The sequence below is a fragment of the Hyla sarda genome, chromosome 1, assembly GCF_029499605.1.
Source record: "Hyla sarda isolate aHylSar1 chromosome 1, aHylSar1.hap1, whole genome shotgun sequence".
NCBI lineage: Eukaryota > Metazoa > Chordata > Amphibia > Anura > Hylidae > Hyla > Hyla sarda.
This window is the reverse complement of record NC_079189.1, coordinates 471,771,463-471,893,358: the sequence shown is the minus strand read 5'-3', so window position 1 is coordinate 471,893,358 and position 121,896 is coordinate 471,771,463. Positions and strand designations below refer to the sequence as shown.

The 121,896-nt window shown below is 34.3% G+C and overlaps 1 long non-coding RNA gene across 1 annotated transcript; it reads left to right on the top strand.

The window, feature by feature from the left end:
- Positions 1-581: 581 nt before the first annotated feature.
- LOC130285465 (uncharacterized) lies at positions 582-109,068 on the top strand. Its single transcript, XR_008847339.1, has 3 exons — positions 582-658; positions 95,684-95,757; positions 105,664-109,068. It is a non-coding gene; the product is annotated as an uncharacterized LOC130285465 (long non-coding RNA).
- The last annotated feature ends 12,828 nt before the right edge of the window (positions 109,069-121,896 follow it).

Below are 121,896 nucleotides of genomic sequence, written 5' to 3'. Positions count from 1 at the left end.
ATTACTACACGCCCTTCACCTCATTGCAAGTTTATAGGAGGGGCGTGACGGCTGTACCCCTTTAAAAATATGAAAAATGGTTGATAAAATTATAAAAAAAAAACATCAATCCCGCCCCCACAAAAACATCCCTTTAAAAATCCTTTTTTGTTATCAAATGTACAATTCAGAATAAAGAAAAGAAAATATAAAAAAAAATTTTCTTTTTTATTAATAAACCCCCCAAAAATCTATCACAGCTATACTCATAGCATAAATGTGAGAGGCATAACTCATTTAATAAAATAATACAAACTCCCCCCTTTCAAAATTAAAAGGCATATATTCCCATTACATGATTAACTCTTGTATATAATATAAAATTTTTAGATAAAATATTTAGTAAAAAAATATATTAAAAATGTACATTATATTTTAAGTAAAAAAACTAATCTAGATCCCAATGTGTTCCATCTTTTATTTGTTCCTTTTTCTTATGCGGTTTCATAATGCCTGAGATGAGTAGTTCTGGCCCTAGAATGTTATATATATTTGCGTCTGTAGCATGTATCAGGAACATGTTATCATACCTGTGTCTTTTTACAGATGACTGATGCCCGGTGAGAAGTTGAACGTGACATATACCCTCGTCAGCTGCAAGAAAGGAACCATGAGACAGGTAATTAATATTTATATTAATTACTGATAACAATCAGGCTAGATGTAAAATCTAGACCTGCAGAGATGTCATAGTCTCTCCCTTATACATGAAGATATATGTGTGTTGTCAAAAAGTATATCGTCTATAGACCACTTCTTATATAACACAACCATATCTCAGGTACAGAGATTAGGAACATTAAAGATCCTAATTCTCTATGTTTTATTTGTAGGAATCCCCTTTTTCGATATTTAATACAATAAACTGAGTTGACTGCAGAGTTTACAAGTTTACCTTAGACTGCTGACTGACCGCAGATTTAAGACTTAACTATACTAAGTAAAGAAAAATCTATATTTTTTCTGCTTCAAATATATAATTATTGCCAAAGACTATAGCCATAATACATAGCCTGTTGACATGATGCTGAAGGGAATAATACAAAGCACTTTAATACTAATGCAGTGTATTATATGAGCAATCTGAAGATCGCTGTTAAAAGTCCCCTTTATAAAAAATTGAAGGCTAGGTTCTCACTGAGGAATTTCTAGCTGGAATAATTATTGCCGGAGGTTCCATGGGTGCATTGCCGTCCCCAAAGATGGCAATGTATTCAGCATGGATCCTATCTAAAAAAAAAAAAAGCTAAAATTAAACAATTTATAAAATAATTGACCCCAACCCCAACCCCTACAAAAATGTATAGATAAGAAAAAAGATTAAAAGTAACCCCCAAAATTTTAAAAGTAACCCAACCCTCCCCTCACATTAGCCATCATTAAACATTGGCTGGCAAAATAATGCTGACAGCCATAATACACTGCACTGTAATACTAGTGCAATGTATTATATAGGCAATCAGTAGATCGCTGGTGAAAGCCCTCTCATGGTTTAAAAAACCCACAATAAAATCCCTGACAATACCATAACCATACATTGCCTTTTAGAATAATACCGAGAGGCATAAGAAAGACAATATCATACCACTGCAGTCTATTAATATAAGAGCTATCGAAAGATGGCTGCTTTAAGTCCCTTAATATGAAAAGTTAAAAACTGTCAAGAAGAAAACCAAGGCTAAAAAAATATTTAAAATAAACTAAAACTCCGCCTTAACAAAAATATCCCTTTAAAAACATTTTTGTATCAAATATAAAATTAAGAAAAAAATATATAAAAATGCCCAAAATATGTTATAATCCCATAAAAAAAGAAAATAATGATAGCCATAACCATACACTGCCTGTCAGCATAATGCTGAGAGGCATAATACACTGCACTACAATAGTGTGGCAGTGTTTCATAGAAATGATCAGATCAGGGGTGAAAGGTCGTTCTCATATGGGAAAAACAAAAATAGAAAGGCAGAAATACTATGAAAAAAAAGATTAATAAATACAAAAGAAGTAAATAAATAAAACTGATTAGGGTTAGTTAAAAAAGTATAAAATATTAAGAAACGGTCGATAAAATAATAAAAAATTATCAGAATAGTTAGAAAGTTAAAGGGGTACTCCATTGCTCAGCGATTGGAACCAAGTTTTCTGAACGCTGGAGCCGGCGTTGGGAGCTCATGACGTCATAGCCCCACCCCTTCATTACTACACGCCCTTCACCTCATTGCAAGTTTATAGTAGGGGCGTGACGGCTGTACCCCTTTAAAAATATGAAAAATGGTTGATAAAATTATAAAAAAAAAACATCAATCCCGCCCCCACAAAAACATCCCTTTAAAAATCCTTTTTTGTTATCAAATGTACAATTCAGAATAAAGAAAAGAAAATATAAAAAAAAAATTTGGTTTTTATTAATAAACCCCCCAAAAATCTATCACAGCTATACTCATAGCATAAATGTGAGAGGCATAACTCATTTAATAAAATAATACAAACTCCCCCCTTTCAAAATTAAAAGGCATATATTCCCATTACATGATTAACTCTTGTATATAATATAAAATTTTTAGATAAAATATTTAGTAAAAAAATATATTAAAAATGTACATTATATTTTAAGTAAAAAAACTAATCTAGATCCCAATGTGTTCCATCTTTTATTTGTTCCTTTTTCTTATGCGGTTTCATAATGCCTGAGATGAGTAGTTCTGGCCCTAGAATGTTATATATATTTGCGTCTGTAGCATGTATCAGGAACATGTTATCATACCTGTGTCTTTTTACAGATGACTGATGCCCGGTGAGAAGTTGAACGTGACATATACCCTCGTCAGCTGCAAGAAAGGAACCACGAGACAGGTAATTAATATTTATATTAATTACTGATAACAATCAGGCTAGATGTAAAATCTAGACCTGCAGAGATGTCATAGACTCTCCCTTATACATGAAGATATATGTGTGTTGTCAATAAGTATATCGTCTATAGACCACTTCTTATATAACACAACCATATCTCAGGTACAGAGATTAGGAACATTAATGATCCTAATTCTCTATGTTTTATTTGTAGGAATCCCCTTTTTCGATATTTAATACAATAAACTGAGCTGACTGCAGAGTTTACAAGTTTACTTTAGACTGCTGACTGACCGCAGATTTAAGACTTAACTATACTAAGTAAAGAAAAATCTATATTTTTTCTGCTTCAAATATATAATTATTGCCAAAGACTATAGCCATAATACATAGCCTGTTAACATGATGCTGAAGGGCATAATACAAAGCACTTTAATACTAATGCAGTGTATTATATGAGCAATCTGAAGATCGCTGTTAAAAGTCCCCTTTATAAAAAATTAAAGGCTAGGTACTCACTGAGGAATTTCTAGCTGGAATAATTATTGCCGGAGGTTCCATGGGTGCATTGCCGTCCCCATAGATGGAAATGTATTCTGCATGGATCCTATCTAAAAAAAAAAAAAGCTAAAATGTAACAATTTATAAAATAATTAACCCCAACCCCTACAAAAATGTATAGATAAGAAAAAAGATTAAAAGTAACCCCAAAAATGTTAAAAGTAACCCAACCCTCCCCTCACATTAGCCATCATTAAACATTGGCTGGCAACATAATGCTGACAGCCATAATACACTGCACTGTAATACTAGTGCAATGTATTATATAGGCAATCAGTAGATCGCTGGTGAAAGCCCTCTCATGGTTTAAAAAACCAACAATAAAATCCCTGACAATACCTTAACTATACATTGCCTTTTAGAATAATACCGAGAGGCATAAGAAAGACAATGTCATACCATTGCAGTCTATTAATATAAGAGCTATCGAAAGATGGCTGCTTTAAGTCCCTTAATATGAAAAGTTAAAAACTATCAAGAAGAAAACCAAGGCTAAAAAAATATTTAAAATAAACGAAAACTCCGCCTTAATAAAAATATCCCTTTAAAAACTGTTTTGTATCAAATATAAAATTAAGAAAAAAATATATAAAAATGCCCAAAATATGTTATAATCCCATAAAAAAAGAAAATAATGATAGCCATAACCATACACTGCCTGTCAGCATAATTCTGAGAGGCATAATACACTGCACTACAATAGTGGTGCAGTGTTTCATAGAAATGATGAGATCAGGGGTGAAAGGTCGTTCTCATATGGGAAAAACAAAAATAGAAAGGCAGAAATGCTATGAAAAAAAAGATTAATAAATACAAAAGAAATAAATAAATAAAACTGATTAGGGTTAGTTAAAAAAGTATAAAATATTAAGAAACGGTCGATAAAATAATAAAAATTTTTCAGAATAGTTAGAAAGTTAAAGGGGTACTCCATTGCTCAGCGATTGGAACAAAGTTTTCTGAACGCTGGAGCCGGCGTTGGGAGCTCATGACGTCATAGCCCCACCCCTTCATTACTACATGCCCTTCACCTCATTGCAAGTTTATAGGAGGGGCGTGACGGCTGTACCCCTTTAAAAATATGAAAAATGGTTGATAAAATTATTTTAAAAAAACATCAACCCCGGCCCCACAAAAACATCCCTTTAAAAATCCTTTTTTGTTATCAAATGTACAATTCAGAATTAAGAAAAGAAAATATAATTTTTTTTTTTTTTATAAATAACCCCCCCAAAAATCTATCACAGCTATACTCATAGCATAAATGTGAGAGGCATAACTCATTTAATAAAATAATACAAACCCCCCCTTTCAAAATTAAAAGGCATATATTCCCATTACATGATTAATTCTTGTATATAATATAACATTTTTAGATAAAATATTTAGTAAAAAAATATAAAAAATGTACATTATATTTTAAGTAAAAAAACAAATCTAGATCCCAATGTGTTCCATCTTTTATTTGTTCCTTTTTCTTATGCGGTTTCATAATGCCTGAGATGAGTAGTTCTGGCCCTAGAATGTTATATATATTTGCGTCTGTAGCATGTATCAGGAACATGTTATCATACCTGTGTCTTTTTACAGATGACTGATGCCCGGTGAGAAGTTGAACGTGACATATACCCTCGTCAACTGCAAGAAAGGAACCACAAGACAGGTAATTAATATTTATATTAATTACTGATAACAATCAGGCTAGATGTAAAATCTAGACCTGCTGAGATGTCATAGTCTCTCCCTTATACATGAAGATATATGTGTGTTGTCAAAAAGTATATCGTCTATAGACCACTTCTTATATAACACAACCATATCTCAGGTACAGAGATTAGGAACATTAAAGATCCTAATTCTCTATGTTTTATTTGTAGGAATCCCCTTTTTCGATATTTAATACAATAAACTGAGTTGACTGCAGAGTTTACAAGTTTACCTTAGACTGCTGACTGACCGCAGATTTAAGACTTAACTATACTAAGTAAAGAAAAATCTATTTTTTCTGCTTCAAATATATAATTATTGCCAAAGACTATAGCCATAATACATAGCCTGTTAACATGATGCTGAAGGGAATAATACAAAGCACTTTAATACTAATGCAGTGTATTATATGAGCAATCTGAAGATCGCTGTTAAAAGTCCCCTTTATAAAAAATTGAAGGCTAGGTTCTCACTGAGGAATTTCTAGCTGGAATAATTATTGCCGGAGGTTCCATGGGTGCATTGCCGTCCCCATAGATGGCAATGTATTCTGCATGGATCCTATCTAAAAAAAAAAAAAGCTAAAATTAAACAATTTATAAAATAATTGACCCCAACCCCAACCCCAACCCCTACAAAAATGTATAGATAAGAAAAAAGATTAAAAGTAACCCCCAAAATTTTAAAAGTAACCCAACCCTCCCCTCACATTAGCCATCATTAAACATTGGCTGGCAAAATAATGCTGACAGCCATAATACACTGCACTGTAATACTAGTGCAATGTATTATATAGGCAATCAGTAGATCGCTGGTGAAAGCCCTCTCATGGTTTAAAAAACCCACAATAAAATCCCTGACAATACCATAACCATACATTGCCTTTTAGAATAATACCGAGAGGCATAAGAAAGACAATATCATACCACTGCAGTCTATTAATATAAGAGCTATCGAAAGATGGCTGCTTTAAGTCCCTTAATATGAAAAGTTAAAAACTGTCAAGAAGAAAACCAAGGCTAAAAAAATATTTAAAATAAACTAAAACTCCGCCTTAACAAAAATATCCCTTTAAAAACATTTTTGTATCAAATATAAAATTAAGAAAAAAATATATAAAAATGCCCAAAATATGTTATAATCCCATAAAAAAAGAAAATAATGATAGCCATAACCATACACTGCCTGTCAGCATAATGCTGAGAGGCATAATACACTGCACTACAATAGTGTGGCAGTGTTTCATAGAAATGATCAGATCAGGGGTGAAAGGTCGTTCTCATATGGGAAAAACAAAAATAGAAAGGCAGAAATACTATGAAAAAAAAGATTAATAAATACAAAAGAAGTAAATAAATAAAACTGATTAGGGTTAGTTAAAAAAGTATAAAATATTAAGAAACGGTCGATAAAATAATAAAAAATTATCAGAATAGTTAGAAAGTTAAAGGGGTACTCCATTGCTCAGCGATTGGAACCAAGTTTTCTGAACGCTGGAGCCGGCGTTGGGAGCTCATGACGTCATAGCCCCACCCCTTCATTACTACACGCCCTTCACCTCATTGCAAGTTTATAGTAGGGGCGTGACGGCTGTACCCCTTTAAAAATATGAAAAATGGTTGATAAAATTATAAAAAAAAAACATCAATCCCGCCCCCACAAAAACATCCCTTTAAAAATCCTTTTTTGTTATCAAATGTACAATTCAGAATAAAGAAAAGAAAATATAAAAAAAAAATTTGGTTTTTATTAATAAACCCCCCAAAAATCTATCACAGCTATACTCATAGCATAAATGTGAGAGGCATAACTCATTTAATAAAATAATACAAACTCCCCCCTTTCAAAATTAAAAGGCATATATTCCCATTACATGATTAACTCTTGTATATAATATAAAATTTTTAGATAAAATATTTAGTAAAAAAATATATTAAAAATGTACATTATATTTTAAGTAAAAAAACTAATCTAGATCCCAATGTGTTCCATCTTTTATTTGTTCCTTTTTCTTATGCGGTTTCATAATGCCTGAGATGAGTAGTTCTGGCCCTAGAATGTTATATATATTTGCGTCTGTAGCATGTATCAGGAACATGTTATCATACCTGTGTCTTTTTACAGATGACTGATGCCCGGTGAGAAGTTGAACGTGACATATACCCTCGTCAGCTGCAAGAAAGGAACCACGAGACAGGTAATTAATATTTATATTAATTACTGATAACAATCAGGCTAGATGTAAAATCTAGACCTGCAGAGATGTCATAGACTCTCCCTTATACATGAAGATATATGTGTGTTGTCAATAAGTATATCGTCTATAGACCACTTCTTATATAACACAACCATATCTCAGGTACAGAGATTAGGAACATTAATGATCCTAATTCTCTATGTTTTATTTGTAGGAATCCCCTTTTTCGATATTTAATACAATAAACTGAGCTGACTGCAGAGTTTACAAGTTTACTTTAGACTGCTGACTGACCGCAGATTTAAGACTTAACTATACTAAGTAAAGAAAAATCTATATTTTTTCTGCTTCAAATATATAATTATTGCCAAAGACTATAGCCATAATACATAGCCTGTTAACATGATGCTGAAGGGCATAATACAAAGCACTTTAATACTAATGCAGTGTATTATATGAGCAATCTGAAGATCGCTGTTAAAAGTCCCCTTTATAAAAAATTAAAGGCTAGGTACTCACTGAGGAATTTCTAGCTGGAATAATTATTGCCGGAGGTTCCATGGGTGCATTGCCGTCCCCATAGATGGAAATGTATTCTGCATGGATCCTATCTAAAAAAAAAAAAAGCTAAAATGTAACAATTTATAAAATAATTAACCCCAACCCCTACAAAAATGTATAGATAAGAAAAAAGATTAAAAGTAACCCCAAAAATGTTAAAAGTAACCCAACCCTCCCCTCACATTAGCCATCATTAAACATTGGCTGGCAACATAATGCTGACAGCCATAATACACTGCACTGTAATACTAGTGCAATGTATTATATAGGCAATCAGTAGATCGCTGGTGAAAGCCCTCTCATGGTTTAAAAAACCAACAATAAAATCCCTGACAATACCTTAACTATACATTGCCTTTTAGAATAATACCGAGAGGCATAAGAAAGACAATGTCATACCATTGCAGTCTATTAATATAAGAGCTATCGAAAGATGGCTGCTTTAAGTCCCTTAATATGAAAAGTTAAAAACTATCAAGAAGAAAACCAAGGCTAAAAAAATATTTAAAATAAACGAAAACTCCGCCTTAATAAAAATATCCCTTTAAAAACTGTTTTGTATCAAATATAAAATTAAGAAAAAAATATATAAAAATGCCCAAAATATGTTATAATCCCATAAAAAAAGAAAATAATGATAGCCATAACCATACACTGCCTGTCAGCATAATTCTGAGAGGCATAATACACTGCACTACAATAGTGGTGCAGTGTTTCATAGAAATGATGAGATCAGGGGTGAAAGGTCGTTCTCATATGGGAAAAACAAAAATAGAAAGGCAGAAATGCTATGAAAAAAAAGATTAATAAATACAAAAGAAATAAATAAATAAAACTGATTAGGGTTAGTTAAAAAAGTATAAAATATTAAGAAACGGTCGATAAAATAATAAAAATTTTTCAGAATAGTTAGAAAGTTAAAGGGGTACTCCATTGCTCAGCGATTGGAACAAAGTTTTCTGAACGCTGGAGCCGGCGTTGGGAGCTCATGACGTCATAGCCCCACCCCTTCATTACTACATGCCCTTCACCTCATTGCAAGTTTATAGGAGGGGCGTGACGGCTGTACCCCTTTAAAAATATGAAAAATGGTTGATAAAATTATTTTAAAAAAACATCAACCCCGGCCCCACAAAAACATCCCTTTAAAAATCCTTTTTTGTTATCAAATGTACAATTCAGAATTAAGAAAAGAAAATATAATTTTTTTTTTTTTTATAAATAACCCCCCCAAAAATCTATCACAGCTATACTCATAGCATAAATGTGAGAGGCATAACTCATTTAATAAAATAATACAAACCCCCCCTTTCAAAATTAAAAGGCATATATTCCCATTACATGATTAATTCTTGTATATAATATAACATTTTTAGATAAAATATTTAGTAAAAAAATATAAAAAATGTACATTATATTTTAAGTAAAAAAACAAATCTAGATCCCAATGTGTTCCATCTTTTATTTGTTCCTTTTTCTTATGCGGTTTCATAATGCCTGAGATGAGTAGTTCTGGCCCTAGAATGTTATATATATTTGCGTCTGTAGCATGTATCAGGAACATGTTATCATACCTGTGTCTTTTTACAGATGACTGATGCCCGGTGAGAAGTTGAACGTGACATATACCCTCGTCAACTGCAAGAAAGGAACCACAAGACAGGTAATTAATATTTATATTAATTACTGATAACAATCAGGCTAGATGTAAAATCTAGACCTGCTGAGATGTCATAGTCTCTCCCTTATACATGAAGATATATGTGTGTTGTCAAAAAGTATATCGTCTATAGACCACTTCTTATATAACACAACCATATCTCAGGTACAGAGATTAGGAACATTAAAGATCCTAATTCTCTATGTTTTATTTGTAGGAATCCCCTTTTTCGATATTTAATACAATAAACTGAGTTGACTGCAGAGTTTACAAGTTTACCTTAGACTGCTGACTGACCGCAGATTTAAGACTTAACTATACTAAGTAAAGAAAAATCTATTTTTTCTGCTTCAAATATATAATTATTGCCAAAGACTATAGCCATAATACATAGCCTGTTAACATGATGCTGAAGGGAATAATACAAAGCACTTTAATACTAATGCAGTGTATTATATGAGCAATCTGAAGATCGCTGTTAAAAGTCCCCTTTATAAAAAATTGAAGGCTAGGTTCTCACTGAGGAATTTCTAGCTGGAATAATTATTGCCGGAGGTTCCATGGGTGCATTGCCGTCCCCATAGATGGCAATGTATTCTGCATGGATCCTATCTAAAAAAAAAAAAAGCTAAAATTAAACAATTTATAAAATAATTGACCCCAACCCCAACCCCAACCCCTACAAAAATGTATAGATAAGAAAAAAGATTAAAAGTAACCCCCAAAATTTTAAAAGTAACCCAACCCTCCCCTCACATTAGCCATCATTAAACATTGGCTGGCAAAATAATGCTGACAGCCATAATACACTGCACTGTAATACTAGTGCAATGTATTATATAGGCAATCAGTAGATCGCTGGTGAAAGCCCTCTCATGGTTTAAAAAACCCACAATAAAATCCCTGACAATACCATAACCATACATTGCCTTTTAGAATAATACCGAGAGGCATAAGAAAGACAATATCATACCACTGCAGTCTATTAATATAAGAGCTATCGAAAGATGGCTGCTTTAAGTCCCTTAATATGAAAAGTTAAAAACTGTCAAGAAGAAAACCAAGGCTAAAAAAATATTTAAAATAAACTAAAACTCCGCCTTAACAAAAATATCCCTTTAAAAACATTTTTGTATCAAATATAAAATTAAGAAAAAAATATATAAAAATGCCCAAAATATGTTATAATCCCATAAAAAAGAAAATAATGATAGCCATAACCATACACTGGCTGTCAGCATAATGCTGAGAGGCATAATACACTGCACTACAATAGTGTGGCAGTGTTTCATAGAAATGATCAGATCAGGGGTGAAAGGTCCTTCTCATATGGGAAAAACAAAAATAGAAAGGCAGAAATACTATGAAAAAAAAAAAAGATTAATAAATACAAAAGAAGTAAATAAATAAAACTGATTAGGGTTAGTTAAAAAAGTATAAAATATTAAGAAACGGTCGATAAAATAATAAAAAATTATCAAAATAGTTAGAAAGTTAAAGGGGTACTCCATTGCTCAGCGATTGGAACCAAGTTTTCTGAACGCTGGAGCCGGCGTTGGGAGCTCATGACGTCATAGCCCCACCCCTTCATTACTACACGCCCTTCACCTCATTGCAAGTTTATAGGAGGGGCGTGACGGCTGTACCCCTTTAAAAATATGAAAAATGGTTGATAAAATTATAAAAAAAAAACATCAACCCCGCCCCCACAAAAACATCCCTTTAAAAATCCTTTTTTGTTATCAAATGTACAATTCAGAATAAAGAAAAGAAAATATAAAAAAAAAATTGTTTTTTATTAATAAACCCCCCAAAAATCTATCACAGCTATACTCATAGCATAAATGTGAGAGGCATAACTCATTTAATAAAATAATACAAACTCCCCCCTTTCAAAATTAAAAGGCATATATTCCCATTACATGATTAACTCTTGTATATAATATAAAATTTTTAGATAAAATATTTAGTAAAAAAATATATAAAAAATGTACATTATATTTTAAGTAAAAAAACTAATCTAGATCCCAATGTGTTCCATCTTTTATTTGTTCCTTTTTCTTATGCGGTTTCATAATGCCTGAGATGAGTAGTTCTGGCCCTAGAATGTTATATATATTTGCGTCTGTAGCATGTATCAGGAACATGTTATCATACCTGTGTCTTTTTACAGATGACTGATGCCCGGTGAGAAGTTGAACGTGACATATACCCTCGTCAGCTGCAAGAAAGGAACCACGAGACAGGTAATTAATATTTATATTAATTACTGATAACAATCAGGCTAGATGTAAAATCTAGACCTGCAGAGATGTCATAGACTCTCCCTTATACATGAAGATATATGTGTGTTGTCAATAAGTATATCGTCTATAGACCACTTCTTATATAACACAACCATATCTCAGGTACAGAGATTAGGAACATTAATGATCCTAATTCTCTATGTTTTATTTGTAGGAATCCCCTTTTTCGATATTTAATACAATAAACTGAGCTGACTGTAGAGTTTACAAGTTTACTTTAGACTGCTGACTGACCGCAGATTTAAGACTTAACTATACTAAGTAAAGAAAAATCTATATTTTTTCTGCTTCAAATATATAATTATTGCCAAAGACTATAGCGATAATACATAGCCTGTTAACATGATGCTGAAGGGCATAATACAAAGCACTTTAATACTAATGCAGTGTATTATATGAGCAATCTGAAGATCGCTGTTAAAAGTCCCCTTTATAAAAAATTAAAGGCTAGGTACTCACTGAGGAATTTCTAGCTGGAATAATTATTGCCGGAGGTTCCATGGGTGCATTGCCGTCCCCATAGATGGAAATGTATTCTGCATGGATCCTATCTAAAAAAAAAAAAAGCTAAAATGTAACAATTTATAAAATAATTGACCCCAACCCCAACCCCTACAAAAATTTATAGATAAGAAAAAAGATTAAAAGTAACCCCAAAAATGTTAAAAGTAACCCAACCCTCCCCTCACATTAGCCATCATTAAACATTGGCTGGCAACATAATGCTGACAGCCATAATACACTGCACTGTAATACTAGTGCAATGTATTATATAGGCAATCAGTAGATCGCTGGTGAAAGCCCTCTCATGGTTTAAAAAACCAACAATAAAATCCCTGACAATACCTTAACTATACATTGCCTTTTAGAATAATACCGAGAGGCATAAGAAAGACAATGTCATACCATTGCAGTCTATTAATATAAGAGCTATCGAAAGATGGCTGCTTTAAGTCCCTTAATATGAAAAGTTAAAAACTATCAAGAAGAAAACCAAGGCTAAAAAAATATTTAAAATAAACTAAAACTCCGCCTTAATAAAAATATCCCTTTAAAAACTGTTTTGTATCAAATATAAAATTAAGAAAAAAATATATAAAAATGCCCAAAATATGTTATAATCCCATAAAAAAAGAAAATAATGATAGCCATAACCATACACTGCCTGTCAGCATAATTCTGAGAGGCATAATACACTGCACTACAATAGTGGTGCAGTGTTTCATAGAAATGATTAGATCAGGGGTGAAAGGTCGTTCTCATATGGGAAAAACTAAAATAGAAAGGCAGAAATGCTATGAAAAAAAAGATTAATAAATACAAAAGAAATAAATAAATAAAACTGATTAGGGTTAGTTAAAAAAGTATAAAATATTAAGAAACGGTCGATAAAATAATAAAAAATTATCAGAATAGTTAGAAAGTTAAAGGGGTACTCCATTGCTCAGCGATTGGAACCAAGTTTTCTGAACGCTGGAGCCGGCGTTGAGAGCTCATGACGTCATAGCCCCACCCCTTCATTACTACACGCCCTTCACCTCATTGCAAGTTTATAGGAGGGGCGTGACGGCTGTACCCCTTTAAAAATATGAAAAATGGTTGATAAAATTATTTTAAAAAAACATCAACCCCGCCCCCACAAAAACATCCCTTTAAAAATCCTTTTTTGTTATCAAATGTACAATTCAGAATAAAGAAAAGAAAATATAATTTTTTTTTTTTTATAAATAACCCCCCCAAAAATCTATCACAGCTATACTCATAGCATAAATGTGAGAGGCATAACTCATTTAATAAAATAATACAAACCCCCCCTTTCAAAATTAAAAGGCATATATTCCCATTACATGATTAATTCTTGTATATAATATAACATTTTTAGATAAAATATTTAGTAAAAAATATAAAAAATGTACATTATATTTTAAGTAAAAAAACAAATCTAGATCCCAATGTGTTCCATCTTTTATTTGTTCCTTTTTCTTATGCGGTTTCATAATGCCTGAGATGAGTAGTTCTGGCCCTAGAATGTTATATATATTTGCGTCTGTAGCATGTATCAGGAACATGTTATCATACCTGTGTCTTTTTACAGATGACTGATGCCCGGTGAGAAGTTGAACGTGACATATACCCTCGTCAGCTGCAAGAAAGGAACCACAAGACAGGTAATTAATATTTATATTAATTACTGATAACAATCAGGCTAGATGTAAAATCTAGACCTGCAGAGATGTCATAGTCTCTCCCTTATACATGAAGATATATGTGTGTTGTCAAAAAGTATATCGTCTATAGACCAATTCTTATATAACACAACCATATCTCAGGTACAGAGATTAGGAACATTAAAGATCCTAATTCTCTATGTTTTATTTGTAGGAATCCCCTTTTTCGATATTTAATACAATAAACTGAGTTGACTGCAGAGTTTACAAGTTTACCTTAGACTGCTGACTGACCGCAGATTTAAGACTTAACTATACTAAGTAAAGAAAAATCTATATTTTTTCTGCTTCAAATATATAATTATTGCCAAAGACTATAGCAATAATACATAGCCTGTTAACATGATGCTGAAGGGAATAATACAAAGCACTTTAATACTAATGCAGTGTATTATATGAGCAATCTGAAGATCGCTGTTAAAAGTCCCCTTTATAAAAAATTGAAGGCTAGGTTCTCACTGAGGAATTTCTAGCTGGAATAATTATTGCCGGAGGTTCCATGGGTGCATTGCCGTCCCCATAGATGGCAATGTATTCTGCATGGATCCTATCTAAAAAAAAAAAAAGCTAAAATTAAACAATTTATAAAATAATTGACCCCAACCCCAACCCCTACAAAAATGTATAGATAAGAAAAAAGATTAAAAGTAACCCCCAAAATTTTAAAAGTAACCCAACCCTCCCCTCACATTAGCCATCATTAAACATTGGCTGGCAAAATAATGCTGACAGCCATAATGCACTGCACTGTAATACTAGTGCAATGTATTATATAGGCAATCAGTAGATTGCTGGTGAAAGCCCTCTCATGGTTTAAAAAACCCACAATAAAATCCCTGACAATACCATAACCATACATTGCCTTTTAGAATAATACCGAGAGGCATAAGAAAGACAATATCATACCACTGCAGTCTATTAATATAAGAGCTATCGAAAGATGGCTGCTTTAAGTCCCTTAATATGAAAAGTTAAAAACTATCAAGAAGAAAACCAAGGCTAAAAAAATATTTAAAATAAACTAAAACTCCGCCTTAACAAAAATATCCCTTTAAAAACATTTTTGTATCAAATATAAAATTAAGAAAAAAATATATAAAAATGCCCAAAATATGTTATAATCCCATAAAAAAAGAAAATAATGATAGCCATAACCATACACTGCCTGTCAGCATAATGCTGAGAGGCATAATACACTGCACTACAATAGTGTGGCAGTGTTTCATAGAAATGATCAGATCAGGGGTGAAAGGTCGTTCTCATATGGGAAAAACAAAAATAGAAAGGCAGAAATACTATGAAAAAAAAAAAGATTAATAAATACAAAAGAAGTAAATAAATAAAACTGATTAGGGTTAGTTAAAAAAGTATAAAATATTAAGAAACGGTCGATAAAATAATAAAAAATTATCAGAATAGTTAGAAAGTTAAAGGGGTACTCCATTGCTCAGCGATTGGAACCAAGTTTTCTGAACGCTGGAGCCGGCGTTGAGAGCTCATGACGTCATAGCCCCACCCCTTCATTACTACACGCCCTTCACCTCATTGCAAGTTTATAGGAGGGGCGTGACGGCTGTACCCCTTTAAAAATATGAAAAATGGTTGATAAAATTATAAAAAAAAAAACATCAACCCCGCCCCCACAAAAACATCCCTTTAAAAATCCTTTTTTGTTATCAAATGTACAATTCAGAATAAAGAAAAGAAAATATAAAAAAAAAATAGTTTTTTATTAATAAACCCCCCAAAAATCTATCACAGCTATACTCATAGCATAAATGTGAGAGGCATAACTCATTTAATAAAATAATACAAACTCCCCCCTTTCAAAATTAAAAGGCATATATTCCCATTACATGATTAACTCTTGTATATAATATAAAATTTTTAGATAAAATATTTAGTAAAAAAATATATTAAAAATGTACATTATATTTTAAGTAAAAAAACTAATCTAGATCCCAATGTGTTCCATCTTTTATTTGTTCCTTTTTCTTATGCGGTTTCATAATGCCTGAGATGAGTAGTTCTGGCCCTAGAATGTTATATATATTTGCGTCTGTAGCATGTATCAGGAACATGTTATCATACCTGTGTCTTTTCACAGATGACTGATGCCCGGTGAGAAGTTGAACGTGACATATACCCTCGTCAGCTGCAAGAAAGGAACCACGAGACAGGTAATTAATATTTATATTAATTACTGATAACAATCAGGCTAGATGTAAAATCTAGACCTGCAGAGATGTCATAGACTCTCCCTTATACATGAAGATATATGTGTGTTCAATAAGTATATCGTCTATAGACCACTTCTTATATAACACAACCATATCTCAGGTACAGAGATTAGGAACATTAATGATCCTAATTCTCTATGTTTTATTTGTAGGAATCCCCTTTTTCGATATTTAATACAATAAACTGAGCTGACTGTAGAGTTTACAAGTTTACTTTAGACTGCTGACTGACCGCAGATTTAAGACTTAACTATACTAAGTAAAGAAAAATTTATATTTTTTCTGCTTCAAATATATAATTATTGCCAAAGACTATAGCGATAATACATAGCCTGTTAACATGATGCTGAAGGGCATAATACAAAGCACTTTAATACTAATGCAGTGTATTATATGAGCAATCTGAAGATCGCTGTTAAAAGTCCCCTTTATAAAAAATTAAAGGCTAGGTACTCACTGAGGAATTTCTAGCTGGAATAATTATTGCCGGAGGTTCCATGGGTGCATTGCCGTCCCCATAGATGGAAATGTATTCTGCATGGATCCTATCTAAAAAAAAAAAAGCTAAAATGTAACAATTTACAAAATAATTGACCCCAACCCCTACAAAAATTTATAGATAAGAAAAAAGATTAAAAGTAACCCCAAAAATGTTAAAAGTAACCCAACCCTCCCCTCACATTAGCCATCATTAAACATTGGCTGGCAACATAATGCTGACAGCCATAATACACTGCACTGTAATACTAGTGCAATGTATTATATAGGCAATCAGTAGATCGCTGGTGAAAGCCCTCTCATGGTTTAAAAAACCAACAATAAAATCCCTGACAATACCTTAACTATACATTGCCTTTTAGAATAATACCGAGAGGCATAAGAAAGACAATGTCATACCATTGCAGTCTATTAATATAAGAGCTATCGAAAGATGGCTGCTTTAAGTCCCTTAATATGAAAAGTTAAAAACTATCAAGAAGAAAACCAAGGCTAAAAAAATATTTAAAATAAACTAAAACTCCGCCTTAATAAAAATATCCCTTTAAAAACTGTTTTGTATCAAATATAAAATTAAGAAAAAAATATATAAAAATGCCCAAAATATGTTATAATCCCATAAAAAAAGAAAATAATGATAGCCATAACCATACACTGCCTGTCAGCATAATTCTGAGAGGCATAATACACTGCACTACAATAGTGGTGCAGTGTTTCATAGAAATGATTAGATCAGGGGTGAAAGGTCGTTCTCATATGGGAAAAACTAAAATAGAAAGGCAGAAATGCTATGAAAAAAAAGATTAATAAATACAAAAGAAATAAATAAATAAAACTGATTAGGGTTAGTTAAAAAAGTATAAAATATTAAGAAACGGTCGATAAAATAATAAAAAATTTTCAGAATAGTTAGAAAGTTAAAGGGGTACTCCATTGCTCAGCGATTGGAACAAAGTTTTCTGAACGCTGGAGCCGGCGTTGGGAGCTCATGACGTCATAGCCCCACCCCTTCATTACTACATGCCCTTCACCTCATTGCAAGTTTATAGGAGGGGCGTGACGGCTGTACCCCTTTAAAAATATGAAAAATGGTTGATAAAATTATTTTAAAAAAACATCAACCCCGGCCCCACAAAAACATCCCTTTAAAAATCCTTTTTTGTTATCAAATGTACAATTCAGAATTAAGAAAAGAAAATATAATTTTTTTTTTTTTTATAAATAACCCCCCCAAAAATCTATCACAGCTATACTCATAGCATAAATGTGAGAGGCATAACTCATTTAATAAAATAATACAAACCCCCCCTTTCAAAATTAAAAGGCATATATTCCCATTACATGATTAATTCTTGTATATAATATAACATTTTTAGATAAAATATTTAGTAAAAAATATAAAAAATGTACATTATATTTTAAGTAAAAAAACAAATCTAGATCCCAATGTGTTCCATCTTTTATTTGTTCCTTTTTCTTATGCGGTTTCATAATGCCTGAGATGAGTAGTTCTGGCCCTAGAATGTTATATATATTTGCGTCTGTAGCATGTATCAGGAACATGTTATCATACCTGTGTCTTTTTACAGATGACTGATGCCCGGTGAGAAGTTGAACGTGACATATACCCTCGTCAACTGCAAGAAAGGAACCACAAGACAGGTAATTAATATTTATATTAATTACTGATAACAATCAGGCTAGATGTAAAATCTAGACCTGCAGAGATGTCATAGTCTCTCCCTTATACATGAAGATATATGTGTGTTGTCAAAAAGTATATCGTCTATAGACCACTTCTTATATAACACAACCATATCTCAGGTACAGAGATTAGGAACATTAAAGATCCTAATTCTCTATGTTTTATTTGTAGGAATCCCCTTTTTCGATATTTAATACAATAAACTGAGTTGACTGCAGAGTTTACAAGTTTACCTTAGACTGCTGACTGACCGCAGATTTAAGACTTAACTATACTAAGTAAAGAAAAATGTATATTTTTTCTGCTTCAAATATATAATTATTGCCAAAGACTATAGCCATAATACATAGCCTGTTAACATGATGCTGAAGGGAATAATACAAAGCACTTTAATACTAATGCAGTGTATTATATGAGCAATCTGAAGATCGCTGTTAAAAGTCCCCTTTATAAAAAATTGAAGGCTAGGTTCTCACTGAGGAATTTCTAGCTGGAATAATTATTGCCGGAGGTTCCATGGGTGCATTGCCGTCCCCATAGATGGTAATGTATTCTGCATGGATCCTATCTAAAAAAAAAAAAAGCTAAAATTAAACAATTTATAAAATAATTGACCCCAACCCCAACCCCTACAAAAATGTATAGATAAGAAAAAAGATTAAAAGTAACCCCCAAAATTTTAAAAGTAACCCAACCCTCCCCTCACATTAGCCATCATTAAACATTGGCTGGCAAAATAATGCTGACAGCCATAATACACTGCACTGTAATACTAGTGCAATGTATTATATAGGCAATCAGTAGATTGCTGGTGAAAGCCCTCTCATGGTTTAAAAAACCCACAATAAAATCCCTGACAATACCATAACCATACATTGCCTTTTAGAATAATACCGAGAGGCATAAGAAAGACAATATCATACCACTGCAGTCTATTAATATAAGAGCTATCGAAAGATGGCTGCTTTAAGTCCCTTAATATGAAAAGTTAAAAACTATCAAGAAGAAAACCAAGGCTAAAAAAATATTTAAAATAAACTAAAACTCCGCCTTAACAAAAATATCCCTTTAAAAACATTTTTGTATCAAATATAAAATTAAGAAAAAAATATATAAAAATGCCCAAAATATGTTATAATCCCATAAAAAAAGAAAATAATGATAGCCATAACCATACACTGCCTGTCAGCATAATGCTGAGAGGCATAATACACTGCACTACAATAGTGTGGCAGTGTTTCATAGAAATGATCAGATCAGGGGTGAAAGGTCGTTCTCATATGGGAAAAACAAAAATAGAAAGGCAGAAATACTATGAAAAAAAAAAAGATTAATAAATACAAAAGAAGTAAATAAATAAAACTGATTAGGGTTAGTTAAAAAAGTATAAAATATTAAGAAACGGTCGATAAAATAATAAAAAATTATCAGAATAGTTAGAAAGTTAAAGGGGTACTCCATTGCTCAGCGATTGGAACCAAGTTTTCTGAACGCTGGAGCCGGCGTTGAGAGCTCATGACGTCATAGCCCCACCCCTTCATTACTACACGCCCTTCACCTCATTGCAAGTTTATAGGAGGGGCGTGACGGCTGTACCCCTTTAAAAATATGAAAAATGGTTGATAAAATTATAAAAAAAAAACATCAACCCCGCCCCCACAAAAACATCCCTTTAAAAATCCTTTTTTGTTATCAAATGTACAATTCAGAATAAAGAAAAGAAAATATAAAAAAAAAATTGTTTTTTATTAATAAACCCCCCAAAAATCTATCACAGCTATACTCATAGCATAAATGTGAGAGGCATAACTCATTTAATAAAATAATACAAACTCCCCCCTTTCAAAATTAAAAGGCATATATTCCCATTACATGATTAACTCTTGTATATAATATAAAATTTTTAGATAAAATATTTAGTAAAAAAATATATTAAAAATGTACATTATATTTTAAGTAAAAAAACTAATCTAGATCCCAATGTGTTCCATCTTTTATTTGTTCCTTTTTCTTATGCGGTTTCATAATGCCTGAGATGAGTAGTTCTGGCCCTAGAATGTTATATATATTTGCGTCTGTAGCATGTATCAGGAACATGTTATCATACCTGTGTCTTTTCACAGATGACTGATGCCCGGTGAGAAGTTGAACGTGACATATACCCTCGTCAGCTGCAAGAAAGGAACCACGAGACAGGTAATTAATATTTATATTAATTACTGATAACAATCAGGCTAGATGTAAAATCTAGACCTGCAGAGATGTCATAGACTCTCCCTTATACATGAAGATATATGTGTGTTCAATAAGTATATCGTCTATAGACCACTTCTTATATAACACAACCATATCTCAGGTACAGAGATTAGGAACATTAATGATCCTAATTCTCTATGTTTTATTTGTAGGAATCCCCTTTTTCGATATTTAATACAATAAACTGAGCTGACTGTAGAGTTTACAAGTTTACTTTAGACTGCTGACTGACCGCAGATTTAAGACTTAACTATACTAAGTAAAGAAAAATTTATATTTTTTCTGCTTCAAATATATAATTATTGCCAAAGACTATAGCGATAATACATAGCCTGTTAACATGATGCTGAAGGGCATAATACAAAGCACTTTAATACTAATGCAGTGTATTATATGAGCAATCTGAAGATCGCTGTTAAAAGTCCCCTTTATAAAAAATTAAAGGCTAGGTACTCACTGAGGAATTTCTAGCTGGAATAATTATTGCCGGAGGTTCCATGGGTGCATTGCCGTCCCCATAGATGGAAATGTATTCTGCATGGATCCTATCTAAAAAAAAAAAAGCTAAAATGTAACAATTTACAAAATAATTGACCCCAACCCCTACAAAAATTTATAGATAAGAAAAAAGATTAAAAGTAACCCCAAAAATGTTAAAAGTAACCCAACCCTCCCCTCACATTAGCCATCATTAAACATTGGCTGGCAACATAATGCTGACAGCCATAATACACTGCACTGTAATACTAGTGCAATGTATTATATAGGCAATCAGTAGATCGCTGGTGAAAGCCCTCTCATGGTTTAAAAAACCAACAATAAAATCCCTGACAATACCTTAACTATACATTGCCTTTTAGAATAATACCGAGAGGCATAAGAAAGACAATGTCATACAATTGCAGTCTATTAATATAAGAGCTATCGAAAGATGGCTGCTTTAAGTCCCTTAATATGAAAAGTTAAAAACTATCAAGAAGAAAACCAAGGCTAAAAAAATATTTAAAATAAACTAAAACTCCGCCTTAATAAAAATATCCCTTTAAAAACTGTTTTGTATCAAATATAAAATTAAGAAAAAAATATATAAAAATGCCCAAAATATGTTATAATCCCATAAAAAAAGAAAATAATGATAGCCATAACCATACACTGCCTGTCAGCATAATTCTGAGAGGCATAATACACTGCACTACAATAGTGGTGCAGTGTTTCATAGAAATGATCAGATCAGGGGTGAAAGGTCGTTCTCATATGGGAAAAACAAAAATAGAAAGGCAGAAATGCTATGAAAAAAAAGATTAATAAATAAAAAAGAAATAAATAAATAAAACTGATTAGGGTTAGTTAAAAAAGTATAAAATATTAAGAAACGGTCGATAAAATAATAAAAAATTTTCAGAATAGTTAGAAAGTTAAAGGGGTACTCCATTGCTCAGCGATTGGAACAAAGTTTTCTGAACGCTGGAGCCGGCGTTGGGAGCTCATGACGTCATAGCCCCACCCCTTCATTACTACATGCCCTTCACCTCATTGCAAGTTTATAGGAGGGGCGTGACGGCTGTACCCCTTTAAAAATATGAAAAATGGTTGATAAAATTATTTTAAAAAAACATCAACCCCGGCCCCACAAAAACATCCCTTTAAAAATCCTTTTTGTTATCAAATGTACAATTCAGAATTAAGAAAAGAAAATATAATTTTTTTTTTTTTATAAATAACCCCCCCAAAAATCTATCACAGCTATACTCATAGCATAAATGTGAGAGGCATAACTCATTTAATAAAATAATACAAACCCCCCCTTTCAAAATTAAAAGGCATATATTCCCATTACATGATTAATTCTTGTATATAATATAACATTTTTAGATAAAATATTTAGTAAAAAATATAAAAAATGTACATTATATTTTAAGTAAAAAAACAAATCTAGATCCCAATGTGTTCCATCTTTTATTTGTTCCTTTTTCTTATGCGGTTTCATAATGCCTGAGATGAGTAGTTCTGGCCCTAGAATGTTATATATATTTGCGTCTGTAGCATGTATCAGGAACATGTTATCATACCTGTGTCTTTTTACAGATGACTGATGCCCGGTGAGAAGTTGAACGTGACATATACCCTCGTCAACTGCAAGAAAGGAACCACAAGACAGGTAATTAATATTTATATTAATTACTGATAACAATCAGGCTAGATGTAAAATCTAGACCTGCTGAGATGTCATAGTCTCTCCCTTATACATGAAGATATATGTGTGTTGTCAAAAAGTATATCGTCTATAGACCACTTCTTATATAACACAACCATATCTCAGGTACAGAGATTAGGAACATTAAAGATCCTAATTCTCTATGTTTTATTTGTAGGAATCCCCTTTTTCGATATTTAATACAATAAACTGAGTTGACTGCAGAGTTTACAAGTTTACCTTAGACTGCTGACTGACCGCAGATTTAAGACTTAACTATACTAAGTAAAGAAAAATCTATTTTTTCTGCTTCAAATATATAATTATTGCCAAAGACTATAGCCATAATACATAGCCTGTTAACATGATGCTGAAGGGAATAATACAAAGCACTTTAATACTAATGCAGTGTATTATATGAGCAATCTGAAGATCGCTGTTAAAAGTCCCCTTTATAAAAAATTGAAGGCTAGGTTCTCACTGAGGAATTTCTAGCTGGAATAATTATTGCCGGAGGTTCCATGGGTGCATTGCCGTCCCCATAGATGGCAATGTATTCTGCATGGATCCTATCTAAAAAAAAAAAAAGCTAAAATTAAACAATTTATAAAATAATTGACCCCAACCCCAACCCCAACCCCTACAAAAATGTATAGATAAGAAAAAAGATTAAAAGTAACCCCCAAAATTTTAAAAGTAACCCAACCCTCCCCTCACATTAGCCATCATTAAACATTGGCTGGCAAAATAATGCTGACAGCCATAATACACTGCACTGTAATACTAGTGCAATGTATTATATAGGCAATCAGTAGATCGCTGGTGAAAGCCCTCTCATGGTTTAAAAAACCCACAATAAAATCCCTGACAATACCATAACCATACATTGCCTTTTAGAATAATACCGAGAGGCATAAGAAAGACAATATCATACCACTGCAGTCTATTAATATAAGAGCTATCGAAAGATGGCTGCTTTAAGTCCCTTAATATGAAAAGTTAAAAACTGTCAAGAAGAAAACCAAGGCTAAAAAAATATTTAAAATAAACTAAAACTCCGCCTTAACAAAAATATCCCTTTAAAAACATTTTTGTATCAAATATAAAATTAAGAAAAAAATATATAAAAATGCCCAAAATATGTTATAATCCCATAAAAAAAGAAAATAATGATAGCCATAACCATACACTGCCTGTCAGCATAATGCTGAGAGGCATAATACACTGCACTACAATAGTGTGGCAGTGTTTCATAGAAATGATCAGATCAGGGGTGAAAGGTCGTTCTCATATGGGAAAAACAAAAATAGAAAGGCAGAAATACTATGAAAAAAAAGATTAATAAATACAAAAGAAGTAAATAAATAAAACTGATTAGGGTTAGTTAAAAAAGTATAAAATATTAAGAAACGGTCGATAAAATAATAAAAAATTATCAGAATAGTTAGAAAGTTAAAGGGGTACTCCATTGCTCAGCGATTGGAACCAAGTTTTCTGAACGCTGGAGCCGGCGTTGGGAGCTCATGACGTCATAGCCCCACCCCTTCATTACTACACGCCCTTCACCTCATTGCAAGTTTATAGTAGGGGCGTGACGGCTGTACCCCTTTAAAAATATGAAAAATGGTTGATAAAATTATAAAAAAAAAACATCAATCCCGCCCCCACAAAAACATCCCTTTAAAAATCCTTTTTTGTTATCAAATGTACAATTCAGAATAAAGAAAAGAAAATATAAAAAAAAAATTTGGTTTTTATTAATAAACCCCCCAAAAATCTATCACAGCTATACTCATAGCATAAATGTGAGAGGCATAACTCATTTAATAAAATAATACAAACTCCCCCCTTTCAAAATTAAAAGGCATATATTCCCATTACATGATTAACTCTTGTATATAATATAAAATTTTTAGATAAAATATTTAGTAAAAAAATATATTAAAAATGTACATTATATTTTAAGTAAAAAAACTAATCTAGATCCCAATGTGTTCCATCTTTTATTTGTTCCTTTTTCTTATGCGGTTTCATAATGCCTGAGATGAGTAGTTCTGGCCCTAGAATGTTATATATATTTGCGTCTGTAGCATGTATCAGGAACATGTTATCATACCTGTGTCTTTTTACAGATGACTGATGCCCGGTGAGAAGTTGAACGTGACATATACCCTCGTCAGCTGCAAGAAAGGAACCACGAGACAGGTAATTAATATTTATATTAATTACTGATAACAATCAGGCTAGATGTAAAATCTAGACCTGCAGAGATGTCATAGACTCTCCCTTATACATGAAGATATATGTGTGTTGTCAATAAGTATATCGTCTATAGACCACTTCTTATATAACACAACCATATCTCAGGTACAGAGATTAGGAACATTAATGATCCTAATTCTCTATGTTTTATTTGTAGGAATCCCCTTTTTCGATATTTAATACAATAAACTGAGCTGACTGCAGAGTTTACAAGTTTACTTTAGACTGCTGACTGACCGCAGATTTAAGACTTAACTATACTAAGTAAAGAAAAATCTATATTTTTTCTGCTTCAAATATATAATTATTGCCAAAGACTATAGCCATAATACATAGCCTGTTAACATGATGCTGAAGGGCATAATACAAAGCACTTTAATACTAATGCAGTGTATTATATGAGCAATCTGAAGATCGCTGTTAAAAGTCCCCTTTATAAAAAATTAAAGGCTAGGTACTCACTGAGGAATTTCTAGCTGGAATAATTATTGCCGGAGGTTCCATGGGTGCATTGCCGTCCCCATAGATGGAAATGTATTCTGCATGGATCCTATCTAAAAAAAAAAAAAGCTAAAATGTAACAATTTATAAAATAATTAACCCCAACCCCTACAAAAATGTATAGATAAGAAAAAAGATTAAAAGTAACCCCAAAAATGTTAAAAGTAACCCAACCCTCCCCTCACATTAGCCATCATTAAACATTGGCTGGCAACATAATGCTGACAGCCATAATACACTGCACTGTAATACTAGTGCAATGTATTATATAGGCAATCAGTAGATCGCTGGTGAAAGCCCTCTCATGGTTTAAAAAACCAACAATAAAATCCCTGACAATACCTTAACTATACATTGCCTTTTAGAATAATACCGAGAGGCATAAGAAAGACAATGTCATACCATTGCAGTCTATTAATATAAGAGCTATCGAAAGATGGCTGCTTTAAGTCCCTTAATATGAAAAGTTAAAAACTATCAAGAAGAAAACCAAGGCTAAAAAAATATTTAAAATAAACGAAAACTCCGCCTTAATAAAAATATCCCTTTAAAAACTGTTTTGTATCAAATATAAAATTAAGAAAAAAATATATAAAAATGCCCAAAATATGTTATAATCCCATAAAAAAAGAAAATAATGATAGCCATAACCATACACTGCCTGTCAGCATAATTCTGAGAGGCATAATACACTGCACTACAATAGTGGTGCAGTGTTTCATAGAAATGATGAGATCAGGGGTGAAAGGTCGTTCTCATATGGGAAAAACAAAAATAGAAAGGCAGAAATGCTATGAAAAAAAAGATTAATAAATACAAAAGAAATAAATAAATAAAACTGATTAGGGTTAGTTAAAAAAGTATAAAATATTAAGAAACGGTCGATAAAATAATAAAAATTTTTCAGAATAGTTAGAAAGTTAAAGGGGTACTCCATTGCTCAGCGATTGGAACAAAGTTTTCTGAACGCTGGAGCCGGCGTTGGGAGCTCATGACGTCATAGCCCCACCCCTTCATTACTACATGCCCTTCACCTCATTGCAAGTTTATAGGAGGGGCGTGACGGCTGTACCCCTTTAAAAATATGAAAAATGGTTGATAAAATTATTTTAAAAAAACATCAACCCCGGCCCCACAAAAACATCCCTTTAAAAATCCTTTTTTGTTATCAAATGTACAATTCAGAATTAAGAAAAGAAAATATAATTTTTTTTTTTTTTATAAATAACCCCCCCAAAAATCTATCACAGCTATACTCATAGCATAAATGTGAGAGGCATAACTCATTTAATAAAATAATACAAACCCCCCCTTTCAAAATTAAAAGGCATATATTCCCATTACATGATTAATTCTTGTATATAATATAACATTTTTAGATAAAATATTTAGTAAAAAAATATAAAAAATGTACATTATATTTTAAGTAAAAAAACAAATCTAGATCCCAATGTGTTCCATCTTTTATTTGTTCCTTTTTCTTATGCGGTTTCATAATGCCTGAGATGAGTAGTTCTGGCCCTAGAATGTTATATATATTTGCGTCTGTAGCATGTATCAGGAACATGTTATCATACCTGTGTCTTTTTACAGATGACTGATGCCCGGTGAGAAGTTGAACGTGACATATACCCTCGTCAACTGCAAGAAAGGAACCACAAGACAGGTAATTAATATTTATATTAATTACTGATAACAATCAGGCTAGATGTAAAATCTAGACCTGCTGAGATGTCATAGTCTCTCCCTTATACATGAAGATATATGTGTGTTGTCAAAAAGTATATCGTCTATAGACCACTTCTTATATAACACAACCATATCTCAGGTACAGAGATTAGGAACATTAAAGATCCTAATTCTCTATGTTTTATTTGTAGGAATCCCCTTTTTCGATATTTAATACAATAAACTGAGTTGACTGCAGAGTTTACAAGTTTACCTTAGACTGCTGACTGACCGCAGATTTAAGACTTAACTATACTAAGTAAAGAAAAATCTATTTTTTCTGCTTCAAATATATAATTATTGCCAAAGACTATAGCCATAATACATAGCCTGTTAACATGATGCTGAAGGGAATAATACAAAGCACTTTAATACTAATGCAGTGTATTATATGAGCAATCTGAAGATCGCTGTTAAAAGTCCCCTTTATAAAAAATTGAAGGCTAGGTTCTCACTGAGGAATTTCTAGCTGGAATAATTATTGCCGGAGGTTCCATGGGTGCATTGCCGTCCCCATAGATGGCAATGTATTCTGCATGGATCCTATCTAAAAAAAAAAAAAGCTAAAATTAAACAATTTATAAAATAATTGACCCCAACCCCAACCCCAACCCCTACAAAAATGTATAGATAAGAAAAAAGATTAAAAGTAACCCCCAAAATTTTAAAAGTAACCCAACCCTCCCCTCACATTAGCCATCATTAAACATTGGCTGGCAAAATAATGCTGACAGCCATAATACACTGCACTGTAATACTAGTGCAATGTATTATATAGGCAATCAGTAGATCGCTGGTGAAAGCCCTCTCATGGTTTAAAAAACCCACAATAAAATCCCTGACAATACCATAACCATACATTGCCTTTTAGAATAATACCGAGAGGCATAAGAAAGACAATATCATACCACTGCAGTCTATTAATATAAGAGCTATCGAAAGATGGCTGCTTTAAGTCCCTTAATATGAAAAGTTAAAAACTGTCAAGAAGAAAACCAAGGCTAAAAAAATATTTAAAATAAACTAAAACTCCGCCTTAACAAAAATATCCCTTTAAAAACATTTTTGTATCAAATATAAAATTAAGAAAAAAATATATAAAAATGCCCAAAATATGTTATAATCCCATAAAAAAGAAAATAATGATAGCCATAACCATACACTGGCTGTCAGCATAATGCTGAGAGGCATAATACACTGCACTACAATAGTGTGGCAGTGTTTCATAGAAATGATCAGATCAGGGGTGAAAGGTCCTTCTCATATGGGAAAAACAAAAATAGAAAGGCAGAAATACTATGAAAAAAAAAAAAGATTAATAAATACAAAAGAAGTAAATAAATAAAACTGATTAGGGTTAGTTAAAAAAGTATAAAATATTAAGAAACGGTCGATAAAATAATAAAAAATTATCAAAATAGTTAGAAAGTTAAAGGGGTACTCCATTGCTCAGCGATTGGAACCAAGTTTTCTGAACGCTGGAGCCGGCGTTGGGAGCTCATGACGTCATAGCCCCACCCCTTCATTACTACACGCCCTTCACCTCATTGCAAGTTTATAGGAGGGGCGTGACGGCTGTACCCCTTTAAAAATATGAAAAATGGTTGATAAAATTATAAAAAAAAAACATCAACCCCGCCCCCACAAAAACATCCCTTTAAAAATCCTTTTTTGTTATCAAATGTACAATTCAGAATAAAGAAAAGAAAATATAAAAAAAAAATTGTTTTTTATTAATAAACCCCCCAAAAATCTATCACAGCTATACTCATAGCATAAATGTGAGAGGCATAACTCATTTAATAAAATAATACAAACTCCCCCCTTTCAAAATTAAAAGGCATATATTCCCATTACATGATTAACTCTTGTATATAATATAAAATTTTTAGATAAAATATTTAGTAAAAAAATATATAAAAAATGTACATTATATTTTAAGTAAAAAAACTAATCTAGATCCCAATGTGTTCCATCTTTTATTTGTTCCTTTTTCTTATGCGGTTTCATAATGCCTGAGATGAGTAGTTCTGGCCCTAGAATGTTATATATATTTGCGTCTGTAGCATGTATCAGGAACATGTTATCATACCTGTGTCTTTTTACAGATGACTGATGCCCGGTGAGAAGTTGAACGTGACATATACCCTCGTCAGCTGCAAGAAAGGAACCACGAGACAGGTAATTAATATTTATATTAATTACTGATAACAATCAGGCTAGATGTAAAATCTAGACCTGCAGAGATGTCATAGACTCTCCCTTATACATGAAGATATATGTGTGTTGTCAATAAGTATATCGTCTATAGACCACTTCTTATATAACACAACCATATCTCAGGTACAGAGATTAGGAACATTAATGATCCTAATTCTCTATGTTTTATTTGTAGGAATCCCCTTTTTCGATATTTAATACAATAAACTGAGCTGACTGTAGAGTTTACAAGTTTACTTTAGACTGCTGACTGACCGCAGATTTAAGACTTAACTATACTAAGTAAAGAAAAATCTATATTTTTTCTGCTTCAAATATATAATTATTGCCAAAGACTATAGCGATAATACATAGCCTGTTAACATGATGCTGAAGGGCATAATACAAAGCACTTTAATACTAATGCAGTGTATTATATGAGCAATCTGAAGATCGCTGTTAAAAGTCCCCTTTATAAAAAATTAAAGGCTAGGTACTCACTGAGGAATTTCTAGCTGGAATAATTATTGCCGGAGGTTCCATGGGTGCATTGCCGTCCCCATAGATGGAAATGTATTCTGCATGGATCCTATCTAAAAAAAAAAAAAGCTAAAATGTAACAATTTATAAAATAATTGACCCCAACCCCAACCCCTACAAAAATTTATAGATAAGAAAAAAGATTAAAAGTAACCCCAAAAATGTTAAAAGTAACCCAACCCTCCCCTCACATTAGCCATCATTAAACATTGGCTGGCAACATAATGCTGACAGCCATAATACACTGCACTGTAATACTAGTGCAATGTATTATATAGGCAATCAGTAGATCGCTGGTGAAAGCCCTCTCATGGTTTAAAAAACCAACAATAAAATCCCTGACAATACCTTAACTATACATTGCCTTTTAGAATAATACCGAGAGGCATAAGAAAGACAATGTCATACCATTGCAGTCTATTAATATAAGAGCTATCGAAAGATGGCTGCTTTAAGTCCCTTAATATGAAAAGTTAAAAACTATCAAGAAGAAAACCAAGGCTAAAAAAATATTTAAAATAAACTAAAACTCCGCCTTAATAAAAATATCCCTTTAAAAACTGTTTTGTATCAAATATAAAATTAAGAAAAAAATATATAAAAATGCCCAAAATATGTTATAATCCCATAAAAAAAGAAAATAATGATAGCCATAACCATACACTGCCTGTCAGCATAATTCTGAGAGGCATAATACACTGCACTACAATAGTGGTGCAGTGTTTCATAGAAATGATTAGATCAGGGGTGAAAGGTCGTTCTCATATGGGAAAAACTAAAAAAAAAAGGCAGAAATGCTATGAAAAAAAAGATTAATAAATACAAAAGAAATAAATAAATAAAACTGATTAGGGTTAGTTAAAAAAGTATAAAATATTAAGAAACGGTCGATAAAATAATAAAAAATTATCAGAATAGTTAGAAAGTTAAAGGGGTACTCCATTGCTCAGCGATTGGAACCAAGTTTTCTGAACGCTGGAGCCGGCGTTGAGAGCTCATGACGTCATAGCCCCACCCCTTCATTACTACACGCCCTTCACCTCATTGCAAGTTTATAGGAGGGGCGTGACGGCTGTACCCCTTTAAAAATATGAAAAATGGTTGATAAAATTATTTTAAAAAAACATCAACCCCGCCCCCACAAAAACATCCCTTTAAAAATCCTTTTTTGTTATCAAATGTACAATTCAGAATAAAGAAAAGAAAATATAATTTTTTTTTTTTTATAAATAACCCCCCCAAAAATCTATCACAGCTATACTCATAGCATAAATGTGAGAGGCATAACTCATTTAATAAAATAATACAAACCCCCCCTTTCAAAATTAAAAGGCATATATTCCCATTACATGATTAATTCTTGTATATAATATAACATTTTTAGATAAAATATTTAGTAAAAAATATAAAAAATGTACATTATATTTTAAGTAAAAAAACAAATCTAGATCCCAATGTGTTCCATCTTTTATTTGTTCCTTTTTCTTATGCGGTTTCATAATGCCTGAGATGAGTAGTTCTGGCCCTAGAATGTTATATATATTTGCGTCTGTAGCATGTATCAGGAACATGTTATCATACCTGTGTCTTTTTACAGATGACTGATGCCCGGTGAGAAGTTGAACGTGACATATACCCTCGTCAGCTGCAAGAAAGGAACCACAAGACAGGTAATTAATATTTATATTAATTACTGATAACAATCAGGCTAGATGTAAAATCTAGACCTGCAGAGATGTCATAGTCTCTCCCTTATACATGAAGATATATGTGTGTTGTCAAAAAGTATATCGTCTATAGACCAATTCTTATATAACACAACCATATCTCAGGTACAGAGATTAGGAACATTAAAGATCCTAATTCTCTATGTTTTATTTGTAGGAATCCCCTTTTTCGATATTTAATACAATAAACTGAGTTGACTGCAGAGTTTACAAGTTTACCTTAGACTGCTGACTGACCGCAGATTTAAGACTTAACTATACTAAGTAAAGAAAAATCTATATTTTTTCTGCTTCAAATATATAATTATTGCCAAAGACTATAGCAATAATACATAGCCTGTTAACATGATGCTGAAGGGAATAATACAAAGCACTTTAATACTAATGCAGTGTATTATATGAGCAATCTGAAGATCGCTGTTAAAAGTCCCCTTTATAAAAAATTGAAGGCTAGGTTCTCACTGAGGAATTTCTAGCTGGAATAATTATTGCCGGAGGTTCCATGGGTGCATTGCCGTCCCCATAGATGGCAATGTATTCTGCATGGATCCTATCTAAAAAAAAAAAAAGCTAAAATTAAACAATTTATAAAATAATTGACCCCAACCCCAACCCCTACAAAAATGTATAGATAAGAAAAAAGATTAAAAGTAACCCCCAAAATTTTAAAAGTAACCCAACCCTCCCCTCACATTAGCCATCATTAAACATTGGCTGGCAAAATAATGCTGACAGCCATAATGCACTGCACTGTAATACTAGTGCAATGTATTATATAGGCAATCAGTAGATTGCTGGTGAAAGCCCTCTCATGGTTTAAAAAACCCACAATAAAATCCCTGACAATACCATAACCATACATTGCCTTTTAGAATAATACCGAGAGGCATAAGAAAGACAATATCATACCACTGCAGTCTATTAATATAAGAGCTATCGAAAGATGGCTGCTTTAAGTCCCTTAATATGAAAAGTTAAAAACTATCAAGAAGAAAACCAAGGCTAAAAAAATATTTAAAATAAACTAAAACTCCGCCTTAACAAAAATATCCCTTTAAAAACATTTTTGTATCAAATATAAAATTAAGAAAAAAATATATAAAAATGCCCAAAATATGTTATAATCCCATAAAAAAAGAAAATAATGATAGCCATAACCATACACTGCCTGTCAGCATAATGCTGAGAGGCATAATACACTGCACTACAATAGTGTGGCAGTGTTTCATAGAAATGATCAGATCAGGGGTGAAAGGTCGTTCTCATATGGGAAAAACAAAAATAGAAAGGCAGAAATACTATGAAAAAAAAAAAGATTAATAAATACAAAAGAAGTAAATAAATAAAACTGATTAGGGTTAGTTAAAAAAGTATAAAATATTAAGAAACGGTCGATAAAATAATAAAAAATTATCAGAATAGTTAGAAAGTTAAAGGGGTACTCCATTGCTCAGCGATTGGAACCAAGTTTTCTGAACGCTGGAGCCGGCGTTGAGAGCTCATGACGTCATAGCCCCACCCCTTCATTACTACACGCCCTTCACCTCATTGCAAGTTTATAGGAGGGGCGTGACGGCTGTACCCCTTTAAAAATATGAAAAATGGTTGATAAAATTATAAAAAAAAAAACATCAACCCCGCCCCCACAAAAACATCCCTTTAAAAATCCTTTTTTGTTATCAAATGTACAATTCAGAATAAAGAAAAGAAAATATAAAAAAAAAATTGTTTTTTATTAATAAACCCCCCAAAAATCTATCACAGCTATACTCATAGCATAAATGTGAGAGGCATAACTCATTTAATAAAATAATACAAACTCCCCCCTTTCAAAATTAAAAGGCATATATTCCCATTACATGATTAACTCTTGTATATAATATAAAATTTTTAGATAAAATATTTAGTAAAAAAATATATTAAAAATGTACATTATATTTTAAGTAAAAAAACTAATCTAGATCCCAATGTGTTCCATCTTTTATTTGTTCCTTTTTCTTATGCGGTTTCATAATGCCTGAGATGAGTAGTTCTGGCCCTAGAATGTTATATATATTTGCGTCTGTAGCATGTATCAGGAACATGTTATCATACCTGTGTCTTTTCACAGATGACTGATGCCCGGTGAGAAGTTGAACGTGACATATACCCTCGTCAGCTGCAAGAAAGGAACCACGAGACAGGTAATTAATATTTATATTAATTACTGATAACAATCAGGCTAGATGTAAAATCTAGACCTGCAGAGATGTCATAGACTCTCCCTTATACATGAAGATATATGTGTGTTCAATAAGTATATCGTCTATAGACCACTTCTTATATAACACAACCATATCTCAGGTACAGAGATTAGGAACATTAATGATCCTAATTCTCTATGTTTTATTTGTAGGAATCCCCTTTTTCGATATTTAATACAATAAACTGAGCTGACTGTAGAGTTTACAAGTTTACTTTAGACTGCTGACTGACCGCAGATTTAAGACTTAACTATACTAAGTAAAGAAAAATTTATATTTTTTCTGCTTCAAATATATAATTATTGCCAAAGACTATAGCGATAATACATAGCCTGTTAACATGATGCTGAAGGGCATAATACAAAGCACTTTAATACTAATGCAGTGTATTATATGAGCAATCTGAAGATCGCTGTTAAAAGTCCCCTTTATAAAAAATTAAAGGCTAGGTACTCACTGAGGAATTTCTAGCTGGAATAATTATTGCCGGAGGTTCCATGGGTGCATTGCCGTCCCCATAGATGGAAATGTATTCTGCATGGATCCTATCTAAAAAAAAAAAAGCTAAAATGTAACAATTTACAAAATAATTGACCCCAACCCCTACAAAAATTTATAGATAAGAAAAAAGATTAAAAGTAACCCCAAAAATGTTAAAAGTAACCCAACCCTCCCCTCACATTAGCCATCATTAAACATTGGCTGGCAACATAATGCTGACAGCCATAATACACTGCACTGTAATACTAGTGCAATGTATTATATAGGCAATCAGTAGATCGCTGGTGAAAGCCCTCTCATGGTTTAAAAAACCAACAATAAAATCCCTGACAATACCTTAACTATACATTGCCTTTTAGAATAATACCGAGAGGCATAAGAAAGACAATGTCATACCATTGCAGTCTATTAATATAAGAGCTATCGAAAGATGGCTGCTTTAAGTCCCTTAATATGAAAAGTTAAAAACTATCAAGAAGAAAACCAAGGCTAAAAAAATATTTAAAATAAACTAAAACTCCGCCTTAATAAAAATATCCCTTTAAAAACTGTTTTGTATCAAATATAAAATTAAGAAAAAAATATATAAAAATGCCCAAAATATGTTATAATCCCATAAAAAAAGAAAATAATGATAGCCATAACCATACACTGCCTGTCAGCATAATTCTGAGAGGCATAATACACTGCACTACAATAGTGGTGCAGTGTTTCATAGAAATGATTAGATCAGGGGTGAAAGGTCGTTCTCATATGGGAAAAACTAAAATAGAAAGGCAGAAATGCTATGAAAAAAAAGATTAATAAATACAAAAGAAATAAATAAATAAAACTGATTAGGGTTAGTTAAAAAAGTATAAAATATTAAGAAACGGTCGATAAAATAATAAAAAATTTTCAGAATAGTTAGAAAGTTAAAGGGGTACTCCATTGCTCAGCGATTGGAACAAAGTTTTCTGAACGCTGGAGCCGGCGTTGGGAGCTCATGACGTCATAGCCCCACCCCTTCATTACTACATGCCCTTCACCTCATTGCAAGTTTATAGGAGGGGCGTGACGGCTGTACCCCTTTAAAAATATGAAAAATGGTTGATAAAATTATTTTAAAAAAACATCAACCCCGGCCCCACAAAAACATCCCTTTAAAAATCCTTTTTTGTTATCAAATGTACAATTCAGAATTAAGAAAAGAAAATATAATTTTTTTTTTTTTTATAAATAACCCCCCCAAAAATCTATCACAGCTATACTCATAGCATAAATGTGAGAGGCATAACTCATTTAATAAAATAATACAAACCCCCCCTTTCAAAATTAAAAGGCATATATTCCCATTACATGATTAATTCTTGTATATAATATAACATTTTTAGATAAAATATTTAGTAAAAAATATAAAAAATGTACATTATATTTTAAGTAAAAAAACAAATCTAGATCCCAATGTGTTCCATCTTTTATTTGTTCCTTTTTCTTATGCGGTTTCATAATGCCTGAGATGAGTAGTTCTGGCCCTAGAATGTTATATATATTTGCATCTGTAGCATGTATCAGGAACATGTTATCATACCTGTGTCTTTTTACAGATGACTGATGCCCGGTGAGAAGTTGAACGTGACATATACCCTCGTCAACTGCAAGAAAGGAACCACAAGACAGGTAATTAATATTTATATTAATTACTGATAACAATCAGGCTAGATGTAAAATCTAGACCTGCAGAGATGTCATAGTCTCTCCCTTATACATGAAGATATATGTGTGTTGTCAAAAAGTATATCGTCTATAGACCACTTCTTATATAACACAACCATATCTCAGGTACAGAGATTAGGAACATTAAAGATCCTAATTCTCTATGTTTTATTTGTAGGAATCCCCTTTTTCGATATTTAATACAATAAACTGAGTTGACTGCAGAGTTTACAAGTTTACCTTAGACTGCTGACTGACCGCAGATTTAAGACTTAACTATACTAAGTAAAGAAAAATGTATATTTTTTCTGCTTCAAATATATAATTATTGCCAAAGACTATAGCCATAATACATAGCCTGTTAACATGATGCTGAAGGGAATAATACAAAGCACTTTAATACTAATGCAGTGTATTATATGAGCAATCTGAAGATCGCTGTTAAAAGTCCCCTTTATAAAAAATTGAAGGCTAGGTTCTCACTGAGGAATTTCTAGCTGGAATAATTATTGCCGGAGGTTCCATGGGTGCATTGCCGTCCCCATAGATGGTAATGTATTCTGCATGGATCCTATCTAAAAAAAAAAAAAGCTAAAATTAAACAATTTATAAAATAATTGACCCCAACCCCAACCCCTACAAAAATGTATAGATAAGAAAAAAGATTAAAAGTAACCCCCAAAATTTTAAAAGTAACCCAACCCTCCCCTCACATTAGCCATCATTAAACATTGGCTGGCAAAATAATGCTGACAGCCATAATACACTGCACTGTAATACTAGTGCAATGTATTATATAGGCAATCAGTAGATTGCTGGTGAAAGCCCTCTCATGGTTTAAAAAACCCACAATAAAATCCCTGACAATACCATAACCATACATTGCCTTTTAGAATAATACCGAGAGGCATAAGAAAGACAATATCATACCACTGCAGTCTATTAATATAAGAGCTATCGAAAGATGGCTGCTTTAAGTCCCTTAATATGAAAAGTTAAAAACTATCAAGAAGAAAACCAAGGCTAAAAAAATATTTAAAATAAACTAAAACTCCGCCTTAACAAAAATATCCCTTTAAAAACATTTTTGTATCAAATATAAAATTAAGAAAAAAATATATAAAAATGCCCAAAATATGTTATAATCCCATAAAAAAAGAAAATAATGATAGCCATAACCATACACTGCCTGTCAGCATAATGCTGAGAGGCATAATACACTGCACTACAATAGTGTGGCAGTGTTTCATAGAAATGATCAGATCAGGGGTGAAAGGTCGTTCTCATATGGGAAAAACAAAAATAGAAAGGCAGAAATACTATGAAAAAAAAAAAGATTAATAAATACAAAAGAAGTAAATAAATAAAACTGATTAGGGTTAGTTAAAAAAGTATAAAATATTAAGAAACGGTCGATAAAATAATAAAAAATTATCAGAATAGTTAGAAAGTTAAAGGGGTACTCCATTGCTCAGCGATTGGAACCAAGTTTTCTGAACGCTGGAGCCGGCGTTGAGAGCTCATGACGTCATAGCCCCACCCCTTCATTACTACACGCCCTTCACCTCATTGCAAGTTTATAGGAGGGGCGTGACGGCTGTACCCCTTTAAAAATATGAAAAATGGTTGATAAAATTATAAAAAAAAAACATCAACCCCGCCCCCACAAAAACATCCCTTTAAAAATCCTTTTTTGTTATCAAATGTACAATTCAGAATAAAGAAAAGAAAATATAAAAAAAAAATTTTTTTTTATTAATAAACCCCCCAAAAATCTATCACAGCTATACTCATAGCATAAATGTGAGAGGCATAACTCATTTAATAAAATAATACAAACTCCCCCCTTTCAAAATTAAAAGGCATATATTCCCATTACATGATTAACTCTTGTATATAATATAAAATTTTTAGATAAAATATTTAGTAAAAAAATATATTAAAAATGTACATTATATTTTAAGTAAAAAAACTAATCTAGATCCCAATGTGTTCCATCTTTTATTTGTTCCTTTTTCTTATGCGGTTTCATAATGCCTGAGATGAGTAGTTCTGGCCCTAGAATGTTATATATATTTGCGTCTGTAGCATGTATCAGGAACATGTTATCATACCTGTGTCTTTTCACAGATGACTGATGCCCGGTGAGAAGTTGAACGTGACATATACCCTCGTCAGCTGCAAGAAAGGAACCACGAGACAGGTAATTAATATTTATATTAATTACTGATAACAATCAGGCTAGATGTAAAATCTAGACCTGCAGAGATGTCATAGACTCTCCCTTATACATGAAGATATATGTGTGTTCAATAAGTATATCGTCTATAGACCACTTCTTATATAACACAACCATATCTCAGGTACAGAGATTAGGAACATTAATGATCCTAATTCTCTATGTTTTATTTGTAGGAATCCCCTTTTTCGATATTTAATACAATAAACTGAGCTGACTGTAGAGTTTACAAGTTTACTTTAGACTGCTGACTGACCGCAGATTTAAGACTTAACTATACTAAGTAAAGAAAAATTTATATTTTTTCTGCTTCAAATATATAATTATTGCCAAAGACTATAGCGATAATACATAGCCTGTTAACATGATGCTGAAGGGCATAATACAAAGCACTTTAATACTAATGCAGTGTATTATATGAGCAATCTGAAGATCGCTGTTAAAAGTCCCCTTTATAAAAAATTAAAGGCTAGGTACTCACTGAGGAATTTCTAGCTGGAATAATTATTGCCGGAGGTTCCATGGGTGCATTGCCGTCCCCATAGATGGAAATGTATTCTGCATGGATCCTATCTAAAAAAAAAAAAGCTAAAATGTAACAATTTACAAAATAATTGACCCCAACCCCTACAAAAATTTATAGATAAGAAAAAAGATTAAAAGTAACCCCAAAAATGTTAAAAGTAACCCAACCCTCCCCTCACATTAGCCATCATTAAACATTGGCTGGCAACATAATGCTGACAGCCATAATACACTGCACTGTAATACTAGTGCAATGTATTATATAGGCAATCAGTAGATCGCTGGTGAAAGCCCTCTCATGGTTTAAAAAACCAACAATAAAATCCCTGACAATACCTTAACTATACATTGCCTTTTAGAATAATACCGAGAGGCATAAGAAAGACAATGTCATACAATTGCAGTCTATTAATATAAGAGCTATCGAAAGATGGCTGCTTTAAGTCCCTTAATATGAAAAGTTAAAAACTATCAAGAAGAAAACCAAGGCTAAAAAAATATTTAAAATAAACTAAAACTCCGCCTTAATAAAAATATCCCTTTAAAAACTGTTTTGTATCAAATATAAAATTAAGAAAAAAATATATAAAAATGCCCAAAATATGTTATAATCCCATAAAAAAAGAAAATAATGATAGCCATAACCATACACTGCCTGTCAGCATAATTCTGAGAGGCATAATACACTGCACTACAATAGTGGTGCAGTGTTTCATAGAAATGATCAGATCAGGGGTGAAAGGTCGTTCTCATATGGGAAAAACAAAAATAGAAAGGCAGAAATGCTATGAAAAAAAAGATTAATAAATAAAAAAGAAATAAATAAATAAAACTGATTAGGGTTAGTTAAAAAAGTATAAAATATTAAGAAACGGTCGATAAAATAATAAAAAATTTTCAGAATAGTTAGAAAGTTAAAGGGGTACTCCATTGCTCAGCGATTGGAACAAAGTTTTCTGAACGCTGGAGCCGGCGTTGGGAGCTCATGACGTCATAGCCCCACCCCTTCATTACTACATGCCCTTCACCTCATTGCAAGTTTATAGGAGGGGCGTGACGGCTGTACCCCTTTAAAAATATGAAAAATGGTTGATAAAATTATTTTAAAAAAACATCAACCCCGGCCCCACAAAAACATCCCTTTAAAAATCCTTTTTGTTATCAAATGTACAATTCAGAATTAAGAAAAGAAAATATAATTTTTTTTTTTTTATAAATAACCCCCCCAAAAATCTATCACAGCTATACTCATAGCATAAATGTGAGAGGCATAACTCATTTAATAAAATAATACAAACCCCCCCTTTCAAAATTAAAAGGCATATATTCCCATTACATGATTAATTCTTGTATATAATATAACATTTTTAGATAAAATATTTAGTAAAAAATATAAAAAATGTACATTATATTTTAAGTAAAAAAACAAATCTAGATCCCAATGTGTTCCATCTTTTATTTGTTCCTTTTTCTTATGCGGTTTCATAATGCCTGAGATGAGTAGTTCTGGCCCTAGAATGTTATATATATTTGCGTCTGTAGCATGTATCAGGAACATGTTATCATACCTGTGTCTTTTTACAGATGACTGATGCCCGGTGAGAAGTTGAACGTGACATATACCCTCGTCAGCTGCAAGAAAGGAACCACAAGACAGGTAATTAATATTTATATTAATTACTGATAACAATCAGGCTAGATGTAAAATCTAGACCTGCAGAGATGTCATAGTCTCTCCCTTATACATGAAGATATATGTGTGTTGTCAAAAAGTATATCGTCTATAGACCAATTCTTATATAACACAACCATATCTCAGGTACAGAGATTAGGAACATTAAAGATCCTAATTCTCTATGTTTTATTTGTAGGAATCCCCTTTTTCGATATTTAATACAATAAACTGAGTTGACTGCAGAGTTTACAAGTTTACCTTAGACTGCTGACTGACCGCAGATTTAAGACTTAACTATACTAAGTAAAGAAAAATCTATATTTTTTCTGCTTCAAATATATAATTATTGCCAAAGACTATAGCAATAATACATAGCCTGTTAACATGATGCTGAAGGGAATAATACAAAGCACTTTAATACTAATGCAGTGTATTATATGAGCAATCTGAAGATCGCTGTTAAAAGTCCCCTTTATAAAAAATTGAAGGCTAGGTTCTCACTGAGGAATTTCTAGCTGGAATAATTATTGCCGGAGGTTCCATGGGTGCATTGCCGTCCCCATAGATGGCAATGTATTCTGCATGGATCCTATCTAAAAAAAAAAAAAGCTAAAATTAAACAATTTATAAAATAATTGACCCCAACCCCAACCCCTACAAAAATGTATAGATAAGAAAAAAGATTAAAAGTAACCCCCAAAATTTTAAAAGTAACCCAACCCTCCCCTCACATTAGCCATCATTAAACATTGGCTGGCAAAATAATGCTGACAGCCATAATGCACTGCACTGTAATACTAGTGCAATGTATTATATAGGCAATCAGTAGATTGCTGGTGAAAGCCCTCTCATGGTTTAAAAAACCCACAATAAAATCCCTGACAATACCATAACCATACATTGCCTTTTAGAATAATACCGAGAGGCATAAGAAAGACAATATCATACCACTGCAGTCTATTAATATAAGAGCTATCGAAAGATGGCTGCTTTAAGTCCCTTAATATGAAAAGTTAAAAACTATCAAGAAGAAAACCAAGGCTAAAAAAATATTTAAAATAAACTAAAACTCCGCCTTAACAAAAATATCCCTTTAAAAACATTTTTGTATCAAATATAAAATTAAGAAAAAAATATATAAAAATGCCCAAAATATGTTATAATCCCATAAAAAAAGAAAATAATGATAGCCATAACCATACACTGCCTGTCAGCATAATGCTGAGAGGCATAATACACTGCACTACAATAGTGTGGCAGTGTTTCATAGAAATGATCAGATCAGGGGTGAAAGGTCGTTCTCATATGGGAAAAACAAAAATAGAAAGGCAGAAATACTATGAAAAAAAAAAAGATTAATAAATACAAAAGAAGTAAATAAATAAAACTGATTAGGGTTAGTTAAAAAAGTATAAAATATTAAGAAACGGTCGATAAAATAATAAAAAATTATCAGAATAGTTAGAAAGTTAAAGGGGTACTCCATTGCTCAGCGATTGGAACCAAGTTTTCTGAACGCTGGAGCCGGCGTTGAGAGCTCATGACGTCATAGCCCCACCCCTTCATTACTACACGCCCTTCACCTCATTGCAAGTTTATAGGAGGGGCGTGACGGCTGTACCCCTTTAAAAATATGAAAAATGGTTGATAAAATTATAAAAAAAAAACATCAACCCCGCCCCCACAAAAACATCCCTTTAAAAATCCTTTTTTGTTATCAAATGTACAATTCAGAATAAAGAAAAGAAAATATAAAAAAAAAATTGTTTTTTATTAATAAACCCCCCAAAAATCTATCACAGCTATACTCATAGCATAAATGTGAGAGGCATAACTCATTTAATAAAATAATACAAACTCCCCCCTTTCAAAATTAAAAGGCATATATTCCCATTACATGATTAACTCTTGTATATAATATAAAATTTTTAGATAAAATATTTAGTAAAAAAATATATTAAAAATGTACATTATATTTTAAGTAAAAAAACTAATCTAGATCCCAATGTGTTCCATCTTTTATTTGTTCCTTTTTCTTATGCGGTTTCATAATGCCTGAGATGAGTAGTTCTGGCCCTAGAATGTTATATATATTTGCGTCTGTAGCATGTATCAGGAACATGTTATCATACCTGTGTCTTTTCACAGATGACTGATGCCCGGTGAGAAGTTGAACGTGACATATACCCTCGTCAGCTGCAAGAAAGGAACCACGAGACAGGTAATTAATATTTATATTAATTACTGATAACAATCAGGCTAGATGTAAAATCTAGACCTGCAGAGATGTCATAGACTCTCCCTTATACATGAAGATATATGTGTGTTCAATAAGTATATCGTCTATAGACCACTTCTTATATAACACAACCATATCTCAGGTACAGAGATTAGGAACATTAATGATCCTAATTCTCTATGTTTTATTTGTAGGAATCCCCTTTTTCGATATTTAATACAATAAACTGAGCTGACTGTAGAGTTTACAAGTTTACTTTTGACTGCTGACTGACCGCAGATTTAAGACTTAACTATACTAAGTAAAGAAAAATTTATATTTTTTCTGCTTCAAATATATAATTATTGCCAAAGACTATAGCGATAATACATAGCCTGTTAACATGATGCTGAAGGGCATAATACAAAGCACTTTAATACTAATGCAGTGTATTATATGAGCAATCTGAAGATCGCTGTTAAAAGTCCCCTTTATAAAAAATTAAAGGCTAGGTACTCACTGAGGAATTTCTAGCTGGAATAATTATTGCCGGAGGTTCCATGGGTGCATTGCCGTCCCCATAGATGGAAATGTATTCTGCATGGATCCTATCTAAAAAAAAAAAAGCTAAAATGTAACAATTTACAAAATAATTGACCCCAACCCCTACAAAAATTTATAGATAAGAAAAAAGATTAAAAGTAACCCCAAAAATGTTAAAAGTAACCCAACCCTCCCCTCACATTAGCCATCATTAAACATTGGCTGGCAACATAATGCTGACAGCCATAATACACTGCACTGTAATACTAGTGCAATGTATTATATAGGCAATCAGTAGATCGCTGGTGAAAGCCCTCTCATGGTTTAAAAAACCAACAATAAAATCCCTGACAATACCTTAACTATACATTGCCTTTTAGAATAATACCGAGAGGCATAAGAAAGACAATGTCATACCATTGCAGTCTATTAATATAAGAGCTATCGAAAGATGGCTGCTTTAAGTCCCTTAATATGAAAAGTTAAAAACTATCAAGAAGAAAACCAAGGCTAAAAAAATATTTAAAATAAACTAAAACTCCGCCTTAATAAAAATATCCCTTTAAAAACTGTTTTGTATCAAATATAAAATTAAGAAAAAAATATATAAAAATGCCCAAAATATGTTATAATCCCATAAAAAAAGAAAATAATGATAGCCATAACCATACACTGCCTGTCAGCATAATTCTGAGAGGCATAATACACTGCACTACAATAGTGGTGCAGTGTTTCATAGAAATGATCAGATCAGGGGTGAAAGGTCGTTCTCATATGGGAAAAACAAAAATAGAAAGGCAGAAATGCTATGAAAAAAAAGATTAATAAATAAAAAAGAAATAAATAAATAAAACTGATTAGGGTTAGTTAAAAAAGTATAAAATATTAAGAAACGGTCGATAAAATAATAAAAAATTTTCAGAATAGTTAGAAAGTTAAAGGGGTACTCCATTGCTCAGCGATTGGAACAAAGTTTTCTGAACGCTGGAGCCGGCGTTGGGAGCTCATGACGTCATAGCCCCACCCCTTCATTACTACATGCCCTTCACCTCATTGCAAGTTTATAGGAGGGGCGTGACGGCTGTACCCCTTTAAAAATATGAAAAATGGTTGATAAAATTATTTTAAAAAAACATCAACCCCGGCCCCACAAAAACATCCCTTTAAAAATCCTTTTTGTTATCAAATGTACAATTCAGAATTAAGAAAAGAAAATATAATTTTTTTTTTTTTATAAATAACCCCCCCAAAAATCTATCACAGCTATACTCATAGCATAAATGTGAGAGGCATAACTCATTTAATAAAATAATACAAACCCCCCCTTTCAAAATTAAAAGGCATATATTCCCATTACATGATTAATTCTTGTATATAATATAACATTTTTAGATAAAATATTTAGTAAAAAATATAAAAAATGTACATTATATTTTAAGTAAAAAAACAAATCTAGATCCCAATGTGTTCCATCTTTTATTTGTTCCTTTTTCTTATGCGGTTTCATAATGCCTGAGATGAGTAGTTCTGGCCCTAGAATGTTATATATATTTGCGTCTGTAGCATGTATCAGGAACATGTTATCATACCTGTGTCTTTTTACAGATGACTGATGCCCGGTGAGAAGTTGAACGTGACATATACCCTCGTCAGCTGCAAGAAAGGAACCACAAGACAGGTAATTAATATTTATATTAATTACTGATAACAATCAGGCTAGATGTAAAATCTAGACCTGCAGAGATGTCATAGTCTCTCCCTTATACATGAAGATATATGTGTGTTGTCAAAAAGTATATCGTCTATAGACCACTTCTTATATAACACAACCATATCTCAGGTACAGAGATTAGGAACATTAAAGATCCTAATTCTCTATGTTTTATTTGTAGGAATCCCCTTTTTCGATATTTAATACAATAAACTGAGTTGACTGCAGAGTTTACAAGTTTACCTTAGACTGCTGACTGACCGCAGATTTAAGACTTAACTATACTAAGTAAAGAAAAATCTATATTTTTTCTGCTTCAAATATATAATTATTGCCAAAGACTATAGCAATAATACATAGCCTGTTAACATGATGCTGAAGGGAATAATACAAAGCACTTTAATACTAATGCAGTGTATTATATGAGCAATCTGAAGATCGCTGTTAAAAGTCCCCTTTATAAAAAATTGAAGGCTAGGTTCTCACTGAGGAATTTCTAGCTGGAATAATTATTGCCGGAGGTTCCATGGGTGCATTGCCGTCCCCATAGATGGCAATGTATTCTGCATGGATCCTATCTAAAAAAAAAAAAAAGCTAAAATTAAACAATTTATAAAATAATTGACCCCAACCCCAACCCCTACAAAAATGTATAGATAAGAAAAAAGATTAAAAGTAACCCCCAAAATTTTAAAAGTAACCCAACCCTCCCCTCACATTAGCCACCATTAAACATTGGCTGGCAAAATAATGCTGACAGCCATAATACACTGCACTGTAATACTAGTGCAATGTATTATATAGGCAATCAGTAGATCGCTGGTGAAAGCCCTCTCATGGTTTAAAAAACCCACAATAAAATCCCTGACAATACCATAACCATACATTGCCTTTTAGAATAATATCGAGAGGCATAAGAAAGACAATATCATACCACTGCAGTCTATTAATATAAGAGCTATCGAAAGATGGCTGCTTTAAGTCCCTTAATATGAAAAGTTAAAAACTATCAAGAAGAAAACCAAGGCTAAAAAAATATTTAAAATAAACTAAAACTCCGCCTTAACAAAAATATCCCTTTAAAAAAATTTTTGTATCAAATATAAAATTAAGGAAAAAAATATATAAAAATGCCCAAAATATGTTATAATCCCATAAAAAAAGAAAATAATGATAGCCATAACCATACACTGCCTGTCAGCATAATGCTGAGAGGCATAATACACTGCACTACAATAGTGTGGCAGTGTTTCATAGAAATGATCAGATCAGGGGTGAAAGGTCGTTCTCATATGGGAAAAACAAAAATAGAAAGGCAGAAATGCTATGAAAAAAAAGATTAATAAATACAAAAGAAGTAAATAAATAAAACTGATTAGGGTTAGTTAAAAAAGTATAAAATATTAAGAAACGGTCGATAAAATAATAAAAAATTATCAGAATAGTTAGAAAGTTAAAGGAGTACTCCATTGCTCAGCGATTGGAACCAAGTTTTCTGAACGCTGGAGCCGGCGTTGGGAGCTCATGACGTCATAGCCCCACCCCTTCATTACTACACGCCCTTCACCTCATTGCAAGTTTATAGGAGGGGCGTGACGGCTGTACCCCTTTAAAAATATGAAAAATGGTTGATAAAATTCTTTTTAAAAAAACATCAACCCCGCCCCCTCAAAAACATCCCTTTAAAAATCCTTTTTTGTTATCAAATGTACAATTCAGAATAAAGAAAAGAAAATATAAAAACATTTTTTTTTTATTAATAAACCCCCCAAAAATCTATCACAGCTATACTCATAGCATAAATGTGAGAGGCATAACTCATTTAATAAAATAATACAAACTCCCCCCTTTCAAAATTAAAAGGCATATATTCCCATTACATGATTAACTCTTGTATATAATATGACATTTTTAGATAAAATATTTAGTAAAAAAATATATTAAAAATGTACATTATATTTTAAGTAAAAAAACTAATCTAGATCCCAATGTGTTCCATCTTTTATTTGTTCCTTTTTCTTATGCGGTTTCATAATGCCTGAGATGAGTAGTTCTGGCCCTAGAATGTTATATATATTTGCGTCTGTAGCATGTATCAGGAACATGTTATCATACCTGTGTCTTTTTACTGATGACTGATGCCCGGTGAGAAGTTGAACGTGACATATACCCTCGTCAGCTGCAAGAAAGGAACCACGAGACAGGTAATTAATATTTATATTAATTACTGATAACAATCAGGCTAGATGTAAAATCTAGACCTGCAGAGATGTCATAGACTCTCCCTTATACATGAAGATATATGTGTGTTGTCAATAAGTATATCGTCTATAGACCACTTCTTATATAACACAACCATATCTCAGGTACAGAGATTAGGAACATTAATGATCCTACTTCTCTATGTTTTATTTGTAGGAATCCCCTTTTTCGATATTTAATACAATAAACTGAGCTGACTGCAGAGTTTACAAGTTTACCTTAGACTGCTGACTGACCGCAGATTTAAGACTTAACTATACTAAGTAAAGAAAAATCTATATTTTTTCTGCTTCAAATATATAATTATTGCCAAAGACTATAGCCATAATACATAGCCTGTTAACATGATGCTGAAGGGCATAATACACAGCACTTTAATACTAATGCAGTGTATTATATGAGCAATCTGAAGATCGCTGTTAAAAGTCCCCTTTATAAAAAATTAAAGGCTAGGTACTCACTGAGGAATTTCTAGCTGGAATAATTATTGCCGGAGGTTCCATGGGTGCATTGCCGTCCCCATAGATGGAAATGTATTCTGCATGGATCCTATCTAAAAAAAAAAAAAAAGCTAAAATGTAACAATTTATAAAATAATTAACCCCAACCCCAACCCCTACAAAAATTTATAGATAAGAAAAAAGATTAAAAGTAACCCCAAAAATGTTAAAAGTAACCCAACCCTCCCCTCACATTAGCCATCATTAAACATTGGCTGGCAACATAATGCTGACAGCCATAATACACTGCACTGTAATACTAGTGCAATGTATTATATAGGCAATCAGTAGATCGCTGGTGAAAGCCCTCTCATGGTTTAAAAAACCAACAATAAAATCCCTGACAATACCTTAACCATACATTGCCTTTTAGAATAATACCGAGAGGCATAAGAAAGACAATGTCATACCATTGCAGTCTATTAATATAAGAGCTATCGAAAGATGGCTGCTTTAAGTCCCTAATATGAAAAGTTAAAAACTATCAAGAAGAAAACCAAGGCTAAAAAAATATTTAAAATAAACTAAAACTCCGCCTTAATAAAAATATCCTTTAAAAACAGTTTTGTATCAAATATAAAATTAAGAAAAAAATATATAAAAATGCCCAAAATATGTTATAATCCCATAAAAAAAGAAAATAATGATAGCCATAACCATACACTGCCTGTCAGCATAATTCTGAGAGGCATAATACACTGCACTACAATAAAGGTGCAGTGTTTCATAGAAATGATCAGATCAGGGGTGAAAGGTCGTTCTCATATAGGAAAAACAAAAATAGAAAGGCAGAAATGCTATGAAAAAAAAGATTAATAAATACAAAAGAAATAAATAAATAAAACTGATTAGGGTTAGTTAAAAAAGTATAAAATATTAAGAAACGGTCGATAAAATAATAAAAAATTTTCAGAATAGTTAGAAAGTTAAAGGGGTACTCCATTGCTCAGCGATTGGAACAAAGTTTTCTGAACGCTGGAGCCGGCGTTGGGAGCTCATGATGTCATAGCCCCACCCCTTCATTACTACATGCCCTTCACCTCATTGCAAGTTTATAGGAGGGGCGTGACGGCTGTACCCCTTTAAAAATATGAAAAATGGTTGATAAAATTATTTTAAAAAAACATCAACCCCGGCCCCACAAAAACATCCCTTTAAAAATCCTTTTTTGTTATCAAATGTACAATTCAGAATTAAGAAAAGAAAATATAATTTTTTTTTTTTTTATAAATAACCCCCCCAAAAATCTATCACAGCTATACTCATAGCATAAATGTGAGAGGCATAACTCATTTAATAAAATAATACAAACCCCCCCTTTCAAAATTAAAAGGCATATATTCCCATTACATGATTAATTCTTGTATATAATATAACATTTTTAGATAAAATATTTAGTAAAAAAATATAAAAAATGTACATTATATTTTAAGTAAAAAAACTAATCTAGATCCCAATGTGTTCCATCTTTTATTTGTTCCTTTTTCTTATGCGGTTTCATAATGCCTGAGATGAGTAGTTCTGGCCCTAGAATGTTATATATATTTGCGTCTGTAGCATGTATCAGGAACATGTTATCATACCTGTGTCTTTTTACAGATGACTGATGCCCGGTGAGAAGTTGAACGTGACATATACCCTCGTCAGCTGCAAGAATGGAACCACAAGACAGGTAATTAATATTTATATTAATTACTGATAACAATCAGGCTAGATGTAAAATCTAGACCTGCAGAGATGTCATAGTCTCTCCCTTATACATGAAGATATATGTGTGTTGTCAAAAAGTATATCGTCTATAGACCACTTCTTATATAACACAACCATATCTCAGGTACAGAGATTAGGAACATTAAAGATCCTAATTCTCTATGTTTTATTTGTAGGAATCCCCTTTTTCGATATTTAATACAATAAACTGAGTTGACTGCAGAGTTTACAAGTTTACCTTAGACTGCTGACTGACCGCAGATTTAAGACTTAACTATACTAAGTAAAGAAAAATCTATATTTTTTCTGCTTCAAATATATAATTATTGCCAAAGACTATAGCCATAATACATAGCCTGTTAACATGATGCTGAAGGGAATAATACAAAGCACTTTAATACTAATGCAGTGTATTATATGAGCAATCTGAAGATCGCTGTTAAAAGTCCCCTTTATAAAAAATTGAAGGCTAGGTTCTCACTGAGGAATTTCTAGCTGGAATAATTATTGCCGGAGGTTCCATGGGTGCATTGCCGTCCCCATAGATGGCAATGTATTCTGCATGGATCCTATCTAAAAAAAAAAAAGCTAAAATTAAACAATTTATAAAATAATTGACCCCAACCCCAACCCCTACAAAAATGTATAGATAAGAAAAAAGATTAAAAGTAACCCCCAAAATTTTAAAAGTAACCCAACCCTCCCCTCACATTAGCCACCATTAAACATTGGCTGGCAAAATAATGCTGACAGCCATAATACACTGCACTGTAATACTAGTGCAATGTATTATATAGGCAATCAGTAGATCGCTGGTGAAAGCCCTCTCATGGTTTAAAAAACCCACAATAAAATCCCTGACAATACCATAACCATACATTGCCTTTTAGAATAATATCAAGAGGCATAAGAAAGACAATATCATACCACTGCAGTCTATTAATATAAGAGCTATCGAAAGATGGCTGCTTTAAGTCCCTTAATATGAAAAGTTAAAAACTATCAAGAAGAAAACCAAGGCTAAAAAAATATTTAAAATAAACTAAAACTCCGCCTTAACAAAAATATCCCTTTAAAAACATTTTTGTATCAAATATAAAATTAAGAAAAAAATATATAAAAATGCCCAAAATATGTTATAATCCCATAAAAAAAGAAAATAATGATAGCCATAACCATACACTGCCTGTCAGCATAATGCTGAGAGGCATAATACACTGCACTACAATAGTGTGGCAGTGTTTCATAGAAATGATCAGATCAGGGGTGAAAGGTCGTTCTCATATGGGAAAAACAAAAATAGAAAGGCAGAAATACTATGAAAAAAAAAAAGATTAATAAATACAAAAGAAGTAAATAAATAAAACTGATTAGGGTTAGTTAAAAAAGTATAAAATATTAAGAAACGGTCGATAAAATAATAAAAAATTATCAGAATAGTTAGAAAGTTAAAGGGGTACTCCATTGCTCAGCGATTGGAACCAAGTTTTCTGAACGCTGGAGCCGGCGTTGAGAGCTCATGACGTCATAGCCCCACCCCTTCATTACTACACGCCCTTCACCTCATTGCAAGTTTATAGGAGGGGCGTGACGGCTGTACCCCTTTAAAAATATGAAAAATGGTTGATAAAATTATAAAAAAAAAAACATCAACCCCGCCCCCACAAAAACATCCCTTTAAAAATCCTTTTTTGTTATCAAATGTACAATTCAGAATAAAGAAAAGAAAATATAAAAAAAAAATTGTTTTTTATTAATAAACCCCCCAAAAATCTATCACAGCTATACTCATAGCATAAATGTGAGAGGCATAACTCATTTAATAAAATAATACAAACTCCCCCCTTTCAAAATTAAAAGGCATATATTCCCATTACATGATTAACTCTTGTATATAATATAAAATTTTTAGATAAAATATTTAGTAAAAAAATATATTAAAAATGTACATTATATTTTAAGTAAAAAAACTAATCTAGATCCCAATGTGTTCCATCTTTTATTTGTTCCTTTTTCTTATGCGGTTTCATAATGCCTGAGATGAGTAGTTCTGGCCCTAGAATGTTATATATATTTGCGTCTGTAGCATGTATCAGGAACATGTTATCATACCTGTGTCTTTTCACAGATGACTGATGCCCGGTGAGAAGTTGAACGTGACATATACCCTCGTCAGCTGCAAGAAAGGAACCACGAGACAGGTAATTAATATTTATATTAATTACTGATAACAATCAGGCTAGATGTAAAATCTAGACCTGCAGAGATGTCATAGACTCTCCCTTATACATGAAGATATATGTGTGTTCAATAAGTATATCGTCTATAGACCACTTCTTATATAACACAACCATATCTCAGGTACAGAGATTAGGAACATTAATGATCCTAATTCTCTATGTTTTATTTGTAGGAATCCCCTTTTTCGATATTTAATACAATAAACTGAGCTGACTGTAGAGTTTACAAGTTTACTTTAGACTGCTGACTGACCGCAGATTTAAGACTTAACTATACTAAGTAAAGAAAAATTTATATTTTTTCTGCTTCAAATATATAATTATTGCCAAAGACTATAGCGATAATACATAGCCTGTTAACATGATGCTGAAGGGCATAATACAAAGCACTTTAATACTAATGCAGTGTATTATATGAGCAATCTGAAGATCGCTGTTAAAAGTCCCCTTTATAAAAAATTAAAGGCTAGGTACTCACTGAGGAATTTCTAGCTGGAATAATTATTGCCGGAGGTTCCATGGGTGCATTGCCGTCCCCATAGATGGAAATGTATTCTGCATGGATCCTATCTAAAAAAAAAAAAGCTAAAATGTAACAATTTACAAAATAATTGACCCCAACCCCTACAAAAATTTATAGATAAGAAAAAAGATTAAAAGTAACCCCAAAAATGTTAAAAGTAACCCAACCCTCCCCTCACATTAGCCATCATTAAACATTGGCTGGCAACATAATGCTGACAGCCATAATACACTGCACTGTAATACTAGTGCAATGTATTATATAGGCAATCAGTAGATCGCTGGTGAAAGCCCTCTCATGGTTTAAAAAACCAACAATAAAATCCCTGACAATACCTTAACTATACATTGCCTTTTAGAATAATACCGAGAGGCATAAGAAAGACAATGTCATACCATTGCAGTCTATTAATATAAGAGCTATCGAAAGATGGCTGCTTTAAGTCCCTTAATATGAAAAGTTAAAAACTATCAAGAAGAAAACCAAGGCTAAAAAAATATTTAAAATAAACTAAAACTCCGCCTTAATAAAAATATCCCTTTAAAAACTGTTTTGTATCAAATATAAAATTAAGAAAAAAATATATAAAAATGCCCAAAATATGTTATAATCCCATAAAAAAAGAAAATAATGATAGCCATAACCATACACTGCCTGTCAGCATAATTCTGAGAGGCATAATACACTGCACTACAATAGTGGTGCAGTGTTTCATAGAAATGATTAGATCAGGGGTGAAAGGTCGTTCTCATATGGGAAAAACTAAAATAGAAAGGCAGAAATGCTATGAAAAAAAAGATTAATAAATACAAAAGAAATAAATAAATAAAACTGATTAGGGTTAGTTAAAAAAGTATAAAATATTAAGAAACGGTCGATAAAATAATAAAAAATTTTCAGAATAGTTAGAAAGTTAAAGGGGTACTCCATTGCTCAGCGATTGGAACAAAGTTTTCTGAACGCTGGAGCCGGCGTTGGGAGCTCATGACGTCATAGCCCCACCCCTTCATTACTACATGCCCTTCACCTCATTGCAAGTTTATAGGAGGGGCGTGACGGCTGTACCCCTTTAAAAATATGAAAAATGGTTGATAAAATTATTTTAAAAAAACATCAACCCCGGCCCCACAAAAACATCCCTTTAAAAATCCTTTTTTGTTATCAAATGTACAATTCAGAATTAAGAAAAGAAAATATAATTTTTTTTTTTTTTATAAATAACCCCCCCAAAAATCTATCACAGCTATACTCATAGCATAAATGTGAGAGGCATAACTCATTTAATAAAATAATACAAACCCCCCCTTTCAAAATTAAAAGGCATATATTCCCATTACATGATTAATTCTTGTATATAATATAACATTTTTAGATAAAATATTTAGTAAAAAATATAAAAAATGTACATTATATTTTAAGTAAAAAAACAAATCTAGATCCCAATGTGTTCCATCTTTTATTTGTTCCTTTTTCTTATGCGGTTTCATAATGCCTGAGATGAGTAGTTCTGGCCCTAGAATGTTATATATATTTGCATCTGTAGCATGTATCAGGAACATGTTATCATACCTGTGTCTTTTTACAGATGACTGATGCCCGGTGAGAAGTTGAACGTGACATATACCCTCGTCAACTGCAAGAAAGGAACCACAAGACAGGTAATTAATATTTATATTAATTACTGATAACAATCAGGCTAGATGTAAAATCTAGACCTGCAGAGATGTCATAGTCTCTCCCTTATACATGAAGATATATGTGTGTTGTCAAAAAGTATATCGTCTATAGACCACTTCTTATATAACACAACCATATCTCAGGTACAGAGATTAGGAACATTAAAGATCCTAATTCTCTATGTTTTATTTGTAGGAATCCCCTTTTTCGATATTTAATACAATAAACTGAGTTGACTGCAGAGTTTACAAGTTTACCTTAGACTGCTGACTGACCGCAGATTTAAGACTTAACTATACTAAGTAAAGAAAAATGTATATTTTTTCTGCTTCAAATATATAATTATTGCCAAAGACTATAGCCATAATACATAGCCTGTTAACATGATGCTGAAGGGAATAATACAAAGCACTTTAATACTAATGCAGTGTATTATATGAGCAATCTGAAGATCGCTGTTAAAAGTCCCCTTTATAAAAAATTGAAGGCTAGGTTCTCACTGAGGAATTTCTAGCTGGAATAATTATTGCCGGAGGTTCCATGGGTGCATTGCCGTCCCCATAGATGGTAATGTATTCTGCATGGATCCTATCTAAAAAAAAAAAAAGCTAAAATTAAACAATTTATAAAATAATTGACCCCAACCCCAACCCCTACAAAAATGTATAGATAAGAAAAAAGATTAAAAGTAACCCCCAAAATTTTAAAAGTAACCCAACCCTCCCCTCACATTAGCCATCATTAAACATTGGCTGGCAAAATAATGCTGACAGCCATAATACACTGCACTGTAATACTAGTGCAATGTATTATATAGGCAATCAGTAGATTGCTGGTGAAAGCCCTCTCATGGTTTAAAAAACCCACAATAAAATCCCTGACAATACCATAACCATACATTGCCTTTTAGAATAATACCGAGAGGCATAAGAAAGACAATATCATACCACTGCAGTCTATTAATATAAGAGCTATCGAAAGATGGCTGCTTTAAGTCCCTTAATATGAAAAGTTAAAAACTATCAAGAAGAAAACCAAGGCTAAAAAAATATTTAAAATAAACTAAAACTCCGCCTTAACAAAAATATCCCTTTAAAAACATTTTTGTATCAAATATAAAATTAAGAAAAAAATATATAAAAATGCCCAAAATATGTTATAATCCCATAAAAAAAGAAAATAATGATAGCCATAACCATACACTGCCTGTCAGCATAATGCTGAGAGGCATAATACACTGCACTACAATAGTGTGGCAGTGTTTCATAGAAATGATCAGATCAGGGGTGAAAGGTCGTTCTCATATGGGAAAAACAAAAATAGAAAGGCAGAAATACTATGAAAAAAAAAAAGATTAATAAATACAAAAGAAGTAAATAAATAAAACTGATTAGGGTTAGTTAAAAAAGTATAAAATATTAAGAAACGGTCGATAAAATAATAAAAAATTATCAGAATAGTTAGAAAGTTAAAGGGGTACTCCATTGCTCAGCGATTGGAACCAAGTTTTCTGAACGCTGGAGCCGGCGTTGAGAGCTCATGACGTCATAGCCCCACCCCTTCATTACTACACGCCCTTCACCTCATTGCAAGTTTATAGGAGGGGCGTGACGGCTGTACCCCTTTAAAAATATGAAAAATGGTTGATAAAATTATAAAAAAAAAACATCAACCCCGCCCCCACAAAAACATCCCTTTAAAAATCCTTTTTTGTTATCAAATGTACAATTCAGAATAAAGAAAAGAAAATATAAAAAAAAAATTGTTTTTTATTAATAAACCCCCCAAAAATCTATCACAGCTATACTCATAGCATAAATGTGAGAGGCATAACTCATTTAATAAAATAATACAAACTCCCCCCTTTCAAAATTAAAAGGCATATATTCCCATTACATGATTAACTCTTGTATATAATATAAAATTTTTAGATAAAATATTTAGTAAAAAAATATATTAAAAATGTACATTATATTTTAAGTAAAAAAACTAATCTAGATCCCAATGTGTTCCATCTTTTATTTGTTCCTTTTTCTTATGCGGTTTCATAATGCCTGAGATGAGTAGTTCTGGCCCTAGAATGTTATATATATTTGCGTCTGTAGCATGTATCAGGAACATGTTATCATACCTGTGTCTTTTCACAGATGACTGATGCCCGGTGAGAAGTTGAACGTGACATATACCCTCGTCAGCTGCAAGAAAGGAACCACGAGACAGGTAATTAATATTTATATTAATTACTGATAACAATCAGGCTAGATGTAAAATCTAGACCTGCAGAGATGTCATAGACTCTCCCTTATACATGAAGATATATGTGTGTTCAATAAGTATATCGTCTATAGACCACTTCTTATATAACACAACCATATCTCAGGTACAGAGATTAGGAACATTAATGATCCTAATTCTCTATGTTTTATTTGTAGGAATCCCCTTTTTCGATATTTAATACAATAAACTGAGCTGACTGTAGAGTTTACAAGTTTACTTTAGACTGCTGACTGACCGCAGATTTAAGACTTAACTATACTAAGTAAAGAAAAATTTATATTTTTTCTGCTTCAAATATATAATTATTGCCAAAGACTATAGCGATAATACATAGCCTGTTAACATGATGCTGAAGGGCATAATACAAAGCACTTTAATACTAATGCAGTGTATTATATGAGCAATCTGAAGATCGCTGTTAAAAGTCCCCTTTATAAAAAATTAAAGGCTAGGTACTCACTGAGGAATTTCTAGCTGGAATAATTATTGCCGGAGGTTCCATGGGTGCATTGCCGTCCCCATAGATGGAAATGTATTCTGCATGGATCCTATCTAAAAAAAAAAAAGCTAAAATGTAACAATTTACAAAATAATTGACCCCAACCCCTACAAAAATTTATAGATAAGAAAAAAGATTAAAAGTAACCCCAAAAATGTTAAAAGTAACCCAACCCTCCCCTCACATTAGCCATCATTAAACATTGGCTGGCAACATAATGCTGACAGCCATAATACACTGCACTGTAATACTAGTGCAATGTATTATATAGGCAATCAGTAGATCGCTGGTGAAAGCCCTCTCATGGTTTAAAAAACCAACAATAAAATCCCTGACAATACCTTAACTATACATTGCCTTTTAGAATAATACCGAGAGGCATAAGAAAGACAATGTCATACAATTGCAGTCTATTAATATAAGAGCTATCGAAAGATGGCTGCTTTAAGTCCCTTAATATGAAAAGTTAAAAACTATCAAGAAGAAAACCAAGGCTAAAAAAATATTTAAAATAAACTAAAACTCCGCCTTAATAAAAATATCCCTTTAAAAACTGTTTTGTATCAAATATAAAATTAAGAAAAAAATATATAAAAATGCCCAAAATATGTTATAATCCCATAAAAAAAGAAAATAATGATAGCCATAACCATACACTGCCTGTCAGCATAATTCTGAGAGGCATAATACACTGCACTACAATAGTGGTGCAGTGTTTCATAGAAATGATCAGATCAGGGGTGAAAGGTCGTTCTCATATGGGAAAAACAAAAATAGAAAGGCAGAAATGCTATGAAAAAAAAGATTAATAAATAAAAAAGAAATAAATAAATAAAACTGATTAGGGTTAGTTAAAAAAGTATAAAATATTAAGAAACGGTCGATAAAATAATAAAAAATTTTCAGAATAGTTAGAAAGTTAAAGGGGTACTCCATTGCTCAGCGATTGGAACAAAGTTTTCTGAACGCTGGAGCCGGCGTTGGGAGCTCATGACGTCATAGCCCCACCCCTTCATTACTACATGCCCTTCACCTCATTGCAAGTTTATAGGAGGGGCGTGACGGCTGTACCCCTTTAAAAATATGAAAAATGGTTGATAAAATTATTTTAAAAAAACATCAACCCCGGCCCCACAAAAACATCCCTTTAAAAATCCTTTTTGTTATCAAATGTACAATTCAGAATTAAGAAAAGAAAATATAATTTTTTTTTTTTTTATAAATAACCCCCCCAAAAATCTATCACAGCTATACTCATAGCATAAATGTGAGAGGCATAACTCATTTAATAAAATAATACAAACCCCCCCTTTCAAAATTAAAAGGCATATATTCCCATTACATGATTAATTCTTGTATATAATATAACATTTTTAGATAAAATATTTAGTAAAAAATATAAAAAATGTACATTATATTTTAAGTAAAAAAACAAATCTAGATCCCAATGTGTTCCATCTTTTATTTGTTCCTTTTTCTTATGCGGTTTCATAATGCCTGAGATGAGTAGTTCTGGCCCTAGAATGTTATATATATTTGCGTCTGTAGCATGTATCAGGAACATGTTATCATACCTGTGTCTTTTTACAGATGACTGATGCCCGGTGAGAAGTTGAACGTGACATATACCCTCGTCAGCTGCAAGAAAGGAACCACAAGACAGGTAATTAATATTTATATTAATTACTGATAACAATCAGGCTAGATGTAAAATCTAGACCTGCAGAGATGTCATAGTCTCTCCCTTATACATGAAGATATATGTGTGTTGTCAAAAAGTATATCGTCTATAGACCAATTCTTATATAACACAACCATATCTCAGGTACAGAGATTAGGAACATTAAAGATCCTAATTCTCTATGTTTTATTTGTAGGAATCCCCTTTTTCGATATTTAATACAATAAACTGAGTTGACTGCAGAGTTTACAAGTTTACCTTAGACTGCTGACTGACCGCAGATTTAAGACTTAACTATACTAAGTAAAGAAAAATCTATATTTTTTCTGCTTCAAATATATAATTATTGCCAAAGACTATAGCAATAATACATAGCCTGTTAACATGATGCTGAAGGGAATAATACAAAGCACTTTAATACTAATGCAGTGTATTATATGAGCAATCTGAAGATCGCTGTTAAAAGTCCCCTTTATAAAAAATTGAAGGCTAGGTTCTCACTGAGGAATTTCTAGCTGGAATAATTATTGCCGGAGGTTCCATGGGTGCATTGCCGTCCCCATAGATGGCAATGTATTCTGCATGGATCCTATCTAAAAAAAAAAAAAGCTAAAATTAAACAATTTATAAAATAATTGACCCCAACCCCAACCCCTACAAAAATGTATAGATAAGAAAAAAGATTAAAAGTAACCCCCAAAATTTTAAAAGTAACCCAACCCTCCCCTCACATTAGCCATCATTAAACATTGGCTGGCAAAATAATGCTGACAGCCATAATGCACTGCACTGTAATACTAGTGCAATGTATTATATAGGCAATCAGTAGATTGCTGGTGAAAGCCCTCTCATGGTTTAAAAAACCCACAATAAAATCCCTGACAATACCATAACCATACATTGCCTTTTAGAATAATACCGAGAGGCATAAGAAAGACAATATCATACCACTGCAGTCTATTAATATAAGAGCTATCGAAAGATGGCTGCTTTAAGTCCCTTAATATGAAAAGTTAAAAACTATCAAGAAGAAAACCAAGGCTAAAAAAATATTTAAAATAAACTAAAACTCCGCCTTAACAAAAATATCCCTTTAAAAACATTTTTGTATCAAATATAAAATTAAGAAAAAAATATATAAAAATGCCCAAAATATGTTATAATCCCATAAAAAAAGAAAATAATGATAGCCATAACCATACACTGCCTGTCAGCATAATGCTGAGAGGCATAATACACTGCACTACAATAGTGTGGCAGTGTTTCATAGAAATGATCAGATCAGGGGTGAAAGGTCGTTCTCATATGGGAAAAACAAAAATAGAAAGGCAGAAATACTATGAAAAAAAAAAAGATTAATAAATACAAAAGAAGTAAATAAATAAAACTGATTAGGGTTAGTTAAAAAAGTATAAAATATTAAGAAACGGTCGATAAAATAATAAAAAATTATCAGAATAGTTAGAAAGTTAAAGGGGTACTCCATTGCTCAGCGATTGGAACCAAGTTTTCTGAACGCTGGAGCCGGCGTTGAGAGCTCATGACGTCATAGCCCCACCCCTTCATTACTACACGCCCTTCACCTCATTGCAAGTTTATAGGAGGGGCGTGACGGCTGTACCCCTTTAAAAATATGAAAAATGGTTGATAAAATTATAAAAAAAAAACATCAACCCCGCCCCCACAAAAACATCCCTTTAAAAATCCTTTTTTGTTATCAAATGTACAATTCAGAATAAAGAAAAGAAAATATAAAAAAAAAATTGTTTTTTATTAATAAACCCCCCAAAAATCTATCACAGCTATACTCATAGCATAAATGTGAGAGGCATAACTCATTTAATAAAATAATACAAACTCCCCCCTTTCAAAATTAAAAGGCATATATTCCCATTACATGATTAACTCTTGTATATAATATAAAATTTTTAGATAAAATATTTAGTAAAAAAATATATTAAAAATGTACATTATATTTTAAGTAAAAAAACTAATCTAGATCCCAATGTGTTCCATCTTTTATTTGTTCCTTTTTCTTATGCGGTTTCATAATGCCTGAGATGAGTAGTTCTGGCCCTAGAATGTTATATATATTTGCGTCTGTAGCATGTATCAGGAACATGTTATCATACCTGTGTCTTTTCACAGATGACTGATGCCCGGTGAGAAGTTGAACGTGACATATACCCTCGTCAGCTGCAAGAAAGGAACCACGAGACAGGTAATTAATATTTATATTAATTACTGATAACAATCAGGCTAGATGTAAAATCTAGACCTGCAGAGATGTCATAGACTCTCCCTTATACATGAAGATATATGTGTGTTCAATAAGTATATCGTCTATAGACCACTTCTTATATAACACAACCATATCTCAGGTACAGAGATTAGGAACATTAATGATCCTAATTCTCTATGTTTTATTTGTAGGAATCCCCTTTTTCGATATTTAATACAATAAACTGAGCTGACTGTAGAGTTTACAAGTTTACTTTTGACTGCTGACTGACCGCAGATTTAAGACTTAACTATACTAAGTAAAGAAAAATTTATATTTTTTCTGCTTCAAATATATAATTATTGCCAAAGACTATAGCGATAATACATAGCCTGTTAACATGATGCTGAAGGGCATAATACAAAGCACTTTAATACTAATGCAGTGTATTATATGAGCAATCTGAAGATCGCTGTTAAAAGTCCCCTTTATAAAAAATTAAAGGCTAGGTACTCACTGAGGAATTTCTAGCTGGAATAATTATTGCCGGAGGTTCCATGGGTGCATTGCCGTCCCCATAGATGGAAATGTATTCTGCATGGATCCTATCTAAAAAAAAAAAAGCTAAAATGTAACAATTTACAAAATAATTGACCCCAACCCCTACAAAAATTTATAGATAAGAAAAAAGATTAAAAGTAACCCCAAAAATGTTAAAAGTAACCCAACCCTCCCCTCACATTAGCCATCATTAAACATTGGCTGGCAACATAATGCTGACAGCCATAATACACTGCACTGTAATACTAGTGCAATGTATTATATAGGCAATCAGTAGATCGCTGGTGAAAGCCCTCTCATGGTTTAAAAAACCAACAATAAAATCCCTGACAATACCTTAACTATACATTGCCTTTTAGAATAATACCGAGAGGCATAAGAAAGACAATGTCATACCATTGCAGTCTATTAATATAAGAGCTATCGAAAGATGGCTGCTTTAAGTCCCTTAATATGAAAAGTTAAAAACTATCAAGAAGAAAACCAAGGCTAAAAAAATATTTAAAATAAACTAAAACTCCGCCTTAATAAAAATATCCCTTTAAAAACTGTTTTGTATCAAATATAAAATTAAGAAAAAAATATATAAAAATGCCCAAAATATGTTATAATCCCATAAAAAAAGAAAATAATGATAGCCATAACCATACACTGCCTGTCAGCATAATTCTGAGAGGCATAATACACTGCACTACAATAGTGGTGCAGTGTTTCATAGAAATGATCAGATCAGGGGTGAAAGGTCGTTCTCATATGGGAAAAACAAAAATAGAAAGGCAGAAATGCTATGAAAAAAAAGATTAATAAATAAAAAAGAAATAAATAAATAAAACTGATTAGGGTTAGTTAAAAAAGTATAAAATATTAAGAAACGGTCGATAAAATAATAAAAAATTTTCAGAATAGTTAGAAAGTTAAAGGGGTACTCCATTGCTCAGCGATTGGAACAAAGTTTTCTGAACGCTGGAGCCGGCGTTGGGAGCTCATGACGTCATAGCCCCACCCCTTCATTACTACATGCCCTTCACCTCATTGCAAGTTTATAGGAGGGGCGTGACGGCTGTACCCCTTTAAAAATATGAAAAATGGTTGATAAAATTATTTTAAAAAAACATCAACCCCGGCCCCACAAAAACATCCCTTTAAAAATCCTTTTTGTTATCAAATGTACAATTCAGAATTAAGAAAAGAAAATATAATTTTTTTTTTTTTATAAATAACCCCCCCAAAAATCTATCACAGCTATACTCATAGCATAAATGTGAGAGGCATAACTCATTTAATAAAATAATACAAACCCCCCCTTTCAAAATTAAAAGGCATATATTCCCATTACATGATTAATTCTTGTATATAATATAACATTTTTAGATAAAATATTTAGTAAAAAATATAAAAAATGTACATTATATTTTAAGTAAAAAAACAAATCTAGATCCCAATGTGTTCCATCTTTTATTTGTTCCTTTTTCTTATGCGGTTTCATAATGCCTGAGATGAGTAGTTCTGGCCCTAGAATGTTATATATATTTGCGTCTGTAGCATGTATCAGGAACATGTTATCATACCTGTGTCTTTTTACAGATGACTGATGCCCGGTGAGAAGTTGAACGTGACATATACCCTCGTCAGCTGCAAGAAAGGAACCACAAGACAGGTAATTAATATTTATATTAATTACTGATAACAATCAGGCTAGATGTAAAATCTAGACCTGCAGAGATGTCATAGTCTCTCCCTTATACATGAAGATATATGTGTGTTGTCAAAAAGTATATCGTCTATAGACCACTTCTTATATAACACAACCATATCTCAGGTACAGAGATTAGGAACATTAAAGATCCTAATTCTCTATGTTTTATTTGTAGGAATCCCCTTTTTCGATATTTAATACAATAAACTGAGTTGACTGCAGAGTTTACAAGTTTACCTTAGACTGCTGACTGACCGCAGATTTAAGACTTAACTATACTAAGTAAAGAAAAATCTATATTTTTTCTGCTTCAAATATATAATTATTGCCAAAGACTATAGCAATAATACATAGCCTGTTAACATGATGCTGAAGGGAATAATACAAAGCACTTTAATACTAATGCAGTGTATTATATGAGCAATCTGAAGATCGCTGTTAAAAGTCCCCTTTATAAAAAATTGAAGGCTAGGTTCTCACTGAGGAATTTCTAGCTGGAATAATTATTGCCGGAGGTTCCATGGGTGCATTGCCGTCCCCATAGATGGCAATGTATTCTGCATGGATCCTATCTAAAAAAAAAAAAAAGCTAAAATTAAACAATTTATAAAATAATTGACCCCAACCCCAACCCCTACAAAAATGTATAGATAAGAAAAAAGATTAAAAGTAACCCCCAAAATTTTAAAAGTAACCCAACCCTCCCCTCACATTAGCCACCATTAAACATTGGCTGGCAAAATAATGCTGACAGCCATAATACACTGCACTGTAATACTAGTGCAATGTATTATATAGGCAATCAGTAGATCGCTGGTGAAAGCCCTCTCATGGTTTAAAAAACCCACAATAAAATCCCTGACAATACCATAACCATACATTGCCTTTTAGAATAATATCGAGAGGCATAAGAAAGACAATATCATACCACTGCAGTCTATTAATATAAGAGCTATCGAAAGATGGCTGCTTTAAGTCCCTTAATATGAAAAGTTAAAAACTATCAAGAAGAAAACCAAGGCTAAAAAAATATTTAAAATAAACTAAAACTCCGCCTTAACAAAAATATCCCTTTAAAAAAATTTTTGTATCAAATATAAAATTAAGGAAAAAAATATATAAAAATGCCCAAAATATGTTATAATCCCATAAAAAAAGAAAATAATGATAGCCATAACCATACACTGCCTGTCAGCATAATGCTGAGAGGCATAATACACTGCACTACAATAGTGTGGCAGTGTTTCATAGAAATGATCAGATCAGGGGTGAAAGGTCGTTCTCATATGGGAAAAACAAAAATAGAAAGGCAGAAATGCTATGAAAAAAAAGATTAATAAATACAAAAGAAGTAAATAAATAAAACTGATTAGGGTTAGTTAAAAAAGTATAAAATATTAAGAAACGGTCGATAAAATAATAAAAAATTATCAGAATAGTTAGAAAGTTAAAGGAGTACTCCATTGCTCAGCGATTGGAACCAAGTTTTCTGAACGCTGGAGCCGGCGTTGGGAGCTCATGACGTCATAGCCCCACCCCTTCATTACTACACGCCCTTCACCTCATTGCAAGTTTATAGGAGGGGCGTGACGGCTGTACCCCTTTAAAAATATGAAAAATGGTTGATAAAATTCTTTTTAAAAAAACATCAACCCCGCCCCCTCAAAAACATCCCTTTAAAAATCCTTTTTTGTTATCAAATGTACAATTCAGAATAAAGAAAAGAAAATATAAAAACATTTTTTTTTTATTAATAAACCCCCCAAAAATCTATCACAGCTATACTCATAGCATAAATGTGAGAGGCATAACTCATTTAATAAAATAATACAAACTCCCCCCTTTCAAAATTAAAAGGCATATATTCCCATTACATGATTAACTCTTGTATATAATATGACATTTTTAGATAAAATATTTAGTAAAAAAATATATTAAAAATGTACATTATATTTTAAGTAAAAAAACTAATCTAGATCCCAATGTGTTCCATCTTTTATTTGTTCCTTTTTCTTATGCGGTTTCATAATGCCTGAGATGAGTAGTTCTGGCCCTAGAATGTTATATATATTTGCGTCTGTAGCATGTATCAGGAACATGTTATCATACCTGTGTCTTTTTACTGATGACTGATGCCCGGTGAGAAGTTGAACGTGACATATACCCTCGTCAGCTGCAAGAAAGGAACCACGAGACAGGTAATTAATATTTATATTAATTACTGATAACAATCAGGCTAGATGTAAAATCTAGACCTGCAGAGATGTCATAGACTCTCCCTTATACATGAAGATATATGTGTGTTGTCAATAAGTATATCGTCTATAGACCACTTCTTATATAACACAACCATATCTCAGGTACAGAGATTAGGAACATTAATGATCCTACTTCTCTATGTTTTATTTGTAGGAATCCCCTTTTTCGATATTTAATACAATAAACTGAGCTGACTGCAGAGTTTACAAGTTTACCTTAGACTGCTGACTGACCGCAGATTTAAGACTTAACTATACTAAGTAAAGAAAAATCTATATTTTTTCTGCTTCAAATATATAATTATTGCCAAAGACTATAGCCATAATACATAGCCTGTTAACATGATGCTGAAGGGCATAATACACAGCACTTTAATACTAATGCAGTGTATTATATGAGCAATCTGAAGATCGCTGTTAAAAGTCCCCTTTATAAAAAATTAAAGGCTAGGTACTCACTGAGGAATTTCTAGCTGGAATAATTATTGCCGGAGGTTCCATGGGTGCATTGCCGTCCCCATAGATGGAAATGTATTCTGCATGGATCCTATCTAAAAAAAAAAAAAAAGCTAAAATGTAACAATTTATAAAATAATTAACCCCAACCCCAACCCCTACAAAAATTTATAGATAAGAAAAAAGATTAAAAGTAACCCCAAAAATGTTAAAAGTAACCCAACCCTCCCCTCACATTAGCCATCATTAAACATTGGCTGGCAACATAATGCTGACAGCCATAATACACTGCACTGTAATACTAGTGCAATGTATTATATAGGCAATCAGTAGATCGCTGGTGAAAGCCCTCTCATGGTTTAAAAAACCAACAATAAAATCCCTGACAATACCTTAACCATACATTGCCTTTTAGAATAATACCGAGAGGCATAAGAAAGACAATGTCATACCATTGCAGTCTATTAATATAAGAGCTATCGAAAGATGGCTGCTTTAAGTCCCTAATATGAAAAGTTAAAAACTATCAAGAAGAAAACCAAGGCTAAAAAAATATTTAAAATAAACTAAAACTCCGCCTTAATAAAAATATCCTTTAAAAACAGTTTTGTATCAAATATAAAATTAAGAAAAAAATATATAAAAATGCCCAAAATATGTTATAATCCCATAAAAAAAGAAAATAATGATAGCCATAACCATACACTGCCTGTCAGCATAATTCTGAGAGGCATAATACACTGCACTACAATAAAGGTGCAGTGTTTCATAGAAATGATCAGATCAGGGGTGAAAGGTCGTTCTCATATAGGAAAAACAAAAATAGAAAGGCAGAAATGCTATGAAAAAAAAGATTAATAAATACAAAAGAAATAAATAAATAAAACTGATTAGGGTTAGTTAAAAAAGTATAAAATATTAAGAAACGGTCGATAAAATAATAAAAAATTTTCAGAATAGTTAGAAAGTTAAAGGGGTACTCCATTGCTCAGCGATTGGAACAAAGTTTTCTGAACGCTGGAGCCGGCGTTGGGAGCTCATGATGTCATAGCCCCACCCCTTCATTACTACATGCCCTTCACCTCATTGCAAGTTTATAGGAGGGGCGTGACGGCTGTACCCCTTTAAAAATATGAAAAATGGTTGATAAAATTATTTTAAAAAAACATCAACCCCGGCCCCACAAAAACATCCCTTTAAAAATCCTTTTTTGTTATCAAATGTACAATTCAGAATTAAGAAAAGAAAATATAATTTTTTTTTTTTTTATAAATAACCCCCCCAAAAATCTATCACAGCTATACTCATAGCATAAATGTGAGAGGCATAACTCATTTAATAAAATAATACAAACCCCCCCTTTCAAAATTAAAAGGCATATATTCCCATTACATGATTAATTCTTGTATATAATATAACATTTTTAGATAAAATATTTAGTAAAAAAATATAAAAAATGTACATTATATTTTAAGTAAAAAAACTAATCTAGATCCCAATGTGTTCCATCTTTTATTTGTTCCTTTTTCTTATGCGGTTTCATAATGCCTGAGATGAGTAGTTCTGGCCCTAGAATGTTATATATATTTGCGTCTGTAGCATGTATCAGGAACATGTTATCATACCTGTGTCTTTTTACAGATGACTGATGCCCGGTGAGAAGTTGAACGTGACATATACCCTCGTCAGCTGCAAGAATGGAACCACAAGACAGGTAATTAATATTTATATTAATTACTGATAACAATCAGGCTAGATGTAAAATCTAGACCTGCAGAGATGTCATAGTCTCTCCCTTATACATGAAGATATATGTGTGTTGTCAAAAAGTATATCGTCTATAGACCACTTCTTATATAACACAACCATATCTCAGGTACAGAGATTAGGAACATTAAAGATCCTAATTCTCTATGTTTTATTTGTAGGAATCCCCTTTTTCGATATTTAATACAATAAACTGAGTTGACTGCAGAGTTTACAAGTTTACCTTAGACTGCTGACTGACCGCAGATTTAAGACTTAACTATACTAAGTAAAGAAAAATCTATATTTTTTCTGCTTCAAATATATAATTATTGCCAAAGACTATAGCCATAATACATAGCCTGTTAACATGATGCTGAAGGGAATAATACAAAGCACTTTAATACTAATGCAGTGTATTATATGAGCAATCTGAAGATCGCTGTTAAAAGTCCCCTTTATAAAAAATTGAAGGCTAGGTTCTCACTGAGGAATTTCTAGCTGGAATAATTATTGCCGGAGGTTCCATGGGTGCATTGCCGTCCCCATAGATGGCAATGTATTCTGCATGGATCCTATCTAAAAAAAAAAAAGCTAAAATTAAACAATTTATAAAATAATTGACCCCAACCCCAACCCCTACAAAAATGTATAGATAAGAAAAAAGATTAAAAGTAACCCCCAAAATTTTAAAAGTAACCCAACCCTCCCCTCACATTAGCCACCATTAAACATTGGCTGGCAAAATAATGCTGACAGCCATAATACACTGCACTGTAATACTAGTGCAATGTATTATATAGGCAATCAGTAGATCGCTGGTGAAAGCCCTCTCATGGTTTAAAAAACCCACAATAAAATCCCTGACAATACCATAACCATACATTGCCTTTTAGAATAATATCAAGAGGCATAAGAAAGACAATATCATACCACTGCAGTCTATTAATATAAGAGCTATCGAAAGATGGCTGCTTTAAGTCCCTTAATATGAAAAGTTAAAAACTATCAAGAAGAAAACCAAGGCTAAAAAAATATTTAAAATAAACTAAAACTCCGCCTTAACAAAAATATCCCTTTAAAAACATTTTTGTATCAAATATAAAATTAAGGAAAAAAATATATAAAAATGCCCAAAATATGTTATAATCCCATAAAAAAAGAAAATAATGATAGCCATAACCATACACTGCCTGTCAGCATAATGCTGAGAGGCATAATACACTGCACTACAATAGTGTGGCAGTGTTTCATAGAAATGATCAGATCAGGGGTGAAAGGTCGTTCTCATATGGGAAAAACAAAAATAGAAAGGCAGAAATGCTATGAAAAAAAAGATTAATAAATACAAAAGAAGTAAATAAATAAAACTGATTAGGGTTAGTTAAAAAAGTATAAAATATTAAGAAACGGTCGATAAAATAATAAAAAATTATCAGAATAGTTAGAAAGTTAAAGGAGTACTCCATTGCTCAGCGATTGGAACCAAGTTTTCTGAACGCTGGAGCCGGCGTTGGGAGCTCATGACGTCATAGCCCCACCCCTTCATTACTACACGCCCTTCACCTCATTGCAAGTTTATAGGAGGGGCGTGACGGCTGTACCCCTTTAAAAATATGAAAAATGGTTGATAAAATTCTTTTTAAAAAAACATCAACCCCGCCCCCTCAAAAACATCCCTTTAAAAATCCTTTTTTGTTATCAAATGTACAATTCAGAATAAAGAAAAGAAAATATAAAAAAAATTTTTTTTTATTAATAAACCCCCCAAAAATCTATCACAGCTATACTCATAGCATAAATGTGAGAGGCATAACTCATTTAATAAAATAATACAAACTCCCCCCTTTCAAAATTAAAAGGCATATATTCCCATTACATGATTAACTCTTGTATATAATATGACATTTTTAGATAAAATATTTAGTAAAAAAATATATTAAAAATGTACATTATATTTTAAGTAAAAAAACTAATCTAGATCCCAATGTGTTCCATCTTTTATTTGTTCCTTTTTCTTATGCGGTTTCATAATGCCTGAGATGAGTAGTTCTGGCCCTAGAATGTTATATATATTTGCGTCTGTAGCATGTATCAGGAACATGTTATCATACCTGTGTCTTTTTACAGATGACTGATGCCCGGTGAGAAGTTGAACGTGACATATACCCTCGTCAGCTGCAAGAAAGGAACCACGAGACAGGTAATTAATATTTATATTAATTACTGATAACAATCAGGCTAGATGTAAAATCTAGACCTGCAGAGATGTCATAGACTCTCCCTTATACATGAAGATATATGTGTGTTGTCAATAAGTATATCGTCTATAGACCACTTCTTATATAACACAACCATATCTCAGGTACAGAGATTAGGAACATTAATGATCCTACTTCTCTATGTTTTATTTGTAGGAATCCCCTTTTTCGATATTTAATACAATAAACTGAGCTGACTGCAGAGTTTACAAGTTTACCTTAGACTGCTGACTGACCGCAGATTTAAGACTTAACTATACTAAGTAAAGAAAAATCTATATTTTTTCTGCTTCAAATATATAATTATTGCCAAAGACTATAGCCATAATACATAGCCTGTTAACATGATGCTGAAGGGCATAATACACAGCACTTTAATACTAATGCAGTGTATTATATGAGCAATCTGAAGATCGCTGTTAAAAGTCCCCTTTATAAAAAATTAAAGGCTAGGTACTCACTGAGGAATTTCTAGCTGGAATAATTATTGCCGGAGGTTCCATGGGTGCATTGCCGTCCCCATAGATGGAAATGTATTCTGCATGGATCCTATCTAAAAAAAAAAAAAAGCTAAAATGTAACAATTTATAAAATAATTAACCCCAACCCCAACCCCTACAAAAATTTATAGATAAGAAAAAAGATTAAAAGTAACCCCAAAAATGTTAAAAGTAACCCAACCCTCCCCTCACATTAGCCATCATTAAACATTGGCTGGCAACATAATGCTGACAGCCATAATACACTGCACTGTAATACTAGTGCAATGTATTATATAGGCAATCAGTAGATCGCTGGTGAAAGCCCTCTCATGGTTTAAAAAACCAACAATAAAATCCCTGACAATACCTTAACCATACATTGCCTTTTAGAATAATACCGAGAGGCATAAGAAAGACAATGTCATACCATTGCAGTCTATTAATATAAGAGCTATCGAAAGATGGCTGCTTTAAGTCCCTAATATGAAAAGTTAAAAACTATCAAGAAGAAAACCAAGGCTAAAAAAATATTTAAAATAAACTAAAACTCCGCCTTAATAAAAATATCCTTTAAAAACAGTTTTGTATCAAATATAAAATTAAGAAAAAAATATATAAAAATGCCCAAAATATGTTATAATCCCATAAAAAAAGAAAATAATGATAGCCATAACCATACACTGCCTGTCAGCATAATTCTGAGAGGCATAATACACTGCACTACAATAAAGGTGCAGTGTTTCATAGAAATGATCAGATCAGGGGTGAAAGGTCGTTCTCATATGGGAAAAACTAAAATAGAAAGGCAGAAATGCTATGAAAAAAAAGATTAATAAATACAAAAGAAATAAATAAATAAAACTGATTAGGGTTAGTTAAAAAAGTATAAAATATTAAGAAACGGTCGATAAAATAATAAAAAATTTTCAGAATAGTTAGAAAGTTAAAGGGGTACTCCATTGCTCAGCGATTGGAACAAAGTTTTCTGAACGCTGGAGCCGGCGTTGGGAGCTCATGATGTCATAGCCCCACCCCCTCATTACTACATGCCCTTCACCTCATTGCAAGTTTATAGGAGGGGCGTGACGGCTGTACCCCTTTAAAAATATGAAAAATGGTTGATAAAATTATTTTAAAAAAACATCAACCCCGGCCCCACAAAAACATCCCTTTAAAAATCCTTTTTTGTTATCAAATGTACAATTCAGAATTAAGAAAAGAAAATATAATTTTTTTTTTTTTTATAAATAACCCCCCCAAAAATCTATCACAGCTATACTCATAGCATAAATGTGAGAGGCATAACTCATTTAATAAAATAATACAAACCCCCCCTTTCAAAATTAAAAGGCATATATTCCCATTACATGATTAATTCTTGTATATAATATAACATTTTTAGATAAAATATTTAGTAAAAAAATATAAAAAATGTACATTATATTTTAAGTAAAAAAACTAATCTAGATCCCAATGTGTTCCATCTTTTATTTGTTCCTTTTTCTTATGCGGTTTCATAATGCCTGAGATGAGTAGTTCTGGCCCTAGAATGTTATATATATTTGCGTCTGTAGCATGTATCAGGAACATGTTATCATACCTGTGTCTTTTTACAGATGACTGATGCCCGGTGAGAAGTTGAACGTGACATATACCCTCGTCAGCTGCAAGAAAGGAACCACAAGACAGGTAATTAATATTTATATTAATTACTGATAACAATCAGGCTAGATGTAAAATCTAGACCTGCAGAGATGTCATAGTCTCTCCCTTATACATGAAGATATATGTGTGTTGTCAAAAAGTATATCGTCTATAGACCACTTCTTATATAACACAACCATATCTCAGGTACAGAGATTAGGAACATTAAAGATCCTAATTCTCTATGTTTTATTTGTAGGAATCCCCTTTTTCGATATTTAATACAATAAACTGAGTTGACTGCAGAGTTTACAAGTTTACCTTAGACTGCTGACTGACCGCAGATTTAAGACTTAACTATACTAAGTAAAGAAAAATCTATATTTTTTCTGCTTCAAATATATAATTATTGCCAAAGACTATAGCCATAATACATAGCCTGTTAACATGATGCTGAAGGGAATAATACAAAGCACTTTAATACTAATGCAGTGTATTATATGAGCAATCTGAAGATCGCTGTTAAAAGTCCCCTTTATAAAAAATTGAAGGCTAGGTTCTCACTGAGGAATTTCTAGCTGGAATAATTATTGCCGGAGGTTCCATGGGTGCATTGCCGTCCCCATAGATGGCAATGTATTCTGCATGGATCCTATCTAAAAAAAAAAAGCTAAAATTAAACAATTTATAAAATAATTGACCCCAACCCCAACCCCTACAAAAATGTATAGATAAGAAAAAAGATTAAAAGTAACCCCCAAAATTTTAAAAGTAACCCAACCCTCCCCTCACATTAGCCACCATTAAACATTGGCTGGCAAAATAATGCTGACAGCCATAATACACTGCACTGTAATACTAGTGCAATGTATTATATAGGCAATCAGTAGATCGCTGGTGAAAGCCCTCTCATGGTTTAAAAAACCCACAATAAAATCCCTGACAATACCATAACCATACATTGCCTTTTAGAATAATATCAAGAGGCATAAGAAAGACAATATCATACCACTGCAGTCTATTAATATAAGAGCTATCGAAAGATGGCTGCTTTAAGTCCCTTAATATGAAAAGTTAAAAACTATCAAGAAGAAAACCAAGGCTAAAAAACATATTTAAAATAAACTAAAACTCCGCCTTAACAAAAATATCCCTTTAAAAACATTTTTGTATCAAATATAAAATTAAGGAAAAAAATACATAAAAATGCCCAAAATATGTTATAATCCCATAAAAAAAGAAAATAATGATAGCCATAACCATACACTGCCTGTCAGCATAATGCTGAGAGGCATAATACACTGCACTACAATAGTGTGGCAGTGTTTCATAGAAATGATCAGATCAGGGGTGAAAGGTCGTTCTCATATGGGAAAAACAAAAATAGAAAGGCAGAAATGCTATGAAAAAAAAGATTAATAAATACAAAAGAAGTAAATAAATAAAACTGATTAGGGTTAGTTAAAAAAGTATAAAATATTAAGAAACGGTCGATAAAATAATAAAAAATTATCAGAATAGTTAGAAAGTTAAAGGAGTACTCCATTGCTCAGCGATTGGAACCAAGTTTTCTGAACGCTGGAGCCGGCGTTGGGAGCTCATGACGTCATAGCCCCACCCCTTCATTACTACACGCCCTTCACCTCATTGCAAGTTTATAGGAGGGGCGTGACGGCTGTACCCCTTTAAAAATATGAAAAATGGTTGATAAATTTTTTTTTAAAAAAACATCAACCCCGCCCCCTCAAAAACATCCCTTTAAAAATCCTTTTTTGTTATCAAATGTACAATTCAGAATAAAGAAAAGAAAATATAAAAAAATTTTTTTTTTTATTAATAAACCCCCCAAAAATCTATCACAGCTATACTCATAGCATAAATGTGAGAGGCATAACTCATTTAATAAAATAATACAAACTCCCCCCTTTCAAAATTAAAAGGCATATATTCCCATTACATGATTAACTCTTGTATATAATATGACATTTTTAGATAAAATATATAGTAAAAAAATATATTAAAAATGTACATTATATTTTAAGTAAAAAAACTAATCTAGATCCCAATGTGTTCCATCTTTTATTTGTTCCTTTTTCTTATGCGGTTTCATAATGCCTGAGATGAGTAGTTCTGGCCCTAGAATGTTATATATATTTGCGTCTGTAGCATGTATCAGGAACATGTTATCATACCTGTGTCTTTTTACAGATGACTGATGCCCGGTGAGAAGTTGAACGTGACATATACCCTCGTCAGCTGCAAGAAAGGAACCACGAGACAGGTAATTAATATTTATATTAATTACTGATAACAATCAGGCTAGATGTAAAATTTAGACCTGCAGAGATGTCATAGACTCTCCCTTATACATGAAGATATATGTGTGTTGTCAATAAGTATATCGTCTATAGACCACTTCTTATATAACACAACCATATCTCAGGTACAGAGATTAGGAACATTAATGATCCTAATTCTCTATGTTTTATTTGTAGGAATCCCCTTTTTCGATATTTAATACAATAAACTGAGCTGACTGCAGAGTTTACAAGTTTACCTTAGACTGCTGACTGACCGCAGATTTAAGACTTAACTATACTAAGTAAAGAAAAATCTATATTTTTTCTGCTTCAAATATATAATTATTGCCAAAGACTATAGCCATAATACATAGCCTGTTAACATGATGCTGAAGGGCATAATACACAGCACTTTAATGCTAATGCAGTGTATTATATGAGCAATCTGAAGATCGCTGTTAAAAGTCCCCTTTATAAAAAATTAAAGGCTAGGTACTCACTGAGGAATTTCTAGCTGGAATAATTATTGCCGGAGGTTCCATGGGTGCATTGCCGTCCCCATAGATGGAAATGTATTCTGCATGGATCCTATCTAAAAAAAAAAAAAAACTAAAATGTAACAATTTATTAAATAATTAACCCCAACCCCAACCCCTACAAAAATTTATAGATAAGAAAAAAGATTAAAAGTAACCCCAAAAATGTTAAAAGTAACCCAACCCTCCCCTCACATTAGCCATCATTAAACATTGGCTGGCAACATAATGCTGACAGCCATAATACACTGCACTGTAATACTAGTGCAATGTATTATATAGGCAATCAGTAGATCGCTGGTGAAAGCCCTCTCATGGTTTAAAAAACCAACAATAAAATCCCTGACAATACCTTAACCATACATTGCCTTTTAGAATAATACCGAGAGGCATAAGAAAGACAATGTCATACCATTGCAGTCTATTAATATAAGAGCTATCGAAAGATGGCTGCTTTAAGTCCCTAATATGAAAAGTTAAAAACTATCAAGAAGAAAACCAAGGCTAAAAAAATTTTTTAAAATAAACTAAAACTCCGCCTTAATAAAAATATCCTTTAAAAACAGTTTTGTATCAAATATAAAATTAAGAAAAAAATATATAAAAATGCCCAAAATATGTTATAATCCCATAAAAAAAGAAAATAATGATAGCCATAACCATACACTGCCTGTCAGCATAATTCTGAGAGGCATAATACACTGCACTACAATAAAGGTGCAGTGTTTCATAGAAATGATCAGATCAGGGGTGAAAGGTCGTTCTCATATGGGAAAAACAAAAATAGAAAGGCAGAAATGCTATGAAAAAAAAGATTAATAAATACAAAAGAAATAAATAAATAAAACTGATTAGGGTTAGTTAAAAAAGTATAAAATATTAAGAAACGGTCGATAAAATAATAAAAGATTTTCAGAATAGTTAGAAAGTTAAAGGGGTACTCCATTGCTCAGCGATTGGAACAAAGTTTTCTGAATGCTGGAGCCGGCGTTGGGAGCTCATGATGTCATAGCCCCACCCCTTCATTACTACATGCCCTTCACCTCATTGCAAGTTTATAGGAGGGGCGTGACGGCTGTACCCCTTTAAAAATATGAAAAATGGTTGATAAAATTATTTTAAAAAAACATCAACCCCGGCCCCACAAAAACATCCCTTTAAAAATCCTTTTTTGTTATCAAATGTACAATTCAGAATTAAGAAAAGAAAATATAATTTATTTTTTTTTTTTATAAATAACCCCCCCAAAAATCTATCACAGCTATACTCATAGCATAAATGTGAGAGGCATAACTCATTTAATAAAATAATACAAACCCCCCCTTTCAAAATTAAAAGGCATATATTCCCATTACATGATTAATTCTTGTATATAATATAACATTTTTAGATAAAATATTTAGTAAAAAAATATAAAAAATGTACATTATATTTTAAGTAAAAAAACTAATCTAGATCCCAATGTGTTCCATCTTTTATTTGTTCCTTTTTCTTATGCGGTTTCATAATGCCTGAGATGAGTAGTTCTGGCCATAGAATGTTATATATATTTGCTTCTGTAGCATGTATCAGGAACATGTTATCATACCTGTGTCTTTTTACAGATGACTGATGCCCGGTGAGAAGTTGAACGTGACATATACCCTCGTCAGCTGCAAGAAAGGAACCACAAGACAGGTAATTAATATTTATATTAATTACTGATAACAATCAGGCTAGATGTAAAATCTAGACCTGCAGAGATGTCATAGTCTCTCCCTTATACATGAAGATATATGTGTGTTGTCAAAAAGTATATCGTCTATAGACCACTTCTTATATAACACAACCATATCTCAGGTACAGAGATTAGGAACATTAAAGATCCTAATTCTCTATGTTTTATTTGTAGGAATCCCCTTTTTCGATATTTAATACAATAAACTGAGTTGACTGCAGAGTTTACAAGTTTACCTTAGACTGCTGACTGACCGCAGATTTAAGACTTAACTATACTAAGTAAAGAAAAATCTATATTTTTTCTGCTTCAAATATATAATTATTGCCAAAGACTATAGCCATAATACATAGCCTGTTAACATGATGCTGAAGGGAATAATACAAAGCACTTTAATACTAATGCAGTGTATTATATGAGCAATCTGAAGATCGCTGTTAAAAGTCCCCTTAATAAAAAATTGAAGGCTAGGTTCTCACTGAGGAATTTCTAGCTGGAATAATTATTGCCGGAGGTTCCATGGGTGCATTGCCGTCCCCATAGATGGCAATGTATTCTGCATGGATCCTATCTAAAAAAAAAAAAGCTAAAATTAAACAATTTATAAAATAATTGACCCCAACCCCAACCCCTACAAAAATGTATAGATAAGAAAAAAGATTAAAAGTAACCCCCAAAATTTTAAAAGTAACCCAACCCTCCCCTCACATTAGCCACCATTAAACATTGGCTGGCAAAATAATGCTGACAGCCATAATACACTGCACTGTAATACTAGTGCAATGTATTATATAGGCAATCAGTAGATCGCTGGTGAAAGCCCTCTCATGGTTTAAAAAACCCACAATAAAATCCCTGACAATACCATAACCATACATTGCCTTTTAGAATAATATCGAGAGGCATAAGAAAGAAAATATCATACCACTGCAGTCTATTAATATAAGAGCTATCGAAAGATGGCTGCTTTAAGTCCCTTAATATGAAAAGTTAAAAACTATCAAGAAGAAAACCAAGGCTAAAAAAATATTTAAAATAAACTAAAACTCCGCCTTAACAAAAATATCCCTTTAAAAACATTTTTGTATCAAATATAAAATTAAGGAAAAAAATATATAAAAATGCCCAAAATATGTTATAATCCCATAAAAAAAGAAAATAATGATAGCCATAACCATACACTGCCTGTCAGCATAATGCTGAGAGGCATAATACACTGCACTACAATAGTGTGGCAGTGTTTCATAGAAATGATCAGATCAGGGGTGAAAGGTCGTTCTCATATGGGAAAAACAAAAATAGAAAGGCAGAAATGCTATGAAAAAAAAGATTAATAAATACAAAAGAAGTAAATAAATAAAACTGATTAGGGTTAGTTAAAAAAGTATAAAATATTAAGAAACGGTCGATAAAATAATAAAAAATTATCAGAATAGTTAGAAAGTTAAAGGAGTACTCCATTGCTCAGCGATTGGAACCAAGTTTTCTGAACGCTGGAGCCGGCGTTGGGAGCTCATGAAGTCATAGCCCCACCCCTTCATTACTACACGCCCTTCACCTCATTGCAAGTTTATAGGAGGGGCGTGACGGCTGTACCCCTTTAAAAATATGAAAAATGGTTGATAAAATTTTTTTTAAAAAAACATCAACCCCGCCCCCTCAAAAACATCCCTTTAAAAATCCTTTTTTGTTATCAAATGTACAATTCAGAATAAAGAAAAGAAAATATTAAAAAAAATTTTTTTTTATTAATAAACCCCCCAAAAATCTATCACAGCTATACTCATAGCATAAATGTGAGAGGCATAACTCATTTAATAAAATAATACAAACTCCCCCCTTTCAAAATTAAAAGGCATATATTCCCATTACATGATTAACTCTTGTATATAATATGACATTTTTAGATAAAATATTTAGTAAAAAAATATATTAAAAATGTACATTATATTTTAAGTAAAAAAACTAATCTAGATCCCAATGTGTTCCATCTTTTATTTGTTCCTTTTTCTTATGCGGTTTCATAATGCCTGAGATGAGTAGTTCTGGCCCTAGAATGTTATATATATTTGCGTCTGTAGCATGTATCAGGAACATGTTATCATACCTGTGTCTTTTTACAGATGACTGATGCCCGGTGAGAAGTTGAACGTGACATATACCCTCGTCAGCTGCAAGAAAGGAACCACGAGACAGGTAATTAATATTTATATTAATAACTGATAACAATCAGGCTAGATGTAAAATCTAGACCTGCAGAGATGTCATAGACTCTCCCTTATACATGAAGATATATGTGTGTTGTCAATAAGTATATCGTCTATAGACCACTTCTTATATAACACAACCATATCTCAGGTACAGAGATTAGGAACATTAATGATCCTAATTCTCTATGTTTTATTTGTAGGAATCCCCTTTTTCGATATTTAATACAATAAACTGAGCTGACTGCAGAGTTTACAAGTTTACCTTAGACTGCTGACTGACCGCAGATTTAAGACTTAACTATACTAAGTAAAGAAAAATCTATATTTTTTCTGCTTCAAATATATAATTATTGCCAAAGACTATAGCCATAATACATAGCCTGTTAACATGATGCTGAAGGGCATAATACACAGCACTTTAATACTAATGCAGTGTATTATATGAGCAATCTGAAGATCGCTGTTAAAAGTCCCCTTTATAAAAAATTAAAGGCTAGGTACTCACTGAGGAATTTCTAGCTGGAATAATTATTGCCGGAGGTTCCATGGGTGCATTGCCGTCCCCATAGATGGAAATGTATTCTGCATGGATCCTATCTAAAAAAAAAAAAAAGCTAAAATGTAACAATTTATAAAATAATTAACCCCAACCCCAACCCCTACAAAAATTTATAGATAAGAAAAAAGATTAAAAGTAACCCCAAAAATGTTAAAAGTAACCCAACCCTCCCCTCACATTAGCCATCATTAAACATTGGCTGGCAACATAATGCTGACAGCCATAATACACTGCACTGTAATACTAGTGCAATGTATTATATAGGCAATCAGTAGATCGCTGGTGAAAGCCCTCTCATGGTTTAAAAAACCAAAAATAAAATCCCTGACAATACCTTAACCATACATTGCCTTTTAGAATAATACCGAGAGGCATAAGAAAGACAATGTCATACCATTGCAGTCTATTAATATAAGAGCTATCGAAAGATGGCTGCTTTAAGTCCCTAATATGAAAAGTTAAAAACTATCAAGAAGAAAACCAAGGCTAAAAAAATTATTTAAAATAAACTAAAACTCCGCCTTAATAAAAATATCCTTTAAAAACAGTTTTGTATCAAATATAAAATTAAGAAAAAAATATATAAAAATGCCCAAAATATGTTATAATCCCATAAAAAAAGAAAATAATGATAGCCATAACCATACACTGCCTGTCAGCATAATTCTGAGAGGCATAATACACTGCACTACAATAAAGGTGCAGTGTTTCATAGAAATGATCAGATCAGGGGTGAAAGGTCGTTCTCATATGGGAAAAACAAAAATAGAAAGGCAGAAATGCTATGAAAAAAAAGATTAATAAATACAAAAGAAATAAATAAATAAAACTGATTAGGGTTAGTTAAAAAAGTATAAAATATTAAGAAACGGTCGATAAAATAATAAAAAATTTTCAGAATAGTTAGAAAGTTAAAGGGGTACTCCATTGCTCAGCGATTGGAACAAAGTTTTCTGAACGCTGGAGCCGGCGTTGGGAGCTCATGATGTCATAGCCCCACCCCTTCATTACTACATGCCCTTCACCTCATTGCAAGTTTATAGGAGGGGCGTGACGGCTGTACCCCTTTAAAAATATGAAAAATGGTTGATAAAATTATTTTAAAAAAACATCAACCCCGGCCCCACAAAAACATCCCTTTAAAAATCCTTTTTTGTTATCAAATGTACAATTCAGAATTAAGAAAAGAAAATATAATTTTTTTTTTTTTATTAATAAACCCCCCAAAAATCTATCACAGCTATACTCATAGCATAAATGTGAGAGGCATAACTCATTTAATAAAATAATACAAACTCCCCCCTTTCAAAATTAAAAGGCATATATTCCCATTACATGATTAACTCTTGTATATAATATGACATTTTTAGATAAAATATTTAGTAAAAAAATATATTAAAAATGTACATTATATTTTAAGTAAAAAAACTAATCTAGATCCCAATGTGTTCCATCTTTTATTTGTTCCTTTTTCTTATGCGGTTTCATAATGCCTGAGATGAGTAGTTCTGGCCCTAGAATGTTATATATATTTGCGTCTGTAGCATGTATCAGGAACATGTTATCATACCTGTGTCTTTTTACAGATGACTGATGCCCGGTGAGAAGTTGAACGTGACATATACCCTCGTCAGCTGCAAGAAAGGAACCACGAGACAGGTAATTAATATTTATATTAATTACTGATAACAATCAGGCTAGATGTAAAATCTAGACCTGCAGAGATATCATAGACTCTCCCTTATACATGAAGATATATGTGTGTTGTCAATAAGTATATCGTCTATAGACCACTTCTTATATAACACAACCATATCTCAGGTACAGAGATTAGGAACATTAATGATCCTAATTCTCTATGTTTTATTTGTAGGAATCCCCTTTTTCGATATTTAATACAATAAACTGAGCTGACTGCAGAGTTTACAAGTTTACCTTAGACTGCTGACTGACCGCAGATTTAAGACTTAACTATACTAAGTAAAGAAAAATCTATATTTTTTCTGCTTCAAATATATAATTATTGCCAAAGACTATAGCCATAATACATAGCCTGTTAACATGATGCTGAAGGGCATAATACACAGCACTTTAATACTAATGCAGTGTATTATATGAGCAATCTGAAGATCGCTGTTAAAAGTCCCCTTTATAAAAAATTAAAGGCTAGGTACTCACTGAGGAATTTCTAGCTGGAATAATTATTGCCGGAGGTTCCATGGGTGCATTGCCGTCCCCATAGATGGAAATGTATTCTGCATGGATCCTATCTAAAAAAAAAAAAAAGCTAAAATGTAACAATTTATAAAATAATTAACCCCAACCCCAACCCCTACAAAAATTTATAGATAAGAAAAAAGATTAAAAGTAACCCCAAAAATGTTAAAAGTAACCCAACCCTCCCCTCACATTAGCCATCATTAAACATTGGCTGGCAACATAATGCTGACAGCCATAATACACTGCACTGTAATACTAGTGCAATGTATTATATAGGCAATCAGTAGATCGCTGGTGAAAGCCCTCTCATGGTTTAAAAAACCAAAAATAAAATCCCTGACAATACCTTAACCATACATTGCCTTTTAGAATAATACCGAGAGGCATAAGAAAGACAATGTCATACCATTGCAGTCTATTAATATAAGAGCTATCGAAAGATGGCTGCTTTAAGTCCCTAATATGAAAAGTTAAAAACTATCAAGAAGAAAACCAAGGCTAAAAAAATTATTTAAAATAAACTAAAACTCCGCCTTAATAAAAATATCCTTTAAAAACAGTTTTGTATCAAATATAAAATTAAGAAAAAAATATATAAAAATGCCCAAAATATGTTATAATCCCATAAAAAAAGAAAATAATGATAGCCATAACCATACACTGCCTGTCAGCATAATTCTGAGAGGCATAATACACTGCACTACAATAAAGGTGCAGTGTTTCATAGAAATGATCAGATCAGGGGTGAAAGGTCGTTCTCATATGGGAAAAACAAAAATAGAAAGGCAGAAATGCTATGAAAAAAAAGATTAATAAATACAAAAGAAATAAATAAATAAAACTGATTAGGGTTAGTTAAAAAAGTATAAAATATTAAGAAACGGTCGATAAAATAATAAAAAATTTTCAGAATAGTTAGAAAGTTAAAGGGGTACTCCATTGCTCAGCGATTGGAACAAAGTTTTCTGAACGCTGGAGCCGGCGTTGGGAGCTCATGATGTCATAGCCCCACCCCTTCATTACTACATGCCCTTCACCTCATTGCAAGTTTATAGGAGGGGCGTGACGGCTGTACCCCTTTAAAAATATGAAAAATGGTTGATAAAATTATTTTAAAAAAACATCAACCCCGGCCCCACAAAAACATCCCTTTAAAAATCCTTTTTTGTTATCAAATGTACAATTCAGAATTAAGAAAAGAAAATATAATTTTTTTTTTTTTTATTAATAAACCCCCCAAAAATCTATCACAGCTATACTCATAGCATAAATGTGAGAGGCATAACTCATTTAATAAAATAATACAAACTCCCCCCTTTCAAAATTAAAAGGCATATATTCCCATTACATGATTAACTCTTGTATATAATATGACATTTTTAGATAAAATATTTAGTAAAAAAATATATTAAAAATGTACATTATATTTTAAGTAAAAAAACTAATCTAGATCCCAATGTGTTCCATCTTTTATTTGTTCCTTTTTCTTATGCGGTTTCATAATGCCTGAGATGAGTAGTTCTGGCCCTAGAATGTTATATATATTTGCGTCTGTAGCATGTATCAGGAACATGTTATCATACCTGTGTCTTTTTACAGATGACTGATGCCCGGTGAGAAGTTGAACGTGACATATACCCTCGTCAGCTGCAAGAAAGGAACCACGAGACAGGTAATTAATATTTATATTAATTACTGATAACAATCAGGCTAGATGTAAAATCTAGACCTGCAGAGATATCATAGACTCTCCCTTATACATGAAGATATATGTGTGTTGTCAATAAGTATATCGTCTATAGACCACTTCTTATATAACACAACCATATCTCAGGTACAGAGATTAGGAACATTAATGATCCTAATTCTCTATGTTTTATTTGTAGGAATCCCCTTTTTCGATATTTAATACAATAAACTGAGCTGACTGCAGAGTTTACAAGTTTACCTTAGACTGCTGACTGACCGCAGATTTAAGACTTAACTATACTAAGTAAAGAAAATCTATATTTTTTCTGCTTCAAATATATAATTATTGCCAAAGACTATAGCCATAATACATAGCCTGTTAACATGATGCTGAAGGGCATAATACACAGCACTTTAATACTAATGCAGTGTATTATATGAGCAATCTGAAGATCGCTGTTAAAAGTCCCCTTTATAAAAAATTAAAGGCTAGGTACTCACTGAGGAATTTCTAGCTGGAATAATTATTGCCGGAGGTTCCATGGGTGCATTGCCGTCCCCATAGATGGAAATGTATTCTGCATGGATCCTATCTAAAAAAAAAAAAAAGCTAAAATGTAACAATTTATAAAATAATTAACCCCAACCCCTACAAAAATTTATAGATAAGAAAAAAGATTAAAAGTAACCCCAAAAATGTTAAAAGTAACCCAACCCTCCCCTCACATTAGCCATCATTAAACATTGGCTGGCAACATAATGCTGACAGCCATAATACACTGCACTGTAATACTAGTGCAATGTATTATATAGGCAATCAGTAGATCGCTGGTGAAAGCCCTCTCATGGTTTAAAAAACCAAAAATAAAATCCCTGACAATACCTTAACCATACATTGCCTTTTAGAATAATACCGAGAGGCATAAGAAAGACAATGTCATACCATTGCAGTCTATTAATATAAGAGCTATCGAAAGATGGCTGCTTTAAGTCCCTAATATGAAAAGTTAAAAACTATCAAGAAGAAAACCAAGGCTAAAAAAATTATTTAAAATAAACTAAAACTCCGCCTTAATAAAAATATCCTTTAAAAACAGTTTTGTATCAAATATAAAATTAAGAAAAAAATATATAAAAATGCCCAAAATATGTTATAATCCCATAAAAAAAGAAAATAATGATAGCCATAACCATACACTGCCTGTCAGCATAATTCTGAGAGGCATAATACACTGCACTACAATAAAGGTGCAGTGTTTCATAGAAATGATCAGATCAGGGGTGAAAGGTCGTTCTCATATGGGAAAAACAAAAATAGAAAGGCAGAAATGCTATGAAAAAAAAGATTAATAAATACAAAAGAAATAAATAAATAAAACTGATTAGGGTTAGTTAAAAAAGTATAAAATATTAAGAAACGGTCGATAAAATAATAAAAAATTTTCAGAATAGTTAGAAAGTTAAAGGGGTACTCCATTGCTCAGCGATTGGAACAAAGTTTTCTGAACGCTGGAGCCGGCGTTGGGAGCTCATGATGTCATAGCCCCACCCCTTCATTACTACATGCCCTTCACCTCATTGCAAGTTTATAGGAGGGGCGTGACGGCTGTACCCCTTTAAAAATATGAAAAATGGTTGATAAAATTATTTTAAAAAAACATCAACCCCGGCCCCACAAAAACATCCCTTTAAAAATCCTTTTTTGTTATCAAATGTACAATTCAGAATTAAGAAAAGAAAATATAATTTTTTTTTTTTTATAAATAACCCCCCCAAAAATCTATCACAGCTATACTCATAGCATAAATGTGAGAGGCATAACTCATTTAATAAAATAATACAAACCCCCCCCTTTCAAAATTAAAAGGCATATATTCCCATTACATGATTAATTCTTGTATATAATATAAAATTTTTAGATAAAATATTTAGTAAAAAAATATAAAAAATGTACATTATATTTTAAGTAAAAAAACTAATCTAGATCCCAATGTGTTCCATCTTTTATTTGTTCCTTTTTCTTATGCGGTTTCATAATGCCTGAGATGAGTAGTTCTGGCCCTAGAATGTTATATATATTTGCGTCTGTAGCATGTATCAGGAACATGTTATCATACCTGTGTCTTTTTACAGATGACTGATGCCCGGTGAGAAGTTGAACGTGACATATACCCTCGTCAGCTGCAAGAAAGGAACCACAAGACAGGTAATTAATATTTATATTAATTACTGATAACAATCAGGCTAGATGTAAAATCTAGACCTGCAGAGATGTCATAGTCTCTCCCTTATACATGAAGATATATGTGTGTTGTCAAAAAGTATATCGTCTATAGACCACTTCTTATATAACACAACCATATCTCAGGTACAGAGATTAGGAACATTAAAGATCCTAATTCTCTATGTTTTATTTGTAGGAATCCCCTTTTTCGATATTTAATACAATAAACTGAGTTGACTGCAGAGTTTACAAGTTTACCTTAGACTGCTGACTGACCGCAGATTTAAGACTTAACTATACTAAGTAAAGAAAAATCTATATTTTTTCTGCTTCAAATATATAATTATTGCCAAAGACTATAGCCATAATACATAGCCTGTTAACATGATGCTGAAGGGAATAATACAAAGCACTTTAATACTAATGCAGTGTATTATATGAGCAATCTGAAGATCGCTGTTAAAAGTCCCCTTTATAAAAAATTGAAGGCTAGGTTCTCACTGAGGAATTTCTAGCTGGAATAATTATTGCCGGAGGTTCCATGGGTGCATTGCCGTCCCCATAGATGGCAATGTATTCTGCATGGATCCTATCTAAAAAAAAAAAAAAGCTAAAATTAAACAATTTATAAAATAATTGACCCCAACCCCAACCCCAACCCCTACAAAAATGTATAGATAAGAAAAAAGATTAAAAGTAACCCCCAAAATTTTAAAAGTAACCCAACCCTCCCCTCACATTAGCCATCATTAACCTCTTAAGGACGCAGGGCGTATGGATACGCCCTGCATCCCGAGTCCTTAAGGACGCAGGGCGTATCCATACGCCCGTGGGAATTCCGGCCCCCACCGCTAGCCGGTTGGGGACCGGAGCCGGATGCCTGCTGAAATCGTTCAGCAGGCATCCTGGCATATCGCCCACGGGGGTCATTATGCCCCCCCATGTCGGCGATCGCCGCAGATCGCTGGACAATTCAGTCCAGCGATCTGCGGCGATTCCGGGTCAATCGGGTCTCCAGTGACCCGATGACCCGGAATTACTGGCTGATCGGGGCCGTCTCTGACGGCCCCGAACAGCCAGAGCCTGCAGGGGTGAGGTGGCACTGATGCCACCTCACGATCGCCCTGATTCGTCGGCCGGATTACCGGCCGACCAATCAGGGCGCCTGCTGCGGGCGTCACTCCCGCACCCGCTCCGCCCCTCTTCCGGAGGACGTGAGCGGGTGCGGGAAGACGACCCCGGGTGCTGGGGACCCCGATCCCCGGCGTCCATGTTGGGATCGGGGCCCCAGGAGCGACGGCGGCGGCGAGGGACAGTCCAGCGATGAAGCAACAGCAGGAGGTGAGTGACAGCCTCCTGCTGTTGCTTAGCAACAGCTCCCTGCATGCAAAAAGGGCATGCTGGGAGCTGTAGTTATGCAACAGCAGGAGGCAGACCACCACAACTCCCAGCATTCCCTTATGGGCATGCTGGGACTTATGGTTTTGCAACAGCTGGAGGCACATTATTTCTATGGAAAAGTGTACCTTCAACTGTTGTATAACTACAACTCCCAGCTTGCACAAACAGCTAAAGTGCATGCTGGGAGTTGTAGTGGTGCATCTGCTGGTTGCATAACTACAACTCCCAGCATGCCCGTTTGCTGTCGGTGACTGCTGAGAGTTGTAGTTTTGCAACAGCTGAAGGCACACTGGTTGTGAAACTTAGAGTTTTTTTTTTTTACCTAACTCAGTGTTTCACGACCGGTGTGCCTCCAGCAGTTGCAAACTACAACTCCCAGCAGTCACCTTACACCATGCACCGTACATGCTGGGAGTTGTAGTTTTGCAACAGCTGGAGGCACACTGGTTTTGAAACACTGAGTAAGGTCACAAACTCCGTGATACATAACCAGTGTGCCTACAGCTGTTGCAAAACTAAAACTCTCAGCATGTACAGTCTGTCAGCGCATGCTGGGAGTTTTAGTTTTGCAACAGCTGGAGGTCCCCCCCAATGTGAATGTACAGGGTACACTCACATGGGCGGAGGATTACAGTAGGTATCGGGCTGCAAGTTTGAGCTGCAGCAAATTTTCTGCAACAGCTCAAACTGCCAGCGAGAAATTACTGTGAACCCCCCGCCCGTGCAACTGTACCCTAAAAACACTACACTACACTAACACAAAAAATAAAATAAAAAGTAAAAAACACTACATATACACATACCCCTACACAGCCCCCCTCCCCTCCCCAATAAAAATGAAAAACATCTGGTACGCCATGGTTTCCAAAACGGAGCCTCCAGCTGTTGCAAAAACAACAACTCCCAGTATTGTCGGACAGCCGTTGACTGTCCAGGCATGCTGGGAGTTTTGCAACAGCTGGAGGCCCCCTGTTTGGGAATCACTGGCGTAGAATACCCCTATGTCCACCCCTATGCAATCCCTAATTTAGGCCTCAAATGCGCATGGCGCTCTCACTTTGGAGCCCTGTCGTATTTCAAGGCAACAGTTAAGGGTCACATATGGGGTATCGCCGTACTCGGGAGAAATTGGGCTTCAAATTTTGGGGGGTATTTTCTGCTTTTACCCTTTTTAAAAATGTAAAGTTTTTTGGAAAAGAAGCATTTTAGGTAAAATTATTTTTATTTTTTTTACATATGCAATAGTCGTGAAACGCCTGTGGGGTATTAAGGTTCACTTAACCCCTTGTTACGTTCCCCGAGGGGTCTAGTTTCCAAAATGGTATGCCATGTGGGTATTTTTTGCGGTCCTGGCACCATAGGGGCTTCCTAAATGCGGCATGCCCCCAGAGCAAAATTTGCTTTCAAAAAGCCAAATGTGACTCCTTCTCTTCTGAGACCTGTAGTGCGCCAGCAGAGCACTTTTCACCCTCATATGGGGTGTTTTCTGAATCGGGAGAAATTGGGCTTCAAATTTTGGGGGGTATTTTCTGCTTTAACCCTTTGTATAAATGTAAATTTTTTGGGAAACCAAGCATTTTAGGTACATTTTTTTAATTTTTTTTTACATATGCAAAAGTCGTGAAACACCTGTAGGGTATTAAGGTTCACTTTACCCCTTGTTACGTTCCCCGAGGGGTCTAGTTTCCAAAATGGTATGCCATGTGTTTATATTTTGCTGTCCTGGCACCATAGGGGCTTCCTAAATGCGGCATGCCCCCAGAGCAAAATTTCCTTCAAAAAAGCCAAATGTGACTCCTTCTCTTCTGAGACCTGTAGTGCGCCAGCAGAGCACTTTTCACCCCCATATGGGGTGTTTTCTGAATCGGGAGAAATTGGGCTTCAAATTTTGGGGTGTATTTTCTGCTATTACCCTTTTTAAAAATGTAAAACTTTAGGGAAACCAAGCATTTTAGGTAAAAAATTTTTTTTTTTTTTTTACATATGCAAAAGTCGTGAATCACCTGTGGGGTATTAAGGTTCACATTACCCCTTGTTACGTTCCCTGAGGGGTCTAGTTTCCAAAATGGTATTCCATGTGGGGTTTTTTGCAGTTCTGGCACCATAGGGGCTTCCTAAAGGTGACATGCCCCCCAAAAACCATTTGACGCTCCTTCCCTTCTGAGCCCTCTACTGCGCCCGCCGAACAATTAACATAGAAATATGAAGTATGTCCTTACTCGAGAGAAATTGGGTTTCAAATACAAGTAAAAATTTTCTCCTTTTTACCCCTTGCAAAAATGCAAAAAATGGGTCTACAAGAACATGCGAGTGTAAGAAATGAAGATTGTGTATTTTCTCCTTCACTTTGCTGCTATTCCTGTGAAACACCTAAAGGGTTAAAACGCTTACTGAATGTCATTTTGAATACTTTGGGGGGTGCAGTTTTTATAATGGGGTCATTTATGGGGTATTTCTAATATGAAGACCCTTCAAATCCACTTCAAACCTGAACTGGTCCCTGAAAAAAAGCGAGTTTCAAAATTTTGTGAAAAATTGGAAAATTGCTGCGGAACTTTGAAGCCCTCTGATGTCTTCCAAAAGTAAAATCTCATCAATTTTATGATGCAAACATAAAGTAGACATATTGTATATGTGAATAAAAAAAAAAATTATTTTGAATATCCATTTTCCTTACAAGCAGAGAGCTTCAAAGTTAGAAAAATGCAAAATTTTCAAATTTTTCATCAAATTTTGGGATTTTTCACCAAGAAAGGATGCAAGTTACCACAAAATTTTACCACTAAGTTAAAGTAGAATATGTCACGAAAAAACAATCTCGGAATCAGAATGATAACTAAAAGCATTCCAGAGTTATTAATGTTTAAAGTGACAGTGGTCAGAATTGCAAAAAATGGCCGAGTCCTTAAGGTGAAAAAGGGCTCAGTCCTTAAGGGGTTAAACATTGGCTGGCAAAATAATGCTGACAGCCATAATACACTGCACTGTAATACTAGTGCAATGTATTATATAGGCAATCAGTAGATCGCTGGTGAAAGCCCTCTCATGGTTTAAAAAACCCACAATAAAATCCCTGACAATACCATAACCATACATTGCCTTTTAGAATAAAACCGAGAGGCATAAGAAAGACAATATCATACCACTGCAGTCTATTAGTATAAGAGCTATCGAAAGATGGCTGCTTTAAGTCCCTTAATATGAAAAGTTAAAAACTATCAAGAAGAAAACCAAGGCTAAAAAAATATTTAAAATAAACTAAAACTCCGCCTTAACAAAAATATCCCTTTAAAAACATTTTTGTATCAAATATAAAATTAAGAAAAAAATATATAAAAATGCCCAAAATATGTTATAATCCCATAAAAAAAGAAAATAATGATAGCCATAACCATACACTGCCTGTCAGCATAATGCTGAGAGGCATAATACACTGCACTACAATAGTGTGGCAGTGTTTCATAGAAATGATCAGATCAGGGGTGAAAGGTCGTTCTCATATGGGAAAAACAAAAATAGAAAGGCAGAAATGCTATGAAAAAAAATATTAATAAATACAAAAGAAGTAAATAAATAAGACTGATTAGGGTTAGTTAAAAAGTATAAAATATTAAGAAACGGTCGATAAAATAATAAAAAATTATCAGAATAGTTAGAAAGTTAAAGGGGTACTCCATTGCTCAGCGATTGGAACCAAGTTTTCTGAACGCTGGAGCCGGCGTTGGGAGCTCATGACGTCATAGCCCCACCCCTTCATTACTACACGCCCTTCACCTCATTGCAAGTTTATAGGAGGGGCGTGACGGCTGTACCCCTTTAAAAATATGAAAAATGGTTGATAAAATTATTTAAAAAAAAACATCAACCCCGCCCCCACAAAAACATCCCTTTAAAAATCCTTTTTTGTTATCAAATGTACAATTCAGAATAAAGAAAAGAAAATATAATTTTTTTTTTTTTTATTAATAAACCCCCCAAAAATCTATCACAGCTATACTCATAGCATAAATGTGAGAGGCATAACTCATTTAATAAAATAATACAAACTCCCCCCTTTCAAAATTAAAAGGCATATATTCCCATTACATGATTAACTCTTGTATATAATATGACATTTTTAGATAAAATATTTAGTAAAAAAATATATTAAAAATGTACATTATATTTTAAGTAAAAAAACTAATCTAGATCCCAATGTGTTCCATCTTTTATTTGTTCCTTTTTCTTATGCGGTTTCATAATGCCTGAGATGAGTAGTTCTGGCCCTAGAATGTTATATATATTTGCGTCTGTAGCATGTATCAGGAACATGTTATCATACCTGTGTCTTTTTACAGATGACTGATGCCCGGTGAGAAGTTGAACGTGACATATACCCTCGTCAGCTGCAAGAAAGGAACCACGAGACAGGTAATTAATATTTATATTAATTACTGATAACAATCAGGCTAGATGTAAAATCTAGACCTGCAGAGATGTCATAGACTCTCCCTTATACATGAAGATATATGTGTGTTGTCAATAAGTATATCGTCTATAGACCACTTCTTATATAACACAACCATATCTCAGGTACAGAGATTAGGAACATTAATGATCCTAATTCTCTATGTTTTATTTGTAGGAATCCCCTTTTTCGATATTTAATACAATAAACTGAGCTGACTGCAGAGTTTACAAGTTTACCTTAGACTGCTGACTGACCGCAGATTTAAGACTTAACTATACTAAGTAAAGAAAAATCTATATTTTTTCTGCTTCAAATATATAATTATTGCCAAAGACTATAGCCATAATACATAGCCTGTTAACATGATGCTGAAGGGCATAATACACAGCACTTTAATACTAATGCAGTGTATTATATGAGCAATCTGAAGATCGCTGTTAAAAGTCCCCTTTATAAAAAATTAAAGGCTAGGTACTCACTGAGGAATTTCTAGCTGGAATAATTATTGCCGGAGGTTCCATGGGTGCATTGCCGTCCCCATAGATGGAAATGTATTCTGCATGGATCCTATCTAAAAAAAAAAATAAAAGCTAAAATGTAACAATTTATAAAATAATTAACCCCAACCCCAACCCCTACAAAAATTTATAGATAAGAAAAAAGATTAAAAGTAACCCCAAAAATGTTAAAAGTAACCCAACCCTCCCCTCACATTAGCCATCATTAAACATTGGCTGGCAACATAATGCTGACAGCCATAATACACTGCACTGTAATACTAGTGCAATGTATTATATAGGCAATCAGTAGATCGCTGGTGAAAGCCCTCTCATGGTTTAAAAAACCAACAATAAAATCCCTGACAATACCTTAACCATACATTGCCTTTTAGAATAATACCGAGAGGCATAAGAAAGACAATGTCATACCACTGCAGTCTATTAATATAAGAGCTATCGAAAGATGGCTGCTTTAAGTTCCTTAATATGAAAAGTTAAAAACTATCAAGAAGAAAACCAAGGCTAAAAAAATATTTAAAATAAACTAAAACTCCGCCTTAATAAAAATATCCTTTAAAAACAGTTTTGTATCAAATATAAAATTAAGAAAAAAATATATAAAAATGCCCAAAATATGTTATAATCCCATAAAAAAAGAAAATAATGATAGCCATAACCATACACTGCCTGTCAGCATAATTCTGAGAGGCATAATACACTGCACTACAATAGTGGTGCAGTGTTTCATAGAAATGATCAGATCAGGGGTGAAAGGTCGTTCTCATATGGGAAAAACAAAAATAGAAAGGCAGAAATGCTATGAAAAAAAATATTAATAAATACAAAAGAAGTAAATAAATAAAACTGATTAGGGTTAGTTAAAAAAGTATAAAATATTAAGAAACGGTCGATAAAATAATAAAAAATTATCAGAATAGTTAGAAAGTTAAAGGGGTACTCCATTGCTCAGCGATTGGAACCAAGTTTTCTGAACGCTGGAGCCGGCGTTGGGAGCTCATGACGTCATAGCCCCACCCCTTCATTACTACACGCCCTTCACCTCATTGCAAGTTTATAGGAGGGGCGTGACGGCTGTACCCCTTTAAAAATATAAAAAATGGTTGATAAAATTATTTAAAAAAAAACATCAACCCCGCCCCCACAAAAACATCCCTTTAAAAATCCTTTTTTGTTATCAAATGTACAATTCAGAATAAAGAAAAGAAAATATAAAAAAAAATTTTTTTTATTAATAAACCCCCCAAAAATCTATCACAGCTATACTCATAGCATAAATGTGAGAGGCATAACTCATTTAATAAAATAATACAAACTCCCCCCTTTCAAAATTAAAAGGCATATATTCCCATTACATGATTAACTCTTGTATATAATATAACATTTTTAGATAAAATATTTAGTAAAAAAATATAAAAAATGTACATTATATTTTAAGTAAAAAAACAAATCTAGATCCCAATGTGTTCCATCTTTTATTTGTTCCTTTTTCTTATGCGGTTTCATAATGCCTGAGATGAGTAGTTCTGGCCCTAGAATGTTATATATATTTGCGTCTGTAGCATGTATCAGGAACATGTTATCATACCTGTGTCTTTTTACAGATGACTGATGCCCGGTGAGAAGTTGAACGTGACATATACCCTCGTCAGCTGCAAGAAAGGAACCACGAGACAGGTAATTAATATTTATATTAATTACTGATAACAATCAGGCTAGATGTAAAATCTAGACCTGCAGAGATGTCATAGTCTCTCCCTTATACATGAAGATATATGTGTGTTGTCAATAAGTATATCGTCTATAGACCACTTCTTATATAACACAACCATATCTCAGGTACAGAGATTAGGAACATTAATGATCCTAATTCTCTATGTTTTATTTGTAGGAATCCCCTTTTTCGATATTTAATACAATAAACTGAGCTGACTGCAGAGTTTACAAGTTTACCTTAGACTGCTGACTGACCGCAGATTTAAGACTTAACTATACTAAGTAAAGAAAAATCTATATTTTTTCTGCTTCAAATATATAATTATTGCCAAAGACTATAGCCATAATACATGGCCTGTTAACATGATGCTGAAGGGCATAATACACAGCACTTTAATACTAATGCAGTGTATTATATGAGCAATCTGAAGATCGCTGTTAAAAGTTCCCTCTTTAAAAAATTAAAGGCTAGGTTCTCTTTGAGGAATTTCTAGCTGGAATAATTATTGCCGGAGGTTCCATGGGTGCATTGCCGTCCCCATAGATGACAATGTATTCTGCATGGATCCCATCTAAAAATTAAAAAAAGCAAAAAATAAACAATTTAGAAAATAATTAACCCCAACCCCAACCCCTACAAAAATGTATGGATAAGAAAAAAGATTAAAAGTAACCCCCAAAATTTAAAAAGTAACCCAACCCTCCCCTCACATTAGCCATCATTAAACATTGGCTGGCAACATAATGCTGACAGCCATAATACACTGCACTGTAATACAAGTGCAATGTATTATATAGGCAATCAGTAGATCACTGGTGAAAGCCCTCTCATGGTTTAAAAAACCCACAATAAAATCCCTGACAATACCATAACCATACATTGCCTTTTAGAATAATACCGAGAGGGATAAGAAAGACACTGTCATACCACTGCAGTCTATTAATATAAGAACTATTGAAAGATGGCTGCTTTAAGTCCCTTAATATGAAAAGTTAAAAAATATTCAGAAGAAAACCAAGGCTAATAAAATATTTAAAAAAATAAAAATAAAAACTCCGCCGTAACAAAAATATCCCTTTAAAAACATTTTTGTATCAAATATAAAAATAAGAAAAAAGAAGAAAATACATAAAAATGCCCAAAAAATGTTATAACCCCATAAAAAAAGAAAATAATGATAGCCATAACCATACACTGCCTGTCAGCATAATGCTGAGAGGCATAAAACACTGCACTACAATAGTGGTGCAGTGTTTCATAGAAATGATCAGATCAGGGGTGAAAGGTCGTTCTCATATGGGAAAAACAAAAATAGAAAGGCAGAAATGCTATGAAAGAAAAGAATAATAAATACAAAAGAAGTAAATAAATAAATAAAACTGATTAGGGTTAGTTAAAAAAGTATAAAATATTAAGAAACGGTCGATAAAATAATAAAAAATATCAGAATAGTTAGAAAGTTAAAGGGGTACTTCATTGCTCAGCGATTGGAACAAACTTTTCCAAAAGCTGGAGCCAGCGTTGGGAGCTCATGATGTCATAGCCCCACCCCTTCATTACTTCACGCCCTTCACCTCAATGCACGTCTATTGGAGGGGCATGATGGCTGTACCCCTTTAAAAATATGGAAAATGGTAGATAAAATTATTTTAAAAAAAAACATCAACTCCGGCCCCACAAAAACATCCCTTTAAAAATCCTTTTTTGTTATCAAATGTACAATTCAGAATTAAGAAAAGAAAATATAATTTTTTTTTTTATAAATAACCCCCCCAAAAATCTATCACAGCTATACTCATAGCATAAATGTGAGAGGCATAACTCATTTAATAAAATAATACAAACCCCCCCCTTTCAAAATTAAAAGGCATATGTTCCCATTACATGATTAACTCTTGTATATAATATAACATTTTTAGATAAAATATTTAGTAAAAAAATATAAAAAATGTACATTATATTTTAAGTAAAAAAACGAATCTAGATCCCAATGTGTTCCATCTTTTATTTGTTCCTTTTTCTTATGCGGTTTCATAATGCCTGAGATGAGTAGTTCTGGCCCTAGAATGTTATATATATTTGCGTCTGTAGCATGTATCAGGAACATGTTATCATACCTGTGTCTTTTTACAGATGACTGATGCCCGGTGAGAAGTTGAACGTGACATATACCCCTCGTCAGCTGCAAGAAAGGAACCACAAGACAGGTAATTAATATTTATATTAATTACTGATAACAATCAGGCTAGATGTAAAATCTAGACCTGCAGAGATGTCATAGTCTCTCCCTTATACATGAAGATATATGTGTGTTGTCAAAAAGTATATCGTCTATAGACCACTTCTTATATAACACAACCATATCTCAGGTACAGAGATTAGGAGCATTAAAGATCCTAATTCTCTATGTTTTATTTGTAGGAATTCCCTTTTTCGATATTTAATACAATAAACTGAGTTGACTGCAGAGTTTACCTTAGACTGCTGACTTACCGCAGATTTAAGACTTAACTATACTAAGTAAAGAAAAATCTATATTTTTTCTGCTTCAAATATATAATTATTGCCAAAGACTATAGCCATAATACATAGCCTGTTAACATGATGCTGAAGGGCATAATACAAAGCACTTTAATACTAATGCAGTGTATTATATGAGCAATCTGAAGATCGCTATTAAAAGTCCCCTTTATAAAAAATTAAAGGCTAGGTTCTCACTGAGGAATTTCTAGCTGGAATAATTATTGCCGGAGGTTCCATGGGTGCATTGCCGTCCCCATAGATGGCAATGTATTCTGCATGGATCCTATCTAAAAAAAAAAAAGCTAAAATTAAACAATTTATAAAATAATTGACCCCAACCCCAACCCCTACAAAAATGTATAGATAAGAAAAAAGATTAAAAGTAACCCCCAAAATTTTAAAAGTAACCCAACCCTCCCCTCACATTAGCCATCATTAAACATTGGCTGGCAAAATAATGCTGACAGCCATAATACACTGCACTGTAATACTAGTGCAATGTATTATATAGGCAATCAGTAGATCGCTGGTGAAAGCCCTCTCATGGTTTAAAAAACCCACAATAAAATCCCTGACAATACCATAACCATACATTGCCTTTTAGAATAATACCGAGAGGCATAAGAAAGACAATATCATACCACTGCAGTCTATTAATATAAGAGCTATCGAAAGATGGCTGCTTTAAGTCCCTTAATATGAAAAGTTAAAAACTATCAAGAAGAAAACCAAGGCTAAAAAAATATTTAAAAATAAACTAAAACTCCGCCTTAACAAAAATATCCCTTTAAAAACATTTTTGTATCACTACGCTGCAGACAGGTTGACTGGGTCATACAGACTCAAACTGGTTACTTCATTGTCAGGTGTTTTTAGTTGTGAATACCACAAGGGTCTTCACAGGGGCAGTCTGTGGAAGCTAGAAAAGTCCCTCTCCCTCACCTACATTTCATCAGGCAAAGCCCGGACACCACTTCTTGGAGAGCATCAGGCAGAGGAGCCCCAAGCACGAGTCTGACATGTGGATGATGTGGCCCTAAGGATTGAGCGCGGCGCACTGTTATGACGCGGGAGAATGCGCTTACATAGTCCGATCACATGACATATCGGAATGATGGGGAGGATGAGGTAAGGAGCTCTCTAGGCTTTCCCATTGGCTCCCTATTGGAAGCAATCGGGAAGTGCTTCATATCTATTGGATCGTGATTGGAGCTATATTAGAATAATTGTGATAGGCCAGATAGAGATGTCGCTGACTGATGATGATGGGGGAATGGTCTATAAATACCCCCTGCCGCCATTTTGGAGTGATGTTGCCACATATTGCCTCTTGAGAACGCCGTGTGACGGCGAAACATGTAGAGGCGGCAATCTTGTGTTTTAACTAGTGTCACAATTGGGAAGTTTGGGCTTCTGCAGAGCCCTGTATACTGGAAGCCATGCTGCTCCAATAACTATTACCCTCCCATGTGACATCTGCATTTTTTAACTATCACTTTCTGGAATTGTTACCTTTTAGATATACACCATTAAAAGTTATGTTTTAGGGGGAAAAATTTGAGGTGTTTTGCACCCCAGGCCACGGCCTTGGGGTTTGGTTAATTGCCCTAAGGATTGCCCACACATTTATCCAAGTGCAAGAGGGCGCCTAAAGTGCCACTTGATGATGTTCTCACCCTAGTAGCAGGATCCATAAAGAAGCACTTCAACAGGCTCTGGACAGGTGATAGATAGACTGAGGCCTACTCCCATAAGGAATACCATAGAAAGAAAAACTGATACTAGGCCCTGCCATTGTGCAATAGCGTGTGTATGTTACTCTTGCTGATTCAAGGCAGGTACTCCCATGATGTATGAGAGTAGGAGACACTGTGGGAAATGTCCATACACTGTTGGCCGAGACCTGACAACACTAACTAGCTGAACTCCTCCCTGTCCCAGGGAACTAGGGTGGAGGCAGGACTGACTTGTCCTGATTCCTCTTTGAGAACTAGTAAGTAGCCACAGCAACAATCCTCAGCCAGTTAAAGGCAGAGTAGTAATAAATGCTGAAAAACACTAAGAAACTTTTACTTCAGAACACACTAAAACTTAGATAAGGATCAGAGACAGGCACCGTGGGGGTAACAACCACCCAAACAGAGCTCAGAAAGTCAAGGTATTCTGCTCTGGGACACCACAAAATTAACATGCCTGACCAACCTTATGGAATCGTAACCAAGGGCAGTAGGTTGTTAAAATAATTCAGGAACATTGGGGATAATAAAGTGTGTGTGTGTGTATTGCCTGGTCTAACTACCTGTACATTGTGAGAGAGGAAAAGCAACAATGATACTCTTGTCCTCATTCTGACCTCGTATTCCGAACTAAGATGGGGCTGAGCTGTGATGGAGAGTTTGTAGGTTAAAATAGAAGAGGGCGTGGCTTTGTAAGTCGGACTGACACATTCACCCAGAGATGAGGAGCTTGTGAAATAAGGTGGGGATGAGCTGTGAAGAAGAGAGAGTGATTGTCTGGCAACAGTAGGATACACCAATGTGGGTGTATCAGTGGAAAATTGTGTTTTTAGCTTTGAGATTAACCATAAAAAGTGCTGAAAGTAGAAAGGGCATGGCTTGCAAGCTGGCCAGACACTCACCAGGAGATGCAGAGCTTGTGGAGTAAGGTACCAGAAGTCCCATAGACTTGCTTGGGACTTAAGACAAAAAAAACCTGACCTTTAGGGTGCGTTCCCACCTGGGGTATACGCAGCGTATTTCACGCTGTGAAAAATTTACGGCAGCAGAGGGAAATACGCTGCGTAGTCCTTGCTCACTATACACACAGGGTTTTCCGGCGGCAGCCCTATGTGTGTAGTGAGTTTTGGAGGCGGGGCCATATGCGGCTGTGACTGTGACTGTGACGTGCGGCTCCGCCTCCAAAACTCACTGCACACATAGGGCTGCCACCGGAAAGCCCTGTGTGTATAGTGAGCAAGGAATATGCATACACCAAGTGGGAACGCACCCTTACAAACGGGGATGGATTAGGGTTAGTTTTACTATCCTATATTTTTAGGTGACATAAGTAACGTGTATCAAGTTTCAAGGAAATCTCCAGCTGCTTGAAAGTGATGCTGAAACATACAGACATTGAGCTACATTTATCAAGCTTTTTTTTACTGCTTTTTGGTGTCACAGATTTGTGGCAATTGCCCATAGCAACCAATCAGATTACTTAATTTATTTAAAAAAAAAATACTTCTGAAAACTAATAGAAGCAAATTGATTAGTTGCTATGGGCAACTACACCACTCTTCCTCTACACAAGTTTTGATAAATTACCCCCATTAAGTTTTAGATACATAGATAGATATTAACCCAATAACGACCACGGACGAGTATAGACGTCCAGGTTGGCGGCCGTTCCGGCACCTGGACGTCTATACTCGTCCATGCTTCTCGTGGGTGCTGCCCAGTGCACCCACGAGATTGCGGCGGGGACTCAGCTGTAACACACAGCCGGGACCCTGCAGCACTGCCGGGAACGAAGTAAACTTCGGTCCCGGCAGTTTAATCCTTAAGCCGCGGTCGGAATTGACCGCGGGCTGTAAGTTTTATGACAGCGTGAGGGAGCTCCCTCTGTCACCCCTGCAGCACCCCGCATTAAAAAAAGTGAAAAAAATATAAAATAAATAAAAGTGTAACAACAATAAGTATCAAAAAAAAGTGTCAAAAAAATAAAATAAAAATATATTTATTAAATAAATATAATTAAAAATAAAAATGTATGTGTAGGATCACACGGCGCACATCCGCAGCATATTATGTGCTGCGGATGCCCGCCAACAGTCACAATAATGAGCTCCCTGCTGCGGCTGGGTAGCTTTTTTGTGTCCATTTATAGCGTCTGATTTCCCGCCGGAAGTCATGAGCGGACACACTGAGCTTCCCAGCCACAGCAGTGATGTCGCCCTTGTGACTGCTGGGGGGCATCCGCGGTGTGAAATATGCTGCGGATGCGCTCTATGTGACCCTACACTGCATCCCATGTTAGAGGTATCCGTCAGCATCATGTCAAAAAGAGTGATGCTGATGTACACTGTAGCAGCTCCATTCATTTCTGAATATGATGGTACAATATACATTGGCATCCCTTTTTTGACATGACAACGGACACCTGTACTGCAGAAACAAAGTATGAATGGGGACTATTCATATAATGATGCCCTGAAAGTCAAAGGGGTCTCCTCTCTTTTGGGGTCCTACCACACCAAGGAATCAAATATGGCCTAAGCGGGGGTATTTCCAAACACCAGCCGAGCAGCTTAATAAAATGTAGGGTGCATTTCTTGCAATATCAGAAGTGATGTACAAAAAATATGCCCCACAAATGATGCATTTGTGAAAAATTGCAAATTTCGAATTTTTTACACTGACTTTGTAATAATTCCTGCCAAAAAACTATGGTGTTAAAATACTCACTGTACCCCCTAGCGAATACCTTGAGGGGTCTAGTTTTTAAAATGGAGTCATTTGGGGGGGGGGGGGGTTCTTATGTTCTACCCCCTTCAAATTTCTGCAAACCTTGCATAGCACATAAAAAAAAAAGTACTTTTCAAATTTTCTAAATTTTCTAAATTTCAAGTTAAATTGTTAGGCTTCTAATTAATTTAAAATGTTAATTAAAAACAAAAAAAAATGCTGTCAAAATAAAGTAGACATCTGAAAGTATAAGTTTCATAAACTATTTGGTCAGGAAGTATAAATATATGCAACCTATTAGTGTTAAAATGGCAAAAAATCTTAATTTTTTCAAAAATGTCATCATTTTTTGCATTGGAAAAAACAAACTACAAACGATATCGGATTACTTTTACTATGTACATGAAGGACAACTTGTGACAAAAAAACAATGTCAGAATTATTGTGATTGGCAAAACGTTACCAGAGTTATTCTCTAATAAAGACAGACATCCCCGATGAGAAAAAAACAGGCCTGGTCTTTCAGGGGCGTAAAGGTTTATTTGTATTGGTCCTTAAGGGGTTAAATAGATGGAATTGATCTATTTAATATCTATCTATGTATCTAAAATTCAATGTGAGAGAGCAGCATTTTAATAATAATTAATACAATTTTGTGTGTTTTATACTTTGAAATAGAAGTATATGTGAACTCATTTCTTTTTCTGGTGTAAGATCTAGTTAAATAGATTAGATTAAGGCAAAATTTCCACTTTTTTTTTCCCAGCTCTTTTTTTATTTTACAGTTTTTTTTTTGTTTTTTTTTAAACACCAGCGTTTTGGAAATTGCATTTTTTTTGGCCCCTTTCAGAGTTTTCCTGCTGGTGTGTTTTTTTTTAGAATTTTGTTAGGTACAAAAAAGAAATAAATAATTAAATGATGTAGTAGGGATGGAATAAATTGTAGGGATTGAAATTTATATATTTAAGAACAAAATTTTTATTAATTTTCAATCGGACCAATTTATGCAAGCGGCCAGGAACATAAAAATCTAGCCGACAATATTAAAAATGGATAAAGGGGCCATGTAATTGTAAAAAAAAAATTATATATATATTTTTTTAATAAATTTTGTGAAACGTTTATTAATAATGCTGATGTGTTTTATAAATTGTGTTTTATTTTGACTACTTTTTAACTTTATTCTCTCTATTTTTGACATTATTTAGGTACTACTACTACCAGCATGGAACAGACTGTTCCATGCTGGGAACTGTAGTACCTGCGCTTCTGACACCCATTGCGATCGTCCCTTATATTCCTGAGATGCGGAGCAGCATCCAGCCAATCACCGCTCTCAGCGGCAAATATGAATCAGAAACTGTACTGGCTGGAGTACAGAGCAGAGATGCATCTCAGGAATATAAAGAACGATCGCAATGGGTATCAGGAGTGACACCCACTGTGATCTGCCCCTTACTCCAGGTACTACTGCTCCCAACATGGAGCGCACACTGCCCCATGCTGGGAGCTGTAGTACATGCAGTAATAGACAGATTGCAGCGGGTGTCACTCCTGACACCCATTGCAATAATCCTTTATAATCTGGAGAAGTGGGCAGCCGCACTTCTACACTCCCCGACACTGTACTGTGTTGTGATGTGAAGTTCTCTTTACACCACAGATTCATATATGCCGCTGAGAGTTGTGATTGGCCGGTGCCATCCAGCCAATAACAACTCTCAGCTCCAAATATAAATCTGTAATGGAAGAGAACTTCACATCACAGTACAGTGCCAGGCAGAAGACTGAAGAGGCGTACTGCGCACTTCTCCAGATTATAAAGGATGATTGCAACAGGTGTCAGGAGTGACACCCACTGCAATCTTTCTATTAGTGCACATGCTACAGCTCCAAGCATGGAACAGTCGAGTAATAGTACCTAAATAATGTCAAAAATAAAGTTGAAAAGTAGTAAAAATAAAACACATTTTATAAAACGTAATATTAAAACACATTATTAATAAAAAGTTTCACAAAATTTATAAAAAAAAATATTATTTTTAAAATTACATGGCCCCTTTATACATTTTTAAGATTGCCGGCTACATTTTTATGTCCTTGCCCGCTAACATAAATTGGTCCCTGATTTAACCCCTTAACGATGCAGGACATAAATGTACGTCCTGGTGAGCTGGTACTTAACGCACCAGGACGTACATTTACGTCCTATGCATAACCGCAAGCAACCGCAGCCAGGTACCCGCCCGTAATGCCGGACATCAGTGATCGCACGGATGTCTGCCATTAACCCCTCAGATGCCTTGATCAATACAGATCACGGCATCTGCAGCATTGCGGACACTAAAATGGATGATCGGATCGCCTGCAGTGCTGCCGCGGCGATCCGATCATCCAGCATAGCAGCCGGAGGTCCCCTCACCTGCCACCACTGCCTTCCACGGGTCTTCTGCTCTGGTCTGCGATCGAGCAGACCAGAGCAGAAGATGACCGATAATACTGATCAGTGCTATGTCCTAGGCATAACACTGAACAGTATTAGCAATCGAATGATTGCTATAAATAGTCCCCTATGGGGACTATTAAAATGTAAAAATAAAAGTAAAAAAAAATGTGAAAACCCCCCTCCCCCAATAAAAACGTAAATTGTCCCATTTTCCCTATTTCACCCCCAAAAAGTGTAAACACATTTTTTAGATACATATTTGGTATCGCTGCGTGCGTAAATATCCCAATTATTAAAATAAAATGTTAATGATACCGTATGGTGAACGGCGTGAACATAAAAAAAAATTCCAAAATAGCAGATTGTTTATAACATTTTATTCCCAAAAAATTTATTTAAAAAAGTATTAAAAGTTTTATATGAGCAAATATGATATCAATAAAAAATGAGCCCTCATACCACCGCTTATACGGAAAAATTAAAGCGTTATAGGTCTTCAAAATAGGGGGATTTTAAACATACTAATTTGGTTAAACAGTTTGTGTTTTTAATTGTATTGACCCAAAGAACAAAGAACACATGTTATTTTTACTGTAAATTGTACGGCGTGAAAGCGAAACCTTCCAAAATTGGCAAAATTGCAGTTTTCTTTTTAATTTCCCCACACAAATAGTATTTTTTTTTGGTTGGGCCATACATTTTATGGTAAAGTGAGCGATGGCACTACAACGGATAACTGGTCACGCAAAAAACAAGCCCTCATACTAGTCTGTGGATGAAAATATAAAAGAGTAATGATTTTTTGAAGGCGAGGAGGAAAAAACGAAAATGTAAAAATAAAATTGTCCTTAAGGCCCAAATGGGCTGAGTCCTTAAGGGGTTAAAATTAATTTTAAAAAAATTCTAAAAAATACATAAATTTCGTTCCCTACTATTTTTTTTATCCCTACTGTAGCTGTATTTTTTATTTTTATGGTAACCTATGAAATTTTATTTAAAAAAATAAAATAAAATAAAAAAAAAAGCTTTTTTAGATTGCTAAAGTAAAAAAAAGAATAAAAACCACCCTCAAAAATAACAATGTTTTTTTGGGGGGCGTTTTTTCACTCCCATAGACTTCTCAGGGAGAAAAACGCCAAGATGTTCCCGAAAAAACGCCAAAGTCTCAACATGAGGTCATTTTTCAAAAACTGCCAAGGAGCCCAAAATTAAAATAAATACCGTATTTATCGGGGTATACCACGCACCGGCCTATAACACGCACCCTCATTTTACCAAGGATATTTGGGTAAAAAAAGTTTTTTACCCAAATATCCATGATAAAATGAGGGTGCGTGTGTGCGCCTGTATACCCCGATACACCCCCAGGAAAGGCAGGGGGAGAGAGGCCGTCGCTGCCCGCTTCTCCCCCCCTGCCTTTAATGGGGTCTAGAGCGCTGCTGTCGGCCCTTTTCACCCCCTGGTTATCGGCGCCGCTGCCCGTTCTGTCCCCCTGACTATCGGTGCCGGCGCCGATAGCCAGGGGGAGAGAAGGGGCAGCGGCACCCATTGCCGGCGCCGCTGCCCCGTTGCCTCCCCCCATCCCCGTTGACATAATTACCTGAGTCCGGTCCGCGCTGCTCCAGGCCTCCGTCGTGCGTCCCCAGCGTCGTTGCTATGCACGGCGAGGCGCTCTGACGTCATGCGCCGCGCCGTTCAGCGCATAGCAATGACGCCGGGGACGCACGACGGAGGCCTGGAGCAGCGCGGACCGGACTCAGGTAATTATGCCACCGGGGATGGGGGGAGGCAACGGGGCAGCGGCGCCGGCAATGGGTGCCGCTGCCCCTTCTCTCCCCCTGGCTGTCGGCGCCGCTTCTCTCTCCCTGGCTATCGGCGCCGGCACCGATAGTCAAGGGGACAGAACGGGCAGCGGCGCCTATAACCAGGGGGTGAGAAGGGCCGACAGCAGCGCTCTAGACCCCAGGAAAGGCAGGGGGAGAGAAGCGGGCAGCGACGGCCTCTCTCCCCCTGCCTTTCCTGGGGGTGTATCGGCGTATAACACGCACACAGACTTTAGGCTAACAATGTTTGCCTAAAAAGTGTGTGTTATACGCCGATAAATACGGTAAATAAATAGCTAAAGGATTTAAAAAACCACTAAACTTAAAAATGCCAAGTGGATATGACATGCAGTTAACATCTGGCCACTTGTCTAAGACTAATATACAATTATTTTATTTTTTTTGAGAAAGAAGGAAAATTGTGTACATAAATACAATATTATTTGAAAGAACATTATAAAAAAGACAAATTGTTTGCATTTTATTTTTACTATATGGTGAAAATGCAAAAATAAAACCACGACTGACTTTTCCCATAAAAAAATAAAAATAAAAAAAATAAAAAATAAAATGAGTTTTTACTGCCCTAAGAATAAAAATGCTAGGGTCACAATACAACCAAAAAGATTTGGGTTCACAAGGCCCAGAACGAGAGAGCTTCATTTGAGGTTACAACCTCTGTAAAAGGTTAAGGTGCCAGGCACAATTATTTACAGATCTTTTCTTACTTTTCCATTGCTTACATGACATAATCTCCAGGATGTTTCCCTCTTCAGTAATGGACCACTAATCCCAGTAGGAATGTTTAGTAATGTTTGGATTTAAAATGTCTATTATTTTTTATGTGTTTTCATTTAGAGGCCTTTACAGAATGATGGTTGTTTGGATGAAGATACCATATCTACATGACGAATAACATGCTGTTGAAATGTTTACATTTATCTAGACATACACACAATTTTTCAAGAAATGAAGTATTTCTCGCAGAAAAAGATTGCAGTAAAACAAACATGTTTTGCTATACACATGTTTATTCCCTTTGTGTGTATTGGAACTAAACCAAAAAAGGGAGGAAAAAAAGCAAATTGTACATAATGTCAAACCGAACTCCAAAAATAGGCTGGACAAAATTATTGGCACCCTTTCAAAATTGTGGAAAAATAAGATTGATTCAAGCATGTGATGCTCCTTTAAACTCACCTGGGGCAAGTAATAGGTGTGGGCAATATAAAAATCACACCTGAAAGCAGATAAAAAGGAGAGAAGTTCACTTAGTATTTGCATTGTGTGTCTGTGTGTGCCACACTAAGCATGGACAACATAAAGAGGAGAACGGTCTGAGGACTTGAACCAAAATTGTGGAAAAATATCAACAATCTCAAGGTTACAAGTCCTTCTCCAGAGATCTAGATTTGCCTTTGTCCACAGTGCGCAACATTATCAAGAAGTTTGCAACCCATGGCACTGTAGCTAATCTCCCTGGGTGTGGATTGAAGAGAAAAATTTATGAAAGGTGTCAACGCAGGATAGTCCGGATGGTGGATAACCAGTCCCAAACAAGTTCCAAAGATATTCAAGCTGTCCTGCAGGCTCAGGGAGCATCAGTGTCACCGCGAACTATCCGTCGACATTAAAATGATATTACACGCTAGAGATGAGCGAATCAAAGCTGACAAACCCGAATTCGTTACGAATTTTAGGAAATATTCGATTTGCAACGAATGCGAATATTGCCGTGATTCTATCGTGCAAATCGTTTAATTTAACTCCATTCACTGCGGTGCATGCTCCAGGGCATCTAAAATGTCAGTCAGTACATGGGGCAAGGAAAGCGGGAAGGGAAGTAGGCGGGATGACCCTGAATCACATGCAGGATGCAGCCTATCAGCAGCCAGTCACCCCTGTGATGTCACAGCCCTATATAATCAGCAGCCATCCTGCGGCCAGTCACCTAATTATAATACACTGCAAAAGGATCATAGGACGCAGTGCCTGTGTGTGTGTGTTACAGCAGAGAAAAACACAGTCTAGCAGCATTTAACATCCTCCTAGTCACATCAGCGTTCTCGTGGATGGAAAGCATTGTTTTTTTTCACTGAAAAGGATTTTTACTACAGCTGCTGGCATTAAACTCCCAATCACTTTCTTCACCATAGTATTACAGAGAGGGGCACATAACTGTGTGTTGCCTCATACATTTCAACAAGCTGCATCAACTTCATAAATCTTAGCAGAGGAGGCATGAATAATTTTTAAGTGCAATTCAGTGTCTATGTTCCACAAAATATCATTTACTGCTTATACTAGTCTATAGACGGTATAATACCCAGCTGTACATTCCTAATAGTCTTTGACAGAGTGCAATTTTGTGTTTAGTACACAGCTTTTTTTTTTTAGCTGCAGCACTGTTGTGTACTGCTGGTGTTTTACAAAAATATGTTTTTTTAAGAGTACTGTAGCGCATTTTTCTGCCCTCATCAGTGCATACCGCATACGTACATCTAAGTAGTTTACTATTTTGTACCTGTTAATCTATCAAGGGCCTACATACTGTGAAAGGACAGCCAATAGTACACACCCTCTGCTGTTCTAGACAAATACTGTTTTAAGCGTAGTGAAGCGTATTGTACTCCCCTCATATACACAAGTATGTCAGGCAGAGTAGTGCCAGGACATGCACAGAGGAGTGGCAGAGGCCTAAATTCATCAGGTGCAGGCAGAGGTTGCAGCGTAGGGGTGTGTGGCAGCTGTAGTCGCAGCGAGTGGTCTGAGCTCCCGGTGTCAGCTAGCAGTCGTGTCACGACCAGCAACCCAGCAGCCGTGATTGATCGGTTCGCTCAGTCATCCACTTCATCCCAAGTGAGGTTCACTTGGTCATCCACTTCATCCCTAATGACAACCGACACCCCCAGTTGACAGTCGGTGGGTTCCTCAAAGTTGGCATGGCCCTCATGCTAATGCTACCTCCTCCAGGCCCTGTCATTGTGCCACCATATGGTCTCCATGCTGATGCTGCCACCTCCAGGCTCTCTAATTGTGCTGCTCTATGGTCTCCTCCTGCTGATGCTACCACCTCCAGGCTCTCTTATTGTGTTGCCTTGGATGTAAAACATAATTAAGGTGCTGGTCCTCAGTTTCAGAAATTCCTTGCATTAGGGTCACTTTCAGGACTCCTGATGCCACCTCCAGGCTGTGGCATTCAGCCAGCCACTATATGGCCTCCTCATGCTTCAGCCACCTCCAGGCTGTGGCATTCAGCCACTATATGGTCTCCTCATGCTTCAGCCACCTTCAGGCTTTGCCATTCAGACACTATATGGTTTCCTCATGCTTCAGCCACCTCCAGGCTGTGCCATTCAGACACTATATGGTCTCCCTATGCTGCCACAAACTCCAGGCAGTCATTCAGCCACTAATATGGTCTCCTCATACTGATGCCACCTCCAGGCTCTGTCATTGTGCTGCCATGTGACATATGACTTCTTGTTAGATTTGGTCCTTTGTACCCACACACTGGGGCCCGGGACACTAAAACTTGGGAGTTAAAAGTTCAGTTTCAAAATCCTCAATTTCAATTTAAAAATCTTAAATTTCCAGGCTGTGCCATTCAGACACTATATGGTCTCTTCATGCTTTAGCCACGTCCAGGCTGTGTCATTCAGCCACTATAAGGTCTCCATATATTGACTTTGTTTTGTAAGAAACATGTGGCTATCCTTGAGTTACTCTCCCAGCATTATTGCCATGTTGATACCATACCAGTAATAAAAGGAATATTGCCAAGGACTAGCAGAAACAGGGAACTGTGGATACTGACCACCGGCTGTTGGAATTGACTGACTATCCCAGGTGGTAGATTTACCATTTTGAAGTTCCTCAGTTACAGTTTGCTTTAAGTCGTTCATTCTTTGTTGTGGTTCTTCAGTTGCAGAGATAAGTTGTATCATCTTTTCCTTTTCCTCCGATGAGCTAATGTCACTGGAACACACAACACTCATATTGACATCTAATGAAGTATCCTTTTCTTCAGAGAATGTATATATCATTTTATTATTTTGAATGTGAGGTGGTATTCTGTCAATTTCTGATTATAAAGGAATTTTGGAATCTGGGACCCAGGTAAAAATAAGTATTTTTAAGCGTACTGTAGCACATTTTTCTGCACTCATTAGTGCATACCACATACCTACATCTAATTAGTGTACTATTTTGTACCTGTTAAACTGTCAAGGGTCTATATACTGTGAAAGGACAGCCAATAGTACACACCTGCTGCTGTTCCAGACAAATACTGTTTTATGCTAAATGAAGCATATTGTACTCCCCTCATATACGCAATAAGTATGTCAGGCATAGTATTGAAATTTCAATTTCAAAACCCTTAATTTCAATTTAAAATTCTTAAATTTTAATAAAAAAATCATAAATTTCAATGGTCTTATGCTGCTGCCAACTCTAGGCTGTGCCATTCAGACACTATATGGTCTCCTCATGCTTCAGCCAACTCCAGGCTGTGTCATTCAGGCAATATATGGTTTACTGATGCTGCTGGGCCTGTGTCTGGTAATAAACATTTTGTTATGGTAGGACTAGCTACCCAAAATCTTCAGTTTAAATTTCAGAATTCATCTTTTAATCTTAGGTATTGTGAAGCCCTAGTGTCTACTCATGCTGCTGCCAACTCCTGGCTGTGCCATTCAGACACTATATGGTCTCCTCATGCTTCAGCACACTCCAGGCTTTGTCATTCAGGCAATATATGGTTTACTGATGCTGCTGGGCCTGGGCCTGGACCTAAAAAAAATTTATGGTAGCACTAGCTACCATAAATCTTCAATTTAAATTTCAAAATTCATCTTTTAATCTTAAGGATTGTGAAGCCCTAGTGTCTACTCATGCTGCTGCCAGCCCCAGGCTGTGTCATTCAGCCACTATATGGTCTCCTCATGCTGCTGCCACCTCCACACTGTGTCATTCAGCCATTATATGGTCTCCTCTTGCTGCCAACAGCTCCATGCTGTGTCATTCAGCCACTATATGGTCTCCTCGTGCTGCCAACACCTAAACGCTGTGTCATTCAGCCACTATATGGTCTCCTCATACTGATGCCACCTCCAGGCTCTGTCATTGTGCTGCTCTGCGGCGGTGATTCTAAAAGCGATGCCTGTAATCGGCATGTCTTACTGAATAACAGTATTATTTCACTACCCCAGCACACTCCATATGTGTGTTAGAACACAGCAAAGTATTCTACACCCCTATTGAGACTCTCTGTAGGCCAGAAATAGCCATTTTAAAAATAGATTCACCGCAAATAAATTCAGATCTAACCGAATTTTTTCGAAAAATTTGGCAAATCAGACGAATCTATTTTTTCAAAAGTTCGCTCATATCTAGACATATTGTTTCACATATACAATGTGTCTTCTTTATGTTGGTATCATAAAATGGACATGTTTTTACCTTTTGAAGACATTGGAAGGCTTTAAAATTTTGTAGCAATTTTCCAAATATTCATGGCAATTTCAAAAATTTTTAAGGACTAGTTCAGTTTGAAGTAGATTTGAGAGGGCTTTTTGTTAGAAAAGTATTCAAAATGGCATTCAGAATGTTTGTAAACCATTTAGGTGTTTCACAGGAATAGCAGCAAGTTCCTGTGAAACTCTTACACTCTTTTTACACTCGCATGTTGTTGCCCCAAATTTTTCATTTTTACAAAGGGCTAACGGAGAAAAAGAACCACAAAATTTGTGACCTAATTTCTCCCGATTCTGGAAATACTCCATATGTGGACGTAAAATGTCATAAGGGCACACAACATGGCTCAGGAGGGAATGAGCAACTTTGGGATTTTGGAGAGAGGATTTGGCTGGAATTTTAGTCGGGGCCATGTCGCCTTTACAAAGCCCCCATGGTGCCAGAACAGCTGAAAACCCCCCACATGTGACATTATTTTGGAAACTACACCCCCTCAAGGAATGTAACAAGGGGTACAGTGAGTATACACATCCCCTAGGTGTTTGCCAATTTTTTGCTAAAGTGGGTCGTAACATTAAAAAAATAAAAAAATAAAATTTGTACACTGGTGCAACCCCTGATTTTTCATTTTTACAAAGAGGTAACAGAGAAAAAGCACCACAAAATTTGTAACCCAATTTCTCCCGATTCGGGAAATACCCTATATGTGGATGTAAAGTGTTGTGTGGACGCAACACAGGGCTCAGGAGGAAAGGAGTAACTTTGGGATGTTGGAGAGAGGATTTGTCTGGAATTGAAGTCGGGGGCCATGTGGCTTTTACAAAGCCCCCATGGTGCCAGAACAGCAGATACCCCCCATATTTGACACCATTTTGGAAACTGCTCCCCTCATGGAGCGTAACAAGGGATACAGTGAGTAATAACACCAAATAGGTGTTTGCTAATTTTTTGTTACAGTTAAATTTTTACAAGGGGTTAACAGAGAAAAAGCACACAGTATTTGTGACCAAATTTCTCTCCATTCTGGAAATATCCCATATGTGGATGTAAAGTGTTTTGCGGTTGCACCACAGGGCTCAGGAGGGAAGGAGGAACTTTGGGATTTTGGAGAGAGGATTTGGTTGGAACTGAAGTCTGGGGGTCATGTCCCCTTTACACAGCCCCAATGGTGCCAGAACAGCAAAAAAAAACACAAGTCACCCCATTTTGGAAACTACACCCCTAAAGAAATGTAGCAAGGGGTGCATTGAGCATTTACACCCCACTGGCAAAAAATTTTGGAACAGTGGCCTGTGCATTTGAATTTCATTTTTCATTTTCACGGACCACTGTTCCAAAAATCTTTTAGACACCTGTGGGGTGTAAATGCTCACTGTACCCCTTGTTACATTCCATGAGGGGTGTAGTTTCCAAAATGGGGTCACATGTGGTGTTTTTATTTTATGTCAGAAGCCACGCCTGTGCAAATGACCAATTTAGGCTTCAAATGTACATGTGCTCTCTAACTCCTGAGCAATGTTGTGTGCGCCCACAGATCGCATTGCGTCCACATATGGAGTATTTCCATACTCTGGAGAAATTGTGTTACAAATTTTAAGTCTTTTTCTCCTTTTACATCCTTGTGAAAATAAAAAGTATAGGGGAACACCAGCATGTTAATGTAAAAAGAATATTTTTTTTTACACTAACATGCTGGTGTAGCCCCCAAATTTTCTTTTTCATAAGGAGTAAAAGTAGCAAAAGCCCCAAAAAATTTGTAACACAATTTCTCCCGAGTACGGAAATACCCCATATGTGGCCCTAAACTGTTGCCTTGAAATATGACAGGGCTCTGGAGAGAGCTCCATGCGCATTTGAGGCCTAAATTAGGGATTTGCCTAGGAGCTGACTCGTATGCAAGCAATGTGCTTGCCTCCTCCACCAAAAATACCCTACAGCAATGTTTCCCAAACAGGATGCCTCATGTTGTTGCAACACTACAACTCCCAGCATGTTTGGATAGTCAATGGCAGTTCAGCCATGCTGGGAGTTGTTGTTTTACAATAGCTGAAGGGTCCATTTAGGAAACAGTGCCGTGCGAGACGTTATTAAAGCCGTTATTCTTATTGGGGGGTTGGGGGGTAACGGTGTAAGGGTATGTGTATATGCAGGGCTGGACTGGCCTACCAGGATATTGAGAGGGAACCCCGGTAGGCCACTCCCCCCATGGGCCGGCAGGGCTGTGTAAGTAATATTGGGCCTGTGTAGGAGCCAGAGGCCGAGGCTAAAGCTGCTCTGCCTCTGATCCATTGCGCTGACCTTGCTCGCTTACACACCTCCGGCTGCAGGCCAGAGGCCCCTCCCTCAGATGACAAGCAGTGCGGCTTCTTTACAGATACAGCGGCTGCGTAATGACAGGGCCGGCGTCACTACGCAGGCCCAGCACCGAGGAGGGCAGAAAATCACTTGCCACGCTGGGGCGCTGTGCCGTAATCCCTTACTCACAGAGCTGTGTGGGGGCACAGCAGTTAGTGAGTGTGGGGCTGGCCGGGTGACTGGCGCTGATGGGGCCCCTAACCATTTCACCCTCCGATCCCCCCCCCTCATGGGCTGCACGGGCCGTGCTGCAGTGGCATGGGTGGATGCAGGTGAGGAGGCCAGGTGTTAATGTATGATGTGTTTGTATGATTTGTGTGTATGTTTGATGATTGTATGTATAATGTGTGTATGTATGATGTTTGTATGTATAATGTGTGTATGTATGATGTTTGTATGTATAATGTGTGTATGTATGATGTTTGTATGTATAATGTGTGTATGTATGATGTTTGTATGTATAATGTGTGTATGTATGATGTTTGTATGTATAATGTGTGTATGTATGATGTTTGTATGTATAATGTGTGTATGTATGATGTTTGTATGTATAATGTGTGTATGTATAATGTGTGTATGTATGATGTTTGTATGTATAATGTGTGTATGTATAATGTGTGTATGTATGATGTTTGTATGTATAATGTGTGTATGTATGATGTTTGTATGTATAATGTGTGTATGTATGATGTTTGTATGTATGATGTGTGTTTATGTATGTAATAAATGATAGATGTGTGTAAGCTAGATGTATATATGTATGTTTAATGTGTGCGTATATGTATTGTGTGTATGTTTTATTGTGTGTGTATGTAGGATGTATGTATGTATGTAATGTATGATGTAGGGCCGCCATCAGGGGGGTACAGCCAGTACTCCAGTAAGGGCACCGGGGCCCTGCTGTACCCCCCTGCAGCGGGCGTAGCACAGAAGGGCTGGACTGATGGTGGGACCTCCAGCCTGAGAGGGGGCCCGCTGCTGCAGCACCATTTTCTTTTAAAATATTCAGCCTGCGGCCTTTAATGTCAGTGCAGGGGCCAGGGCTGTGGCCGCACTGACTCTATGGGAGGAGAGCAGAGGGATGATCCTCCCCTTCCCCCCACACTCCTCTGCGTGCAGTCTGCAGTCCAATAGGAGCACGGCCATGCTTTGCTTCCTGTTCCATGGAGGTTTCCGACACCCACCCGTGCTGAGGCCGCCCATCAATAAGGTAACTTTCTGGTGGGAAAGAGGGAAGAACACAAATTGCTTTTTAGGGGTCAGTGGGGGATTTCTCAATGTTTCTTGAACAGGGTGCCCCCAGCTGTTGCAAAACTACAACTCCCAGCATGCCTTTGGCCATCCATGCATGCTGGGAGCTGTAATTTTGCAACAGCTGGAGGCACCTTGGTTGAGAAACACTGATCTTTCTCTCAATCTATCTACTATCTATCTATCTCTCATATCTATCTATCTATCTATCTCATATCTATCTCCTATCTATCTATCTATCTATCTACTATCTATCTATCTATCTATCTCTCATATCTATCTATCTATCTGTCTCATATCTATCTCCTATCTATCTATCTATTTATTTATTTATTTATCTATCTATCTCATATCTATCTATCTCTCTCTCATATCTATCTCATATCTATCTATCTCATATCTATCTATCTCATATCTATCTATCTATCTATCTATCTCATATCTATCTATCTGTCTCCTATCTGTCTATCTATCTATCTATCTATCTATCTCATATCTATCTATCTCTCTCTCTCATATCTATCTCATATCTATCTATCTCATATCTATCTATCTATCTCATATCTATCTATCTATCTCATATCTATCTATCTCATATCTATCTATCTATCTATCTATCTATTTCATATCTATCTATCTATCTATCTATCTCCTATCTGTCTGTCTATCTATCTATCTATCTATCTATCTCATATCTATCTATCTCTCTCTCTCATATCTATCTCATATCTATCTATCTCATATCTATCTATCTCATATCTATCTATCTATCTCATATCTATCTATCTCATATCTATCTATCTATCTATCTATTTCATATCTATCTATCTATCTATCTCCTATCTGTCTATCTATCTATCTATCTCATATCTATCTCATATCTATCTATCTCATATCTATCTATCTCATATCTATCTATCTATCTCATATCTATCTATCTATCTCTCTCATATCTATCTATCTCCTATCTGTCTATCTATCTATCTATCTATCTATCTCATATCTATCTATCTCTCTCTCATATCTATCTCATATCTATCTATCTCATATCTATCTATCTATCTATCTCATATCTATCTATCTATCTCATATCTATCTATCTCTCTCTCATGTCTATTTATCTCATATCTATCTCTATCATATCTATCAATCTCTATCTATCTATCTCATATCTATCTCATATCTATCTATCTATCTCATATCTATCTCATATCTATCTCCTTTCGCTCTCATATCTCTCTCTCTCATATCTATCTATCTCTATCATATCTATCTATGTCCTTTCTCTCATATCTATTTATCTCATGTCTATCTCCTTTCTCTCTCATATCTATCTATCTATCTCATATCTATCTATCCACTATCTATCTATCTATCTATCTATCTCATATCTATCTATCTCCTTTCTCTCTCATTTCGATCTGTCGATCTATCTATCTCATATCTATCTATCTATCTATCTATCTATCTATCTATCTATCTCATATCTATCAATCATCTCATATCTATCTATCTATCATCTATCTATCTCTCATATCTATCTATCTATCTATCTCTCATATCTATCTACACAAATACACAAATTGCTGTTTAGGGGTCAGTGGGGGATTTCTCAATGTTTCTTGAACAGGGTGCCCCCAGCTGTTGCAAAACTACAACTCCCAGCATGCCTTTGGCCATCCATGCATGCTGGGAGCTGTAATTTTGCAACAGCTGGAGGCACCTTGGTTGAGAAACACTGATCTTTCTCTCTATCTATCTCCTATCTATCTATCTATTTATCTATCTATCTCATATCTATCTATCTATCTCTCTCTCATATCTATCTCATATCTATCTATCTCATATCTATCTATCTCATATCTATCTATCTATCTCATATCTATCTATCTCATATCTATCTATCTCATATCTATCTATCTATCTATCTCATATCTATCTATCTCTCTCTCTCTCATATCTATCTCATATCTATCTATCTCATATCTATCTCATATCTATCTATCTCATATCTATCTATCTATCTCATATCTATCTATCTATCTATCTATCTCATATCTATCTATCTCTCTCTCATGTCTATTTATCTCATATCTATCTCTATCATATATATCTATCTATATATCTATCTATCTCATATCTATCTATCTATCTCATATCTATCTCATATCTATCTCCTTTCGCTCTCATATCTATCTATCTCATATCTCTCTCTCTCATATCTATCTCTATCATATCTATCTATGTCCTTTCTCTCTCATATCTATTTATCTCATGTCTATCTACTTTCTCTCTCATATCTATCTATCTATCTATCTCATATCTATCTATCCACTATCTATCTATCTATATATCTATCTCATATCTATCTATCTCCTTTCTCTCTCATTTCGATCTGTCGATCTATCTATCTCATATCTATCTATCTATCTATCTATCTCATATCTATCAATCATCTCATATCTATCTATCTATCATCTATCTATCTCTCATATCTATCTATCTATCTCTCATATCTATCTACACAAATACACAAATTGCTGTTTAGGGGTCAGTGGGGGATTTCTCAATGTTTCTTGAACAGGGTGCCCCCAGCTGTTGCAAAACTACAACTCCCAGCATGCCTTTGGCCATCCATGCATGCTGGGAGCTGTAATTTTGCAACAGCTGGAGGCACCTTGGTTGAGAAACACTGATCTTTCTCTCTATCTATCTCCTATCTATCTATCTATCTATTTATCTATCTATCTCATATCTATCTATCTATCTCTCTCTCATATCTATCTCATATCTATCTATCTCATATCTATCTATCTCATATCTATCTATCTATCTCATATCTATCTATCTCATATCTATCTATCTCATATCTATCTCTCTCTCTCTCTCTCATATCTATCTCATATCTATCTATCTCATATCTATCTCATATCTATCTATCTCATATCTATCTATCTATCTCATATCTATCTATCTATCTATCTATCTATCTCATATCTATCTATCTCTCTCTCATGTCTATTTATCTCATATCTATCTCTATCATATATATCTATCTATATATCTATCTCATATCTATCTATCTATCTCATATCTATCTCCTTTCGCTCTCATATCTATCTATCTCATATCTCTCTCTCTCATATCTATCTATCTCTATCATATCTATCTATGTCCTTTCTCTCTCATATCTATTTATCTCATATCTATCTATCTATCTCCTTTCTCTCTCATATCTATCTATCTATCTATCTATCTATAAAGTACAAATAGATGCAGCACACCACAACTTGAAGATCACGGTGCAAAATTTATTCCATAGTGTATTCCAATACACTTTTTCAAGCCAGCGTGAGGCTGGTGAAACGTTGTCTATTGGAATACACTATGGAATAAATTTTGCACCGTGATCTTCAAGTTGTGGTGTGCTGCATCTATTTGTACTTTATGGATTGAGGAACCGGCGACCGAGGCTCCAAGTATGCTTGCACCCCGTTCAAAACTACCTATCTTTCTTGATGTGCTGCTCATATTTGGACTTTATCTATCTATCTATCTCATATCTATCTATCTACTATCTATCTATCTCATATCTATCTATCTCATATCTATCTATCTCCTTTCTCTCTCATATCGATCTGTCGATCTATCTATCTCATATCTATCTATCTCATATCTATCAATCATCTCATATCTATCTCATATCTATCTATCTATCATCTATCTATCTCTCATATCTATCTATCTATCTATCTATCTCTCATATCTATCTATCTATCTATCTATCTATCTATCTCTCCTATATAGCTTATATCTCTCTTATGTCCATCTATCTATATCTATGTTATATCTCAGTGTTTCCCGACCAGGTGGCCTCCAGCTGTTGTAAAACTACAACTCCCAGCATGCCTTTGGTTGTCCGGGCATGCTGAGAGTTATTGTTTTGTAACAGTTGGAGGCTCCTTGGTTGGGAAACACTGATCTATCTATCTCATATCTATCAATCTATCTATCTATCTCATATCTATCTCATATCTATCTATCTCATATCTATCTCATATCTATCTATCTATCTCATATCTATCTATCTCTCTAATGTCTATCTATCTATATCTATGTTAGATCTCAGTGTTTCCTGACCAGGGGGCCTCAAGCTGTTGTAAAACTACAACTCCCAGCATGACTTTGGCTGTCCAGGCATGCCGGGAACTGATCTATCTGGAGGCATGATCTACCTAGGGACTCTTTCTACTGGGGGGCATTACATACCTAGGGCACTACCTGTTGAGGGACCTACCTACTAAGAGCATTATCTACTTGGGGGGGCACTATCTACTGGGCACATTACCTACCTGGGAGCACTACTACCTTGGGGCACTACCTACTGGGGCATTACCTACTGTCTACCCGTTTGGGTCATATTTCGCAATATCTTGGAGTTTTTCACAAAAAATGCTGCACCACTTATATAAAGTACAATACGTCACGAAAAACAATCTCAGAAAAAGCTCCGCTCAGAAAAAGTGTTCTAAAGTTATTACCATTTAAGGAGACACATGTAAAATTATAAAAAAAAAAAAAAAAGTGCCTGGTCATTAAAGGGTTACTCCGGTGGAAAATATATATCTTTTTTTTTTCAAATATATATATATATATATATATATATACGTCTATTTAAAAATCATAATCCTTCTAGTACTTATCAGCTGCTGTATGCTACAGAGGAAGTTGTGTAGTTCCCATAGCAAACTTCTCCTGCTCTGGACAGTTCCTGACATGGACAGAGGTGTCAGCAGAGAGCACTGTGGTCAGACTGGAAAGACCTACACAACTTCCTGTGGAGCATACAGCAGCTGATAAGTACTGGAAGGATTAAGATTTTTTAATAGAAGTAATTTACAATTTTTTTTAACTTTCTGGAGGGAGCCTGTTGATTTGAAAAAAAAATTATAATAATAATAAGGGGTGTAGTAAAAGCTTGGTTTTTGATTTACTAGGCTTCTGTCATTTACATTGTGGCTGTGCCAGTTGACAAGTGGGGCTGGTATGCAGTTATTTCCAGGGCTGGTTTTTATCCCCAGTCCGGCCCTGTGTATATGTAGTGTTTTACTCTTTATTTTTGTGTTAGTGTAGTGTAGGTGTTTTTTTTTGGTACGTACACACAGATTTCCCGCAACTCAAACTCGGAGCAAGAAACTTACTGAAAACCCGCCCGTGTGCTCTAGCTGTTGCTGGCCAAGGGTGATTGATGCTGTCTCAGATACCACCAGTCAAAAAATTTTTCCAGCCCACCAGGTCACCAGAGACCCGATTGGCCCAGAAACGCCATATGGAAGGTCACAGTACAGAGACCTATGCACAGTGGTCTCCAAACTGTGGCCCTCCAGATGTTGCAAAACTACAACTTTCAGCATGCCCAGACAGCTAACCCCATGTTTCCTGCTGTGAGTTTGAAAGGGGGCAGGATCTCCGTGCCAAATTTTTAGCAGTAGACTTCTGCTGATGGAAATCCACCTCACACCCTATTTTATAATGCAGATCTGTCACAAATATGCAGCAACAACTGCATGCATTACTTGCGGATTTTGTTGCAGATTCACTTTGGATCTCACCCTAAACACAGAAAGTGGGGAAATCAGTCACAAATCTACAACATAATGAGCGGCTATTCCGACTCATTTGGATTTAACTACTGTTCATTATTTTTCTCTGGGACACAGCATGGCGGCAGCAGCTACATCATAAAGTATTTATCATTTTTTTAATGCTGCCCCCCAAGGTTCCTGGTTGAAAATTTAGCCCTGTGAGCCAGAAATGTTACAGACCCTATTAAACTTTTCCCATTTCATCGCTTTTCTTTTTTTTTCTTCCTCCCCACCTTCTAAGATAACTTTTATATTTTTCCACCAACAGAGTCATGGGGATTTTTTTATTTATAGCACAACATTCCTTAACCCCTTGGGGACGGAGCCCATTTTGACTCTAAGGGCCAGAGCATTTTTTGCAAATCTGATCTCTGTCACTTTATGCATTAATACCTCTGGGATGCTTTTACTTATGAATTTGATTCCGACATTCAATTTTTTTCGTGACATATTCTACTTTATGTTAGTGGAAATTTTTCGTCGATACTAGCATCATTTCTTTGTGCAAAAAATTAGCATTTTCTAACTTTTAAACTCTCTGCTTGTAAGGAAAATGGACATGACAAATAAATGATATATTGATTCACATATATAATACGTCTACTTTATGTTGGAGTCATAAAGTTGACATGTTTTTACTTTTTGAACACATTAGAGAGCTTCAAAGTATAGCAGCAATTTACCAAATTTTCACGAAAAATTCTTAATCAGAATGCCCATTCTGCCGCATGACGTTTTTTTTTGTTTTTTTTTTGTGAAAAAACGCTGCGGCCAGATGTTAGCTGCAAGTTAATAGGGAACTGCAAAATGCCAAATCTACTTGGCGTTTTTCAGTTTGGCTTTTTTTTAATCTTTTTGGGCTCCTTGGCAGTTTTTAAAAAAAGACCTCTTGTCGAGACCTTGGCGTTTTTTTCTGGAAAATCTTGGCGTTTTCCTCCCATAGAAGTCTATGGGAGTGAAAAAACGCCAAGAAAAACGCCATGTGGGTTTTAACTTTGTTTTTTTTTTCAGGCGGTTTTTATTCTTTTTTGGACTTTAGCGATCCAAAAAAGTGATGGAGATACCTTTTTTATTAAAATTTCGTAGGGTACCTTAAAAAAAAAATAATAAAAAAGAAACAGTAGTGATGGAAAAAATTGTATTTAATGAAATTTATCTTTTTTATAACAAAAGTTTTATTAATTTTTTTACTAGACATTAACTTGACACTTTGCTTATGTTCACAAATGACCAAGTATATACTGTTTATTCAATTCTATTAAACAAAGAGTTAAGGGGTGTAAGTACTGTATGCGTATGTTAAGTCTATGAGGGATAATTATCAAAATCTGTGTAGAGGAAGAGTGGAGCAGTTGCACATAGCAATACTGAATCAAAAAAAGAAGTGCATACATTGAATTTTCTTGTGAGCAGGGATGGGGGTAAGCAGGGATGGTGCTGGGGAGCGGGGGGCAGGGATGGTGTCTGTGTGGGGGGTGTTTGGGGGGCACAGAGTTAAGAAACACTGTCCAGGCATGGTTGGAGTGGTAGTTCGGCAACATCTGAAGGGCCAGATGTTGCAGAACTACAACGCCCAGCAAGCCTGACTGTCTGGGCATGCTGGGAATTGTAGTTTGCAACATCTGTATAGTGGTCTTCAAACCGTGCCCCTCCAGATGTTGCAAAACGACAACTACCAGCATGCCAAGACTGTGCAGACATGCTGGGAGTTTTAGTTCTGCAACATCTGAAGGGCCAGATGTTACAGAACTACAACTCCCAGCATGCCTGAGAGTAGTTTTGCAACATCTGGAAACCACAGTTTGGAGACCACTGCATGCTGGGAGTTGTAGTTTTGTAACTTCTAGCAGGCCACAGTGATGATCACTCACCTCCGATGCCGCCGCTTCTTTAAATTGTCTAAAATGCTCCTCTAAAATGTTAGATAATGGAAGCCTGACAGATCCCATTAAAACTAACCATATAGAATCATACAGTGGCCTTGCCAACTTTCTTTGTTAATCTTCCCTTATGACATCACACGTGACGTCATCAAGTGTTTGGAGCTATCTGTACCAGCCACTAGTACAGTTCAGGCTTTAGCTATCAGAGGGAGCGCACACAAGGAGCAGGAGATGAGGAAGAGGACAAGATGACACCGGAGAGGTACATAAATCCTAAATATTGGTCAGAATACATCTAGAGTTCTAGACTTGCAAATGATGACTAGATCTATTAAATATAACGTGTCAAAATAATAATGTAAATTGTATTAAATCTAATTATTTAACTAGAAGAAATATCCGCAGCACACACGTATTAGTGAAAAATCAAACGGTGGTTTATTCCATCAGAAAAAACATGAGTGTAGGGAAGTTCCCTC